General features: G+C 46.3%; 2 protein-coding genes across 2 annotated transcripts; both read right to left on the bottom strand.

The window, feature by feature from the left end:
* Positions 1–1406: 1406 nt before the first annotated feature.
* LOC146188705 (uncharacterized) lies at positions 1407–21078 on the bottom strand. The gene is made up of 5 exons (XM_084605112.1): positions 21053–21078; positions 17962–18207; positions 13029–13395; positions 3025–3181; positions 1407–1576 (listed from the first exon to the last, which is right to left on the bottom strand). Exons 1-5 carry the CDS (start codon positions 21076–21078, stop codon positions 1407–1409), a joined length of 966 nt encoding a protein of 321 aa, XP_084461238.1.
* A 6764-nt stretch (positions 21079–27842) lies between these two features.
* Positions 27843–66076, bottom strand: LOC146188704 (uncharacterized). Its single transcript, XM_084603175.1, has 2 exons — positions 66008–66076; positions 27843–28018 (listed from the first exon to the last, which is right to left on the bottom strand). The coding sequence occupies exons 1-2, from the start codon at positions 66069–66071 to the stop codon at positions 27894–27896; spliced, it is 189 nt and encodes a 62-aa protein (XP_084459301.1). The 5' UTR covers positions 66072–66076; the 3' UTR covers positions 27843–27893.
* Positions 66077–121896: the final 55820 nt, after the last annotated feature.

Here is a 121896-nt window from a genome sequence, read left to right as displayed (position 1 = left end):
TCCACGACAGAATGATACGCGGCCAGCTGCACGCAGTGTCAGCATCATAAACGCCCTACGTACACTTAACCTGGCCTGTATCACCCTGAAGTGCCTCCCAGAAGTCTGCCTAAACAGGTAAAAATTGATCTGCTTGGACCTTTTCCCAAATCTCCAAATCGCGAATGGTGGATTATGATATGAGCAGATTTCTTGCTCGCTACTGTGAAACAGCTGCTCTGACATCGGCTACCAGGCATTAAGTATCGCTGTTCGTTTTGCCTTGAGGAATGAACCAGCGCGTGTTACTGATAATCACTGACCTAAGCCGCCAATTCCCTGCCGAAATCGTTGATTGGCTGCTACGTCTATGTGCAGTCACCTATAGACACTCAAAACCGTATAACCAACAGACTAGCGGTTTGACGGAACGCATCAACAGGACAATAACCAACCTGCCTGCCACGCATGTGGACTCTTAAGGACTGCGACACCACACTGCAGGAGGTCACACACGCTTTCAATACAACTACTCATGAAAATACCGCATACAGTCCATTCTACTTCTTGTAGGCTCGCACGCACAACCCTACCGTTTTCTACCAGTGAAAATCTGGACGTCGCTGATATCTTCTCCTTGTCTGAAGAAGCTCGTCGGATTGCCTGCTTGCGATCTATTGTATCAGAAGAGCTCTTCAGAGATCGCTACGACGTCTACCTCCGGTACGTTATCTACGCTCCGGCTATGATCTGGCTTTGGCGCCGAATTCAGCGCTGTGACTTGCATCAAAATCTACTGGCCCACTAAGTTTGACCTTATGTGGTCGTGGCCAGAATTTGAGACAGTACGCGTGAAATTGCACTCGTTACCTCAACTAGTAGCCGTTCTGCGAAGACTTAACTGCCACACATTGCTCGGCTGAAGTCATACCATTCTAGGGAGAACGGATAACTCGCCCTTCTTGCTTCGGCTGCGCAGGGAGAAAATGTCACGGAGGAGCGAAGACAAAGTAGCGGAAGGACAGCGTGCTGGAAGTGGAAGTGGCACTGCTGAACACGACCAAGATCTGACCACACTCGCCCGGCTCGACCCCTTCCTGAGTGAATGTTTCACACCATAAAAATATTGTCAAGTTTATTTACAGAGATGACTATACTTTAGCTGGCGCGTTCACTGAAAATTGACGAGCTTCCTCTTCCTCACCCTTCCTTCTGCCGAGCTTCTTTTTCACACTTCCTTCTTTTATCCTCTGCGCTGCATGCCTGACTATATTAGCACAATAAAATATCATACTTATATACCTTTATAATGACATGCTGTTTTATTTTATTTTTATTAATTGTTACCCTCAGGGTAAGAATATGAGGCATAGCTGAGATTGACTTTTTAAACGGTTTTATTAGGTCATTTCTTTGGCTTGCGCCTCTTAGTCTGTCGGCTTGCTTGCGTGGATTACGAGAACGCGGTGTTCTCCTATCGCTCTTCCGTCGGGCTGCTTCCTTAAATTATGCAGGAAGTCTTTAGTGAACGAGCGCAGTTCCATCTTTTCCTCGTGGTTCAGCAACGGGTAGACTGGGTTCAAGATGCTCATAAATTCTGGAAGCAATAGGAGCCATGAGCCTGTTAGGTGATTTTCCAGGGTGGCAATAGCGGCGGCATATCACCTGGGCATTCTAATGTTCACTGATCTATTATTTTGCAATTACGTTGCAAATGAATGGCTGAATGATAAAAGCCTTTATTGGAGCGGAAGAGTGGATGTTGGCGGAATTAGAGGCTGGCAAATAAAAAGAGGTAGTTTGTTCTTGAGAAATGGTTCGGCTGCTTTGAGCTCTAGGATACTTTTAAAACATTACAAACAGTATTAACGATTCTGTATTTAGTTACGCTGCATTTATTACTTTTCTAAAACTTGTAATGAAGATATAGGGCTTAGACTTGAAGAGCCATATAGTGGCTGTGTTTTAGGAGGTGAAGCCATATTTGCATTTTCTTCGCAAACACTGGGTTGAAGGGAGTGCATGTATTCTTCATTTTTCAGTGATTTCAACGTTCATGAGGGCACAGGTTCTTTTAGAAGGATCTTCTGCCCATTGCGCAAGCGCAGCTTTGCTAGGAAGCAAATCGCGCCTAGAATGATATTTGAAAACGATTGCATTGCAGAACGTAACCTCGTAACCTCCTGTTCTGAGTGATAGCTGGCCACACACACACACACACACACACACACACACACACACACACACACACACACACACACACACACACACACACACACACACACACACACACACACACACACACACACACACACACACACACACACACACACACACACACACACACACACACACACACACACACACACACACACACACACACACACACACACACACACACACACACACACACACACACACACACACACACACACACACACACACACACACACACACACACACACACACACACACACACACACACACACACACACACACACACACACACACACACACACACACACACACACACACACACACACACACACACACACACACACACACACACACACACACACACACACACACACACACACACACACACACACACACACACACACACACACACACACACACACACACACACACACACACACACACACACACACACACACACACACACACACACACACACACACACACACACACACACACACACACACACACACACACACACACACACACACACACACACACACACACACACACACACACACACACACACACACATATATATGCTTCGTCTCAACATAGATACTACAACAGCCTCATGCGGCAATGTCATCGGCCGGCCTAGCACTGTCAACGTGAGAATGTCTGTCTAAATAATGACACGTACGTGTTAACATGTGCCCAAAACAGTAGCCGTCATGTTACTGGCCATATAGGATACTGCCCATATAGGATACTGCCGATTTATGCTCTTAATTTTCGCCTTGCAGGTTCATATATAACAACTCCCGCAGCAGTAAACCGGGTACTTGCCAACCACACTCTCCTGGCTGAGTCCATGCCTTGCATTTATCCGGAAGACTTCGCAAGCCAGCGGAAGTAGTTTTGTCGCCCCTACGACGTTTACGAGATGAGCGCGCAGAGAAGCGACATCCAAATCTCTCGTCTTAGGAAGAACTCGTCGCAGAATCTGCGGAATAAAGTTAAGAGGCATGACGCTTCAACAGTGCAGTCACAAAGGAAATCTGTTAGCTTTATTCTGCATTCAGTCTAAAACAGGCAGTGATGCAGAGAAAATGGTAACATGCCTGTCAATGTTCAGTTCAAGCTCACTGGTAGGTACTATCACACCATTGAATATTGAAACGACCATAGTAGTTCATCATCATCATCATCAGCCTGATTATACCCACTGCAGGGCGAAGGCCTCTCCCATATTTCTCCACTTAACCCGGTTCTGTGCTAGCTGCATCCACTTGACCCCTGCGAACTTCTTAGTCTCATCCGCCCACCTAACTTTCTACCGCCCCCTGCTACGCTTTCCTTCCCTTGGAATCCAGTTTGTTACCATCAGCGACCATCGGTTATCCTCTCTTCGCACTACATGTCTTGCCCACGTCCATTTCTTCTTAATTTCTACTAGAATGTCGGTAACTTGAGTTATTTCTCTGACCCACTCTGCACGCTTTCTATCTCTTAATGTTACCCCTACCATTTTTCGTTCCATAGCCCTCTGGGTTGTCCTCAACTTAAGTAGAACTCTCTTGGTTAGCCTCCACGTTTCAGCCCCATAGGTGAGTACAGGCAAGATGCAACTGTTGTATACTTTCCTCTTGAGCGATACCGGTAAGCTGCTAGTCATAATCAGTGAGTGCTTGCCAAATGCGCTCCATCCCAATCTTATTCTTCTTGTTATTTCCTTTTCATGGTCCGGATCTGCGGTTACTACCTGTCCTAAGTAAACATATTCGCCTACTACTTCCAGTATTTCGCTACCTAATGTAAACTGCTGTTCCTTCCCGAGGCTGTTGAACATTACCTTAGTCTTCTGTATATTGATTTTCAAGCCTACCTTTCTACTTTTTCTGTCTAGGTCATCAATCATTATTTGCAGTTCATCCCCCGAGTTGCTTAGCAAGGCAATGTCATCAGCAAATCGCAGATTACTGAGGTATTCTCCAGCTACCCTTATCCCTAACTGCTCCTATTCCAAGTCTCTGAATACTTCCTCTAAACAAGCTGTGAATAGTACTGGGGAGATTGTGTCTCCTTGCCTAACACCTTTCTTTATGGGAATTTTGTTACTTTCTTAATGCAGAACTATGGTTGCTGTGCAGCCACTATATATATCTTCCAGCACTTTCACGTACGGCTCGTCTAGCCCCTGATTTCGCAATGCCTACATCACCTCCGAGGTTTCCACTGAGTCAAATGCTTTTTCGTAATCACTGAATGCTATGTATAACGGCTGGTTATATTCCGAGCATTTTTCTATCACCTGATTGATGGTATGGATATGATCGATAGTAGAGTACCGTTTCCGAAAACTTGCTTGATCCTTTGCTTGATTGCAGTCTAAGGTTGTCCTGATTATATTAGCGATTACCTGAGTAAATACCTTATACGTAACAGACAGTAAGCTGATTGGTCTGTAATTTGTAAGGTCCTTAGAGACCCGTTCCTTGTGAATGAGGATAATGTTTGCGTTCTTCCATGGTTCCCCGTACCGTCGATGACACCAGGCACTGCGTATCCAGGGTGGCCAGTTTTTCTAGCACGATATCCCCTCCGTCCTTCATCAAATCTGTAGTTATCTGATCCTCTCCAGCTGTTTTCCCCCTTTTCATAGTTTCTAGTGCTTTCTTGACGTCGTCCTTCGTCACTGGTGGAACGTCTGACTGTTTTTCCCTACCGCCAATCTCATTACGGTCCTGACTACTTTGGCAACTGTAGAGATCTGTATAGAACTCCTCGGCTACTTTGGCTATCTTTTCCATATTAGTGATGACGTTGCCCGCCTTGTCCCTTATCGCATACATCTAGTTTTTGCCTGTGCCCAATTTCTTCTTTCCCGCTTTAAGGATTCCCCCGTTCTTTACAGCATGCTCAATTTTCTCCATGTTATACTTCCTTATATCGGCCACCTTGCGCTTATTGATTAGCTTTGATATCTCGGCCAATTCGATCTGGTCTGTTGGATTGGAAGCTCTCATACTCTGGCGTTTCATAATCAAATCTTTCGTCTCCTTAGACAGCTTACCGGTGTCCTCTCTAACTATCCTACCGCCTACTTCTACCGCGCACTCAGTAATGATATCTCCGAAATTATTGTTCCTTGCCTCTAGGATAATGTCGCCATCCTCAGTTAGAGCTGAATACCTATTTTGTAGCGAGATCCTGAACTCTTCTGCCCTCCCTCTGACCGCTAATTCGTTGATGGGTTTCTTTCTTACTAATCTGTTGCGTTCCTTCTTCAGAATTAGGCTAATTCGGGACCTCACCATCCTGTGGTCACTGCATCGCACTTTCCCGATTACCTCTACATCTTGAATAACGGCGGGGGTTGAACACATTATGAAGTCGATTTCGTTTTTAGTCTCCCCGTTAGGACTTTTCCATGTCCATTTCCGGTTCTTCCGTTTGCTGAAGAAGGTATTCATGATTCGTAAGTTATTGCGCTCTGCAAACTCAACTAGTAACTCCCCCCTGCTATTCCTAGAACCAATGCCATAGTCACCTACTGCCTTGTCTCCTGCCTGTTTTTTCCCTACCTTGGCATTGAAGTCGCCCATTAGTACAGTATACTGCGTCTTTACTTTTCGCATTGCCGATTCTACCTATTCATAGAAGCTTTCAACTGCATGGTCATCATAACTACATGTAGGTGCATAGGCCTGTACAACGTTCAGTTTATACCGCTCATTAAGCCTAATTACGATGCCTGCGATCCTCTCATTAATACTATAGAATTCATCTATATTACCCGCTATATACTTATTGACAAGGAAACCTACTCCTAGTTGTCGCCTCTCTGGTAAACCTCGATAACACAGTACGTGCCCATCCTTCAGTACAGTATATGCTCATTCGGCCTCCTAACCTCACTAAGCCCTATGACATCCCATTTCATGCCCTTTAGTTCCCCTAACAGCACTGCTAAACTAGCTTCACTAGCTAGGGTTCTAGCATTAAACGTTGCCAGGGTCAGTTTCCAATGGCGGCCTGTCCAGCGGAGCCATATTTTCTTAGCACCCCCTGCTGCGTCACCGGTCTGACCGCCGCCGTGGTCAGTTGTTCCGCAGCCGCTGGTGACTGAGGGCCGGGGTTTTAAGGAGCTTATCATAGGAGGTTGTGGCCAATTACTCCACCAGGGTGGCCAACTCCTGTTCTGGTGAGGAAGTGCGTTGCCGGAGGTGTTCACCGGCATCAGGTCGCACCCCAAACCTGTTTATGCAATTCCATTGACACGCGGATTTTTTTTTTTCATCCGGTGGAGAATTGCGCGGCACCGGGATTTGAGCCCCGGTCCTCTTGCATGCGAGGCGGATGTTCTACCGCTGCGCCACCGCTGCACCCTCATAGTAGTTGGTTTTCCTCAAACCGTCATTTAACATGGACTGTCCAAGCAATTGATTTCCGCACTGTGACTATGCTTCAGAGCACGATAGGGCAACGCTAGGTTTTACGCAAAGGATAAAGTTGTAAGGTGCTGAACACCTTGCATATAAATACAGATGCGGAATCTTTGGCATCGGATCGACTAACCGCTCATTGGAAGTCATCAAGCACGTGAAATATACGCACCTGTACTTTTGAAGCGAGAATACAGAATCGAATATGATTTTTATCAACAGGGTTTCGCGGTCTAACCTATAAATCAGGCCATCCTAGACGAAAACAGAAATTCCATAGACTCCATAAATTCCATAAGAGTGAGAAATTGGTCCCCGTTTATGGCGCGGAAAGTGAGAAGCAGCGATGGCTCTCGAGGTAAGTATATATATATATATATATATATATATATATATATATATATATATATATATATATATATATATATATTGTCACGAAACGGCAAGCCGATGAAGACAGGAGACGGAACATGACCGATGACGATGGTAGATGGCGTTTAATGAATGTTCGCGGGCCTAGCGCGAGCGCTCCTGCCCGCGCCACTGCCTGCTTCTTCTTCCTTGTCGTCCGTAACATGACCCGGGGCCACCGAGCGATCGACCCCATCGTGGACGAGGAAGTTAAGCGATGTTAATGATTTTATGGCATGATGATGGGCGTGTCTGGATGCTTGAAGAAGAAGAGGAAGAAGGAAGAATAGAACGGCTTGCCGGTACGATGTCATGTGTGGGTGATCCGCCTCCCTTGGAGCTGTCAACCATCCGTCACCAGAGTCCATGGGACCGATGGCTCGAGGTCACGTCGGGCAGCTTGGGCGGGGGTTGCGTGTTCGTGTCCATCGGTTCCTTCGGGTCATTCGGGTCCTTCGTCTTGGTTCTGATTGGTATGTCTGTTCTCCTTGTCCTCAGGTCCGGGCTGGGGGCTGGGCGGTGGTAGTTGTTCAGGTCTGGTCTTTAAGGGCTGGGGCGAAGCTGCTCGGCGATGTCCCTGAGCCCTCGGTGATGGTCCCGGCTTGCAGATGGCGTCGATGCTCCAAGGCAAGGATGGGGATGCCGTACGCCGCACCTCCAACCACATGTTACGAAGCGGCAAGCCGATGAATACAGGAGACAGAACATGACCGATGACGATGGTAGATGACGTTTAATGAATATTCGCGGGCCTAGCGCGAGCGCTCCTGCCCGCGCCACTGCCTGCTTCTTCCTTGTCGTCCGTAACAATATATATATATATATATATATATATATATATATATATATATATATATATATATATATATATATATATATATATATATATATATATATTAGGTACACAATTGAAACGGAAATGAGGGGCTCGTTAATAAAGCATTTAAAGGAGCAAACAGTCTACGAGTGCAAAGCAACCGTTTTTTTTTTATCTTTGTACTGTTTGACATTTACAGCAATTTGTCTTACGGTGATCATTAGAATAAAGAGCATTAAATACAAAGCGGAAGGAAAAGCAACGCGCCGATGGTGGGAGTCGAGCCCACGATCTCCAAATGTCGTGAAAAGTGTTCTTGAAGAGCACTGTACAGCGCGGCGTCCGCGATGCTATAGTGGCTGCGGTGCTGAAGTGGCAGCGTCGGCGCGAGAAACGACGAAGGGCGATGTGGGAGAATACATTCTACCCTTCCGTCGAATTTTCCTGATGCCTGGTTTGACTTGAAAATGCAAAAGTGGAATGGTCATGCGACAAAATTGCAGATGAACTCTGATGAAGCAAGCGGTAGACCGCTTTGTTTGTTCGGCAGTAAGTGCCATGCGCGCTCCGATTTTTTTTTTCTTTTTTTGCCTCCGGAGGATTTCATGTTTCGGTAGGCAATGAGCAGAGAGTCAGCCTCTCATAACCAACCGTGAGAGAGTGCGTGCGTTAAATGGATGAAGTGATTTCCTGCAAAGTTGGCACGCTGTGGTGTGGGTGCGCCTAACAGTATACCCAAAGCAAAAAGCGGCGGCGAAGGCAACATACTGTACAAAGTGGATGAACAGAGCGAGGTTGGTGAAGCAGGCTCAACCGCATTGCTTTTCCCTGTGCTTGTTCTAGCTGAAGCATTTGTGTGTGGGGCTTTCTTACGGCAATAAAACTTTACTTTGCCCACCGGACCATGCTCCGTGGTCGATCATCCTGCTGTGTCTGTTTCCGAAATAAACATAAACCGAACCCCGATTACACTGCTTTCAATGAGATTTCTCCAAGAATTTAGGATCACGACATAGTACTTTGGCTTTAGACGATGCGTATAAAAGTAGCAAATAGCCGTGGAATCATTTATTTTTTTTACAGAAGGCGCTATTTGTAGGGATTCTTTACCTCTGATAGCGCTCTCTCAGGCCACAGAAGTTACTCACAGTTCAATTCGAATGCAAAACTGTAGATGCTTCTTCATTTTTTTGGTGATATTCAATTTGAAATGCGGCTTCTTGAAAACAATAAATCATTCAATTTATGCACATTGTATATCTCTAAAGACACTAGCAAACGGCTCCTTGGCGTGTGAATAAACCTCTTGCCGTGCAAATAAGCGGCCGGGACGACACTCTTGCCATCATTGGTTGATTCCGCGTTTCGTCCCGAGTTAACTTATCGCCGAGGCATCACATTGTCGCCGTTCTGACGTCACGAGTTAACTTATCGCCGAGGCATCACAGTGTCATCATTCTGACGTCACGCTGTAAACCGTTAGATGAGTTCTATAATTGGGCCCTTGGGCACTAAATGACCACCCCTTTCTTTCACTACAGGTAGCTGACTCCCGATTGAGCTTTCTACGCAAGTCGAGGGCATCTCCTTTGAGTCTGGAAAAGGTGCCTCACACGCTCTAAGGGTGTCTAGGAGTGTTCGCCCCTATAGTACCTCATCGTTAATAAACTATATTAATCAATGTGTTACAATTATTGTGGCGTTCACGACAAAACGTTTGTAGCACAGAAAACAGTGAACGAGTCTTCAAAGTATACGAAGGGGTCATAAAGAGTGTAGCAGCAGAGCGGTGGCGACAGGTGTCAAGGTGAAGCAGTTGTGTAGGATCCACCAAATAGTGCTGTGGTCCGCATTTGCGCAGTTCAGATTCTGAATGAACTTTGGGAGAACAGAAGCGCCTAAAAGGAGCAGAACTGTGAAAATAGGTGGACCTAGAAGAACACGAGGGTGAAGAAGAAAGAGAGAAAAATGTTTGGTTTGGTTTGGTTTGTGGGGTTTAACGTCCCAAAGGAACTAAGACTATGAGAGACGCCGTAGTGGAGGATACAGAAATTTCGACCACCTGCGGTTATTTAACGTACCAAACGAGTAAGCAGAGGCAGAGAAGCAACAGAAGAGAGCGTAAGGATGAAACGTATGTTAAAGGAAGAAAGACATTCTTAGAAGAGTGTGATCTTCTGAAGAAGATCGCTGAAGTTAAGCCTCTCAGGGGTATTACCGAACGTCTGGTGGCTACCTTTTTACGTAATAGGAGGTACTTAATAAAGTTTATATACACGAATGATGTTTAAACTAGCTCCAGAAGTCAGATTAAGGTTGTGGAGCAGCCCATTCGTGCAAGAGAAATTTTAGAGAGAGGGGAAATTGGTGGAGCTAAGATTTGTCACGGAAGTGAAAATGCACCCTCTCCTACCACCGGTCTCGCAGAAGTTCTGAAAGTGGTTGTCGAGCCAGAAGCATCTCCTTTGAGATCGGAACAGCGGCCTTCACACACTCTAGGGATGTATGGGAAAGTGCGCACCAACAGTGGCGCATCGTTACTAGCTTATAATTATTAACGGGTGACACCCTTTCACTTATGCCTTTTCTTGGTAGCCGGTTAGTTACACTTACCGATCATCGATTCCGTTTCCATCGCATGCAAGTAGAGGTTATTGTCATTTATTCTTCTTGAGATTCGTGAGAATGTTATTAACCTGCGTTTGTTCTCTGACCCACTCTGTCCTTTTATTTCCTCTTAATATTACAGCCATTGTGTTTCTTTCTGTGTCTCGCTATGCAGCAGCTCCTAATTTTAGATGAACCCTTTTGCTAGTCTTCACGTTTCTGCCCCATAAACGGGTGCCGGTAAAATGCACCTGTTCTGTACTTTTCTCTTGAGGAATAATATAGATGCCGATAGTGACTACCACGTTTGCACGACTTTGTTCGCATTCTATTTATTCTACATCGTAGTCCGAATATGTGCCTACTGGGTTGGAAGACATTTTGCTTTTCCTGGTGCCGCGCTACCTGCAATAAGCTGCTTTTCCCGTCGAGTTTGTGGAACATTATTTTAGCATTCTGTATATTAATATTTAAGTTTACCATCCAGCTATGCGTATATAAATTACTATTCATTCTTGCACCGTAAACATCTCGGGGGCAGAAACACTTTTTCGCATGGCTGCACTTATCTTTGATCACCGTTTTATCAAGAAGGTCAATTGTGTAATTATCGAGGATTTCAATATTACGCTCTTATTGCTGTGTCTTTCCGCTCATCAGCGCTCTGAAATTGGCGAGCAAATTGAGATAAACAAATAAATAAACGAATAACGACAAAAAAGCGCTCATGCTTATATAAATTATATATATATATATATATTGAGAAAGATCGGTCTCCGATCGAAACGTCGAGTCTAATAAAATGTTTCTTTAAATGAAGCGTACCCTTCCCTCTATTATATATATATATATATATATATATATATATATATATATATATATATATATATCAGTTCAGTTGAGTCGTTCAGTCGTGTCCGACTCTTCGTGACCCTATGGACCATGTCACGCCACACTTTCCGGTCTCTCACTATCTTCCTAACATCACAAACCATCTGCAGTGCCTCGAGGATGCCATCTAACCATCGCGTTCGCTGCCTCCCTCTTCTCCGGCGACCCTCAACCTTTCCCAACATCAAATATTTCTCCAGCGACTCCTCTATTCTCATCAGATGACGAAAGTAGCTGAGCTTTAACTTTAGAATTTGACCCTCTAATGAGCAGTCAGGGTTTATGGTCGACAATATCGACTGATTTGATCTTCTGGTAGTCCAAGGAACTCTCAAGAGTCTTCGCCAGCACCACAATTCAAACGCGTCAATTCTTCGGCGGTCAGCCTTTTTCACAGTCCAACTCTCGCATCCATACATTACAACTGGAAAGACCATAGCACGAGTTATACGGATCTTGGTTGGCAGACTAATGTCTCTGCTCTTTACTAGGCGGTCAAGGCTAACCATTGCTCTCTTTCCCAGAAGCAGGCGTCTTCTAATTTCATGGCTGCAGTCTCCTTCCGAGGTAATCTTGAAGCCCAAGAAGAGAAAATCTGTCCCAGCTTCCACTTCTTGTCCCTTGATGCTCCAGGACTTGATAGGACAAGACGCCATGATCTTTGTCTTTTTAATGTTCAGTTTAAGCCCAAACTTCTCACTCTCTTCTTGTACGCGCATCAGAAGTATCTTGAGTTCCACTTCACTTTCTGCCATTAAAGTGGTATCATCCGCATATCTAAGGTTGTTGATACGTTTTCCAGCAATCTTCACTCCAGCTGAAGACTCGCCCAGACCTGCCTTTCTCATGATGCATTCTGCATATAGGTTAAATAGGCAGGGCGACAGTATGCAGCCTTGCCTCACTCCTTTATCAATCGGAAACTAACCAGTAACACCATGCCCAGTTCTAACTGTGGCCTCTTGCTCTTCATACAGGTTCCTGAGGAGACAGATGAGGTGAATTGGAACTCCCATCTCTTGTAGAGCTTGCCACAATCTGCTGTGATCTACGCAGTCAAACGCTTTCGCATAATCAATAAAGCAGAAGTAGATGGGTTTCTGGAACTCTCTTGCTTTTTCCATGATCCAGCGAAGGTTGGCAATTTGGTCTCTAGTAGCTCTGCCCTTGCACTTATATATAAACTGTAGTGTGGTAATCTTCATCGTTATAGCCACTGACATGTGTCGTGTGCTGGCGCTTTCGAGAACGGAGAAGTTGGTCGTTGTCTTTGTGATTCGGTACGCCTGACGCTCCGCTTCGAATTCATCCTGAGGAGCCGAATCCATCTGCGTCTACTGAATAAACACACCCATATATATGTATATATATAAACCACTTATATAAAAAAGGTTTTTATGCTAATAAAACTAATTTTGTTAGAGCATATTTTGAACGCAACACATCGGAAGATAAAATCGTTCCAGGTAGTATTCGCAGGCTGCTGCCATAAAGAAAGAAGTAGCTTGGGGTTACCGCATGTACTTCGCAGAATGACTGAGCATTTCTATTAAACAATGTCTACTAAATATAAAAATATGTTTGGTCCTTACAATTACTTGTGTTAGAATGAAGAATCAACTGCTTACTTGGAGCCTCTATCACCTCCCCTCCCCTTGCCACTTCTGGGAGACACTCACGTCAGAATACTTGCTCCATCTAGCAGTTTTCGCCATAGCCGCGAAAGCGTCGAACACGAGCATGTTGCTGAAGAAGAGGAGGAAGCACTCTCCCCCCGGGGCCAAGAGCGCTTCGATGTTCCTCATGGCGTGGCGTTGGTCGGTGATCCAATGCAGCGCCAGGAACGAGTAGACCCTCTGGAAGCTTCCTTCTGCTCGCACGAATCTCACCACGTCTTCATCCGCGAGCAGGTCGAGTTCTCGGTAGTGGATCTTTGGGTGCGAACGGTTTTCTCGGGCGAAAGTGAGCATCGACGGCGAGTTGTCGGCACCGACGATTTTCCCACACCAGGATGGCAGTCGCGGAATCAGGTGGTTTAGAGTGAAACTGCGTGAGAGACAATTTTCACATCAGAACATGTTTTATCATTAGAGTAATCTAAACAGTTTGGTTCCCAACAAATCCGTGGGCCCTGACTGCTCCCTCCAAGTAGTTTTTTAGTTTCATGCCTAATCTCCTTATCCAATCATTCGCTCGGTATCTCTCGATGTCACTCTGTTATAACACAGTCAACAATTCCTGCAGTTTCTTTTAATTTAATATCTTGATTTTGTTAGAATGGCTTACGTTGCGCATAGTTAAGTTGCAGTTCAGAGTTCACACACTTACTACTACAATGATCCCATGTGGTTAGAGGCTGCAAAACGAAAACGTATTTGATTCAGATTAGAGCAAACACGTTGAAGTATGAATGATGTGTCCCTTTTGACTGGATCATTCTATCAGTTTTTCTTTATGGAATGTTCGTGTCAAATATCTCTGATCATATTCCTCGCCATCACTCAACAGATTTACATAGAAGTTTTTGGAGGAGCACAGTCTGCCCCTCCAAAGGCTTTTGTTCTCAGCAAAGCGGCTAGTGTAATGTCGCAAGATTTTTCGCTTTCGCTTAAAGTTTGCAGTTTATAATAAACAATTAAACAAGAACTGCTTCGAAATTCCGCGTTTGATGCTGCATATGTGTTGCTTTTGTTAAGCGGCATTTCTTGCCGTTTGCTTATTACCACTTCTTAAGAACAAACCGTCAACGTTTGGCAGGATATTCCTTAAAACTTATTGTGCATCCGCTCAGTTCAGTGCCATGCTCGGGCTTGCAGGAAAGTGTCCATTAAGTGTTATGCAAAAATAACAGTAAAGCGGCAATTCGCATAAGCTAATTGCATAGTACAATGGGTTTGAATAAAACATCATTGTTTTTGAATAAAACAGTCCGCGTTGGCTGACTGGCATTTGCCAGGGAATGTTCTGGAAGGTTTTTCCTGTTGCATGGTAAACCACCAAGTAGCGCCATAAATGAGCAGTAGACGAAGCTTCCACAAATGCACGCGTTTGAAACCACACCTTTGCCTTGCAACTCTGGGTTTGCGAGATTAGGCCCATTCGGCGAGTGGCAGGGAGCTCTGCGCTTTACTGGGCTGCCTTCACGGTGCCTGTGATGCGATCAACCCATGGTTGCCACTCGTGGCCTGGTTTAGACATTTTCCTGGAACCCACAGTCTTTTCAGATTCAAGATTCAGGAATGCAGCCTTGCACACGGTGCGGGCTGTTGCTGATAGTGGAGAATGTGAGCGGGACTTCGAGGCCAAAGGTCAACCGGAAGGACTCGATAAGGGTGCTTAACTATCGAGAAAGGAAGTTTATTGCTAACTGGGTCGTAGAAAACCGCGTTGGAACTCTAGTCACGCTGTCAATATTGTCAGTAAAGTGCTATAGGTTGTCAGCGGACGCGCAGGTGGAAGGAAAGAGAGCACGTGGCGTGAACATTTCGCAGCGCGGATCGCTGGTGCAGCGGAAGCAATAAACATGTCGCCCTCGCAGCGATTTCGGCTGTCGACGGGTTCGTTTTCAACTGTTTCTTTTATCAGGCGTCAAAAGAGAGATATTTATCCGCATGTGCTTTGGGGTAGTGACGCTCCTGCTGTTTTGACGCGATCCCTTCAGCCGGCATGCCTAGATGCTTGCACTTATTTTTCCCCTCTTCTTGTCTCGTGAGACCTCTAAAAAAGCCCATCATATAACATAAGTGATGGTGCTGGCACTGCAAAACGCAAGTGTGGCGATCGCCTTAAACCTGGCTGCCATCACTCCTTCGCGTGGAGGCGAAGGAATGGAGAGATGCGAGAAACAGCACTTCAACAGACGCGCATCGCTGCATCTTGCCCCAAAGTGATGGCAACAGCTGCCGGAAAGCAGCGGATACTCCTCTCCTGATGATATAATTCCAGGAGTTTGCGTGAATTTCGTTTGCGTGAGCCGATCATTAGGTCCACTACAACTGAAATACAGCCGTGCTTGCTGAACGTGATAGAATTTTTGCCCTCCTGCTAGTTTACTTTTTCCGCGTAAAGAAGTTAGGTTAAAAAATGTCATTTGATACCGCGAACGCTGAAATTCGAACCCTAGGCGTGGAAATTTTGAAGCCTGTTTCGTACCATGTTTTATAGAATATTAGTCAAAGCGACTAATTCGACTGCCACTTGAAACTTCCACAAAAAGCTCGGCCATACCTGTGCCTAGAAAACGAGATTAGGTAGCGGACAATAAAAAAAAAATGGATGTGTATCGTTGCGACGTGTACTCTCCCTAAGTTAGCGCGTCAGCAGGCCTCATCACTGAGTGTGGTCTAGACGACTTCTATTCCAAGCTAGATGGATATAACAGGCATCGGGAAATGTTGCCGAAAGGTTTCAATAACTATGACCATGCTAATACCAACAAAAAAATCATTAACCTGTCACTAAGAAGACGCCATGCCGTTTTAGAGGACATGCACTCTCATGGCATTGCTATGTCGTGCGGTTAGCAAATGGAGGTTGCTAATTGACCGTCGGCGATTATGTCACAGCCACAGTTGGCGACAACTATGAGATGGCATTGGTGAGCGTAAGTGTGAAACACGAAGAAGACAAACGCGTGTGTACTGTGGGCAGAGAGCTCTGTTTGCCCATGTTTGTTAGCTTGCGTCACTGTGATCTTGTCTCTTGCAAATACATATCACCGCGTTTGTACACATCGTCGCGTTACATTCATAGTAGAAGTGCGGTGTTCCTTCTTTTGCAGCTTGTACTTTCGTACCACAGTATTGCGTGAGCTAGCATTAGAAGCCCTATCGGAGGAAAAGCTCGACGTTGACATATGTACAATGTTGGCCAACATTCATATACCACTTTTGACTAACAGCAAAGTGTAGAAGGGGATGTCCTACTCTCTATATATATGATATATGAAGGGGGGCCGGCAGGTGGATGCCACATGTGCGAAGGGTGCGGCGGGCTTCTCGATGCACGCCGCCTGTTGCATGCCATCAGTCACGCACCCGAATAACCACCAATCAGCCTGTTACCGCATAGCGCTAGCTAGGCGGATGGCCATCCATCCACTGCCATTTCGACCCATCCTCTTAAGTTCGTCCGGTGTATGAATCCGGTCAATCCAACAAGAAAAGGCGAGCGCTCAGCTTTGCAATGCTGCAGTGTGTGGGAAGAGTGGTCGGTCCTCAAATTAAAGTTGTTTATGGGCAACAAATCACTTCATAGAGGCGGAAACCAATATTGAAAAGAAATCAGTATATTCGCACCACCACCACAGGACTACAGGTAAAGATGGGTGCAAGTGTCCACTGGCCTAGTGACCAGCGTTCTGAGGGATGTGCGCTTGTAATGGGCTGCACATATCCCGATTACCAAAACAGCCATCGGTAAGACTGCAATTAACGCAGTCCGAGGTTAATTGGTGGAATATGGGAGAGGCCTTCGCCCAGCTGTGGGTACAGTCAGGCTGATGATGAGTCAAGCCCAGATTTCTCTGGAGATCTGACTCTGTGACAAGAAAATGATTGCTAAGAAGTGTCATATAGGCAAAAGAAATAGCTAGGCGAAAGTGGGGTGTTTGGTGTTCGGTGTTGCAGCACCTAAAGAATAGCGAAGGGTGGGCGAGCATTACATTCAGTGTGTTTTGGGATATATCCAGGCCGCTTCTTGGTAGGATTGTGCGCAGAGGCGCAATCACCATAGATGTTACAGGCGAGGCGCCTTCTGGCATCAGAGGGCGCCCATAAGCTTTCGGAGTACCCTTTAGTGGACCAGCATCCAAACGCCTCTCATAGTTACAGGCCACGGCAGGGTTCTGCCGGCGGAGGTAGAGGAGAAGCAAAAGAAGGGCGAAAATCTTATTGTTATACAATCTCATTGCATAGTGGTAATTAATCACCTTGTAGCTTTTAATAGAGTCGAACGACGAGCTAGTTGGTCACTCTTGGAAGAAGGCAGCAGAGCAGGTAAGAACAACACAAAGCGCAAGGGGCACACTTGTGTGCGTATGTGTGCCTCTTGCGCTTTGTGTTGTTCTTACCTGCTCTGCTGCCTTCTTCCAAGAGTTGTAGCTTTTAGTAAGCAACCTAATAAAAGGTACCATGCAAAGTTTATAGGCGAAATCAGAGCAGTCTTGTTGCACTGAAGCCACTTCTCAATATTCGAAATACGTGCCTGCTGCACTTTGGTCAATGTTAGAGTGATAACCTATTCATGTTTCAACATTGTCGGGCTGAGGGTCTTCTTTCTATGGTTATCTTCTCTCTGCATAAGTGCTGCCATTGCTGCTGGGCACTACCGCGCAACCAACACAACGTTTAAAGAAGACCTCCAAATAGGACCCCTAAATAGCTTACTGTCAGCAGCTCAAATCAAGACACCTTAATTCCATCAGCATGTGGCTTTCGTTCAGATTGTACGTCTATCCTTCCCTTCGTTGTATACACGAATGGTATAAGCAACTCGGGCGTGAGCATACCTGAATTCTGACTAAATGCACGAAAACATCTTGTATAAAAAATACATTTCGCTTCTTTCAATGCAAAAAGAAATACTAAAATAGTAATAAATGCCTAACAGCACCCTCCAGAACCACATCCAATGTCCAGGAACTGCCGCTGGTGCTTTGCACCACTATTCGTGGCTGCCTCATCCGTGGCCAGGTCGAGGAAGGCTGGCTGAAAGGAATCCAATATGGCTGCTATGGCGGATGCAAAGGGAGCGAGAGCAGCATCGTACAGCTCGACGCAATTCCCCACGCCGTAGGTGTCGTTGTGTCCGGCATCAATGGCGCTTTCAACTCTATTCTTATCCTCGGAGGCACTCATCCTGGAAAGATAAAAATAAACAGAATTGTCCGTACATCCACACTTGTGGCTATGAGAATTTCAACAACTTGTGGCACAGGGCAGAGTCTCGACAACCTTCGAAGGTTTTTGCAACAGTGGTAGGAAACACGTACGATCGCTTGAATCTTCATCCGATTGAGTCAAACGCATGGGAGAAGAAATCTTCCATCTCGGAAGAAAAGGCGTTACGGGTAAAGCTATTGTGTTCGTTCTAATCAGCGAGCGATTACAACTGCGGCCGACATGCGTGATGTATTGCGGTGCCGTCATGCGTGGCATGATTCTGGTCTATTACTGTGCGTAGTTGCACACGATGTGTTGCAACCTACACTGCAGCCGACGTCGCATGAATGAAAAAGGTGCCTTACTGCTTTTGACTATAAATTCATTGCAACTATTATGGCATGATAACAAGTATACATCATGTTTTTGCAGCACTGCGTGTATGTCGCACGCGAATGAAGAATTGATTGCATTATGTAGAAGCAGGACGTGCGCATAAACAAAATAGGTATACAGGGAAGTGCTCTTTGAAAAGACACACCGTGAAGATATTGAATTCATAATGTATTGATATGATTTTCTAATATAATCAAACCTGGGGTTTGATTATATTGCAAGCAAGCGAGAAATTGGCGGCCTGCACCAGCGCACATTTATTGCCAAATGACTAAAGAAAATGTTACAAAGGTGAAGATCAATACGTATACTCGAAACAGAATTTTGGACATGCTGCCTAGAGTACAAGCAGTGTTTTTTGGCAGGGCACAAAGAAATCGTGCCTATATATATCTGAGAGCCCTCACTGGCAACTGCTTCAGAGTTTAGTTTGTTCACTGAAGCAAACAATGAGGTTGCTGAGAAATAGGCTGACCACATCCTGACCTCGCGATTCAGCCACAGGACAAATACCAGCCATCGTACTTCTACTGGCATCTGCCGCGTCGGAACAGCGGGTAGGGCACTGGGTTATACAGCGGGAGCTTTCAGATTCGAACCCGACCAAGGCGGAAAAGCCACCTTGTGGTGATCCTATGTCAGCGGTCTTTAAAGACCCTCCGGTGGTGGAAATTATCTGGGTGCTCACTCCAACCTACAACTGTTTCTCTCTTAATTATCCCACTGCACTTTCATATTTTCCTTAACTGCAGGGTGCATGTGTCTTCGAGTCAGACAGTTACAGGCCTTTTGTCTGATAAGTAGTTTTCATTGTAGTACGAAAGTATCATTATCCCATCCATTGTGACAAAAGCAATCGGTCTGTGCAAAATAATAGTGAAACCACGAGCATGAAGGTGATATTTGGCCGGCAACATGGATTGTCGGCTGAAAGGTGGTTCATAGGCATATATGTGCGTCTGTCCGTACAATCATTCTCACGTTAACGACTGTATAATTAGGTAGTTAGACGACATAGTAGCGCATGAGGTGAGTACCCTGGCGACCTCTACCTGTACCGTGTTGACCTGCAGAGGACCCCGTTAGCTGAAGGATAATGGAAGCGATCATCACCCTGCAGAGCGTATAGTCTGGCTGATCATGGTGGTGATGATAATGATGATGATGGTGGCAGCGCATTGATTGGTCGACTGTTCGCGTTAACTCACTCGATCGTGTGTGACTGTAAAGGTCGCTCGTGCTGCCAAATTGGTGAGTTATTTGAGATGGCAATCGAACATACTGGCGACTCATGGATACTCCAGACACGCTTTTCCCGGGCCATGTAGGCATGTTCGTACTCTTTGGGTAACTTAGAGCTACATATATCTCTTTCCTACCACCGTGAGCAGCATGCATTGGGGTCCTGATCATCAAAAGGCGTATAGCAGGGTGGTATGTCCACTCAGAAATTGACAGCCAGCGGTGGCATTCGTGGCATCATAGTCGCATCAATCAGGCAGAGTCATTGTAATCCTTCGCTGTTCTCATACACCAACCAGATTTTGTGCCTGCGGGTTCTTTTTCTGGGAGCAAGTTCACTCTAAAAAACGTGTAATGCTTAGCTCGGATAAGCCCGGCTGTGAGCCGAAAGATCTGTTATTCCGGGTTATTTTCTATTGCTAAGTCACGTTACACTCACATACACCTGAGTCTAATTTGTAGGGTTAAAGCTCGATTATGAATAGTCAGACACTGTTCTTTGATTTCACTTCTCCATGACTCTCTCCGAACGTCGATAGAAAGCAGCGGAAGCAATAATTAAAGCACGCGAGTCTCATTTTTCTTTCTGCAAATCTCAAGGGCAGCATAGACCGCTCAAGACGAAGCGAAGTTGTCGAGGGCAGTTTGAAGGGGAAGGTCCCAGGAGGGGAGTCAAATGGGCAGTGATGACGACGGAGGAAAATGGTAGGCAGGGGACTTGGAGACTGCGTGGCATTGTATCAAGCAGTGTGGCATATCTGTGAATATATGCAACGGTGCGAGTAGTTTCTCGAGTAAAGGCTGTCGCTTTAAAATAATGAACAGGCAGTGAGGAGATATTATGCGATGCTTTCATCGACAAACTTTCAGGACGTGGTATCGTCAGGCTTAGGGTAAAACCTTGAATAAAAAAAAGGCGTCAAAAATGACAATGCTGAGGTAGTTTGGAAGGAGGTTCAGATATCTGCTAGTTGGAGATGCACGCCAAATAACATTTGTACTGAACTCTTCAGATATTGTGAAGGAATCTATCGCAATACAGCAAACAAACTTGACTGAAACATGTAAGATACCTTCATGTGCTCTATATACTATTAAAGGAAGTGCACTGATAGCTCGGAAAGAGTGCGTGACATCCCTAGGCCATGGTTGACGAGCGCTGAACAATCTTGATGCCGACATACTTGAGGTTCATTCTGACAGCCCTCATGCTCAGGTTTCCTGCCCGGCTTGCTGTTGGGCAGTTTGCTGCATGTAGGAGTAGGGTATAGAGCACGAAAAAAGAAAACCGAAATGGCTTGTGTCTGTATGAAAAAAACAAAACTGATATCCGTGTTCCCCCTTTCCTCCAAGCATGATTTAGGGAATGCTTGATCATCTCAATGACACTGCTTCTTTTTTGTTACGTGGCTGTCTACTAATGCTTTTTATATTCTGCACATTTTTTCTGATACATTAACAATGACTCGACTGGTGTCTATTCTTGCCGGGGAACTGCCCTTTATCGATTTCGATAACAGTTCCTGCAGTACACAATTCGTGACGCAACGAGTCTGTGGAGGGACATGCGTACAATGGTTTGTGGTTCTGCTGTATAACATTCAAACGTTTTCATTTCTGATGTGTTTTTAAAATATTTCGGCAAAACGATAAAATTAAAACGTCGCTCAATAGCTGCAAAACAAAATTGAAATAAGAATTTTGATTGATAACCAGTTATTTCTAAGTGTAAGACTGTCATGTCGTACGGGGTGCCACAACTGTGGCGGACATTTCATGATGTGCTCACCTTGTCGATGGAGTTCGTAGCCAGAGAATCACGTATTGATCGGATCAGGAACTGTTTCAACTCTTAGCACTGCAATTTTACCTGCCTTAATAATATGTCGGCTAGAGCCTCCTACAAGATTTGATGTTATGTTCAACTATACGAGAAACCAGCGGCTTGTATAAAACAGCGGCGCTCTTCGCAAAACAGGATGTCGAGGGGCTGCAGAGAATCGCGATGCAATTACGACGAGCTCAATTTCAGGCAGGTGTCTGGCACAGTCAGCACTTTTTTGTAAGCCTTAGTTCAAGATACCGGAGATAGAACCCTCAATTTCATTCACCCTATACTAGCGGCCTGAGGACAGAAATTTAGGATGGAATGAAAAGAAAACATCGATAAAGGAATGACTGTAGATTTATTATTGGTCGATTTCCGGGCATCGCTTCGCATTAGTCTCACATTTAGCTTCGCATGACAGGAAACGACAGAGTTTATTGCATCCTGCTTTCCAGCACCCTTAACGATCTTTGTATTTGAACCAGTGTAAATGCCCATAGGTCGGCAAAATCACGTGTGCTCACTCAGGCTCACTCAAAAAAAATTTCGTCCATCTGCGGGCTCACTCTCACTCAGACGCACAAGGCCCGGACTCACTCACACTCATGAACTCAAACTCACGCAAGCTGGCGACTCACTCGGGCTCATTCAGGCTCATGAACTCAAACTCACGCATGATGACTATAGACTGGGGCTCACTAAGACTCAGAACTAATCTGGGCTCACTCATGTTTGAATCGCGACTCATCTGCACTCACTCACTTCGACTCCCGACGCTTCTGAACTCAGACTCATCATGGACTCACAACTCACTCATTTTTGACTCACGATTCATCTGAACTCAGACTCATCTGGACTCACTCACTTCAACTGACGACCCATTTGAGCTCACTCAATTCGACTCATCGGGACTCACTCATCTTAGACTCACTCATTTCCACTCTCTACAAGCAACGAGGGATGGTCCTAAAGCTTGTATAGGTAGGAAGAAGGCAGTAAAGAGAAAAACGCGGGAAATAAATAGAAAGAAATGTGTGACATCACATAATTAGACTGTTTTGAAAGGCTACAAGAAAAGGAAAAAATATGGTAGGGTTTATCTTTTTTATGCTGATTATAGTACGAAAGCTTGGTCTCTAGCTATAGCAGGGGCCAAATTTTTGGTATGGCTATGGCCGATTTGGTGGTTGCCGTCTTGTCGGGCGCAGTCAATAATGGTTAAATACTAGTTTAAAGGTGAAACTTCGATGGTGGCCTAGGCCAAATTCTGCAAATGGTCATGCCCAACTTTATAGGTAACCATAGCGTCAATGATGGTCAATGCAATTAGGAACTGATGGCTTTTGATGTAAATTGGCCAATATCAAATCTCGAGGGTTCGTAAACCGTGTTACCCGAACCAAACTTTTAGGGTCACCATCGTGTTCGCCGAAATCGAAATATGTCCGTTCATTTTGGTCCCAAATTGGCTCGGGTCAATATACTGGGATTAGGGAACCAAATTTGAGGGTGGACCCGGTCAAACTTGGAGGTCATCATCTTGTTCGCCATACTCATATTAAATTGGACAGAGTTGTGCCCAAATCAGCCGGGGTCAAATTTCGGCGGTGGGTGGGCCAAATATAAGGGGCCTTGGAGGTCACCATGGTGGTCGCCGTAGGCGAATTATGTTGGACATGTTTTGGACCAAATCGACCGAAGCAAAACTTCAGCTACACCGGAATACGTTTAAATTACCCACATACGTAGCTACGTATTTGTAACCTCCTCAAACAGCCTACACAATTAGAGCAATAGCACACAAAAAAATATCGGACAAGATTCTTGGTCTATGGTGGTGAGCCTGTGGCTTCTTTCGCAATAAGAAAGAACATTAAAAATATTGTTACACAATGATCTCTTCAAACTTAGCCTGATGTTATTAGCTACGCACGACTAGCCTGGCTCGTTCGCATCGCTGTGCACCAACGAGCAGCTAAACTGTGAAATCATTTGCGAGATAATCCGAAGTAAATAAACAGCAAAGGAAGAACTATATAGCCATTGCAATACAACACGCCAACCAGAACAAATGTTCGATTAATCTGCATTAATCACCACAATCAAAATAACTGCATAACAAAAATCACGACATTGCTCTAAATCATTCAACTCACAAAGAAGCTTATTCATTATTATAATTACACAGGCAATTCGAGTCCGCTAGGATCTAATAAGCGACTTGTGCCCTTTACTCACTCGATCACTTCAGATGATGATTCTTTAAACTCTCAGCAAGAATTCATTTGATTTCATAGGAATTTTCTAGGTCGGACTCGACAAGACTCCGATGATAGTCTGAATGCGAGTTCGGGCTCACTCAAGACTCAGACATGATTTAAATGTGAGTCCGGACTCACGACTCACATCAAGATCTGAATGTGAGTCCGGACTCAAGGCTCAGATCACGATCTGAGTGTGAGTCCGGATTCACTCACGACTCAGATAATAATCTGTGTGTGTGAATCTGGCCTCACTCACCACTCCGATCATGATATGAGTGTGAGTTCGGGCTCACTCACGACTCCGATCATAATATGAGTACGAGTTCGGACTCACTCACCACTCAGATCATGATATGAATGTGAGTCCGGACTCACTCACGACTCAGGTCATGATCTGTATGTGAGTCCGGACTCACTCACGACTGAGATCATGATCTGAGTGTGAGCCTGAGTGAGTTAGAGGGAGTCGAATCATGAGTGAGTCCGTTGATCTATTTAAATACCTTAAGTATAACGCATAGTAAATTATTAACTATGCTAGAAGTACGAAAAATAATAAGTGTGTTATCAGTAACAATTCGTCACTCTCATCCACACTGTCACTATATCGCATGCGCACTATTAACCGTGTGATAGAACAAGGCTCAGTATAGAACCAACAACCCTATATATCATGCCCAGGTGAAGAAAGAGCATATGACTCAGTAGAAGCTTCAATCATCAAGCAGCTGCTGCGAAACAAGTGAGCGTTTAGTCATAAAGGAAAATTTTGGACTATATCTACAATGTCTCTAAGTAACTTCGCCTGCGGCGAGCGATAGCTATAGTGCCTACAGGCAGCCATAAAAAAGCTAAGAAAATTTCCAAAAGGAAGCGGTCAAACAATGAGATGCGATCTACACACTAGGGGTCAACGCTTGCATAGAGGAAGTATTCAGAGATGTGAATAAGGGACAGTGCAATGCAATGACTATTAGAGCATACCTCAGTAATCTGATATTAGCTGATGACATTGCTTTGCGAAGTATTTCAGAGGAAGGGTACCAAGGAATGGGAAATGATCTCACAGGCAAATCAGAACGGTAAACATATAATATGCAGAATACGCAAGAATATTCAACACCTGCAGACGGAACATTAGTTCAAGGTTGGAAACAATGCACTAGAGGTGAGAATAAATCTATCTAGATAGAACAGGTCCCGATGCAATCATATGAGTTTACGCTGATCGGCCGCACGGCGGAGAACGCGCATAGATTGCGCCGCGTTTCATACAACATGCGCCGAACGCAGCCATGCGGGGTAATGCGGATCAAGGCCATGCATATTTTCCGCTGCAGTGTCCATACTTTTGTTTCACTAACATTTCCCGAGGGTTTCACGAGCGGCTCGCAATGTTAAGCGGTGTGCCTGGATTTCGGCTCATTGGTTGCTGCGCAAAAATGTCTTTCCGCTCATTGCGTGACAAACAAGCCCGGAAATTCAAGAAAAGATAGCCTTCCCCTGGGAATTGAACGCATACATCTCTGATGACGTGCCGACGGCACTAATCAACTATGTCGCTTAGGGCACGTGGGAAATTTGTCTTATTTCTCCCTCCCTAGGGTTCCCGCCTTCTACATGGCGACGTAGGGTGCGACGATAACGAATGCACCCCCGTTTCTTGAGAGGAGCGTGACCAGCCGCCACCACGCCCCGGATAGGGGGCCTCGATAGTTGTGCGCCTCTCCATTCACCCTAGCGTTGTCGGGGCACCCTAGTTTCGAACAGTTTCTGTATAGGCTTTGTCAGAGCTGCCCGAAGGTGCCGCATAAGCAGCGAAGTTGGGCAGGGAATGCATACGCCGTCTTTGCTGGAGCCGAGCAGCCAGACTGGAAAGAAAGCTAGAGGATTTATTTTAGCTGCCCTATTATTAATAAGTCACCGCCGCTGCAGCATGCACACAGCTCAACACGCCATAACCATGACGGAGGATGGAATGGAGCCAGGGTGCCCGTCGGGTGGGCTTCAAGGTTGCTTTGCGCCAAGAGAAAAGGATCTTGGAACTCTGGCAAAGTCTATAAAGTAACTCTAGTGTCGAACACTGCAGCACGCGCCATCTGTCCGCAGCTGTGAAGACTTAGCGGCGCAACGATAAGCGCTCCATCGGAGCTGATGGCAACTGACAGGCTTTTAACGTTTCGGTCTTTGGGTTCGTAAGCGCCTCCTAGAATATTTTATACTTTCTCTTTCCGTGTTTCGCGCGGCTTGACTGTATTACAATATTCGGACATAACGTTTTTAGCATTCACTATGTGGTGGCCACTATGGTCGATCCATATTGGTTAAACCAACGCCTTGGTGACGGAAAGATAGCGCAAAAAGTAGACGAAGGACAGAGGGACGACAAGGCAAGCGCTAACTCGCAACTGGGGTTTATTACTAAAGCAATAAGCCCCATCCCATGATCTAAGTTTCATAATGAGCTTACACCAACTCGCCCAACTTTCGGCACGAGGCCTTCGTGTCATGATTTGCAAGCTGCCACGGTAATGCAACTGCAACCTTGTGGCTGCGGATGTGTTGGCCGTTGATGAGATATACCTGCGATATACCAGAACACGGCTTCACGCGCCTACTGATATGAAGGGAGTACTTTCGATAGTCCAAGCCAAGAGTTCTTCTTGACAGGCATCGGCTTCCCCTCTGACAGGAAGTACCATTATGATCCCTTTACCTTTCAAGCTGTCTCCATCGTTTCCTTTTAGCAGACGATTCCAACCATCAGTCACCCCAGCGCAGATCTTTCTCAGTGACACCGCTCCACGTTTATATTTTGGCATGCTTGCATAGATAAATAAAAGAGGCATGAAGCATGAATGCGAAGCATTTTACAACTGAGCTTGACGATGTTTGCTTGCCGTTGCTGCTCGCCAATTTATAACGATCGCCCGGACCACTGACCTCTAATGCATACGAATACGTTTGCAAAATCATTCATTACAGGCGTTAGCGGCTCCAGCACACAGCGGTTTGCTTGCGATGCTTTCAGACCTGCGCGCTCGAAATTTTCGGAGTCCTCCACTACGGCGTCTCTCATAGCCTGAGTTGCTTTGGGACGTTAAACCCCACAAACCGAACCATACATACATACATACATACATACATACATACATACATACATACATACATACATACATACATACATACATACATACATACATACATACATACATACATACATACATACATACATACATACATACATACATACATACATACATACATACACACAACCCCGCCGGGGTGGCGCAGTGGTTACGGCGTTCGACTGCTGTTCCCAAGGACGCGGTATCGACTGCCGGCCTCGGCGGCCGCTTTTCGTTGGAGGCAAAAAGCAAGGCGCCCGTGTCCTGTGCGATGTCAGTGCACGTTAAAGAACTCCAGGTGGTCTAAATTTCTGGAGTCCTCCACTATGGCGTCTCTCATAGCTTGAGTTGCTTTGGGACGTTAAACCGAACAAACCAACCAACCAAAAGATCGCGGAGCAGGGTAACTTCTGGACAGAAAAAGCAATCCGTGCTCGGGGCTCGAGCGCTTCCGTGTGTAGTAAACTTCAACACAAGAAACCAAGGAAGCAAGATTTATGCCTTACAGCTGCATAGAAAACAGGTACGTAGCTTGCGTCGTTATTTAGCACATGAAATTGTCTACAGTAATGTTAACAGTACTCAGAATGTGTTCGGAGTTGAAATATGGTTGAATGTGCTGGGCGTAAGGTGTGCTTTGACACCAGCTGTCAGATTTGCTTGAACGGAACATGGATGTTTGACACGCTCTATATTCGACAGCGCGTTTTCGTGGTCCTCCTTTTATTTGACACTTCATCTGAAAAGCGCTATATAGTGCATGCTGGATAAGAATGACAGTACTGATGTGCCTAAAAACGATGGTCTATTTGCAGCCGTCGTAGATTTGGTACTTGGTTGAATTGCCACAGAGGAGGTCGAAGACGAAGTTGCAGCAGGAGTGGTTCTCGTTGAGAGCATTTCCGGGCACCCAGAGCATGCAGCCTTCACCTGTGTAGAAAAAGAGTGAAACAACGGCACACACAATGCAAGTGTCTTAGTGTAATAAACAAACATTATGGACGCACGTGGATTTTTCTTACGTGTTTTGTAAGTTTTCCGTCGCTGGTAAGGTTTGAATCGTGGCAGAGATTATTGTCACTTCATTAGTCATAAGTAGGGATGACAGGGTTTTGCGCTCGTATATAACGACTGCCATTTGCTTTCGATTTTTTCATTTTGAGTTCATTTGTAGTCAAAAGACTGTACATGTTTTCTACACGTAGATTGTTTTTGCAAAATACGCAGGATGTGCTTGCTTAGTGTATATAATGCTGAGCCTCGAAACTCTCGTGCTATTCAACCGTAACATTCATTGACATCCCTTTTTCTCTATTGGGGTAAACATCCGAAGCTCTTATTGGAGCTCATTACTTGAGGGAAAATCCCAACAGAGCATCACAGTCGTTTAGAAAACGTTATTTCTGCAGTGATTAGTTTTTAGGCTAGAATAATTTTATACATTTTCCCATCAAGATAGATAAATGAGGGAGTTTCTTTAGTACCGATGGTATGAAAAGTGGTGTTCTGACGTTAAACATTTGTTTATCAGAATAAAAGGTGGTAAAGCGCAATTGTGGAGGGACAAAGACAGAACAGACAAACATCTGTCAGATAAAAATGAAAGCTTTGGGCCTTTCATTTCTCCTCTTGCTGTATATTTAATGTAGTCCGATGCAGTACGCTCTGAGGAGTATGTTCTCTGCGACTTACGAACCTACAGAACAAGACAATGTGTGTTTGTCTCAGGAGTTCAACGCTCCAAGGAGACTCAGACTGCCGGGAAAACCATAGCGGAGAACTCTGGATCATGGCTACCATATGCCTTTCTTTGTAACGTTCTGACGTTGAACAGTGTACGAGAACTTTGCGTTTTGCCTACATAAAGACCATTTTAGTTTCGATGCCTGGGCGCAGCCATCTTAGTTCGGTGGTGGCGCCCCGTATGAATCAAATTGGAAAAGCCCGTTCAGGCTCCCCTTGACGCCATATTTGGCTGTGCTGTGTGTGTTGCTGCTGCGATACGGCAGCGTAAAAGTGCTATTTTACGGTGCTCGTGACAGCCATTGACACCTTGGTGCTATTCTGTGTTTTCTTGGGCGCTCCAGCAAACCGTATACTATCCGTTTGGCATGGTGGAAAATGTTGGAAACAGCACTAGCAGCCAGGGCGACTGCGAAGGGATGTGCTCCGCTTCCGCAAGCCGAAATCGTCAGAGTTAACTGCGAGGGTGTATCGGTTGTGAAATGTGGGTTTAATAGTTGATTGGAACGTCTAGCGCTGGCAGTAATTCGGGCGCAGCAGTATCAAAATACCAGCAGCAGGGCACAGCTTCAGCGCGAGAGAGATGGGCGCCGGAGACCAGCGATGGTGATGGCGATGCAGCAGCGTTGTTTCTTCTTCGTCTTCTTTACATTTTCCCCGCGTGAAGAAGTCGCCATCCTGGCGACTCACGGAGAAGAGACAACAAGAGGGTTGTAATAAGGCTTGAGGCGGCTAACATGAACAACCTCACGGCCGCGGTGGCGGTGGTCGGAAGAAGGGGTGACTGGCTCGATAACGTAGTTAACAGGGGATGTGCGTTCCAAGACGCGATAAGGTCCGTGGTATTTCGTTTGTAGTTTGCTTGTGGCAGGAACGCATAACCAAACGAAGCTGTCGGCCACGAACGTTGGAGCTAGGGTATCGCTATCATGCTTATCTTTTCGGTAGCCTTGAGTATTGGAGGTAAACGTGCGAGCTAACTGACGGCATTCCTCAGCCTTCTGTACAATATCGGACTAAGCAATGTGCTCAGAGGCATCTGGATGGTATGGCAAAATTGTGTCCAGAGTACAAGATGGTTCACGGCTGTAAAGAGAAAAAAGGGCGAAAAACCAATTGTTGCTTGGGTGGCAGTGTTGTACGCGAATGTTACGAATGGCAGTACCTGGTCCCAGTTGGAGCTCCCAGATTCAGATGTAACATACATTGCGAGCATGACCCCAAGCGTACGGTTGAAACGCTCCGTGAGGCCGTTGGTTTGCGGGTGGTACGCGGTTGTAGCCCGATGTATCGATTTGCAAGACGACAGGAACTCTTGGACTACTTCGGAAAGACACGACCTCTATCACTGAGTAGCTCGCGAGGGGCGCCGTGTGAAGTGGTGCAGAAGAAAATGGGCTACCTCTCGGGCTGTCGCCGCGTGAAGTGCAGCAGTCTCCGCATAACGGGTCAGGTGGTCGACGGCGGCGATAACCCATCGATTACCGGCGGCACTGCATGATAGTGGACCATACAGGTCGATTCCCATGCGATCAAACGGGCGAGCTGGACACGGTAAAGGATGGAGAGGACCAGCGGGGTGGCGAGAAATCTTGCGTTGTTGACAGGCGGTACAACAGCGAATTTTACGACGTACGAAATTATACATTCCCCACCAGTAATACCTCTGACGAATTCGATCATAGGTTTTCAGGACGCCGGCGTGAGCGCTTTGCGGGTCAGTGTGATGGTGGGCATAAACATCGGAGCGGAGGTGGCGCGGAATGACAAGTAGCCATTTTCTGCCGTCTGAGTTGTAGTTCTTTCGGTAGAGGAGGCCGTCCCGAATAGTAAAATGGGAGGCCTGTCGGCGGAGTGCCCGAGGATGCATAGCCGCGGTAGTAGTGTCAAGGACATCTAGCAGGCTAGAAACGCAAGGATCTTGTCGTTGCTCGAAAGGCATATCCTCAACGGTGAGTGCTGTTACGTTTGGGGATCGCGAGCGCCGGGGTAGCGTACCGCTGCGGCGCGCGGCCCCTCGGTAGCGTTGGCCTGGCGGCTCCGTGGACGGCGGACGGCATCAAAGGTGCCAGCAAAGACGAGGCGTCTTTTAACGAAACAACCTTTACTGTAACATCAGGAAGAAACGGGCAGTGAAGCTGACCCGGAGAGATTACAGACACTCTCACACAGCTGGTGTCTAGCGTCGTGCCAACGGCGCGTCAAAGTAGTCTCTCTCTCAGCGGAGTCGGCCGCTGCTTTTTATAGTTTTTCCAGTTCACAGGGAAAGGGTAAACCCTCACAGGAAAGGGAGAGCCAAACATGTTGGTTCACGACGAATGACTCAATCGCAGGTGTTCCGACCTCATCTCCTCCACCTCCTGCAGACAGGAGAGGGCGACGCACTTTCCCTCGAGCTCCAGGCTTGGCCACCTTTTGCACACACACGCACGCACAGGAACACGCTGAGACTTGTCGGCGGGAGGAATCGTTGCGCGGCCGATGAACGGCGTCGAAATGGCCGATCCGCTCGCGGTTCTGCCTGTTGCTATGCGGTGGCCGCGTCAGCTGTCCCACTTCTCGGTGGAGAAACGTAACAGACTGCCCCGCCGGGGAAGGGAGATCCCGAAGGGCAGGGGACTGCATCCGCTGTCCGGAGGGATCGGGATGTTGCTGCTAACCAGGGTCGTCCGACTCTGTTTCTCTTGAGCCAGTCAGCCTGAAGAAGTCCTTGGCAAGTCCGGGTTTCCAAGGCACTCTGCAACTTGTCTTCAGGAGAGATTTCTGACAACCTACAGCATCACAACCACGCTAAAAACTCAAATGGTCAGCCAGCAAGCACGGCACAAACTTCACTAAGTTTTGCCAGACTATTTCCCTCTTATGCCCCCATCAATATTAAAGGGCAGCTTAGCAGCACTAGGAACGCGTCCACAAATTTGAAAATCGCATTTTCAAAACAGCACTTCAAACAAAGATAATACAATACAAATGTTCAAAATCCTATGCCAGGAAGAAAAACACCAAGAAGTGAAAACTGGGGCTTCTTCTCACGTTATGGGCTCCGACTTAAGCCATCGGCGTTACCATTGAGATCACCTTTTTCACTAAAGCTTCGGCTGTCCGTTTCACGGAACAACCGTACCTTCCTGTTTCTGTGCAAAGAAATGCATGAGCATAAGTCACTAGCTTTACTAAACGATCTATCCCTCTCCTTACGCTTTGCGCACCAGTCACGCATTTTCTGGGCACGGGCGCATTTGTGCCTTCGGGATAATCGCTTTCTTTTTCGCGATAGCCTCAACTTGCTCCATTCTTTCTCGCGCCTGCCTTTCCGTTTTTTTCTACGGCAGCACTGGAACACAGGCGTTTTGCTTTCTTTTCGCAATCGTTTGAGTGTCCTCTCCTTACGATGGCAGCATTCTTTATCGCGCCTGCCCTTTCGCGTTCTTCGTCGGCAGCATGGGAATATTAGCCTTCCGCTTTCTTTCTGCAATCGTTTGCCCTCCTTACGATGGCAGCATTCTTTCTCGCGCCTGCCTTTCCGCGTTTTTCGGTGGCAGCACTTGAATACTCTAGTTCCACTTTCTTTCGGCGCGAGCTCTGGCAAGCTAGCGGTAACCGGAGCTAGTAGGACACCGGTGTCGTCTGAGTGGTCAAAGTGCGGCGCCGCGTCTGCATTGCGGCCAGCAGCACATGACTCATTTTCAGTCCAGTCCGAACAACAACTGCTCACGCTAGCCCCCAAGCTAGGCATTTCCTCTGGCAGCGCCGCGGCTGCATCGCTTGACTCACTTTCATTCAAATCCGAACAACCGCTCATGCCAGCCCTCAAGCTAGGCATTTCCTCCGGCGGCTCGCCACTCACGTTACACGGGTCCTCCGATGAGCCGCATTGCTCAGCGCTAACCGGCGCACGATCAAGCTCATTCGACAGCTGGGGCGCTTCGGATAGCGTGAGGGTCATGTGTGCTACGTCCGCGTTCGCACTGGGGTTGCTTTCGCGAATACAACCTAGCGTGGTATCAGGGCACGAACGATTCTGACTCTGCTCTGGTCGCTCGCTGTCGCCTTCGCAAGTCTCGCTCTCTACAGCGGACGCGCACTCCTCGTCGGTCTGCCCTGGCTGATCACAACTGGCGGGCTGCGCAGTTTCCCTGATCGGCACTTCGTTTTTCTGCGCGCCCTGCTCTACAACACAGTCGATTTCGGAGACTGAAAGTTTCTCCTCTCCTAGCTCGTTTCCAGCTCCGTCGCGCTCTACACAAGCTTCTGCTTTCGACTCGAGAGGCGGTTCAGTTATTGCCAGTTCCCCACTCTCATTTGATGGAAATGTATCTCCTGCAGCTACTTGGGTCGGCATGCACTTCACCTCGCTTAACGGCGTCACTTCGGACTTCTCGCCGATTAAGCATGTGCTAACCGTCTCAGCTAGTGGCTCGACCAAGGTAACAGGATACTCTTCTGTTCGAGGCTCGGTCGGCTCGCTACTGCGGTCACCTTGCTCGGCCGCTTCCCCAAGCTGTTTCTCACACTCCGGTGCAAGTTCGATTTGCTCCGGAACTTCCGCACTGTCTAGCCATTCGCTTACAGCGGCTTTCAACTGATAGGCCAAATCAAAGTATGCCTCGTTACAATGTTTCTCGCTCTCATATCTCTTCCGAAGATCCTGAGGCGTTATCTGATATCGTATCAGCAATGACTCTTTTAGTTCATCGTAATTTTTCAAGCGGTCGCCAACCAATCGCTTGATTTCTTCCGACGCTTCAGCGGAGAGAAGAGCTACCAACTTCTGCGCCCAACTATCTCGCTCGAAACGTTTACTTCTGCAGACATTCTCAAAGTCTGCCAAATACTCGGCCACATCCTCGGCAATGAGGAACGGTGGCGGACCATCTCGCGGTATTGAACCGTTACACTGAATGGCATTGCAAGCTTTAATCCTTTCCACGCTCATTCTATGTGCTGATATCTCCAGCTGCATCAGTTTCCTTACGCGGGCGTCCTCTTTCTCGAAACGTTCCCTACGTTCACGCATCTCTTTCTCGTGACGTTCACGTTCCTCTTTCTCGTGACGTTCTCTACGTTCACGTTCCTCTTGACGTTCGTCAATGATCTCAAGGCATTCCAAAAGCTCGTCATCTTCAGCTTCCAACGCAAGAATAGCCTTTAACACTTCTGGTTTTCTGAGTTTGTCTGACAAATCCAGACCCAACTCCTCCGCAAGCTCCAGCAATTTCGGTTTGCGCAACGACTTCAAATCCAAATTCATGGCTGTTCCGAGTGCTGCCTTCTCTACTGCCCACTATTGCCTTGCTGCAATTAACCCAGCAACAACGACAACACAATTACCAGCTCTGTTCTCTACTTAACAAAAGCCTGGCAAAACTCAGTAGAAGAAAGTCCCGCACTCACCAAACCTCGCAGCCAAGAATCCAACGCAGTCGTTCCGCTGCAGGCAACCAGTCATCACACAGGGCTCGTTGCACTGCTCCCGACTTTCCGCTGAGCTGCTTTGATTCACGGGTCACGCCTCGGACATCTCCGCTCTTCCCACCAGATGTTGCACCTCGGTCAGGCCTGGCTCGTTTCACCGACCACGGTCACTGCTTGGTCGTCCTCGTACCTCCGCTGTTCACCAGTTGTTGGACGACGGTATCGCCTGGCTCGTCCCTCCAACCACGGTTACGGCTTGGTCGTCGTCGTCCCACCGACCACGGTTACGGTTTGGTCGTCCCACCGATGCCTACCAATTGTTACGTTTGGGGATCGCGAGCGCCGGGGTAGCGTACCGCTGCGGCGCGCGGCCCCTCGGTAGCGTTGGCCTGGCGGCTCCGTGGACGGCGGACGGCATCAAAGGTGCCAGCAAAGACGAGGCGTCTTTTAACGAAACAACCTTTACTGTAACATCAGGAAGAAACGGGCAGTGAAGCTGACCCGGGGAGATTACAGACACTCTCACACAGCTGGTGTCTAGCGTCGTGCCAACGGCGCGTCAAAGTAGTCTCTCTCTCAGCGGAGTCGGCCGCTGCTTTTTATAGTTTTTCCAGTTCACAGGGAAAGGGTAAACCCTCACAGGAAAGGGAGAGCCAAACATGTTGGTTCACGACGAATGACTCAATCGCAGGTGTTCCGACCTCATCTCCTCCACCTCCTGCAGACAGGAGAGGGCGACGCACTTTCCCTCGAGCTCCAGGCTTGGCCACCTTTTGCACACACACGCACGCACAGGAACACGCTGAGACTTGTCGGCGGGAGGAATCGTTGCGCGGCCGATGAACGGCGTCGAAATGGCCGATCCGCTCGCGGTTCTGCCTGTTGCTATGCGGTGGCCGCGTCAGCTGTCCCACTTCTCGGTGGAGAAACGTAACAGTGCTGACAAGGAGGCTTGAGGAGGGCATGATGAGTTAGGCGAACGCACCGGTGACCGAGAAAGAGCATCGGCGTCAGAGTGCTTGCGGCCAGAGCGGTGCACTACACGGATGTCGTATTCCTGAAGCCTGAGAGCCCAGCGCCCGAGACAGCCAGACGGATCCTTGAGAGGCATGAGCCAGCAGAAAGCGTGATGATCTGTAACTACCTCGAAGGAGTGGCCATATCAGTAAGGGCGGAACTTCGTTATAGCCCACACGATTGCTAAGCACTCCTTTTCGGTAATGCAGTAGTTGGACTCGGCTTTGGTAAGAGCACGGCTTGCGTAGGCGGCAACGTATTCGGAGAAGCCAGGCTTGCGCTGGGCGAGGACGGCGCCGAGACACCACTGGCATCGGTGTGAAGTTCTGTAGGTGCAGCAGGGTCGTAATGGCGAATAATTGGTGGTGACGTAAGAACATTGCGCAGTGTCGCGAATGCATCATCGCAGGCTGGCGACCAAGAGGAGAGGTTAGGGGTGCCTTTCAAGAGCTGTGTAAGGGGGCTATGATGGTTGCGAAATTGCCAACAAAACGACGAAAGTACGAGCAGAGGCCCACGAAGCTTCGCAGTTGTTTCAAAGTGGTCGGTTTCGGAAAGTTAACAACGGCGCGGAGCTTTTTAGGATCAGGCAGAACTCCATCTTTTCACACAACATGTCCGAGTATTGTGAGCTGGCGGGCACCGAACCGCCACTTTTTGAGGTTCAGTTGAAGACCGGCGCGGGTTAGGCAGGTGAGCATCTGGCGAAGTCGAGTCAGGTGGGTCGGGAAGTCGGTTGAAAAGACGACGATATCATCGAGGTAGCATAAACAGATGTTCCATTTCAGGCCACGCAGTACAATGTCCATCATTCTTTCAAATGTGGCTGGGGCGTTACAGAGTCCGAACGGCATAATATTAAATTCGTATAGTTCGTCTGGAGTAATAAAGGCGGTCTTAGCGCGATGCTCCTCTGCCATGGGCACCTTCCAATATCCACAGCGCAAATCGAGTGAGGAAAAGAATTCTGCTCCTTGTAAGCAGTCTAGGGCATCGTCGATTCGTGGGAGGGGATACACATCACGACGAGTAATTTTGTTGAGGTGGCAATAATCAACACAAAATCGTATGGAACCATCCTTCTTCTTAACTAGGACCACAGGAGACGACCATGGACTACAGAATTCTCTAATTACTTCGCGTTGCAGCATGTCATCGACTTGTAGGGCAATACCACGGCGCTCAGTCGGGGACACCCGATACGGCCGCTGATGGAGAGGTCGGTGAGCGCCAGTGTCAATGAGGTGAGAAACAGTCGTCGTGCGGCTCAAGGAAGATTGCGGGATGTCGAAGGAGGAGCAGAATTGGTGTAGAAGGTCTAGAAGTTGCTCGCGGTGGCGCGGCTCTAGAGCGCTGTCCCCAGAATGGTCAAAAAGGTCCCGCTGTAGCGGATCTGAAGCCACACGAGTTGGAGTCAAGGCGTCAACTTGGCAAACAGGGAACGACAAATCATCAAAGGCGAACAGAAGGTCCATGGGCTCGATGCGGCCGAGGCACTCCCCTTCGGTCAACATAACGGGAGACGCAAGAGGATTGGCTACCAGAAGTGTGCAAGCGCCGTTGTTCATGTCAAGGACGGCAAACGGCAGCGGTAAATGGCGGCGGCGGCCGACAACGTTAGAGGGCACAAAGAGGACTGTCGCGGCGGTGGTAAAAGGGGCAGTGAGGGGAACCAGAACAGCGCTAACGGGTGGGATGGTTGTGTCATGAGCTACGAGGAGTTTGGCCGCAAAACGAGGACACGACTCGTGGAGCAGGGCATCAGACGGTGCATCACTTGGTTCAATGAGCTCTACTTGAGGATTGGCGCAGTCAATGATAGCATGATGCTGGGACAGGAAATCCCAGCCGAAAATGACGTCATGAGAACATGTGGGGAGAACGACGAATTCGATGATGTACAAGGCTGCAGCAATGACGACGCGAGCAGTGCAGACAGCTGTCGGCTGTATACTGTGAGCGACTGCGGTACGAAGCGATAGTCCCTCGAGGGGCGTAGTCACTTTTCGGAGGGAGCGGCAGTTTTTGGCTGATAACTGATACAGCGGCACCAGTGTCGATGAGCGCAAGAGTATAAACACCTTCAATGATGACAACAGTAACATTCGCGGGATTAAGACGAGGACTGGGAAATTCTGTCCAATACGCAGTTCGTGCCTCGCAAACTGCGGCGGTTAGTTTTCCTGCTGAGTAGCGGGTCGTCGGCGCATTGGAGAAATGGAGCGGCGACGTGGTGATGGTGAACGACGAGGCAGTAAGTCCGGAGCATCGGGGGGTGCTGTTGGAGGACCCGATGGGACGGGGAACTGGGGGGCCAAATAGGTGGCGCAGGCCATGCAGCAAAGGCCATATTTATTCGGCGCCGGCAGTAGCGTGTCGTGTGTCCAGGGATGCCGCAGTGGTAGCAAATAGGCCTGTTGTCAGAAGTGCGCCATGGAGATGGTGTCTGACGCAAGGAGGGAGCAAAAGCTGTTGGCGCTGAACAGATAGGGGGCGAAGCACAGGCATACGCTGGCTCAAGAGGTGGACTTGAAGTAACTTCGGCATACGTGCGACGTAATACCTGAGAAGGAGCCGGCGCAAAGGCTGGAGCGTAGCTCAGTGGCGCAACGCCGGGAGGTGAAATTGTGGGCGTGAGGAACGTCATTGAGGGTGCGACTGGAGCTGATTGAGGAGGAGGATTAGGGACGACTTCAGATACATGTTGCTGGATTGCGCGGCGAAGCTCCGGAACAAGGCCAGTTGGTGTCGGCTCTTTAATATATGGCTGCAGAGACAGTTGTCGTGCGACCTCCTGACGTACAAAAGCCTTGATGTCTTCAGAGAGGCTAGATGACTCCCTCTCCGCGGCTAGTCCAGCGAGTCATGCCTGAGGCTGGCGAATCAAAACACGCTCCTTGCGGAGCTCGTCGTAGCTTTGACAGAGGTCGTAGATTTCCTTGACCGTAGTGGGGCCTTTGGCGATGAGCATGTTGAAAGCGCCGTCATCAATTCCTGTGAGGACATGACGTATCTTAACGGCCTCGGTCATGGTCGGGTCAACGCGGCGACACAAATCAACAATGTCCTCAATGTAACTGGTGAACGTTTTACCGGGCAGCTGTAGTCGCGATCGAAGACGCTGTTCCGCGCGGAGTTTTCGGACGGTGGGGCGGCCAAAGACATAAGAAAATTTGGTATTGAAATTCGCCCAGGTGGTAAAGTCCGACTCGTGGTTTCGAAACCACAGATTAGCGATGTCGCTGAAGTAAAAGATGACATTATTAAGCTTACGAACCTCAGCTTGACCTCCACCAAGTGAAATGTGGGTTTAATAGTTGATTGGAAACTCTAGCGCTGGCAGTAATTCGGGCGCAGCAGGATCGGAATACCAGCCGCAGGGCACAGCTTCAGCGCGAGAGAGATGGGCGCCGGAGACCAGCGATGGTGATGGCGATGCCGCAGCGTTGTTTCTTCTCCGTCTTCTTGACAGTTGTATATTTCACTGTACATGTATTTTCAATTATATTTTATAATCGCAATGGTAACTGTGCACACAAACACACAGCGAGTGAGCCGTACGGGCAGCTACCGAACGCGAAATATACAGATACTACGAAAGATGCTTTCTAGTCATCCCCGCATTGATTTAACGTGAGATGCGACGTATTTTATGCCCTGTATTTCCTCTCGACAGTGCATATTTATATTCGATGTTGCGCTGCTTTCATTTCGCATTCAAGGCACGGGCAGCGTATGCGGTTTCGCCACTAACCGCTGCTATCGTGCACTGAGCTTAATGAATGCACGCGTGTCTGTGGTGCGTCGGCAACCGAATGCAAAATGCATACGATCGAGCAGGCCTGCTTCAACAGTATATATACTTTCAAGGTAAACCCTGGTTCAAGAACGGCACATAAAGGAAGTAATGTCTAAAGTACCATCCGTCGATGCTTTTATGCAGGCTTGGTGTACGTTCGGCGCAGCAACATCGTATCACTGTCCCGTCGTAGAGGCATCGTTTGCACGACACACTGTTGAGCAAAACGTCGAAAAACGCTCGCTATCAGCTACACCATGAACGAAGACGACAAATTCGCAGCACATACTGTAGTGGTTACGAAAGCGGTGCCACCCGCTGGCGCGGCGGACGACGGCACTCTCGCCGAGCGCTTATCCCTACTCAATGCTAGGCCTAAACTGTTTCGTATCGAAGGGATATCCGACTACAGTGTAGAGTCCGACGGCGATTTGTAATTGCTCAGCTTTAGAGTAAATGGTATCTCGTGGAACTGTCTTATTGCCGATTCGATTGTATCAATAAAAAAATTACAGAGCACTTCAGAATCTGCACTGGAGCAACACAAAAGCACGGATGCTGCTATTGGTTACTTCTGGTTGCTTCTAGTTGCATAATTCACTTCTTGTTTCCGATGTTAGTCATTGGTACTTTCAAAATGCGCGCTAATTCCTTCCTATGCCATTTTCGGCTCTACTTTCGTTTGTGTGACGTCACATCGTCTACGTTACATAATTCACTTCTTGTTTATTCATATTAGTCTTTGGTACTTTCAAATTGCCCGCCAGTCCCTTCCTATGCCCTTTTTCGGCTCTACTTCCGGTTGCGGGATGTCACATCTTTGACGTCACCATAATTAGCGGAGGTCTCTGCTCCCGTCCCTTAGGCCTGCGTGCCGGGGGCGGGAATTGGGGGCCTCCTTATCTGGTGGAAAATAAAGTTGTCATCATCATCATCATCTGCCTGAATTAACTACTTTAATGTCTGGTTCTTTCAAATTGCCCGCCAATCTCTTCCGATGCCCGTTCTTGGTTCGACTTCACGTTGCGTGACGTCACATTTTTGGCGTTACCTTAATTGACTGATTTAGTTAACTACTTTAGTATTTGATACCTTCAAATGTGGCGCCAAGCCATTCGCTAATGCGAACATTTTTTTCTTTACAGTTAAATTTTTTGCCTATACCTAATTAACGTATTGGCATAATTATTTTTCGCACACATTACGTCACCCTCTATCGTAATAGAAGAGACATCTGGACGAGTTAGTACGGTGACATGATGAGTGAACCGTGAATGGCTTTAAAGGTCCCCTGAAACAGCCACCAAGAAGCCACTGATAAAGGTGTACAGTGTGTTGAAGAAATCCTTTTGAGCATTAGCCCAAAGTTTAACTCCTCGGAACAAAGCCAGTGATTTATTATTAATTTTTAAAAACACCGTTTTTTGAAATTCGCGGGCAGAGAGCTCGTCACTTGGCGGTGTCGCATGGAACTATTTCCTTAAACCGTGACGTCACTGGTGAGTTGACTGGCAAGGCCTGCTAGGAGCTGCCATTCGCTGCGGCCATTGCAGTCATGACGTCACGGACACACTTCCGGTAGCTGCGAAAGTCGTCTGCTCATGCGCTGCTCGAACTATGTGCGAGCTGTTCTTACACAGCTTGCCGCCCTTATCGGTTAGGCGACCATTGCCCATCAAGTACAACAACCGAAGCGAAGCAGTGATCGGTGGAACGAAGCTGCATTTACAAATATCTTATTTATATAACGTGGTTTCAGGAGTACCGGAGTGTCGTCCGACGAGGCGTCAACAGCACGGTCAAGCACCGCACGATGGCAGCACCTCCTCGACCGCTGTAAACACCACCGCTGTGTCCCCTCTTCCGGCATACCGTTCGCGAACGACACGGCGGATCGTTAGCACCGATGTCCGAATAAAGCATGCTAAAATTTGTTGGCGTCTGGAATACTGAGCCGAATATCAAATATGAAGCCCTCGTGAGGATCGCTGACCAGCAGCAAATTGCTGGTAAGAGCGATAGCCGGGATATTAGCAAGTTTCTGCTCAAGCCAGCTGCCGCTGGTGCATTTCGGCTCATCCGATCTGCTCGTACTATACTCCGTTTCATACATCAGGTGCAACGCAGCGAAAGCTACGCAAGTAGTCCGCAAGAAAAAAAATGTTGGTGTATAACTACACTCTCGTTTTGTGGTAGAGTGGTTCTTGCGGAAACGGACTGTATTCCGAGCATACAAGTTTGCAATAACTTGCTTCACGTGCTTTGACATCTTCGCAGTGCGGATCTTATAGAAAAAATGCGCACCGAAGAACCATTTTCTCAAAAAGAAATGCGCAGCGCTGGATGGATGGATGGAATATAGGAGCGTCCCCTTTGAAACGGGGTGGTAGCAGTACCTATCATGCTCATTTTTCTCCCTATATCTTAATTATTGATTTAGAATGGTTACCTAAACCATCTTCCATTTATTAAATTTTTGTTCCTACATTACTAACATCATGTCACTTCTCTGCTTTTAAGCCACCAATCTTCCAGTCATTTTTTGCTAGTTTCCATCGCCGGTTTATTCACCCGGCCACTGTTATCTCTAAACCCCAGAGCTTCAGGAACAGTGATTGCGCCTGCATGAACTTCTGGATGGATACCATTGCATTCAAGTATAATATGGTCAATTGTTTCACTGGAGTTACCACATACAGCACATGCGTCATCTCCATTAAATTTTTTTTGTAGCAGCGTGTTTTAAGGCACCCTGATCTAGCTTCAAAAAGTAGGACACTGCCTCTTGAGTTATCAAAGAAATCTTCCTTCCTGATCTGCATTGTCCACTTCCGGTACAATTCCACACTCTGTTTTTTTTTTTCGTCGAATTTATACAATTTTTACCTTCTGTGTTTTTCACCTGTTGCTTAATGCTCTTTATTTCTCCGTCCTTGTGACTAGCATACTTACTAGTTAGTTTCCTAGTTGTTTTCCTCCATTGTGAGTCAACGCTTTTTAAGTACAGGTATTTAAATACTTCAGCTGCCCATCTATGGGCAGCTAAAATGCGCAGCGCAGAGGGCACAGCCAGCGCCATCTAGTGGCACAGCTGGCAAGGTTGCGGGGCAGCGAAAACGCGACACGAACAACGACATAAAAACAAACAAATTCACCGAATCCGATCCTTTCTCCTTAAAAAAGGTGCTCTTTAGGAAGTTGATGGCAAATGTAAGACGTATTAAGCCTGCAGACAAAATAACTATTATTTGTTCTCGTCAAGAGTAGGCACTATTTTTCATCGCGGATGCTGAGAGCGCAAACAAGAGCTGTAGCATTGGCAGTGTTGCACTTGATGTATGAAACGGAGTATAGTTCTGCGATTAATGCGTCGCCAGAGTTAATCCTATAATTAATTTGCTATGGCAGGATTCACATAAGGCGGTTTCATAAGTAGGCGATTTACGACAGCGTTGATCAGGTCCAAAGCGCCGACTGCCGCGGCTTCGAACAGGAACAATTCAGGCCTAACGACGACTAGGGAAGGTCACGCCGCGCTCGCGCGCCCCACACCCGCGGTAATTGTGTAACGTACATCAGCCTGCTCGCGGCATCCCGTGCTGCAAGCGTTGCGAACTCGTGTACTTTCATAGCTAAGGCCGCGCATTTTTTGACGTTCTGCTCAACAACAAGCCGTTCAAACGATACTGCAGGCAAGACAAGGATTCAGTACGCAGTCGCTGCGCTGTCGGCCGTAATCGAAGACGTTGGGCGGCACCATATTCTATACATCGATCTTTAAACGTGATACAGTGGGCAAATGGATAACTTTGTGAAGCAGACCCGCTCGTACGTTTCGCGCATTCGGGTGCCGGCGAGTAGCCTCCGTCAACAGACGCCGCCATAACCTCGGTCAACGACGCAAACCGAGGTCGCCAAGCTCGGTTTGCGATAACCGCGGTTAGTGGTGTAACCATGGTTTGGTCCGAACATGGGCTAACCACGGATTCGCGGTTACACTAACCGTCGCTGCGCGAACTGGCGAACTCGAACTCCACAGGCGTGGGCGAGCGAGGACGGGTTGACGCGAGTAAAGACGCGAGTACGCCAGCAAACGAGCTAGCGTGCGGCAACCGGAAGTTCGTCGAAGTGACGTATTTCTGGGATGAGCTTTGAACTTGCTTGTATTCTTTATTTTTTTTTATGGCTCCCTTCGGCGTACGAGTTGAGAGGGAAAATTGGAAGGGCCAATTTTACTCGCCGATATCTGGTATTGCAGAAGCTAGATCGAACCTTTTTGCGGGAGAATGATGGGTGGTTCAATATCTATCAGCGTTATGGCGTTGTTTACCCTTCTTGGCGACCCATTTTAGGGGACCTTTAACAGATAATAAGGTCGGGTTCCTTGAACGTGGTGTGTGTGTGTGCTGTGATCATGATTTGTTTTTTTGTTTATGTGTGGTTTGGTGCTGCTTGGCTGGGTTATTTATACTCTGTGTTTTTTCAATAAACTTCATTTGCGAGTCAGCGCCCATCCTGTTTGTTCTTGACATCCATCCGCGTCAGTAGCGCTGTTTTTTCATAATGTCACCCTGTATCGATTGACACCTCTCAATAACCTCTACGACTTTTCAATTGCTCACAACTGCTGCAAAAACAATGTTACGTGTTTTGCCACTCATTAATTATCTGATTACCTTATTGTTCTGATTAGTATTTCGGACACAACATTACGTCACCCTCTATCGATTGACACCACTCATAAACCCCTATCACTTCTCAATTACTCACAATTGCTGAAGACTACTTTTACATTTTTTGCTTGTAATTAAGTACTTATTAATTTATTGGCCTAATTATTTGTTCTGTAGCAACATTAAGTCAGCCTCTATCGATTGCCACCATTCTTTAACCTCTACTATTTGTCAGTTACTCACAACTGCTGCGGACACGATTTTGCGGACGCGGTCTGCGGACATGGTTTGCGGACACAGTCTGCGGACAGAAATCTGTGAACATAGCGAAGTAACGCTTTCGCGTTAATACAGATGTAAATTTTGCTGACGCATTAGCAGTAGAGCCAGCGTGCAGACGATGAGCCGCGCCGCACAAGCGGCAGCTGGCTGTGTTTTGAAACTTGTTTGTATTGCAGTTATCAACAACAATATATATGCGCCACAATTCCGCAAGAAATATATATATTTTTTGGGCTGTTGGCTTATTATTTAAGTGAAGAACAGGTTTTAGCAGGCTCGTCTGGCGCTGGCGGAGGAGATGTACCCTATCGTTGGCTCGCGGGAGGCACGGCCTACCCGGCGTGCGTGTTTACTACAGCGGCGAAAGTGAAATGGGCATCATATTAGCGGGTGCCTCATTGATACTAAGTTTGTCTGGCTTATGCAAAATGTTCATAGGCACATTAAATCAAGATGGACTGGAAAGCGGTGAAGCAGAAACATATCACAGCCACATTCGGACAGTCGTTGCATGCTTCGCGCATACGCTCTTGGCAATTACCTTGCGGTTTAGTTGATTGTTGGTGCAGTCCACGAAAACGCATTGTTGTCCCGACGGCATTACCACTAAAAAGGGAGCTAGCAAAAGGTAATTAAATTTCTCAAACAATACACCGAGGTGCAAGGCCGCTCTGCTATGCACGAAGCGTACGAATGCACAGCCCACTCGGTACTGGCAACAATGGGCGGGCGCAATGAATCTGGTTAGACAGTATTTTTCTCCTCTCCTGCTTGTTCTTGATAAAACGGTCTATAGACAGGACCGCTTCGGCTATAATTTAACACATGTATATCGGTTCTCTCTGATGAAATGTCGTAACAAGTCAGCTTACGCGGCGGGCCCCAGCCTGTGCATATATAAAACTCAATCATGTGCGTCAGTCCTAGAGACCACTACCCTCCTGCGCCGTATTAGTAGACCCCACTTGGACAGCATGCGTTCGGGTTTGGATTGCAGACGCCATTCCTGGCGCACGTCGAAGAGTCCCCTTTTACCATGCTTCCTTGATTTCAGTGGGTGATCTTCTTTTTGCCTGTCGCGACATCTTTGTGCCGAAGAAGGTGCTGTAGAGATCATATGTAGATAATAAAGCAACATTTTAGATCATCGTGGATGTGTGTTTTTGGGGTAGTTCCTTTGCCCCAAATGTTCAACGCGTTATTTTGGCTGTCTTTTACTTTTTTTACTGCATAACTGTTTATTCTGAAACGAATTTTTGCAGAATAGCACAATTACTCCGCAAAATGACGGTAAAAATTTGCTTTTTCAATTTTCGCATTAATTTGGTTTCCTATATTGAAATTCTTTCAACAGTTAAAAGGAAAGCATTGATGAGAAAAGGGGACTGCCGCTACCTTCAACAGAAGAGTGGCCTTAGTATTGGATGGCGTGCAGAGCCAGCACGTAGCCTTTCTGCCGACGCCGTAAGAGAATTCTGAGAAATGGATGCTGAAGCTACTTCTTCGCGTGTCGCGCCATTGTTCCTCTGAACACACTTGTCGTCAAGAGGGACACGGCGGCATGCTCGCTTAGAGATAACTTTGCAAACCGAAAAGCTACACATCTATCTGCGTGAAAACTCCCCAACCTTCCTTACCACGCTGCCTCGATATTTCGTATTTCCTAACCGTATGAGCTCTAGGCTAGAGAGCAGTGAATCCCCTGGGAGAAACTGCCGTGGTACGTCGCTTTCTATAAAAAGAATCTTCAGCTCATAAAGTCTTCCAAAACCATAAGCCATTTATTATTTAAAGGCATGCTCAATGGCAGCGTATGTCGTGAAGAGATGCCCTGCAGGGCCGCTGTGGCTTCCTCAATAAAAGGCACAACATCGGTAGGTGACCGTGGTAGACCCATAGGCGACACATGTCATTGATATGTCCTGCACCCTCTACAAAACAGCTCGTTTATGATTTGAAATCAGAAATACAGTTCGAGTTCTAATCATGTGAAGCTGAGTGAACATTACCTCCATCAATGTAGTCGCTGCGAAGAATGTGGCACTGAGAGCATGCAAGGTAAGCAGCTGTCAAGTTGAACTCGATGTGGGATCCTAAAGGTGATGAGAGAAGTCACGGTAAGAGATCCCCGAAATGTTTTTTTTCATGATTTTGCAGTGGTATAAGTTAAATCTTTAGTGTACCACTTCCACTTAATTATCGCAGTCGTCATCCCCACCACATCTCCTACAGATAGTCACGGCGACTTTTATTACCCCAGTTGTACCTGATTATTGCGAATAGATTACTTGTATTTTAAACAGTAACGTTTCTGGTAATTCATATATTTATCTGTAATTCATTACTGGTGATCAGTTACTTCGTTACAAAGTAAGCTGCAAAGGTGACGTTTTCGTTACGATGTAGCTGTGCAAAATTATTCGATCTCACGAACCCTGCGCTCGGAGTCAGGAGCTTCACCAGCTTTTCGCTGAAGATGAACCGTCTTACTCAAGTTCAATACCAGATACCCCGTCTGATGATTCGAAGAAAACACCTCCAGACAATGAAAGTGGTGCGTCAGGAACGAAGACAGGATTTACAGTCACGAATAAGAACAAATATATAAATAAAGTAGGTACAGAGAGGCAGAAAAATGTGTCACTATTGCCCTTCGAATTCAATTTAAGTTCAATTTTGTGGCAGGCGGAGAGTACGGCGAAAATAAGCAGCGCGGTGCCCGATTGCCCGATTTCCTGGAAGGATTCTGGACGTTACGTCTACTGTACCCTTTAGTTCAAGATTTTTTTTATTGTAGTAGCTTAAAAAGGGCTTCTCCATGACGTGTCATCTTGTTTGGCTCTAGAACCACGTAAGACATGAATTTTTGTAGGCACACAGCTAGGAAAGCCGCGACTATTCGGTTCTCCGCGCTGAACCTAACCTTTCATATCGTAGGTGGGCGCTGGATTCTTCTCGAAACACCTGAATCATGTTTAACGCCTAATTAAATTGCAAAGCAAACACAGGGCACTGCATGTTCCTCACCTAGGAGTAACTGCCGCTGTCGAGATCGTACTGGCTACAACAGGACATCTTTCGAGGGATACACTTATCGTACTGGAGGAGGGGTAATGGGACGCACACTCCTGCGGCTTTAATACGGGGCTTTTGAAGCATGATCTGTCAACGCCTCGGCGCTTAGTGTGCCACAGGTTTTAATAGATAGTACTGGCAGTCTGCAGCAAGCATCCACGCTTAGGAATGAAAACTGTAGAGACATGCTGAGTGGCACATGCAGTATTGTAGGATTTCAAAGGAATAAACTCATACTACTCAATGATTTATAATAAGTTAATTTAAAGCAGAGAAAGTACGTTCGAGCATCGACCAGTAGGGGAAGAAGGATCGAACATTTTAGAGCAGCTGTGGAGCAATAAAACAAGAGTTTTGGTTGAAGTTTCTTAGATCGAACAACTTTATAAATTTACATTTTTTATTCCTGATTAACTAGAAATACCCTTTGTTTAGGTTTTGGTACACATCAATGCTTTGCACACTCTCACACATTTCACTATACATGACGACCAAAAATCTACAGAATAACACAGCCTAAGCAACGATTCGGAACACATTTAGAGCAAACGGAACGCTTGCTTCTGCACTTAAAATGAACACCTAGTTCATGTATAAGCTTCTGCCTATTTCCACTTCATAAATTCAAACGTAAAGTTTACCACTTTAACGTGCTTAAGCACCGCTACTTTTTAAATTTCAGATCGATAAGCAGGGCATTTCCAGCAGTTGTGCCAAAACAAACAAAATGTATCTGTACCAACTAATCCAGTTCTCTCCCCTTTTGCATTTCCACTCTCTAGCTTGTGTGTACCATTCGATACTACATACAGCTACTGATACATTTCTGAACTGGTCAGCACTGCCTTAAAGGAGAATCGATTGTACTGAAGGGTAGAATTTTCCCCTTTGAACTTCTTTATTTCTCTGCCTTCTTTCAGTTGCTCTGTAGACCTTTGCTTGAATGCTGGGGTTTTAATTTTATCTTGTTAGGAGTAAGCCCTTTATCGCTTTCCAAAACTCCTGATAAGGTTTCTAGTGATGTCAGCGCACGTTAAAGACATCACTAGAAACCTTGTCAGGGGTTTTGGAAAGCGATAAAGGGCTTGCTCCTAACAAGATAAAATTAAACCCCCGCATTCAAGCAAAGGTCTACAGAGCAACTTATTTGATGTCAGCGCACGTTAAAGATCCCCAGGGGGTCGAAATTACTCCGTAGCCCTCCACTAAGGCTCCTCTTTCTCTCTTTCCACTTTCATTCCCACCTTTCACCCTTCCCCTACGGCGCGGTTCAGGTGTCCACAGAAAAAAGTGTGACAGATATTGCGCCTTTCCTTTCCTGTGAAACAACTATTATTATTTTCTAGTGATTGGATATTCGTGATATCCCCACACAATGCTTCAAGTATGCCTTTGTTAGAGTAGGGTTGATATTTATGTTGAAAAGAGCCGCAATAGTGAATTCCCTGCTTGTTTTTCCAGCACAAGCATTATAACAACTTGCCTTGTTCTTTTTATCTGACAAGTTTTCTATGGCTCGCAGTAGCTTGTAGTATCTGCATCGGTCATTTCTGCGCGTCACTCCCTCCACCAACGATTTAAAAGGCGAGAGGCTAGGAGAGGGTGCACTGCGACATGCATAGTCCTTTTTTCACTTTTAGTTACCTACACTCGCTTCTCTCATTTTAAATTTACCTGCTAACATTTATTTATTAAGCTGCATCATAGCCTGAATCGCTTTGGGACGTTAAATCCCATAAACCAAATCAAACCATGATTCTGTTGCTTCAAAAAGTTTATTTCTATTAAGCCGAGTGTAAACGGTAGTATACCTTTGCCATCACTGCAGTGCTATTTTTTGACTATGATGGCCCAAAAAGCATTGACGCGCATCTCACAACCAGCCCGCTGCCCTCCTGATGGTCGCTTAATTTGGTTACAATCGATCGCATTTGTTGTAAGTAAAACAGTTTCCCACTGTGCAGCAAAGCTTGTGTCCCACTAAACTTGATGGAAAAACTTTATTTTTAAGAAGAATGACACAAGGAAAGCAGTTCACAACAGAATGGAGCAGCACTTCTAGCCCTGATAAAAAAAAGCATCACATAATATTTGTCAAAAGGAGAAAAAATTGCCGACGAATACGTTACTTCCTAATGCGAAATTTGAGCGCAGCTCATCAGCTGTTTCACCTTTTCGATAGATTGAGGCAACGATTTCAAGCAAGACACGTACGTACAATTGCACACAACTTTTTTTTTTAGGTTTTGACACGTATTCCTTCAAGATACACTCCACTAACAGTTCTTGGCTGTCATCAAATACACTTTGTGGTCGAAGAAATGAAGATAGCAATGGTTGCGGGAGGCAGCGCGGGCCCATAGAAACGTTGCGCGATGAACAGATAGCAGCGACTAACTGATGCCGCTGGCGCCGCTTGCGAGTGAAGCAAGTGAGAGCGGGATTCACGCACCGTGATCAGCCGGCGTTTCGGTAACCGGAGGGTACCCTCGCCGCCACGCAAGAAGAGGGAGGGGGGGGGGGACCCTCTCTTCCTCTTTCTGCATGGCGGCGACGGTGTTTTACTGTGCCGGAGTTCCCGGGTTCGAACCCGACCTCGGCGGCTGCGTTTCGATGGAGGCGAAACGAAGAGGCGTCGTGTGCTGTGCGATGTCAGCGCACGTTAAAGATCCCCAGGTGGTCGAAATTACTCCGTAGCCCTCCACTACGACTCCTCTTTCTCTCTTTCCACTTTCACTCCCACCTTCCTCCCTACCCTTACAGCGCAGTTGCGGTGTCCACAGAAAACAAGCGAGATAGTTACTGCGCCTTTCCCTTCCTACAAATAAAAAAAAATCAGCGCAGTCACGTTGCCTTTACTCGCTAGAGGCGTCGGCGGCAGCAGCCAGTGGCTGCTAGCGCAGCCTCTGGCGACCGCCCCCCGCCCCCCCCCCCCCCCCCCTCAACCCCATTTTTCCTCGTATTCTCCGGTTGCTGCGTGCGCTCCTGCCGCCATCGTTCGTCGCTTTGTGCCCCCCCCCCCCCCCTCCAGCTCTTTTTCCTGCGGGGCTCCGGTTGACGAAGCGCCGGCTCGAACTGGGGCGATGAAAGGGGGGGGGGGGCAGCCAGTTACGAGGCCGACGCGGCCCACGCCGATGACGACGCCGACGACGCGAAACCCAGGGACGGGTGCCAAAGCGCGGCGCTCTAAAAAAATCTAAATATTGTACGCATAAAATATTCAAGAAGAGCGACAGACGACATACTGAAGCTGCACCTTGCTTTTCTGTACAATAAGATAAGAAACACTGCAGTCAAAATTACTTCAAAAGTCTGCGGCAGGTCTGAATGTATTAAAGGACAAATATTCCAGGCCCAGACAGTCTCTCGATTGCATTACATATAGAAAGAGGGGTTTGAAAGAAAGGCCCTAAAAGAGCCTGTATATTCAATGACGTTGCAAGACATTTGCAAAGCCTCATCAATTCAAGAAAGAGTGGCGATATGCCACGCTTAAAGTGTAAATTCCTGCAATTTCTACTCCATGGTTAAGGAAGCTTTCCTTGCAAGAGAAAGATGCAGATGCCCATGAAGAGGCCTGGAAGAGTGTGCTGCTGTCAAAGACTAAATATTCGCTCAGAAAACTGAGGAGAAGCTAGGGCTAAACGCTACTGAGACCTTTGGCGCGGTAACCCCTTCTTGAAAATTAATTGAACGTAAGAAACAAAGTTCATCCACGAGGAACAGGCACGAAGGTAGAATAGCTTAAACCTAAGCATGCTTTACCAAGGACCACTCAAGAGCGTTTCCGTGCAGACTAACTCGAGTTTTGCTGAAGCAGCGCGCCACTGCCCCCACACTGGGAGCTTTCTAATAGAATCGCATGACAGCCACGTTGAAAGGAAGGACTCCTAAAGGTAAACGGCAAGTAAGATCATTTTCGAGTGTAGAAAAAGTTCACCGTTTAGGGCACATATTTATGGAGATCAGGATGTATCCAAAGAACAGTAAAGCATGCAGCCACAGCATGCTAAACTGTTGGAATGAAACACCCAAGCAACATCTGGAACACAGTAGGCCGTCTTTTCTGAGTAATCGAAAGAAAAGCACTTGGGAGGGTGGCAACACAAGCCGGTTGACAGTTCGTAAGCATTTGCAGAATTCAACAAAAAGAAAGTTTGACTGCATTTCAATATGCGGCATCTCACGTTATTCAAGACCTCAGCATCTCATGCGTTCCTCCGATGGCACCGCGTACTCGTGCGCCGCATGTTTCTTCTCGCGCTGTACAGCAAACATCGTTGTCTTCGTCGTAGTGCACAGGCCCATGAGCACTGTGCTATCGCATGGCCAATCACGCCTCGTGTAAAACTGCAACACTTTCGCACTGCTTAGAAAGCACAGCCGCCTTCATCGATTTCCAAATGGGAAAGGCTCGCGCTGTGCATTTAACATGGCTGTTTTATGAAGCCCCAGTTGCACAGCTCCTTTATTGCCTAGGTGAATACATCATACGCAGAGACCGTCTCGCTATATGCATATAAACACGTCTTGACGGCTCTGCGAAATACGTTTACGCCAGCATACAAATCGGCAAGTCTTGACAGCATTCTTAAATTGTTTTAAGTGAACATGCAAAAGAAAAAGTCATGCCATCAACGGTAAAGTAGTTAGCTAATGCTCTAAATTCATGGCTGAAAGCTTCTAGCTGTCAGCTTCAAATTTTGCAGCGGCCTTGCCTGCAGAACGTTTCACAGCGCCGATAATTATGAGCGTAAAAACTCGCATCAAACCATTACGCAACTACGAGCGGGTGAGCAACGGGTTCGTGGGATCGAACACCGGGCAATGTTCTAGAACCCAGTTTCAAAGTGGTTAGAGTAGCGGCTTTATCTTCACGAGGAAACGTTGAAAACTAGGTGCCGACGAATTTGAAAAACAAGTCCAGTGGTAAAATGCGAACGTGTGAAATATTTTCAACCGAGCTGAACTAGATTTTTGCAGCTTCAACCAGCTTGTGTTATGGCAATAAATTTCAAAGAAACATAACGAATGAGTAATCGATTACTGTTCTGTACTTAATCACATAATTTTTTTTCGTTTTAATGCACACCTGTGATCATTTACATTGAACAGGGAGAAACTGTAACTGTAATCGGTTATTTATTTTTGTGAACAGGAGGAAGACTCACTTGGGCACCTGATCAGTGTGGCACCTTGCGTGCCGGTACTGTGGCCGCCGCTGGAGCCAGGATAACTACTCATCGCTTTGCAGGGCTTTTGAAGAAAAAAAAAAAAACGTGACAGGGACTCAAATAATATTAAAAGGAGTTAGACGCGCGAAACGCGGTTGAATTGAGTTTAGCTGTTTGTAGATGTTTATTTTTATTTTGCTTTAAGCTTCGCTTTTGTTACGCTCTAGGATTACACAGATTCGACAAAATGTTCAAGTTTACGGCGTCTTCTCTACCACTCCAACGCAGCCCGCCGGACACGGCGCGCTTTTTCTGCCGAGACGGTAGAAGGACCCTGCTCACTCGCCATCCTGGCGTGGGCTGCAGTGTTGTAGCGATCGCCTCTGAATAAAAATTGGCTGTGGTTTAGATCAGGGTAATCCTATTTCAATTGCCAAAACTACGGCTGAAGCTTCTTTTGCGCTACATTATTCCCCTATCACGCCCTATCAGTGTAAGCCCTACAGAAAAACGAAAAGTTCTACGGGGCAATAACCTCACACAATGTCATCCAGTCACATAGATCTCATACGGAAAGGATTAAAACCAGCGGAAAGACGCTGGTTTTAATCCTTACCAATATGTACCAACTGGCCCAGCTCTCCACTCTATTAGATCTCATACGGTTCACATCATTATCATAAAATATCTTCCATAATTTATGTTAATGTACAAGAAACGATGAGATCTTACGCAACTATATGCGACTTGTATGTGATTTCTAACGTGAATTGCGTGAGACTGTGTGAGAAAATGTGAGGTTATTGCCTCATACATTTTTTTTCAGTAGGGAGGTGCTACATTATTATTGACAATCATGCTTTAATGGTAGACGTGAGAGCGTAAGCTACCAACTCACATATAAAGTCACGCTTCAACCAAGCCGTATGGCCATGCCTTCGTGTAGTAGGGGTAACGAGAATGCAAACGGTTTTGGCAGGCTGATTCTGATATCGCCCTCTCATATGAAAGGAGCGATCCGAGTTGGCAGCTATTGCCCGCGGCATAGGGGTAACGTGGATTCAAATATCATGGCAGGCTGATTTTAATGTCAACCTCTCACATAAAAGGAGAGGTCCGAGTGGGCGCTCTTGATGAGTGTACGCTCAGCCTAGCATCATCACTACTATCATCCTCAGGCTAGAGAATGAGATTTAAGATGCGCTATTTACGGTCCCGGATGTGGCTCAGTTGGGTAAAGCGCTCGGCTTGGGATCCGGGTATCCGAGGGATGGAGGTTTGATTTTTGGTGGAGGCAAATTTTATGAGGATACCGTAGCGCGGCGCGACGGGCCGCGGGCTACCGTAAAGAATCGTTCGACCTAGCGTAGTATTGCTTTCGCAATAAAAGATGTCCGTGTGCTGGGCTGCTGGACAATATCGGTGCAAGTTAACGACCCCCAGCAAAAAAATTACTCCGGTGCCATCCACTGCGGCCCCTTCCTCTTTTTCCACTTTCACTCCCATCTTCCTTCTTTTACGGCGCGGGTCTGGTGTCCACGGAAGCAAGTGTGACATATACTGTGTCTTATGCTTCCGGTGAAACAATTAATATTCTGATTACCTAGAGCAGTGAAGCTTCCGTTTCAACTGTATATAAATTTATAAGAAACGAATTGCGCATTATTCATCAAGATCACTTGAAGGTAAATTGATCAAAAGCCGAAAATATGCATTTGGAGCATGATAGCCTTAGTCGCTTATGCGCCACAAAATGCAACTCAGCAACAGCCAAAAATGTGCAGCGACCTGATAAAACGACCAACTTTCTCGAGAGGTTCCCCGAAAACGCATGACATAACAACATACTCACTATCATGATTGGTTGGTTGGTTGGTTCATAGGAAGGGAAAGGCGCAGTATCTGTCACACTTGATCTGTGGACACCTGAACCGCGCCGTAAGGGAAGGGGTGAAGGTGGGAGTGAAAGTGGATAGAGAGAAAGGGGGGCTGTAGTGGAGGGCTACGGAGTAATTTCGACCACCTGGGGATCTTTAACGTGCGCTGACATCGCACAGCACACGGACGCCACTTCGTTTCGCCTCCATCGAAACGCAGCCGCCGAGGCCGGGATACGATCCCGGGAACTCCGGCACAGTAGTCGGGCGTCTTACCACTGCACCACCCAGGCGGCGCTTTGATCCATTTTTCAGGACCTGAAACGTTTCAACCCTTGCCTAAGAGAAACGCAAGCATGATACACCTGATTGATGTATGGGAAGGGAAAGGCGCGGCAACTGTCTCACTTGTTTTCTGTGGAAACATCAACCATGAGATATCCATGGTTAGCAGCTACCTTAGCTGCAAGGGTCAAAATTGCAGGACCATATTATTAACAGGGAAGTGTTAAGCATCGACATTAACAGTAGTGTGGTGTTATGTTTTTGTTCTTTGTTTTCAACCATGAAATTCCTTTAGCTGCCGTTTCTGGTGCGGCGACGTTGGCGTGGCGCCCCAACGGAGACAAGACACGGAGGAAAACCGAAACGAGAACGTGAAAGCGAATGTAACAAAATTTCTTTTGCTGTTCCCCCGACCCAAAGTTCCATGCCACACTTTTTGCCCAGTCTGCACTCCGACGACCCCGGGCGCCATGTCCAACGCCCGTGCTGCCATGGTTCGGCATGGTACGGGCATGGTACGGAAAGGAGAAGTAAAAACAAAATGCGGTGGTCGCGGTAGATCTGAAAGTAGTGGCCCTGCCCGAGCTGCACTGATGATCGATAGTTGTGTTTTAAAAATTGAAGGCACCTGAAATCGATCAATAAGACGCAATTAACACAAGAAAAAAGAGCGCAATACGAGTATTTACTATTAACTGAAATTTACGACGGAAAGCAAGAGATGAGTACAATACTGCGCGGAAAACAGGGACAACACAGAATAACAGATAAACGCAGCGCTGCCTCGGCTCTAAAGTGTTTAGTGGCAGGAAGAACAAAGAAGGAACAAAAGAAAAAGGTCACCCAGATACGATAACCCGAGAAGTGTTTAGAGAGAAAGAAAGAGTGAGAAGGCAGATAGGTTAACCAGGAAAGCTTCCGGTTTGCTACCCTGCACTGGGGAAGGAGAATGAGGAGTTTGAAGGAGAAAGATAGAAGAGAATGATAGAAAAGGTAAGGCGGCGAGGAGCACAGTCACAGTTTCTCAATCAAGTTTGTGTCTCTCATAAAACACATAAGTGCTTTGAAGGCTTTGCCGTTAGATGCCTTCTGTGGCCATGGGCCGAGGTTTTTCTCCTCTGTGAAAGGACGGCTGTCAAGATGGTCCAGAGCCGAACGCAGCGCATATCTTTCGCTTGAAAAAGCAGGGCACTCGCAAAGGAGATGCTGTGTGGTCTCTTCGCAGCCGCATCTTTCACAGTTAGGGCTATCCGCCATTCTCATCACATAAGCGTATTTTTTGGTGAATGCAACACCGAGCCACATACGGCACATCAGTGTTGTTTCGCGCCGCGCCCTTTGTTAGGGGGAACACGAAGGCGCAGCCCAGGGTCCATTTCCCTGAGGCGTCGATTGGAAAATTCTCCTTTGTTCCAGGCTGACAGCGTTAGCTCCGCCGCTAAGGAACGAAGTCGACAAGCTGCGTCAACTCTAGATATAGGAGTGTTCACTGTAGTTCCGTCGTTGTGTGCAGAACGGGCAAGTTGGTCTGTCTGGTGGTTTTCCTCAATACCGCAATGTCCAGGTAGCCACTGGAAAATTATATCATGACCTTTTGATGTAGCGTCGTGGTATAGCACGCGGATCTCTGCAGTTAGTTGTTCATGTGATCCACGACGTAGCGCAGCTTGAACGCCTTGAAGCGCTGCTCTCGAGTCCGTAAAAATGGACCAGACACCTGGAAGTTCCTGGCCGATGTACTCAATAGCTGCACGTAAGGCAGCCAGATCCGCACCAGTTGAAGAGGTGGGGTACGTCGTCTTGATCCTCAGCACGATGGACCTCGACGGTATCACTACGGACCCCGCGGAGCTTGTTGAAGCAACTGAGCCATCGGTGTAGACGTGTTCACGATTATTGTGCATAGAATACAGGGGACCCAACGTCATTTGCTTCAAGGCAGGCAATGGTACACCCGTTTTCTTTTTTACTCCCGGAATAGATAGGTAAACTTTCGGTTCATGTAGGCTCCATATGGGTAAACTCGGTCTTGAAGCTGGAGTGAACTGTGAAGGAAAGTAGGTGCGATGAGCTGCTATGGTTTTGGCAAATGCAGTATGTGGTCTAATTGTTGGGATAGTTGCCAGGTCGTGACGGGAAACCCGGGTGAGGTGTCGTATATGTGTCCTCATGGTTTCAACAGCAATATATGTGGCTATGGGATGCTCGCGGGAGAGAAGAACCGTTGCTGCCGTTGAGGTGCATTTTGGCAGTCCAAGGCAGATTTTTTGAAATAAATAAATAATTTATATATATTGTAAGGTAACGCGAAGGTCGGACTTGGGGAATCAGGCTTTATTGCAGACCTGAAGCCTTGGTCGCACACTGCAGCCAAACACACTCCGCGATGACGATGGGTATCTACAAGAGGGAGCAGGATGAAGATGAAGCAGCACTACGGTGGCTGCAGCACGTTCAGCCGTGTGGAAGAAGAAGCGCCACACAGTGCTCACACTATTTTTAGTGTGAGCACTGTGTGGCGCTTCTTCTTCCACACGGCTGAACGTGCTGCAGCCACCGTAGTGCTGCTTCATCTTCATCCTGCTCCCTCTTGTAGATACCCATCGTCATCGCGGAGTGTGTTTGGCTGCAGTGTGCGACCAAGGCTTCAGGTCTGCAATAAAGCCTGATTCCCCAAGTCCGACCTTCGCGTTACCTTACACGTGGTGGAGGTGCGCCTTGATTTCCCCGCTGCTTCGTCACCTGCATCCACCTGGAGCTTCGTTCTGGCCGCCGTTTGACCCCGACCACCATCGTCATGACTCAAGAGGGCCACTCCGCTACTTCGGCTATTCGCTACTCCCGATGGGCTTTACGAATTCAATGTCATGCCTTTTGGACTTTGTAATGCCCCCGCTACGTTTGAGCGCATGATTGACACTGTTCTTAGAGGACTTAAGTGGAAAACATGCTTGTGCTACCTGGACGACATAGTTATCTTCTCTGCGACTTTTTCTGATCATTTATGCCGCCTTGATCAAGTATTAACGTGCCTAGCATCCGCCGGTCTCCAGCTGAACACAAAAAAGTGTAATTTCGCCAAGAAAGAAATCAAGATCCTGGGCCACCTCGTCAGCCGCGATGGCATTCGACCCGACCCTGACAAGCTTGCTGCAGTTTTGAACTTTGCACGCCCTCAACGGACTAAGGAACTACGCAGTTTCCTTGGCCTGTCTTCGTACTTTCGCCGTTTCATTCGCAATTTCGCTACCATTGCTGCACCGCTCCACCGCCTCCTTACCGACAGTACTACTTTCAATTGGTCCGAAGAATGCGAAAAAGCTTTCCAAACCCTAAAGAATGCCCTCACTTCGGACCCTGTTCTCGCTCACTTCGACGACACTGCTGCTACCATTCTCCACACCGATGCCAGCGGCCTCGGTATCGGCGCCGTACTTCTGCAACGTGACACCGCTTCTCGGGAAAAAGTAATTGCGTTTGCCAGTCGAACTCTAACACCAGCGGAACGCAACTACACTATCACAGAGCAAGAGTGCCTCGCCGTCGTTTGGGCAGTTCAGAAATTCCGCCCCTACCTCTACGGCCGCCATTTCACGATCGTTACCGATCACCACGCTCTGTGCTGGTTATCAACCCTCAAAAATTTGACTGGACGCCTTGGCCGTTGGATTCTGCGTTTGCAGGAATACCACTTCGATGTCATATTCAAATCAGGTCGCAAACATCGAGATGCCGATGCTCTTTCCCGCTGCCCGCTCCCAGAATCACCACCTAGTGCTTCTTCGCGCCTTCCTGCGTGCACCCTCGGCGTCGCAATGTCGTCCAGAGCTCCAAACATCCCCTGTGCTACTCCTGCCGCTGCTCCAGATCGGTACGCCATTATTTCACACCAGCAAGCCGATCCCTACTGTCTTTCCCTAATCAACCTTCTCACCGGTGCTTCTCACCCTCCTACCGCTAGGATGCGCAGACAACTCCAAAATTTCAAACTTGACAACGGCGTGCTGTCCCGTTATATTTATTGCTCTGAAGGCACCCGTTGGGTCCCCGTTATTCCGAAAGCGCTTCGCACCCGTATCCTGGCGGCTTTCCACGATGATGCTACAGCCGGTCACTTAGGCTTTCATAAAACTTACCACCGCGTGAAAACCCGTTTCTTCTGGCCAGGCCTCGCCTCAAGTGTGGCAAAATACGTCGCCTCTTGTCTGCCATGTCAGAGCCGCAAACGGCCAACTTCTCCTCCTGCTGGCCTACTACAGCCGCTACCTTGCCCAGCTACTCCTTTTGCCGTTGTTGGCATAGACTTATACGGGCCACTTCCATTGTCCGCACGAGGTAATCGCTGGATCGTCACCGCCGTCGACCACCTAACACGCTACGCTGAGACCGCTGCCCTGCCTAATGGCTCAGCACATGAGGTCGCGACCTTCTTTTTGGAATCGCTCGTACTGCGTCATGGGGCCCCTCAAGTGCTTCTCAGCGATCGTGGTCGGACATTTCTGTCGACGATTGTAGCCGAAGTTATTGAGGCCTCAACCACACATCACAAATTGACCTCCAGCTATCACCCGCAGACCAATGGGTTGACTGAGCGGTTCCACCGCACGCTTTCTGACATGTTGTCTATGTACGTCGACCAGGACCACCGAAACTGGGACGTAATACTTCCTTTTGTTACGTTCGCCTACAATACGGCTGTACAGCGGACCACAGGTTACACCCCGTTTTTCCTCGTTTACGGCCGTTCTCCTGCTACCTTTCTTGACGCCTCTTTCCTTTCTACACATGCCAGTTCCTCGCCCTCTCTTCCTGACCAGTTCCTTTCCCGAGTGGCCAAATCTCGCCGGCTTGCTCGCGTCAACACGGAAGCCAGCCAGGAAGACCGCAAATGCCGCTATGATGCAACCCATCGCCAAGTTTCGTTCCGTCCCGGCGACGAGGTGTTACTTTGGACCCCATTACGCACTCCTGGTCTTTCTGACAAGTTACAGCACCGTTACATTGGTCCTTACACAGTTCTTGCAAAAACCTCCCCGGTCAACTATCGCGTCTCTCCTCTTCACCCTCCTCCGGACAGTCGTTACCGTGGCACTGAAGTTGTCCACGTTTCACGTATGAAACCTTTTATTCGGCGCAATCCTGCGGACTAACTGCGGCCAGGCTGGCCGCTTCAACTGCGCGGGCGAAATAGTGTGAGCACTGTGTGGCGCTTCTTCTTCCACACGGCTGAACGTGCTGCAGCCACCGTAGTGCTGCTTCATCTTCATCCTGCTCCCTCTTGTAGATACCCATCGTCATCGCGGAGTGTGTTTGGCTGCAGTGTGCGACCAAGGCTTCAGGTCTGCAATAAAGCCTGATTCCCCAAGTCCGACCTTCGCGTTACCTTACAATATATATATATATATATATATATATATATATATATATATATATGCGGAGAGCTTGAGCTTAAACGCTTTGGAGGATCTCGATGTTCGTCTTCCTAATATTACTGAATATTGGAAAGCTGTACCGCATGGTACCCAGGAAAAGTGAACGGTATAGTTGCAGCATAGAGTGCACTGACGCGCCCCAGGACTTGCCTCCTAGAAAGGAGAGAACATGGGCAATCGCCGTCAGTCTTTTCTTCATACCACTGATATGTGGACTCCACGAGAGGTTCCTATCAATGACGATTCCAAGGAAGCGATGACTCTTTTCATAAGGAATAGCTTTGCCATTTATGTATACTGCGTATTGTGACATTGATTTTCGTGTGAAGGCCCCCACAGAACACTTCTCTGTTGAGATAGTAAAACCCTGTACACGAAGATATGACGTCACAATCCATGCCGCTTTTTGTAGTCTTGCACGAACTTGGGGTCGAGTCACGCTTGAGGCCCAAATGCAAATATCATCCGCATATATGGAGATCTGAGCTGACTGAGGCAGCAGGTCGACTAGGTCGATGAGCACAAGATTGAATAGAGTGGGGCTCAGTACCCCACCCTGCGGACGAGAAGTGTTTAAATCTTGCACTATCTGGAGGGGTGGAGTCCGGGAACCATCCGCACAGTTGTTTGAACGAGACGCAGCTTTTATTATGAGTAGTCGTTATCCACGATGACATTAGCCTGTTTACGATGATTTATTGGTTTCTAATGCTCCCTTCCTGTATGCGCATGTCCTGTTAGTATAAATGTTCTTTCCATCACTGAACATTTTAATTGCGAGACAGCGCTGAGTGTGTTATTTCTGTGCTCCTGTTTTTCGCGCTGTCTTTTTTTCTATTATGAACGCATTCCAACTACTACGCGCTGCTAGATAGAATAGAAGGCTGGGTTGACAACAATTTTATAAAGTCGCATATGTTAGCAAAGCATTCTAGGCAACCTGCACTACCTAGGTGGCGCAGCAGTTGCTCCACAGTGCGCCTCCAAAATGCTGTTGTTAGTCGCTTGGTTCGCGCACTGGAAGTAGTAGGCGAATATGTCTACTTAGGACAGGTAGTAACCTCAAATTCGGACCATGATATGGAAATAACAGAATAAGGTTGGGATCGAGGTCATTTGACAAGCACTCCTAGATTATGACTAGTAGCTTACCGGTATCGCTCAAGATGAAAGTATTCAACAGTTGCATCTTACCTGTACTCCCCTATGGGGCTGAAACGTGGAGGCTAACCAAGAGGATTCTACTTAAGTTGAAGACAACGCAGAGGGCTATGGAACGAAAAATGGTAGGGGTGACATTAGGAAACAGGAAGCGCGCAGAGTGGGTCAGAGAAATAGCTCAAGTTACTGACATTCTAGGGGAAATTAAGAAGAAGAAAAGGGCATGGGCAGGACATGTAGTGCGAAGAGAGGGTAACGGATGGTCGCTTAGGGTACCAAACTGGATTCCAAGGGAAGGAAAGCGTAGCAGGGGGCGGCAAAAAGTTTGGTGGGCGGATGAGGTTGAGAAGTTCGCAGGAGTCAAGTGGACGCTGCTAGCACAGAACTTGGTTAATTGAAGAAATATGAGAGAGGCCTTCGCCCTGCAGTGGATATAGTCAGGCTGATGATGATAATTCTCCTGCGTCGTTTTGCTGGTTTTAGGATGAATCAGATCCAACTAATCCAGTTATGAACTTTCCTGAAAGACGAGACCTTAAATTTGCAATGTGGTTAGGTCTGGAGAATACATTACGCGAGTATTGCGATGCGTTTGCTGCTGCGTATAGGCTGTAATGCAAGAGGGTGGGTATTCATTTTCTTGTCACCTTCATACTGACCTTTAAACTTTGATTCTGCATAAAAAATAGCGCCTTCCTGCGCCCTGCTACTATATTTTCTCGGTTTTCATGCTTTTCACTTTTTCTCAGAGGTTCCACGTTGACGAGCCCGAAATCTGTAACCGAGGCCGCTATCGTACGTTTTGACCAATATGCCTTTAAAGTTGCCTTTAATGTAGCCGCCATTGCAGGAAAAGTTTAGTTTTCTGTAACGGCGAACCTAACATATCGCTCTGCTGGTGCTTGCTTTTATCTACTTTTTACTGCCGTTTTTATAATAATTTGATGTCGTGCAACCCCTCAAGTGTGCCTGTTTGCTACATCGTGCTGCGGAAATAGAGCTCTTTGTTTGCGTTCATTGACATTCGATAAAAAGGAGATCTTTTGCAGCCGTACTTCCCTTTATGCCGGAAATTGCGAGCTCATGAAAGAGCCAGAAAATGAGTTGGTCTGTAATAAAAGACAAGTGAAATATTGTACACATCGTGGTGCCCAACTGCGATCAATGCATGATGTAAGCAGGATTCACAGGAAGTGCTAAAATTGCGCTCCAAACCGACAAACATAAGCGTCCCGCACGTCTGTGCATAAAACTAAAAGTTGTTCAGAACTTCTCTTGATGGTCGCTTTCACGTAAACATTGCGAAATGTGCTTTTCATGCGCAATAATGAATGAATTCAGAAGCTGCAGCAACTTTACTGGTTACATTCAGCAGGATCACGTCTAGTTGTCTGCTTAGCCAGCCCTAATCATTTCAATATGAGTTAAGCAACGCACTGATTAGGCCTTATGTGAAACGTTATACCATTGGTCTTTCGACTTGGACACAAGAGCTACTATTCTAGTGATATTGGAGTGTAAATTTCGAAGTACGTTTATCTTTAATATATTTCTGACGTCACGTATTGATGTAACCCGATATTCTACCAAAGAGCTTCTCATTTGCATTTCAGCGTTCAGCTCATCATTTCTTCTGCTAACTTTTTGGCGTTCTGCCACATTTAATACATCAGTGCGCTCTCCGCTGGAACGCTTAATTACTTCCACCTTATATTCAAACAAAAATACATTTAGAAAAACACGCCTAGTGAGCCTGTATCCGATATGGAAATGCGAAAAACTTTCGAAATGATGTAAACGGGCTGATTGAATCAATCATTAGCAACAAAGTCGACATGTGTTCAGCGTGAATGCCGAATCTAAAGAATTAAATGCCTTCAGGTTTTTTTCTCCTACTCTACTGAAGCTGCCTGACAGTGAATGAAATATTCAGCGTCGGTGTGAGACGACGCAGGCGGCTTAGAGCAGCGATGCGAGATTCTAACTGTCATCACGCGCAGGGTGTCATCACTCGACGTTTGCTCACAACGTTAGGTTCCCTTTGGTACGGGGAAGCCCTAACCTGATGAAAAACATGACAAGTGATCGTTCAGCTAGCAGGATTGGGCTTTATCTCGTAATTTTACATTGAACAGTGGGCATAGAATAACTGCTTCTGCTCCAACGCTAAAATACAACGGACGACTGAAATTTATAGGCGTTCAAATATCGGCACCGTTTTATTAGCCTCCGTGCGCTTTTTTCACTTACTGCCTCACGTTCTTTTTGAGAGCAAAGACCTTAGATGCGCGTTCTTGGTTCACATCCGGTTGTCTAGCTCTTAGTTCCTGGCGTACCGATTGGAGTAACCAGCCACATGCCAGCTGCGGCATTTCCTAGCAGGGAGAAAGACCCCCTGCCGGAGCTATAGCAGGCTTCAGATTGAGAATATGAAAAACACCATTAGGTATTTAAGGAGGAAGAGGAGAGGCCACGGCTGGCTTAATGGCCGGCGCTTCATGTAAAAACTGAAGAAATACGCAAGCAGAAGGGGACTGTCACGACAGGAATAAGGAGGGCGGCCATCATTGAAGGAGGAGGCTATCATGAAGGCTGTAAAGTGCGCAAATTTAAGGTGGCGTTGAAGAACACGAAGGGTGGCTACAATAGAAGCAGAAGATTACAGAGAGAGTGGAGAAGTGCCCAGCAGGACGACGAGAATGAAAATTAGAAGAGAGGAATGTGCCTGAGGAGTGGGGGCAAGGATAGAAGAGGGAAAACTGGAAGCGGAGTATGTGAAAAGTGGAGGAGTCACAGTGCAGCGTATGGGAAGGACAGAGGAAAGGCTCAGTTCGCAACAGCACTTCCATGCAGAAAAAATCCTTGCGTCGTTGTTGTTGTTGTCAGCATTGTTGTTTCGGGCATGGACGCAACATAGATTACTCATCTGATTTGCGACCTGCCTATGCGGAGGAACTAAGATGGGAATCGAACCCGGAATCTTTGGATTCGCCGCGAGACATGTAGCCTCTAGGATATAAACCCGAAATGCTGGGGCAGCTCAGACATTTAGGTTGGATTGACTCTGCTATGGGATAGCCTAGGAATTTATGCCATATGCAAGTACGAGATGAGGTGCCACATAAAAGAGGCCCAAATCAAGAGAGAAAACTAGTGAATAAGCCAGTAGATATAACATGCACGAGAACGTCGACTCGAAAGGTCCGCCGAAGACACGAGCAATTAACGCGGCCGCTTGGTGCTCTTGAAGGCGGAGTTTAATTGTGTCGTGAATATTTTCCTGTGCAAAATTGTTGTTTAGAAGAGAAACGCACCCACGCGGCCAGATGCCTCTCGAGACGCGGTCGGCGAAGCTCGGCGGCAGTGTGGTAGGTCCGAAATGGGGAAACGAATGAGGGCCACTTAAGGCAGGATCGTGGCTCAGGCTTATAAAACTTCATTGTGAATGAGTGCGGGGGAATAGAGGGATGTTAGCTAGCGTGCCGCAATCCATGGAGACATTTGGGGACGCCGGCACAGTCGACGGCCTTGTACTGAAAGTCAGGGTCATCGCTGGACCTTAGCTTATTCGAAGCTCCTTTAGAGGGATCGGAAAATATAAACCAGGGCCCATCTGCACATGTTGGAAAGACAGGAGTGAAATACCTAAATAGCTGCACTCAAACATAGCAGTACGAAGCATTGCCAATGTGGAGCAATTTTTTTTTGCCACCTGTAATGGCTGCACCTGCTCACTATGGGCAATGAGAGCCTTGCAGAGCCGCTACAAAGACTCCGTTCCTTCTTGCTCGGTGATTATAAAGTAAGGATCAAAACTTTGAGGTTCACCGAGCAGAGTACAATTCGCATCAGCGTGTGATCCGCAGCGACCAAAATTAACAGCCTCAAAAGGGTGTGGCGTTTCCTTTTTACAAATCGTAAGCCGCTCATTTTGCCCAAAGTGATCGCGCCGGCAGGTTTAACGCCTGTAATTTATTTGCCTTTTTTCTCGTTTAGGAAATATTACTCCTTAATATAATAGGAGTTGCCTTTTCAGCAAGGTAAAATATGCGCTCAAGCCGACATCAATGATTTGCGACAGCCCCTTTAGTATAACGCCTCGGATAACACCTTGTTGTCAAAATTTATCTGGCTGTTGGGGAAATAATTGCACCGCGCAACTGCCGTGACGAATACAAAGAGAGTGTATATCTGCAATTTGTTTTGACAAAAAAAAAAAAATTAAATATAACGTAAAGTATGAAAAGGAAGCAACACTTCATGATGACACTTTTAAAGTTGTAAGGAAGCAAATCAAATTACGTATACGTGAAGGAGTGGCTGCGAACCATTATCATGAAAGAACTTCTTAGGCGAAGAGGAATAGGATGGAGTGCAGTTAAAGGACGTGGGAGCCTAATGAATTTAAACTCCTGGACACCACTGAACAGGAAAGAACAACTCAGTTGAACTCCGACAATACTTACCCATTGTGTTCAATTGATGGAGTACCGAAAGCTTTGAAATAAGTGGATGAAAACCCATCACGATATATAAACAAAACGTCGGCCTTAATGGGAAGAGACTGAAAAAAAAAATAATGGTGGCGCTCCACAAGCATGAGCTAATAGCTTTCTAGCTAAACGTTTAAGACGTAGGCATTTACATAAATTGCTACGCAGACCAGATAAACGATATCTTGTTTTGGTCGCGGAATGGTTCGTAAGAAAGACGCCTGTAGTAGGTACGACATATAGCAGTGTGGACGAATTATTATATGAAAGGATATACGAGGATCGCGTCAATGCGGCTGGCGCGGGTGAAGGTATTAGGAGATCAACTGTAGATGGGTTTACCCTAGAATGGTGATCGTATCTATGCAAAGAGGGCTGTAAGAATAGAGATTTCCTGATAGTTAACAGGCTGATAGGTGGCGTTTCGTTGTCAGGAGCCTGCTAGAAAAGAAAGTGTTGTGGTGCAAGGGTACATGTAACTGACTATACTCACCGTCAAGGTATTTTATGTTAACGACATTCTTCTCAGTGTATCCCGGTCCCGACGAAAAGATCATCCTTGCCTGCCTGTGTGAGAAAATTCATAGGAATTTGATTTTTCACTCCCAAAAAGGTATTCCCAAATGCATTTTCATGCAACAGGAATATGTTTTTTGTAATGGTTTTTTTTTTTTTTTTCACGGTCCTGGTGTGCATAAGCGGCAATGCCTCATGATGCGATTTCCGGCTACTATTATTGGGAAATGTTTTTGCGTCAACAATGGTATATGCCTGCCAGCTGAAATATACAGCAATTTATGCCATGCTTCATGCAACTGCCGAAACGAAGGAGGCATAGAGTCTATAAAATTTCGAATGTTGCTTGAAAACTTTCATGTTTCAAATTACTAGAGGTTTTTTTTTGCTTCATTCTCAAGGCATACCCTTTCTGCCGCGTTTACACATAGGACAAAATGTGGGGGGTTGACATATCTCTTTTTTATTTTTAAGATAAGCCAAGAGTCTTAATATGAGACCTCGAACAGATTTGAGAGATTCCTCACGAAACCAATTAATTCATTACTTTGGTTCGCGCGTAATACTCTAGTCGCCCGTGTGCTCTAAAACACGATACGCATCGAAATAGCGCACATTTGTCGAAAATGTTTACTACAGATATGGTAAGAGCTGCCAGCCATCCATGTCGCTGAATACATGGCGGTTCATGTGCGACATACCGAAAAGGCAGCAGACCAAGAAAGCAAGCTCAGTTGCAGAAACTAAATACCTAACAGTTTATACGCACCAAAATCTTCTCTAGAGGCAATAATATTTTACATATGGCAATTTATAGCCACTGCCACTATACAACTTGGCGCGTAAAGGTTCGTAAGAAGAAATTTGTCCAAGTTGGGGCTGTTAATTACTCAGAGTGCGCGACATGCGAGGGCCTGAAAAGGCAACACCTGCCCTTTTCTTTTACAATGTTATGGAGCGAGCACAGTTCAAACGTTAAAAAAAGAACAGTGCTCAATATAACAAAAAATCACGAATGACTGGTACTGACGTTTTTAGGCTAGCATCGCGCACACCAAAAAAATTGGTGTTCAAGACTGGCAGTTCTTGTTTTTTCTCACCCCATAAAAACAAACCGCAAAAAAAAGGCCGTTCAGAATTTTGTCGTCACCGCTAGTGGCCGGCCCATATCTCTTCCTCCCGCCCGATGGAATCGCTCGCTGGTTCCCGACTCTATGGTTGGTTGGTTTGTAGGGTTTGACGTCACAAAGCGACTCAGGCTATGAGAGACGCCGTAGTGGAGGACTCCGGAAATATCGACCACCTGGGGTTCTTGTCAGCGAGGTTACGAAAAGCTACGAACGGGCGTAAGGTGCTATAATTGAATTGCAAGAAATAACTATTGAACAATAATTTTAAAATATGCACAAGGCTCAAGCAGACAGAGGCTTAAAAATGTGCTTAAATATTCAAAATGTCCATCCATCCAGCTCTCTGGCAGTGGAATATTACCACAAGATTCTTCAGTGTGCCCTAATACGTCCTAGTGTTCAAGTTCTTAATGAGGGAAATCGTTAGCAGATATTTTAACAAATGAATCTGCAGAATATTATTCGTTATTCTTTGTAATTTATGTGCTGAGGCTTGGGCCTGCCTCGGCATTCTTGTTTCGCTTAAGTAAAGCTCTGCTTTTAGAGCTGCGGCTGTGTCGCTATTTCTTTCCGCTGCCTTTCACGCTGCGTTCAAAGCCGCAATTTAATGTTCAAGAAACACCACCATTATCTGAAGCAGAGATCTCTTAGTCGTAATACATGCACGTGTCAAAAATTATTCAAATATTTAGAATTTAATTTTGCCTGATGCAGTAATCAGAATTTCTTAATCAAGTAATCGGTGCGAACCTCGAAACAACAAGGTGGAAGGGCAGTTAAACAGAGTGTCGCTTGACATGGTGAACAAATAAAACAGCAGAAAAATAACGACTGAGAAAATGGTAAAATGTGGGCTATTACTGCGGGACGAATAAGGTGGACACCATGCACTCTGAGCGGAAACAAAGACATCTGCAAGCGTTTGGACAGTCCTATTAGCTTATCTCCTGAAGTCTCACCGCAACAGGCGTTTTAAAACCCGTGTCGCCCCAAAGCCTGTTGTATATAAGTTGTAACTGTTGTATATAAGTAAATGAGCGCATCGATGCCCTGCCTTGTCTGTAGGCTGTGGCTAAAGGTACGTCCGACGGGCCCGGTGCGTTTTTCTTCGGGATACGGCGGACGGATCCGGTAAATACTTTTCAGAGGTACGGCGGACGGACCCGATCAGGTGTTTACGTCGTCGGGAAAGGCGGACGGATTCGGGAGGTGTACGGTGGACGGGCCCGATCGGTGGAGTTCGTCCGATGTACTCAACGAATTTTTCTCCGATATGCATGGGTATGGGCCTTGGGATCTGTCGGGAAAGCCGGACGGATCCGAGATCCCCAGATGTGGTTGTGACAACTTGGTAGCCATATGTAGCCAAATCGAAGTTGGTACGAGGTGTGCAAGAAGTATGTACAACATACTGCATGCGTGAAATGTGAAATTACAAAGAATAGTACAGTGGCAAAAATAGTGCCTAGAATAGGTGATAGACTACGTGATAGCATGATGATAGGTTTACGTGAGTTGGACCGCGGCAGGGTGGCAAGCACGACCAGAGCGCAAGCGCATGTAATCGCGGTGTTGACGGCCAGCCCGCACGCCCGCTCATTTGGTCCTTGTTATCATGCGGATTAACGTATACGACGGTCGTTATGTAGTTATGTAGTTTTGATTCTTCAAAGTTTCGTCACTTCCATCTGTGATGAGATGCGTCACGTAACGCATCGGTTTTTGCTCGCATTGAGGTTTGGTGCTGCAAATTCTACATACATATACAAGCGGCGCTGAAAAAGCTGGGTGCCGCCGGCGTGTCTCTAGCCCAAGCATCGCGTCATTCGTGTTTGTTGTACAACTAGACGTGTGGTTTGTGCTTACCGTGAGATGCTGTAATGTACGGATTACGTCCTACGAGAGTGCTTTGTGAGACTACGAGAGTGCTGTGATGAGTGCGCCAATGTCCGGACGGACATCATTGTGTTCGTTTATGATCGGCGATGTTTCACGTGCATGTCAGTGTTTAGTAGATGCAGTTGTAATTTATTTAAACGCGCTGTGCAACAGTCAGACGAAAATAAATCATCGACAATTTGTTATCAGACTGCACTGCAGAGCTCAAAACTCGGAAAATGGGAATGCACATGATGTGGTTTTCGCTTGTTGGAGTGGACCGAAAAATATGTGCCCAGCCCACACCGCCGTGATGCGCATTACTACGGGTGAAATGGTTCAGGTTTCTGTAAAATAGCTGCCTGGCACAGCACCTTCCTAAATGTACAGGCTTTGTACAGGCTTTAGTGAAGGCCTCTTTATCATTAATAAAGGACCGAATATGCTTTATGTGTTAATGATAGTGCTTTTTCAATATATTATGTTCATTTTGTTTTCGTTTTTACTTAGTTTCCTTTGTTTTTCATGATAGACAAACACAAATGGTACACTTTTAAACTTGTCAGTCCAAAGCTGAACATGAATATCTGCCATGCATGTGACAGCTTAATGCTGGAAAGGTTGACGTGTATAGCATGTACGTACACGCTGCAACATCTCAGCGGCACGTTCGGCTACTTGCCCCAAGGTCGTGATGTTTGCAGGTGAAATGCAAATGCATCTGTTTCCTGCGAGATGTCAACGCAAAGTACAAAGCCCGGGCAGTCAAATTATTCTGGAGCTCTCCACTACAGTATTCTTCATAGCTACATATGTCACTTTAGGATGTGAAACCTTACATGCCACAGATAGGATCTGTTGTTTTTTAGATTTTGTAACCTCTCATATATGTTGTGCAACATTTAGCTAATTTTTGTTTTCAAACAGTTGTTGAAGATGAAGCCGAAGCAGTTCTTGGCATGGTTTCCTGCTTGGATTAATTTGCTAATTGCAGTTCTTTGAAACTTGCATCAATGCTGGACAGTCCAAATAGCAGGCAGTTGAACTACAGGAGTGATGTGGATCATGCATTTCAGTTCTGACAAATGGAAAGCAACGGTCCCCTCCATGCATGTATAGGTGCCCTTAGACAAATGCATACTCGGGTGTGTGATTGTGACGCATTGTGACAAGGAAAAGTAATTGTGATTGTGACAAGGAAAAGTAAATAGCAAGACAACACTAGTTTTATTGCACACTATATTCACATTTCAGCAAACATTCTCTAGGAAGAAATTTGTCAATGTTTGCATGGAAACCATGAATATCTTACAAAAACAAAACAATGCACTTACTGCACTCCAATTGTTAATGGGCTAGGTTGCATCTATGCTACTACACTGCACTTATCACAAAACCACAAGCCCCATCTGCTTTGGCCAATCACGATGAAACTAACGGAGACAGATGTCTCACACCATAGACCGGTCATCTCGCAACATATCTCTGCATACGTTGCATTTAATTTCATGCCTTTCCACTTAGCTTCAACTGTTGCCAGCATTACTAGTCACCCATCTTTTCTGAAATTTCTTTTTACACTGTTGGGATCAGCATCCTTGTTAACGATGGTCTCTGGCATTCCCGATGCTATCATTTTCGCATCTTCCTCACCTGGAAGAACGAAGAAAATAACAAGCCTTGAGCACACAAAAAATTAGGGAGAGTCCTAATCTCCACCTGTAAGGGTATGATGCGCCAGCGTTAATGGCTTTATTGTGCAGATCCCACTGTGGATTCCCATTAATTTATATGCCCTTTGCTATAAACTTAATTACTAATTCCTTAATTTATTTCTCTGTTATCTCAAACATACTCATTAGCATACAGTCGTAGGCTGCCCTGTTATGTGATAGACAACCTGTCATAGACCTCTGTAAGCCTCACGTTAACCAAACTGTACAAACATGCCTCCATGGCCTAGGAGTAACCTTTCATAATCGGAGCTGAAACGTCCTAGGACATATTTCAAATATAACTTTGTAAGCTTGAGTTAACAGCTCCTGCCATGTCATGTGGCCTAGTGACATTTGGTTCGTGCCACTTTTGCCTTGTGCACAGGGTCCATCTGTTAAATATTGGTTAGCATGCATGAAAAATACATTTTCACACAAACTGGTGGCAAGTGGTGCACTGCAGATTCTGAAATGTATACCTATATGCATGCAAGGATGTCATCATCACATAACATGATCAAGAGTTCTGTCAGTGCCTGCAGTTAATGGCACTTCAATGCCCATTAAAGGGCCACCTCAGACAATGGTTGTTGTTACCACAAGACCTGTTCTAACAGCGTACTGACACCATTCCTCTGAGCGATAGACATGTATATGAATACCTTAGATAGCTCATGATTGTGGATCTCATTTATTTATGACTTCCAAGGAGTTCCTGTCGTCAGAAACCCTACACTTTATGAAATCGGGACAGCTGTCTTGAAAGGTGATGAAAAGAAATAACCAGGTTACCTTGCCGCAATGCTAAATTATAGAGGGTGAATATGCTGCATGATGATACCAAGAAGTTAGTACAAAGAAACTTGAGAGTGAAATGGCAGGAATTTTGAAACCTCAAAATAAACAACAAACTACACTTTGTCAAACCTGTCATCGAGGAATGGAAATCATGAGTCATCAAAAACATATCATGGAGGACATTTTAGGTCATCTTCACAAAAGACACACCCACACCTGACACACAGCTTCATACTTATGAAAGAGGACAAACCGATATGCAAGGAGTGTGGAGATAAACTAACTATAAACCATATCTTACATGTGCGCCAGACTCGAGAAAATAAGAGGAAAACATTTTGTACAATTTTGCAACAGATCTCTTTCCATCCCAGCATGATCCTAGGAGAGACGTGCAAATTGCCTGCCTTTTTGGTTTCCAAAAATGTTCCAAAACACGTTACATCCTAATGAACATTTTAGTCATGCATGGCAGCAGTTTTTGCATGGCAGCATTAGTCGCTTATGCATCATAAAAATCAACACAACGCTGTAAGGTATACCTTGGTTAGCTATGATATATGAGACAAGCTTTCGGTCTGGTGTGGTCCTTATTCACGTGACAGCGCTGTCATGAGGGTCTATGTCCCAGCGATTGGAGAGTGAACTATTCTAATAATTTTAAAAACTGAATGCGATTCTACAGATCTCTAAAGACGCGCAGATGTTTGGTTTCGACTGGAGTGCTCAACTGCTTTATCAGCGTCCGCCTGCTTTGACAGCCTGGAATGAAACTGTTAAAGAGAACACATTTTTGAACATTCAACGCGTTTCTGAAGGCGTTGCTTTCAATTACGAGGCCCACAAAAAGCAGCTGAAGTCAAACGCCGCCCAGGTAGGCTTTCTAGCAAGACAGCGATGTAGCGTGGAAAATTGCTCCGCCGGTACATCGCTGGCGCCGCTGACTTGAAAGGCGAACTGTTCAAACTTATAGCTACTGACCACACCTGAAATACTGAATTGTGCATAATCAAGGCAGAACTTCTCTAACACTAAGCACTGGTAGCTATCGATTTCGCGCCCAATATTATGAAAATCCGTCCTCTCTTCGATGTCCACGGTTGGACATTTACGCGCCTCGGGGTAGGCCAGCCGTGGGAACATGGATGCGTGGTTATAGCAGCGATCACCTGCATGGCACACTCTGCAAAATTTCAAGAGTAAGCTTCTGCAACGAAATGTGCAGCGCGCATTTTCTACCGCGTACCAATAAGTCCGGCGATATCTCCCGCTCATTGCAAAGCTGCGCGGCCGTTCAGTCCGGTCACGCTAACCTCGAGCATGCAGGGGTTTAAACTGCATGTACGCAAAATTCAACGACAAGAAAAAGATGCAGGCTGAGCACTTTAGTCTAGTCTTCCCCTAAATACCAAAGAACATTGCTGTTCGTAGGGAATTCGGAGCATTCGCGCTTCCGGCTTTCCGGTTGTGCACTCATGTATTGCAGTGCAGTAGGTCTTCGCCTCGACGAATCGATGTGCAGCTCGCCGCAGTAGCTGCGTGGGCCTTTAGTAGATTCGGCATGTCTTCTGCCACGGCTCTGAGGTAGAACTTAAATGAAGAATTTAACTAGAAACATCCTGTTTCCTCTGTCTGCATGTGAGAAACGAGCACAATACCATTTCACATGCAGCGTATATATACATACTTTGGACAGCCGAATGTTCTGCACGGCCAGGTGTACGTGTGTGTTGTGCCAGCGCTAGATCTTCGGAGGTCGATGCAGGACCTAAGACAGCGTAAATGCTAGGAGTAGCTCGCTTACATTACGGGCAGATCAAGGTAATAGTTTAGTACGAAGCGAAAGCTGCTCGTGAATGTGCGATGCCAGCTGGTGGAGTTGGTGCAGTACGTCGCATCGCCTGCAGCTATGTGCGTGACAGCGATGCTTGCCGTACACAATCCTGAGTGAAGACCGTGATCTATGTTAGAACGGATGAACTCTTCGTAGCACCTCATTGAGAGTCGCGGCTAGAGGATTAGATTCATTCACGCGTAGCAAGCGGACTGCGGCAACAGTTTGACGTGCATATAGCCATGCAGCCTGTATATTGACGTCCGCCGTATCTTTACGAGAATCGAATGGATACGTCGGACGTACCTTCAGACACTTCGTTGTCTGTATTGACGTACGTATGAAGTCGTAGGCGGCACGGTACAAGTGGTTTAGCGTCCGGATACTGCCGATATTTGGGGCGTAATGCCATAGGTGAGGACTCCAATATATTTCGGCAGACCAAAATTCTTGAACGCACGTTATTAGAGAGATTTAGCTTACCGTGATCCGCGATCCGCTATCGTGACCATTTACAGTGCGTGGGCGGGGCGCACAAGATGATTGGTCCCGACGCGGCAGGTGTATGTGCTGACATCAAGTATGTGGCGCCATCTATCGGCGTCAAGGGGATCTGGGCATGCACAGTGGAACTCGCGGTAAGCTAAATCTCTCTATTATGTCGTGACACACGTATGTCTATGAACTGCAACTGCACTTAAAGCGTCTCTGAACGAGGGAATTTGGTCACTAATGCGGGCACTTCTGCGGCGGATTTCTTGAAAGGCGAATTCGTAGCTATCGGCTAAGTTAGCGAAACAAGTACTGGCTCTCCCTCAGTCATTGAGCACTTCATTTTATATACAGAAATTTGTATATAGGAAACGGCACTAAATAACTTACGGTAGGTGATTGGTTTCAAGAAACGCACTAGAACAGTGAAGGCGTATTGTAGTTCTCGATATTTTCACACCCGCTTTTATTCACTTCTTTCAGGGCTGGTTGTGAAGAGAATATGAACAAATTATTTTATTGTTTGGATTACGATGTTTAATGTCCCAAAGCTACCAAAGCTATGAGAGACGCCGTAGTGGATGGCTCCTGAAATGTCGTCCACTTAGGGTTTTCATTATAACCTATCATCGTACATCACTCGGACGCCTAGTTGTTCGCCTCCATTGTATAGCGGCCAAATTGACCGGGATTCGATCCCACATCTTTGGGCACAGCAGTCTAGCGGTTTGCCCACTGTACCAACACGATGGGACAAAATGTTTACAGAGGCTACAATATTCCATTTTTGCGAAATTGAAGGGTGGAAAATACAGAGACGTGAGAGAGACAGAGGTCTCTCTTACATCTCTGTCTTTTCCGCGCTTCTGGCTTAAGCCAAAATAAGTAAACTTCGCCAACTGGCCCAAGACATTACCATGCTGTAAAATACCCCCCCCCCCCCCCCCCCTTACCCGAGCTATTACCCGGCTCGCTTAGCAACTTAGCAATATTTAGGGAAGTTCCCAAACTGCAAAGATACCGTCAATCAAAAGTGATTCTCCACTCGCCATCTACTCCAACTCCGGCCGACACAAATAAAAAATAAAAACAATTAACAAAACTGGCCGTAACTTGGCCCGTCCCCCTGCTTCCTTCCCTTGTCAATTGGGCGCGCCTAGAGACAGGGCGCATCTAGATGACCCAGTTTACTTCAACGGCTAGTGATGGCTTGAAAAAGAGGTAAAACGTCCCTAACCGGTGGCGAAGGTCATGAGGAGAAATATTTAAAAATTATGTGTAAATTACTGGTCCCATGCAGTGCGTTTAATTTCAACTCCCAGTGATTATAAACGATAACCTCTATATATTGCCACATTTCGAACCCTTCTTGTGGCGCCGTCACGCGGCTAGACCACATTGCTTCATATTTGGCCTCGCCCTGTTCAAGCTGGTGCCAGTGACTTCTCGCGGGTTCGTTGCTAGCTTGCGCGCTTTTTAGTAAACCTAGCTTGGCTGCTTCGACTCTTTGTCGGTGACATATTTGCTGTAGGTGCTGGGTAGTATGGCTGCCTGTGACAGATTTTATGGCTCTTGCAGCTATTGTCAAGCCGCTGAACTCGGGGAGTAGGCCACACAGGCGGCGGCTCGACTTGTGGACTGATGGTGCGTCCGCGCACACAGGATTGACTTCAAGGGTGCCTTCGAAATCTGCGTATATGGTGCGGGCTTAACAACAGGACCTCGAGGAACGTCTCATGCATCTACAAAATATGCCTGTATTTGGTCAGTTTGACAAGGAAGCCAACATGGAACTGCACCAGACAGAGTAATGCAGCCTTTGGGGCAGTCTTTGTACAATGGCAGGGTGCTGTCGAACGCCTAATTGCATACGCAAGTCGCCCTTTATCATGGTCTGAGGTCAACTATTTCACTACAGAAAAGCAATATGTTTCGCTGTTGTGTGGGCAGTGACAAAATTTCGTCCTTATTTGTAAGGCCAGTCTTTCCGAGTGCAGAGCAACCACCACTTCCATTGTTCATTGGCGAATCTCAAAGATCTCTCAGGGTTGCTTGCATGCTGGAGCCTTAAATGCAAGAACTAGATGCTACTCGTGTATAAACAAGACAGAACACACAGTGATGCATACTGTTTATCACGCGCACGTCTTCACAAGAATGATGCCGAGACTGAACACTAAACAACCGACGATCCTGAGCTAAGGACTCTCAATGATTATCTGAAAGGAAGCACTCAGACACCGTCCCGAATATTCTTGTGCGGAGTGTCATTATTCTGTATAAGAGATGGCATCCTCTAAAAAAAGACTACGGACCTATAGAAGCTGCCTCTCTTTTCGTCCTACCTATAACGCTTTTCGCGACGAAGTATGCAGGCCTCCCGGGACAATCATTTTCTGGTCGCTTGATTTTTTCGCTAACGTTAGCACACATACGCCAAACGCATTATTGGCCTAAGCTCGGTGCAGTTATGAAGCGGTACTTCAGATTATTCCGGGAGTGCCAACGCCGCAGGACGCCACCATATAAGCCTGCCGGATTACTGCAGCCCAACGATCCGCCACAACTCCCATTCCATCATGTCGGCATGGCTTTACTCGGACCGTTTTCGGATTGCTCGCCAGGAAAAGGTACGTTGTGGTCGCCAACGAGTACTACAACTAATACTATTAAATGACAGCCCCCGTGAAACCATTGCTGAAATAGCGAACTTTTGTAGCGAAAGCTACACATGGCTAGCAAAAACACATATCACGGTGCCCAGCCAGAGCCACAACTTCGCATGCGTTGTTACCATGGCAACCGGTTACACTGTGCCGCGAGAAGAAGATGCTGGCTCGAACGGCGAGCACACGTGCTGCAAAAACGGAGGCTACGCGAAAAAGGGTCGCCAGACCCAGAAGTCATCGCATGGCGCGCGAGGCCGCACTATAACGGGCAAATGAAGCAAGGATGGCTAATCGAGCATCGGAGACGCCTGAAGAGCGGGATGAACGTTTCGCTGAGCGGTGGCGCCAAGTCTCAGATCGGCAAAGGCGCCGAGTCGCTACCGAACTGGAAGGAGAGACCGTCCAGTTGTGCGGCAAGGGTTCTAAGCGACGAAGTCGCGTCGAATCACTGACTATACAATTCGGCTGCCGGCCTGTGCTACGAGAACTAGGACCTTCGTGGCTGAATTTGTAAGAAATCAGTTTGGCTAAAGGTATAAAGTGTATGATAGACTGTGGCATCAGATGGACTTTTCGCGTGTGAGTACGACCATGCACGCAGCTCTGCAGTTAGCTATCCCCGAATGGCCTGCCGAAACAGTGAACGTAGCTAGTGTTTCTGTCACGTGCAAGGCTTCTCTACCGAAGGAGCCACCCCTATCTAGAGAGTTAGTCGGGTATCGATACCCGCCATTGTCTCAAGGCTTATGATTATTGAACGATGTCTTTTAACGGCTCATTTCTCTACGTTTTCGCTACCTATATCCTGACTAAGCTGAGCTAAGCCACTCTATTATTATTAGAAGACTATATTTGAAGACAGTGCTTCGTCACGGTGCACCCGCTGTCTTTAAATCTGACAAGGGAAGAGCTTTCAACCTCGGCGCTCACACAGGGGGTTACGCGACTGAGTAGCACAAGTCACCGGAGAATAACCGCTTATCACCCATAAACAATGTAAGAACAGAGGGCTTAAAAAACCTTGTGGTTCACGGCGCTAACCCCTAGAGCGACAAGAACCACAACAACACAAAGTGCGAACTTACAACTGGTTGTTTTATTGGACGAAACGGAAGTCATTTTTACACAGAAACTTGATCGTCATCAGAGCAACACAAAGAAACGAGGAAACCTCAGAAAATCAATCATCGTAGACATCAAACGCCTACAGCTAGACATACTCATCGCGATGGCCTAAGCAGGCGCACTTTTTCACAGACAACGATAGCGATATCGGCACTGACAGATTTGATTTCAAACGCTTCGGCAATTTCTCTTGCTGTTTTGTTAGAATGCGAGATTATTGCGCTTTTTCGAACAGACGCTGGCATTCACAGTGCTGATAATGCGCCGCCAGCTTTCCTGGATGCGTGTATGGATTTACAATTGGTGGCGTGCTCACATAGCGTTTTATTATGCAACGGCCCGTTTGGCCGACATAACAGCTTCCGTTTGGGAAGTTGTTCACTTCCCAAGAATGAAGCTTTACCAAGTCTATTAGCACCTCAATCGTGTCTACCACCAGACGTCTGACGCTACCGACATTTCTTGTTCTTTCCTTCTCCATCGGAAAGCGCCATGGCCAGCGCATTCCGACGAAGCAAGACAGTTTTGCATTGTTATCCTAAGGTAAGTGATCGATGAACACAAATACCAGACGATCCAGCGCTTGTCATTGGGATCTTTTCTATTGTTACGCAAAAAAATGGCAAAAGAACGCAACCATCGAACACACACGTGGAATGGATATAACGATTGAATCCATAACAAGATAATTATTCTTGGGAAATTACTTCGTTATCTGCTTTCTATTCTACCAGTCACTCAGTAAATTATATTGCGAAGAGACAAAGTTTCTAAACTTTCGTTTCGAAGTCTGTACTGATACCATTAATAGGGAGGGGATTGGGAATTTAAAAATTTTTTTCCTTACTTCTTCTTGCCGCCGTAGATGAACGTCATAACTGTTGAGTCTCTGACAACGGGGTCGTTTTGCACAGCGTAGACGCACTTTGCCGTACCGCCGTAATTGGGATCGTCTTTATAGTTTCGGTACATCAGATGGAATTCTGATTGCGCTGGGAAGCACTGCAATAGTAACAAAATAAAAATAGCTTTAAAAGAAAGGAAACACACAAATACCGCGCTAACTCTAAAACAAAACGCCACAGAGGATGCAGACGAATTAGTTTGATCATTTTGTTAGTCTCTGCGAATATTTCGAAAACACTGCAGCACTACAAATTCACAGACTTTGCATCTTTATCATAACATCTCTAGTCTCATTCGCAGTGCGTATCCTAGCAGCCACTGCTTTCGCACTTTGTAAGCGTAAGGATGTGCTTTGACTTCTGGTAGTTAAGCGCTCATAGCGCAATATTAACAATGGTTCACTCATATCTGCCTGATGAAGGGGAGGCAGCCGCAGCGTACATTTCGATTTAAATCTAGCAGAGTACCGGTTATTGCCAGGACCTAGATGCGACAACCTTTGCGTTACCTCGTTTTCTAAGAAGTGAGAACCTTCGCAAGGTGAACTAGTTGGCTAGTTTCTCAGACATGGCTGCAAGTTGTGCAGCGAAATGTCACGAGGCCTAGAGGACATGAAGGGACAAACAAATCTGAAATGACGATTAAAGGTTATTCAGGATACCTTCCCCATATATACTGTAGCGAGAAAGCTGAATTCATACAGCGGTTTTCGACAATCCGTCTTGTCGAAGACTGGGTGCGTTTTAATACATCATTAACGTAGTCGTCTTGAGGCCAACAGAGGTGTGCTCTATGTGTTTGTGGGCATTGGAGCCCCCTACCACCCCTATCTGGTTAGAGCAGATTGGGCCCCTTTTGGGTAGCTGCTGTTTCCTAAACTTTCCTGCTCCGGAACAGCATATTATGTACGCGAGAGTCCTTTACATCCCTTCCCCATCTCCAATTTTGGAGAACCTCCTACCAGCTTCACTCTCCTGAGGACTGCACTTACTTGTGGTACAAGCATTAACCGAAAGAACTTACAAGGCAAAATGAAATTAAAAAACGAAATGACAGCGCGATCAGGATGAAGACCAAATGTGCATCCAGTATTGAAGACAATGATGTACCACATCACGAAGTTAGGCCCCCTGCTAATTATTTAAAAAACATTTTTAGTATTGACGCGCCAACATGTGTGACATAAGCAATAGCAGCCTTTCAGCAGCTTGAAATAAAACAGGGAGTCAAAAAATCGCGATTCACAGGGCTACAGTAAAGAGAGCAATAAGAACCACATAACGCTTGGATGGAAAGCAAGAAACGGCCGCAGCCTAATTAAAGTATCGAACAGGGCTGGTGCAGGCTGCTCGGTTTGATGTTGCTGAAATAACAATGCAAATGCGTTTATGGACGGGCCAGAAGAAAATGCAGATACATGAGCTACATGCGTGTGTCCGGCTTCACTTCTTCCGTTCATTTTGTTAGCGCTCTTACATTCTTACTGCATACAGCCTATTTAAATTCATCTTGAATAGTGCATCATCTCTTTGTTTGGGGACAAAAATATATCTGTTCAACAATTTCCGAAGAACAGAATCGCCAGCCTTGGCTAGCCAGTCTATCAAGAAATATCGAGGATCTTTGCATTGATCATGAGTGAACTAAAGCGCAAGAAACTTACGGGATGCTTAAAGGTCCACTGAAAGGGGTCACAAAGAAGGATAAACAACGCCACAACACTGATAGTTATTGAACCACCCATCATTCTCCCGCAAAAATTTTCGATCTAGCTTCTGCAACACCAGAGATATCGGCGATTAAAAATGACCCTTCCAATTTTCCCTCTCAACTCGTACGCCGAAGGGAGCCATAAAAAAACAAAGAATACAAGCAAGTTCAAAGCTCCGTCCAGACATACATCACTTCGACGAACTTCCGGTTGCCGCGCGCCCGCTCGCTGGTGGCGTACTCGCGCCAACCCGTCCTCGCTTGCACACGCCTGAGGAGTTCGCCAGTTCGCGCAGCGACGGTTAGTGTAACCGCGAACCCGTGGTTATCCTATGTTACACGGCGGACCAAACCATGGTTGCACCACTAACCGCGGTTACCGCAAACCGAGCTTGACGACCTCGGTTTGCGTCGTTAACTGAGGTTATGTCGGCGTCTGTTGACGGAAGCTACTCGTCGGCGCCCGAGTGCGCGAAACGTACGAGCGGGTCTGCTTCACAAAGTTATTCATTTGCCCACTGTATCACGTTTAAAGATCGATGTATAGAATATGGTGCCGCCCGACGTCTTCGATTACGGCCGACAGCGCAGCGACTGCGTACTGAAGCCTTGTCTTGCCTACAGTATCGTTTGAACGGCTTGTTGCTGAGCAGAACGCCAAAAAATACGCGGCCTTAGCTATGAAAGTACACGAGTTTTCAACGCTTGCAGCACGGGATGCCGCGAGCAGGCTGAGGTACGTTACACAATTACCGCGGGGGTGGAACGTGCGAGCGCGGCGAACGCCGGCGCCGTGCGTGACCGTCCCTAGTCGTCGCTAGGCCTATCGTTTCGCTTCGAAGCCGCGGCGGTCGACGCTTTGGAACATGATCAACGCTGTCGTAAATCGTCTACTTATGAAACTGCCTTATAGTGATTCCTATCCTGCCATAGTAAAATAATTATAGGATTAACTCTGCCGACGCATTAATTGCAGAGCTAGTACGAGCAGATCGGATCAGCCGAAATGCACCAGCGGCAGCTGGCTTGAGCAGAAACTAGCTTGTATCACGGCTATCGTTCTTACCAGCAATTTGCTGCTGGTCAGCGATCCTCACGAGGGCTTCGTACTTGATATTCGGCTCAATATTCCAGACGCCAACAAATTTTAGCACGCTTTATTTCGGACATCGGTGCTAACGATCCGCCGTGTCGGTCGCGAACGGTATGCGGGAGGAGGGGCCACAGCGGCGGCGTTTACGGCGGTCAAGGAGGTGCTGCCATCGTGCGGTGCTTGACCGTGCTGTTGACGCCTCGTCGGACGACACTCCGATACTCCTGAAACCATGTTATATAAATAAGATATTTGTAAATGAAGCTTCGTTTTGCCGATCCCTGCGTCGCTTCGGTTGCACTTAATGGGCAATGGCCACCTAACCGATAAGGGCGGCGAGCTGTAACAGCCCGCACAGAGTTCGAGCAGCGCACGAGCAGACGACTTTCGCAGCTACCGGAAGTGTGTCCGTGACGTCATGGCTGCAGTGGCCGCAGCGAATGGCAGCTTCTGGCTTGCTTGCCAGTCAACATGCCCGTGACGTCACGGTCCTGGGAAATAGTTCCATGCGACACCGCCAAACGACATCCTCTGTGCCCGCGAAGTTCAAAAAACGCTGTTTTTAAAAATTAATAATAAATCACCGGCTTTGTTCTAAGGAGTTATACTTTGGTTTAATGCTCAAAATAATTCGTTCTACACATTGAACGCGTTTATCAGTGTCTTCTTGGGGGCCGTTTCCGTGGACCTTTAAGGCACTTACTAAAGGAGTAGTTAATCTCTGTTTGTTTCATTTGAATGATCGAGGATAAGGAGAATCATTAATTTGTCGCGCGTTGTCGCGAAGAATGAATACGTTCACTGCATTGTTGTTTACTTATATGTATTCTTATCGTGGCATGAAGTTGGCCTGCCTTAAAGTCTTTCTGTTGGAACATGTTTCTGTTTTGCATTCTAATATGATACTCGCGTGCCACATGCTGGTTTGTCTTTACGATGGTTAATTACAGTTACATGTATGTAATTGTCGTTTTCTTTAGTCCTATGCGTCCTTTGTATGCCTAATACCTAAAGACTGCCAATGTGCCTTCTAGTATGCTTCTAAACACATAAATTATACTAAGACATTAAGCGCGCTTCGTTGCCCATTCCTCATTTATTGAAGTTTTGAACTATATCTTTTTTGAGCTCCACTTTACCTACTGATGAAGGTTGTCTTGGGTCCTGGGAAGTAGAGGATTATATACTTCATCTTTCTTACCATACTTGATTACAATATCTACGCAGGTCAACCTCTTCCAAGAGCACGCTTCCCTGTGGCACATTCACAGCATTTTAAGAAACCGTGTTGCCGTGTTGCCGTCGGTGCCAGCTGAAAGAAAATACTTCCCGTAATATCCACATGCTTCAAACATTCCTTTGACGCTCTGTGCCATTACCTATCTTTGGCGTGATGTTCATTTCCACGCTCTCAATACGCACAGCCCTTGTCCCGTCACATGAGAATGCCCCCTCATCTCCCTTCCGTGTCGTTCGCCCTCCAAAAAGTAAACAGTGAACGAAAGTGATGATCAGAAGAAGTCCGAAGGATGAGCACAGCCTGAACAGGCATTGGCGGCTGCCTGACCTCTGTGATCTCGAAGAACAACTGAAGCGGTTTAGGATATCAGCTAAGAAAAGGAATCGAATGTGTGAAGGTTAAGGTTGAACCATGTTAAGCTAGTTTACGCTAGCATTAAAATTGACGTCGTAATCGCTGAATAGACAATGTCGACGTTCAGGACTCTTTACAGTACACGCTGGCATGAAGGGACACCAGTCATGGCGTCAATTGTTGAGGGGATGCATTTTCAACGCAGAAAGTTTGCTCTGGGAAAGAACACCTGCGCCAACGAAGGTAAAGGTAGCGAGGCGTTGTTCGGCGGGATCGGGTGAGACACAAAAAGTATTGGGCGAAAGCTGTTGAAATTCTAAACCTAAACCATAATGACGTCATCATTTAGTTTTACCTCACTGCTGCATTGCTTTAGGAGAATCTTGAGAATTGTCGCATATTTAGTCGTAGATTACGTCATAACGTTAACTAATCGCTCGAAAATATTTCGTGAGCTCTACCTACAAGTTTAATATATTTTATTGCGCATATCCAGGAAATTGTCAGAAAAGCATTTCAGCTTTCCTTAGAACAAAGGACACCACAGCCACCGAAGGCCTAACGAAACATGTGTTTTTGCAAAATATTTATTGCCTGCCACACTTACAGGATCTTTCAGCAGAGGATGGATGTGTAGGACATATGAGCGTCCTTACTGAAATGGGGGGAGGGGGGAGAGGGGAAAGGAGGACTGTGCCTTAGGTTGGGGGTCGTGCCAGTTTTTTTCTTACATTTCTTTATTATTGTAATATTTAAGACAATATTTCCTCACTTCGTACTTTTTTATTTAATATTTCTTCCTACCCTTGTAACATTGTGCAACTTTCCCTTTGTCAAACCCTAACCTTCATCGATAGCTTATTGCTAACTTCCACGGTAGTGTCATTCCCCTGATCACTGTTATCTTTAAACGCCAGGAGCTGCATCAACATTCTGCCTGCCTGAACATCCTTATGGATACCATCGCATTTGAGTATAAGATATTCAACTATTTCTATGAGTCTGCTCCGCCGGGGTGGCGCAGTCTCATAGAAATAGTTGAATATCTTATACTCAAATGCGATGGTATCCATAAGGATGTTCAGGCAGGCAGAATGTTGATGCAGCTCCTGGCTTTTAAAGATAACAGTGATCAGGGGAATGACACTACCGTGGAAGTTAGCAATAAGCTATCGATGAAGGTTAGGGTCAACTATTTCTATGAGTCTGCTCCGCCGGGGTGGCGCAGTATAAAGCATTCAAGCTAGATCTGTCCCCATTGTTAGCTGCAGTATTTAACGATGCCTATGAACTTGGTGCACTCCCTCCTTCGTTCGCATCCTCACATACAGTGTTAATTCCTAAGTCAAACCAAGCAGAGAAACTAAAATTTGTGACGTCATACAGGCCTATTTCTTTAACAAATGTGGATTACAAAATACTGATGAAAGTTCTGGCAGCCAGACTACAGACAGTAATAAAACATATCGTTGGTTCCCACCAGACGTGTGGTATAAAGGGCCGGTCTATTATAACAAATATTCATAAGGCGAGGTGCGTGCTGGAATGTTGTGACGTTGCTTGCGCGAGGGTCGCGCTTCTTCAGCTCGACCTAGAAAAGGCGTTTGACTGTGTTCCACATGATGCATTGTTTGCAATAATGGATTATATCAATGTCGGTTCTATTATCAGAGAGGGCGTAGCCCTGGCGTACCGAAACTGCACAACGCGATTGATTGTTAATAAAGTATTAGGGGAACCCATAAATGTGCGGCGTTCGGTACGTCAGGGTTGTCCCCTCAGCCCTCTTCTATTCTGCATTTATATCGAAACTTTATGCCTGTCTATTATGCAAAATCCATCTGTTCAGGGCTTTCAACTGTACAAGTCTGAGGTCAAACTTTTGGCGTACGCTGATGATGTGGCAGTGTTTTGTGCGAACAAAGAAAGTATTTGCGCCGCAGTTGAAGTTGTGAAAGATTTTAGTGCGACCACAGGAAGTCCAGTAAACTGGGGAAAGTGTCTTGGCTTCTGGCACGGGGCGTGGACATCAACGCCTGACTTTTTTGCCAACGTTACATGGGTTACAACACCCGTGAAGTATTTGGGTGTACCTCTATAATTCTATGAAGACAGCAAGCCATTTTGGCGCGCCCAAGTTCAGGAAATACGGGAGAAGGCTGACAAGTGGAAAGGAGTGCCGCTGTCTATCTTTGCACGAGCCACTGTGTGTAATCTATTTTTTGTTGCCAAGGTGTGGTACGTCATGCAAGCACTTCATTGTTCTAGGTTGAGTGTTCAAAAGCTACACCGAATCTTTGCTGTGTTTGTATGGGCATCAAGCTGGGAAAGAGGTAGTCGGGATAACCTGTTCCGGCCAATTAAAGACGGAGGTCTCGGGCTTGCTCACTTATTTGTGCGCCAGCTTGTAAACAGATTTATTTTCTTTCGCGACGTTACCGACCCCTTTTTGCGCACTGTGTGCCAAGTGAGGCTCGCGCGGGCGTTGCCCAATTTCGTTGTTGCTACGGAAAGCATGCCAGGGCGTCTTTCTAGTTTTTTCAAAGAGATTGTCAGCAGTGTTCGAATTCTGTCAGCTCGTTTCTCGACAGAATACTTAAGTTCAGTGAAAAAGAAGAATCTGTATAAAGCTGTTTGTGACGACTTCTTCCCTGTTCCTGTGTACAGAGCCTTGTATAGCGGCCGTCTAGGTCAAGACGTACTGAAGCGGGTCAAAAGAATGCCAGTTTCTCCTGGGGTAAAGGCGTTTTTCTTTAAGTTACATACAGGAACATTATCGGTACAAACATTTTTTGAAAGCAAGGGCTTTTATCTGCCATGGGGTTCACTTTGCTTAATATGTAAACAGCCAGAGACAATAGACCATGTATTTCTGCACTGTTGGGAGGGCGTCTATTTTTGGGACGTGCTGCAACGAACTGTTAAAAAAGAATTACCATTAGACTCATACGGGATTAGATTCCTGCCAACTGAAAATAATGATGGGATTCCACTTGATACGGTTATGCTAATAGGCCTGCACAGTCTATGGCGGTCCAGAATGGCGGGTTTTCACTGTGACCCTGACGCCCGCCCTGCAAGGCTCTACTTCCGCGAGAGTATACACGCATTGGTTGAAATGCACAAATTGAAGACCACTGTGCCAGACTGGATTTTAAGAGTCGAACCACTATGCGAGCTGAAGGAATTTTAACTTGACAAAGGCAACTCGTATGAGCCTGCCGGCTTCTGTATTAAGTGTCATGCTTGTGGTAACCGCTCTGCTGCGAGCATTTGATTGTAGCGCGTTTTTGTTGGTTTTGTTGTGTGTTGGTGATGACCGGCAATAAAGAAAAAAAAAGCCGGGGTGGCGCAGTGGTTACGGCGCTCGACTACTGTTCCCAAGGACACAGGATCGAATCCCGGCCTCGGCAGCCGCTTTTCGATAGAGGCAAAAAGCAAGGTGCCCGTGTGCTGTGCGATGTCAGTACACGTTAAAGAACTCTAAGAGGTCGAAGTTTCCAGAGTCCTCCACTAAAACGTCGCTCATAGCCTGGGTCGGTTTGGGACGTTAAACTCCGCAAAACCACGAACTATTTGTATGAGTTTACCACATGCTGCACAAATATGTTCTTCTTGACTAAATCTCTTTTTGTAGATGTGCATCCTAAGGCACCCTGATCTAGCTTCAAAACGTAGGGCACTGCCACAGGGGTTATGACAGAATTATTCTCTGCTGATGTGATTTTTACAAATTTCGATCGAGTTCTGCGCTTAGCCTCTTCCGTATCGAATTTATTCAGTTTTTACGATTTGCTTTTTACGTATCGTTTAAAGCTCTTTATTTCTCTATCCTTATGTTCTGTATACATACTGGATATTTCCCCTAGGTTTCTTCTTCAATTGCGGGTAAATTCTAGTTGGGTATACGTATTTAAATGCCTCAGCTGGCCAGCTCCTATTGGTCAATTCCCTCAGGCCTTCTTTATATATTTTACCACGCTGCTCGAGCTCGCAAGGAAGATTGTTGGCGCTCAGTGCCGCTTTCACTCTCAACGTAAAATAAGTTGTAATGGTCATGCATGTGAATAGGGCTTGGCCAAGTAGGTTGATGTGGATAATACACCGCCATCAACATTGACGCACAGCCGATGGAAGTGCCGTAGATTGTGTAGCCGTAAGACGTACTTACTTCCGTAACACCCCCGCGCGTTGAACGAACCGTGTTCTGCTTTTACACGGGCAACTTTTATACTCGGTGCAGATATCTAAACAGGGCAGCCGCTCTCCAAAGACACTGCTGCTGTTCGCAGGGTTGCAAAAATTCACGCCGTTTTTTGAATTCGATCGCGCTGCCTTATTGTGGAATCATCAGTACAGAAAATGCTCGTTTTCACTTTAGCTTCTTCTCTTCCTTGGTGTTGAATGAAAAGCCTCACCTGTTCGGCATCTTGGTAAACTCCAAGTGCGGGGTTGGTTTCGAGAAAGGTCTGGCTGGTTTGAAGCTGGGAAGTAAAGGCAAGCAGCGCGAAGGCCAATGCCACGAAGCTCATTGCGTCCGATTCTGTGATCAAATTCGAAAACGCTGAGAAAAAAGTACCGTGCAGACTTCGCCTCACTTATTAGACAGATTTTGAGCAGCCCCTCGTGTTGTTTTCCTTTCTGCTCCCAGCGCAGTGAAACGTTGTTGTTTCTGAAAAGCGGATGTAGAGATTAAAGTATATATTGGAAACGTTTGACACCTGTGATATTCGGTATGGAATCCACATCGTGCATGATAATCAGTGGCGTGACGTCTTGAACGCAAAACCTAGCATGTTTCCTGGACCCATGTGGCGGCTCTGATTGTAGACAGCTGCTTTTGAGCGCTCGCAATGGAACACAGCTGCTTCCTATACCAGCGCGATTTCTGCGCGCGGAATCATTTCGGTTTGTACCATTTTGTTTTTAAATGACTTACCCGGCAGTATATCTTCAAACTGCACAGTGCCTAGAGTACACACGCAAATGAAAAAATTGGCAGACTAAAATGTGTTACGCCTAGATTCTTGCACTGCAGGAACGCATGCATATCGACTCATGTTCTGTTGCGGTAAGGAAAATACAGTTTATGAGAAAACTTACATTCATCCCCGCTTGTGCTCTGTGCTGTCACGCAGGAGAGCGACAAATGGTATGTGGTAACTGATAGAAGAGAAGCAGTTCATACTGGTCACATTCCCGTGTGTAACAAATATGTAATCAGTGTAAGATTAAATTTTGGCAGTGGCTTGAAGTTGGTTGTTAAAAAGACCCAGAGTATTTCGAGCATAAAATTTAGCAATCATTGTGATCAGCATCAGCGATAAATTTGCTCCAGGTGATGCGGGAACCGTCCAGCGTCCACAATATATGGCTGTGTTTCGATGATAGCGAAGCGCAAATGCTTCCGCGTGCTGGGCGCTGTCAGGGCAGGTTAAAGGTAGCTGGATAATCGAAAGTATTCTTCAGTATTCACTACCACCACTTGTTTCTCTCTTCTTTCTCTTTTTTCATTTCCACGTTCCTCCCTTTTCTTACAGCGAGGTTGCAAAGCGGGCACAGACGTGTGATAGAAACGGACCTTTCCTATCTTATAAACCACTTTAAGTATACGGTTCTGGTGCGCCCTCTATTAGACTAATTCACTAATTATCTTATGCAATCTCAATGTCGGTATTAGCACTGCTTCACATGACGATGTTTTGAAATGACACTTGGATCAGCAACACACGAGAATTTTTGAAACACCTCTGAGCCTCACTAGGGCACATATGATTGTCCTGTACCCGGTTGTTGGCTGAACCGGACGGAACCGGGAGGGACAATCGGGGGCTGATCAGGACAGGTTGGCGGGTCGGGTGGCTGCTCCCAGCCTTCCAGGGCTGGGAACCTAGGACACTCTCCCTTTATGGCGGAGGCTGCTTTGCCATTGGTGTATTCTGTTGGTTCTATACGCCGTCACTGCACACGCCTTCTCTTTGGTGGCGTATGATGGTTGTGGCGACGCGCTTTTCTTTCTTTCCTTCTTTCTTTCTTTCTTTCTTTCTTTCTTTCTTTCTCTCTCTCTTTCATTCTCTCTTTCGCTCTCTCCTCTGAAGCCTCCTCTGTCCGCGCAAGACAGCGGTGTTGGCCCAGCTGAAGCCAGTTGGCAGGTATTTGTATTTTCTTTTCCTCCTTCCTACAGTGGCACCAACGACGAGCAATTGAAGCTAAAACTGCAGGCACTGCTGCATTAAAGCTCTTGCATATGACACCTGAAAGGCCTCACTAGCCCAAATAAAAAGTTTTACCGATTGTTAAAAAGTTTTTCACAGCTGTCTGACACCCTTAGGTAGCGAAATGGTCCGTTATATTCCTTCAGAGCCCTTCTCTTTTTCTTCGCCTGATTGACGAACGCGGATCTAATTGAAGAATCACCACTGAATGGCGTTTGCCTCCTAGGTCTTGTAGTTTGAAGACAAAGCAAGCGGGGGCAACACCCTAATTATTTTTTAATTATTTTTGAGCCTCTATTCTACTGCCACCGTTCCTCATGTGCGCACGAAGCTCAATTCCCCACTGGCGACAACAAGTTCGCACTTAAATATTTTGAAAGAGAGTATGCCCGCCACCTTTAAACCTTCACCGATGGCTCTCGGGAGAAAGTTAGAGAAGATAGCTAACAGGCTTTTCATATTCTTTTTTTTAATGCTGCCTGGTCTGCATGCTTTACTGAAATTGTGCCTGCCATAGCGGCCGAAAAACGTTGCCTTTGGGGCGGCTTTGTTGAATCTAGAGTGCTGTCCTGTTCAATCTCGTGTGATTCTAACGGATTCAGAATCCGCTTTTAAATTAAATTGAATTGGAATGCTCCGAATGTATACAACGAAAGGCTCATAAGCTTACCTAGGCAGCGCACAGCTGTCTGGCGTTTTTGTATCCCGCTTCATTCGAAAACGACATTGCCGCCAGTATCACTCCCCGACCATGGGATCACCAGCCGAACACCTAATTCACTCAATCAGTGCGGCGAAAGTCACTAATTACCAAGGTGAAACTTTTATAAGTGACGGCACGCAAAACTCAATCCTCCTTTCATCTCGTAAACTGTGAGCTCGAAATCCATTAGCGACATGAAAATCGCAGCACAAAGCGTAAATGAATAACCTGGAGGAAAAAAATGAGCCACCGTAAGCACGAAAATTCGCTTTTTTTTTTGTTTCTCGGCTACTCACTTCGACAAATGTTTTGTATAGGTTTGGGTGTTTAATTGTTTTTAGTAATTTAGGCTATTTGAAGGCGAAAGCCTTTATGCATCATCGTTGTCGCCAGCAAAAGTGTCGCGCTGTTAATGCGACTCTGATTGGTCGAGACGGCATGACGTCATGGAAGTCTCAACCAATCACAGAGCACCACAACAGTATGCGCGAATGCGTTCCTTATATGGCCATATGTCAATGAATGATCGGTGACTGATAATGAATAAATATTCATATAATTACGGATTACTAATAACTAATTATTAATTATCTAATTATTAGGTAATTGCTAAATAATGCCTAGATGATAACTACCTATTTGTGCCGGTTGTGTAATTAATTAATTGCTAAATAATGCTGCGCACTCGGTAAAATCAACCACACGACAGTAAACGCAGAACAACTGCAAAGATGCAAGGAGAGCGATCTTGTCGCTGCCAAGCATAATTCATTGCATAAAGGCCCTCGCAGAATGTGAAAAAGTAGTCGCTCGCTTTACTCGTAGCAGTATCCATTGCTAGGTGCGCAAAAGTCGCGTAGCCGAATGCAGCACTCAGGCTTTCGCCTTCCATCACTTCAGTCGCCAAAGTGTCCTCGAATTCTTGATTTAGTGTTTGCCTCCTCCTAAACGCACATTTAAGCGTAAAGAGACTAAGTTTGCACGAAAAAACAAGCTCCATATGAAGTCTTCATACGTTTACACACGGTAAGCAACAACGAGCGCCATTCTGAACGATATAATTCTCATTATAACAAGAAAAGAGACTTCCTTTTTGAACAAAAAAAAAAGTTCCAGAATACAAAGCAGTATTCCACCTTATGCCTGACTAGTCAGACCAGTTTTGTTTTCAGTGGCTGCAACCATTCACGCTGTCTGTTATAGCCAATTCATAACGCGCGGAAATACCACTGGGCGGCGAATAAATGTATTTCAGCAGATTCAGCAGGTAAAACGTAGCCCAGCAAATCATGCTGCTCAGAGTGCATTTCCAGTAGCGGCGGAAAGGAACGCGCAGGTGGAATGACCCACTAGTGATGTGCAGCGCTTGGCCTGCGATGGTCATTGTCGTTATCCTAATGACATTCTGCATGCTTTCTTTCAGTGTTTTTAAATGCTCTTTGCCAGATAAATAGCAGTACAAGGAAATCGGATGAGCGAACCTAAATAAATCACTCAGACCTCCAATCAATTTTTCAGCCCAAGCAGGAAGGGATTCCACTCCATTGGCCATAGCAGCGTTATACCTCAGTACGCAGAAATTAACGAACGCCCAACGTTACCGATAGCGTCACTGAGGCTGAAAAAATATATGAGGAAAGATTTGAGAGACACTTTATTTGCCCCTTTAAGGTAAGCCGAGATAGGGGTCTGTTGTATTCCGGGCTGATAGCGTATGGATGGAATAGTCTCCACCAATTATATACAAGTACTCTTGTATCTACAAAACCTCATTGGACTAGGGGTAGCTTGTCGGACTAGCGACTCAAGAGTCATCGTTTTGTAGCTGGGATTAAATACTTGAAAATGAAAAAAAAAGATACTCACGTTTCGCCAGAAGTATGGCGGCATGTGGCGTTCCGTACGTATAAATATTGGTGATTATGAGCATGAAGCCAGAAAATTGGAGAAGGGTCGAAATGATGCAAAACAGCGAGGAGGTTCTACTAACGAGTGCACTCTAGGAAATGCAAATAATTTAATGAAGTACACTTTACGGTGATGGGGACCGAACCCTGGCCCTCTACGTGTTGAACGAGCACGTTATAGCAATGATAGTACGGGTGACCAGCAAAAAGATGGGGATGAAGGAGCCCGACACACTCAAACTTGTCCGGAGCCTCGTTATTAGCAGAGTAGCGTATGCTCTACCCTACTTCAATATGACCAAAGGAGAGGAAGACAGAGCGGACGCCATCATCAAAATGGCGATCAAGACCGCACTCAAGCTCCCCAAGAACACACCGAACCACAAACTAGCAGCTCTGGGTCTGCACAATGCAATACAAGAATTAGCAGAAGCCCAAATCAACTCACAGCTAAACAGACTTCTACAAACGAGGACGGGAAAACGGGTGTTGGAAAGACTGGGATATAGCACACGCCTACAAGCTTATAACAAGACAAGAGAGATATCGCGGGAAGTCAGAAATTGGTACCGAGTTTGGCCCATACCAAGAAACATGGACCCCCGCCTACACCCGGGAAGGAGGCAGGCAAGGGCAGAGTATTATGAAAAAGCATTCGGCCAACAAGACACGTCAATGCTCACCGACGCAGCCTTATACGAAACCAACGCAAAGAGGGCGATAACCATGGTCACAAACTGCGAAGACCGGGAGGTAGTTAGCGCCTCGATCCAAAACTGTACAGTCACGGAGGCAGAGGAAGTGGCTATCGCACTGGCCATTAGGCAAGGAAGAGAAACGGGAGAGAGTCTGACGATACTGTCGGACTCTCAATCCGCGTGCAGAAATTTTCAACGGGGTAAATTATCTAAGGTAGCGCACCACATCCGTACTTCCACAAGCGAGCCAACAAAACAGTACACTCAAACACTAGTGTGGATTCTGGGGCATGCAGGGGTCACGAGGAATTTGTACGCAGAGAGGGTAGCCCGAGGACATGCAACCTACCGTGCGCCCAACAGTCTCGCGGCAGAGGACCTGATTCCGTTTGACCCTGACTACACCGCAATACTACAGCACTACAGAGGCTTGCGGAAAGTATATCCGGAGCCGCATAAAAAGCTCAGCAACGAGGAGGCCATAGATTTGAGGCGGCTACAGACGGGCACCTTCATTAATTTACACATATTACACATGATGCGTCCCACGACATTCAGAGACGAGTGCTCGTGATGCGGGAAGACCCCTACCCTGTACCACATAACATGGGAATGCAGCTCACATCAACTACAAAAAATTGAAAACACAAATGAAAGACAGTGGGAGGCTTTGCTGGCCTGCTCTGATCCGGAAGCTCAGCTCTACGTGGTCACAAAAGCTCGCAAACTGACGAAAGCCAGTGGTGCCCTGGACTGGGGGCGCCAACCGCTCGTCAACCTCGGTTGAAGAGGCGAAGAAAAAGATCCCCGAGCAGTTTTTAAAGTTCACTCACTCACTCACTATAGCAAAAGCATTGTTGCGTGTCGGATGTAGAACCATGGGTCGGAGTACTGCAATGGCCACTAATGAAAGAGTAAGGGAAGCAAAAGGCGCTATCGCATTTCACTTTTCAACCGAAGCTTAAACGGCCTTCAAGTATTTCTCAATCTCAATTTCCACAAAAGAAAGAGGCTATACTTCCAACCTGCTTGTTCGGATTTACCGCATTGTCTTATTTATCGCAGTGGTTAGGTTGCCACTAATGATTTCTGCATGGCACTCCACCAATCGGTAGATAACCGCAATCGGTCCGAGCTCGTGAACGTCGACCTTCAAGGGGGATAATCTAGTCTCCGTTTCTTCCAACGTTTCTGGTCTTCACAGTGGTAGCTATTACGCTTTACAAAGAAAAATAATTTCTTTCTACATAAGTGCAAGAGATCACGAGTGCTTCCGTAGTTCGAAAGAAAAATGTAAAACGTCCGTTAGGTTCTCATCCACATCAACCATAGCTTACAGGTAACCAGCCGAAAAGCTTCAAATATCCTCTAGCGCTACGTTACCTGTCAAATCATAGGTAAGACATGAAGCTCCAATTTGGGCTGGACAGTTAGTTTTCTTTAGTGCATAAGAAAGCACTTCCAAACACCAAACACCACAAGCTAATGAATTTCAGTTCATCTAAACTATAGGCACCGTGCAGAAACCCAGGGGGCAGCACTCGCGGCGAACAGGCAGCGCCACGAGTGAGCGCCGGAACAGTTTGATAGGGAGACGCGCGGCCGCCTGGGCAGGGCGCGCGCTTGAAAAAGGCGGCCTGCGCAGCGAAATAGTAGCAGTTTCAGCCAGCTCGAGTGACGTAGGAAGCACAAACAATGCGAGAGCCACACGACACAAGACGCAGAGACAGGGACGAGCCCTGGCCGCCCGTTGGGCGTTTATTTCTAGGCTAGAAACACGCGAAACGGAAGACGACAGGAGAAGCGCGCGCAGTTGGAAAAGGCCGAGCAAAAAACGAAGGGGATAGGAGGGTGGGGGGCGTAAAAAACACATTAAAAATGTAGAAAAAAGAAAACATTTATGCCGAACGCCCCTCCTCCCAAGTGTGGTACAGCTTCACAAAGGCCAGCTCGAATGCCCCGAGCGGGGGTGGGTGAGAAGAAAAAAAAAGCTGCGGGGAATCGAGCGGCCGAGAAGGACGAAACATGTATGGGAGAAGAATAGGAATGAATGAAGCTGTAGTCGAAGAAGAAAAGAAAGCCTAGAAAATAAAAAGCGACAAGCCTGAAAACTCTAGAACGCGATAACGGGGGCCTGAAAATGCCACAGGCACTTATATTACGCAGACGGACTTTGAAGAGCTTTAGCTGTTTTCTGGTGAGGCGGTTGCCACTTTTCTCGACGATAAAGGAAAGGATGGCAGATAACACGCGGTCGCTGATACAGCGACGCAGCTATGAGAATGAAAACTCCCTTACAGCACTGCACAAACGTTCTACAGTTTCCAATACACATGCATGTCTTCCTCTCTGTCACATGTCAGAATTGTAGCATGCTTAATTTTCTTTTTCGTCGAAAGAACGTCCTGCCTCATCCCGACTTGAATGCTACTTTTCTTTCGTTTGCTTTTTTAACGATCCTTAATGCCTCTTTAACGGTACTTTCAGCTCCTCTGCCACAAAATTAAGTTTTGACAGGGGAAGGTAACAGGTGACAGTCAGCCACTCGACAACTTGTTTGGAGCAGGATGGCATGTAATGAATGCCAGATCTGTTCAGAGTGCCCACAAATAAGTAAAAAAAAATACATTCATTTTTTTTTTTACTTATTTACTACTAAAGTCTCGACTGAGCAGTATCGCATGAGAAACAGCTTATCATTCGAGGTTCAACAGCTCAGTAGACATCGAAATGTCATTAACACAACTAAATGAATAAAGCGTATGGAATGACATCTCCTGAATCACTACAGAGGAGGACGAAGCGGACAGCGAAGGAAAAGAAAAAAAGGAACGAGCTGAGAGGGAGGAAAAAAATGATGAAAGCAAGCAAGCAAGCAAAAAAAAAGTTGGCAAGGTACATTCGCGAAACTAATGTGCAAGACGTAGTAAATGCGCCATTAAAACGCTCCATTCCTGTTGATTACTCTCTGCATTGTACTGGTGCTTATGCAAGCTATCGTAGACAGGGAAATATAGACCACAGGACAGCATACATAAAAATTATGCAATGAACAACTGCATTCACGAGCGTGGCCCACTGGGCGCATACGGCGGTCCCAGTAACACTGATGCGAGTTGCCCAATTTCTTTAAATGTTATTTTTTTTTTTGCAGGTTGAGAAAGGATGCTAATGCAGGTGAAGGTATAGTGTGTCCTATTTCGAAAAAAAAAAAATGCTTCGCGGTAAATCTGGACGCGACAATACCCGGGCATGATTGCCAGCTCACTGATCGTTGGAAGGCAGCGATTCGCACTTAGCGTCTCTTCGCGTCGTAAAACTTATTCGTTGACGCAAAAAATATGTTATCAGGCCAATTAAAATGTGTGCAACAGCAGCAATGCAAGGACTGCAACCTAGCAATTCATTTGTAACCATAGAATGCCGCGAATCGAAAGAACGAACGGCAAATGCGCCCCACGCACAGCAGATCCGCCGCGTCTCCGCTGCACGGCCGGGCGCACGTCTCCATACCAAACTGTTCTTCCCGCCGCGAGGGGCGCGCGCGCGTCGCACCGCGAGTTACTCCTGCACGGTGCCTATACCGCTAATACCATCGTAATGATGACTGCGCAAACCTACCTAAAATGTCTAAGGATAAATCAGCAGTCGTACAAAGAAGCTGCACAATACTTCGTCGAGAAGTTTTGGACCAAATTTTATTAACCAATATAACAAATTTAATGAGATAAATTACCAAAAAAAGAACGTAAATGCTAATGCCACGCATTAGCATTTAAAAAGTAAAAACAGAATGCTAATGTCACACTATCGCAAGTTGATAAACAAAAAATGAAGGGCACTGCACAATCTGCATTGGATTAATGCGAAAGCACGGGTACTACTGCTGGATGCTTCTGGTTGCTTAATTCACTTCTTGTTTACCCATTTTAATCTTTGGTACTTTCAAATTGCCAACTGATTCCTTCCTATGCTTTTTTTTTTGGCTCTACTTCCAGTTGCGTGACATCACATCACTGACGACACATTAATTCACTTTTTCTTTACCCACTTAGGTCTTCCATTCTTTCAAATTGCGCGCTAATTTCTTTCTATGCCCTTTATTGGCTCTGCTTGCGGTTGCGTGACCTCACATCCTTAACATCAACCTAATTTACTAATTGCCCCGCCGGGGTGGCGCAGTGAATTGGTACAAATACATCAGTAAAAGATCGTGGTTGCCACGCCCCTTGGCTGACAACCGTGTCTAATGGACTTTCATTACTACAAGTTCGCCCATCAGACTCAAGACCTCCTCCGCAGCGTCTTGCTGCTTCAAAACTTCTTTTAGTTTATACACTTGTTCAACAAAATAATCACATACAGATCGTGCATCGACATCACAGTGTCTATAAGCCATTCCTTCAAATACTGTGAAGGCCCAATAGCATGATGAGGTCATACTGAAAATTATCATTAACAGCTGTCAAGTACCGAATTCCACGTGGCGTCAATGACAATGCAATAAAGAAAAAAAAAAGCCGGGGTGGTGCAGTGGTTACGGCGCTCGACTACTGTTCTCGAAGACGCGGGATCGAATCCCGGCCTCGGCGGCCGCTTTTCTATGGAGGCGAAAAGCAAGGCGTCCGTGTGCTGTGCTATATCAGTGCACATTAAAGAACCCCAGGTGGTCGAACTTTTCTGAGTCCTCTACAACGGCGTCTCTCATAGCCTGAGTCGCTTTGGGACGTTAAACCCCACAAACCAAACCAAACCTAATTTACTGCCTTGATTATCTACATTTGTCTTTGGTACTTTCAAATTGCGCGCCAATCCCTCCCCATGCCCTTGTTTGGCTCGAATTTAGGTTGCGTGACGTCACATTCTTGACGTCACCTTAATTGACTGATTTATATACCTATTTTGGTATTTGATACATTCAAAAGAGACGCCAAGCCATTGGCTAATGAGATCATTTTCGCCTTTAGTTTCACATTTTTGCCTCTAATTAATTACCTATTTAACTCATTGGCCTATTTATTTTTTCGGACACAACATTACGCCACCTTTTATCGATTGACACTACTCATTAATCTCTGTCACTTCTCAATTACAACTGCTGCGGACACTATTTTGCCTCTTTTGCCTGTAAATAATTATTTAATTAACCTTTTGGTCTAATTATTTTTCGGCAGCAGCAATATCACCCTCTATCTATTGATCCCACTAATTGCCCTCTACCGCTTCACAATTACTAACAACTGCTGCGGATACGATTTTGCGGACGCGATCTGCGGACAGAAATTTGTGAACATAGCAAGTAATGCTTTCACATTAAAAGCCTTCTTCCCTCGTAAAGTCCTGTGCCTATGTTGCGCAAGCCTTATATTCTTCGACAGCAGACGCTGAATTTCCACTGAAGCACTGAGGCCGTTCAAATTTTGCGCGTGATTCATGTTCCGTTTGATGTAAACAGTTCACTCATACTAACACCGAAACCCTTGCCGAAACGAATTGTTTTTTTTTTTAAACTTCATCATTTTCAATTTTCAGTTGGCACAGCTTATTTATGAACTCCGCTTTGATCTAGTTGCGCTACCTGTGAACATAGCTGCAGCACGCTCATCCAACTCGCCGGTGCACATTATTAGCAGAGGCTGTACGCAGTAAATGTTTTGTACGAAGGCAACTATCCTTTAAAAGGCAGTGCCATCTGCTTCTGCTGTCAAGAGTAGCTCCGGATAAGCATATATTTACTAGCTGATGTAAGGTCTGTATTTTCAAATTTAAGATACTGTTGTGCAGTTTTTAGATGTGGGATCTAGAGCAATTCGGGCTATATGTTTTGTTACGCTTAACGGAAAGGAAGTTATTCAATTTGGAATCGGTAATCAACATTCTTATTTTTGGTTGCGTAGTACAGTACTAGATTACCAAATAAAATAATCGTTCACGCCAAAACACCGCCAACATAAAATCTTTTACTAATTGGCAACGTGGCTTGAAATACTGTAACTAAATAATGTGCATTCGAAGTATTTTTCGTGTTGATCTTGGGCACTGAGTGTTTATAACGTGACCTTTTTGAATTTTTTTACCACTGGCCTAATTTGTGTCGTCAATGATGTGAAAGAAATTTACAACAAGACAACAACAAGAGCAACGAAGCCTTATTATTAAATGCGTGCAACGCAGCGCAACATATTTAATGACCTCGGAAATCAGTTTTCCTGCATTCAGTATTTCGGGCTATACTGCCGAATAAGCATGAAAACTTGATGGGCCTTTGATATCTGCAGCCTTCAGCTCTGCCCGATCACTTCAGATTAAAATTCAGCATATCGTTGGCTGGTTGTTTTCTATCGTGTAATCGTGATCCTTTATTGCGAACATAACGTGCGCCTTTCTGTGCAATCTACCTGCACAAACCGCATCTTCACGCTTTCCCCAAAGTTTATACCCGTAAATTAATATTAAATATATCAGTCAGCATTTTGGACTATAGGACATATAGCTGCGCTAAGACAATTTTTTGATGATAATATTCCATCTTATGACGTTTGGTGTTCACCATTAACGGCAAACATTAACTCGGTGTTTGGGTGAAAACCGAGTGCTCCACAGTTCTACTTGTCATTCTTGCTCTCATTTCATGAATTCTTTTAGTCACCTTGCACCTTGAACAATACATATTCTCTTTCACCGCGTCATATGTAAGTTGGTCAAATATTTAGGGAAATCGCCCAAGGTGGAGTATACTTGTAAAAAGGGAGTAATTACTCACTGACATCCACCCAAGCACAGCCATGCGGCTACAAAGGAGATCTAACTGCCATCTCAGAAACTTCGTAGTGAAAGAAAAATTTGTCCTGGTCCGGGCATCGAACTCTGGACTGCCCAGGAAAAGCGCTGGTCCCGGGTTCAATCCCCGGATTAGGACGAATGTTTTTTAACTACGAAGTTTTCTGAAATAGCTGCTAGTTTTCCTATTGTTACGTTTCCCCACCGACAAGTGGGACAGCTGACGCGGCCACCGCATAGCAACAGGCAGAATCGCGAGCGGATAGGCCATTTCGACGCCGTTCATCGGCCGCGCAACGCTTCCGCCCGCCGACAAGTCTCAGCGTGTTCCTGCCACGCGCCAAATGTGTGTGCGTGCGTGTGTGTGCAAACGCCGGCCAAGCCTGGAGCTCGTGGGAGAGTGCGCCTCCCTCGCCCGTCTGCAGGAGTTGGAGGAGATGCGACCGGACCACCTGCGATTGAGTCATCCCATCTTGCCCAGTCTTGTCGGGCTCTCCCTTTCCTGTGAGGGTTTACCCTTTCCCTGTGAACTGGAAAAACTATAAAAAGCAGCGGCCGACTCCACTGAGCTAGAGACTACTTTGACGCGCCGTTGTTACGACGCTAGACACCAGCTGTGTGAGAGTGTCTGTATTCTCTCCGGGTCAGCTTCTCTGCCCGCTACTTCATGATGTAAAGGCTGTCTCGTTAGAAGACGTCTCGTCTTTGCTGGCACCTTTGATGCCGTCCGCCGTCCACGGAGCCACCAGGCCAACGCTACCGAGGGGCCGCGCGCCGCACGTAATAACTGCTGGCAGCGGTACGCTACTCAGGCGCACGCGAACCCAAACCTAACAATTGGTGGCAGCGGTGGGATGACGACGACCAAGCCATAACCGTGGTCGGAGGGACGAGCCAGGCGATACCGTCGTCCAACAACTGGTGAACAGCGGAGAGACGAGGACGACCAAGCAGTGACCGTGGTCGGTGAAACGAGCCAGGCCTGACCGAGGTGCAACATCTGATGGGAATCGCGGAGATGTCCGAGGCATGACCCGTGAATCAAAGCAGCTCAGCGGAAAGTCGGGAGCAGTGCAACGAGCCCTGTGTGATGACTGCTGGCCTGCAGCGGAACGACTGCGTTGGATTCTTAGCTGCGAGGTTTGGTGAGTGCGGGACTTTCTTCTACTGAGTTTTGCCAGGATTTTGTTAAGTAGAGAACAGAGCTGGTAATTGTATTGTCGTTGTTGCTGGGTTAATTGCAGCAGGGCAATAGTGGGCAGTAGAGAAGGCAGCACTCGGAACAGCCATGGGTTTGGATTTGAAGTCGTTGCGCAAACCGAAATTGCTGGTGCTTGCGGAGGAGTCGGGTCTGGATTTGTCAGACAAACTCAGAAAACTAGAAGTGTTAAAGGCTATTCTTGCGTTGGAAGCTGAAGATGACGAGCTTTTGGAATGCCTTGAGATCATTGAAGAACGTAAGGAAAGGCTAGAGAAAGAGGAGCGTGAACGTGAACGTAGGGAACGTTACGAGAAAGAGGACGCCCGCGTAAGGAAACTGATGCAGCTGGAGATTTCAGCTCATAGAATGAGCGTGGAAAGAATTAAAGCTTGCAATGCCATTCAGTGTAACGGCTCAATACCGCGAGATGGTCCGCCACCGTTCCTCATTGCCGAGGATGTGGCCGAGTATTTGGCAGACTTCGAGAATGTCTGCAGAAGTAAACGTTTCGAGCGAGATAGTTGGGCGCCGATGTTGGTAGCTCTTCTCTCCGCTGAAGCGTCGGAAGAAATCAAGCGATTGGTTGGCTACCGCTTGAAAAATTACGATGCACTAAAAGAGTCATTGCTGATACGATATCGGATAACGCCTCAGGATCTTCGGAAAAGATATGAGAGCGAGCAACATTGTAACACGACGTACTTTGATTTGGCGTATCAGTTGAAAACCGCTGTAAGCGAATGGCTAGACAGTGCGGAAGTTTCAGAGCAAATCGAACTTGCACCGGAGTGTGAGAAACAGCTTGGGGAAGCGGCCGAGAAACGTGACCGCAGTAGTGAGCCGACCGAGCCTCTAACAGAAGAGCATCGTGTTACCTTGGTCGAGCCACCAGCTGAGACGGTTAGCACAGGCTTAATCGGCGAGAAGTCCGAAAAAGTGACGCCGTTAAGCGAGGTGAACTGCATGCCGACCCAAGTAGCTGTAGGAGATACAGTTCCATCAAATGAGAGTGGGGAACTGGCAATAACTGAACCGCCTCTCGAGTCGAAAGCACAAGCTTGTGTAGAGCGCGACGGAGCCTGAAACGAGCTAGGAGAGGAGGAAATTTCGGTTTCCAAAATCAGCTGTGTCGTAGAGCAGGGCACGCAGAAAAATGAAGTGTCGATCAGGGAAACAGCGCAGCCCGCGAGTTGTGATCAGCCAGGGCAGACCGACGAAGAGTGCGCGTACGCTGTAGAGAGCGAGACTTCCGAAGGCGACAGCGAGCGACCAGAGCAGAGTCCTGTGCTGCTGGCCGCGATGTAGACGCGGCGCCGCACTTTGACCACTTCGACGACAACCATGTCCTACTAACTCCAGTTACCGCTAGCTTGTCAGAGATGGCTCAGAAAGAAAGCAGAAGGCTAGTATTCCAGCGCTGCCGACGAAAAACGCGAAAGGGCAGGCGCGAGAAAGAATGCTGCCATCGTAAGGAGAGCAAACGAAAACGATTGCAAAAAGAAAGTAGAAAGCCTGTGTTCCAGCGCTGCCGCAGAAAAAAACGGAAAGGCAGGCGCGAGAAACAATGGAGCAAATTGAAGCTATCTTGAAAGAGAAAGCGACTATCCCAAAGACACAAATGCGCCCGTGCCCAGAAAATGCGTGACTGGTGCGCAACCCGTAAGGAGAGGGATAGATTGTTCAGAAAAGTGAGTGATTCATGCTCATGTGGTTTTTTGCACGGAAACAAGAAAGCAAGGTTGCTCCGTGAAACGGACAACCGAAGCTTTAGTGAAAAGGGTGATCTCAATGGTAACGCCGATGGCTTAAGTCGGAGCCCCTAACGTGAGAAGAAGCCTCAGTTTTCACTTCTAGGTGTTTTTCTTCCTGGCATAGGATTTGGAACATATTGCATTGTATTATTTTTGTTTGAGAATGGTGTTTTGAAAGCGCAATTTTCAAATTTGTGGACGCGTTCCAAGTGCTGCGGAGCTGCCCTTTAGTATAAAGGGGGGCATAAGAGGGAAATAGTCTGGCATAACTTAGTGAAGATTGTTGGCTGACCGGTTGAGTTTTTAGCGTGGTTGTGACGTTGTGGGTTGTCAGAAATCTCTCCTGAAGACAAGTTGCAGAGTGCCTTGGAAACCGGTCTTGCCAAGGACTTCTTCAGGCTGACTGGCTCAAGAGAAGCAGTCGGACGACCCCGGCTAGCAGCAATATCCCGATCCCTCCGGACAGCGGATGCAGTCCCCTGCCCTTCGGGATCTCCCTTCCCCGGCGGGGCAGTCTGTTACGTTTCCCCACCGACAAGTGGGACAGCTGACGCGGCCACCGCATAGCAACAGGCAGAACCGCTAGCGGATCGGCCATTTCGACGCCGTTCATCGGCCGCGCAACGCTTCCGCCCGCCGACGTCTCAGCGTGTTCCTGCCACGCGCCAAATGTGTGTGCGTGCGTGTGTGTACAAACGCCGGCCAATGCCTGGAGCTCGTGGGAGAGTGCGCCGCCCTCGCCCGTCTGCAGGAGGTGGAGGAGATGCGACCGGACCACCTGCGATTGAGTCATCCCATCTTGCCCAGTCTTGTCAGGCTCTTCCTTTCCTGTGAGGGTTTACCCTTTCTCTGTGAACTGGAAAAAGTATAAAAAGCAGCGGCCGACTCCGCTGAGATAGAGACTACTTTGACGCGCCGTTGTTACGACGCTAGACACCAGATGTGTGAGAGTGTCTGTATTCTCTCCGGGTCAGCTTCTCTGCCCGCTACTTCATGATGTTTTAGTAAAGGCTGTTTCGTTAGAAGACGTCTCGTCTTTGCTGGCACCTTTGATGCCGTCCGCCGTCCACGGAGCCACCAGGCCAACGCTACCGAGGGGCCGCGCGCCGCACGTAATAACTGCTGGCAGCGGTACGCTACTCAGGCGCAAGCGAACCCAAACCTAACACTATGTAGCCGTATGGATGTGCTTGGGTGGATGTCAGTGAGTAATTACTCCCTTATTGCATAGGTCACTTACTTTTCTTAAATCGAAAGCTTGAATGTGCTATGCTCCGCGAGTTTTGCCGCTTCCATCGCTTTGACCTGCGGCGACCTTCAGCCGCTCTGGAGCAGTGCTAGCTCGCCCACGTGACTATCGACGTCACGTGAACGAGCGGGGGTTCGTCAGCACCAATATCTTCCCAAGACCAGCCCACTGCATCAGCAAACGTCAGAAGTGCAAATGGGCGTCAAAAAGTGCGCAAATGAAGCTGCGAGCGCAGATCTAAGTCGGGTTATCTGGCGTCCCCTCACTACTTTACTGATACCCTTACAGAGTCATTTGCTGAACCTTTATCGCTCATCTGGCTATCATCAAGTTCGCTTTCCGGTTGCGTTCAGATACACATCGCAGTTGAAATTGATCTACTCGGACTATTTTGGAAAATGATTAATTTTAGGTAACGCAGTGTTGAGAGATTGGAATTTGCGCATCTCTAAACGGTAAAAGCAATGTGTTACCGTACTATCTCTAAGATCCGCACGACTGCGCCAATATGATCCACAAAAGCAGCCTAAACTCTACGCCAAGGTAATATATGCGTCTATTTTGATGAAAAGGGGGTGCGTGTTTCGCAGTAAACTCAACGGTGCGGGACTATACCACGTCCTTCACGTGTCCGGCTTCAAGAAACACGTCGCCGACAGAGAAATATTCTTTCCAATGGGGGCGGAGGGGGAGGGGGGGCGAATGACGAACTGCCTCACTCCTTGCTCTCTTTCCCTACTTCCTTTCCTCCCCTTCTCCCTTTTCTTTTCCTGTCTTTCCCCTCAACCATTTGCTCAGTTCTTTTTCATACTGTGTAGCCATCTTCGTTCTCTTGTTCTTCCCTGTCGACCATTTTAACTTCTTCCGAAAATGAAAGAAATCAAGATTCGATAGGCTAAGCAATGCAAGACTGCACAAACGTATTTTTATTTTATGGCTATTGGCTGTGGCATCTGCGATTCTGCGCTATGTTACAAACCTGATATGCCGTCTGCGCCGAATTAATCTTGAAAAACAGTGTCCGCTGCTCGCTGGCCGGCGCTGGCTTGCCAAGTAATCGGTGTGCATTGAAGCCAATGCTTGTTGCCAATGAAGCGGTTATACCGTTATTTTCGCCAACTTTCATTGTTCCCTGCGTTCCTAAATTTTCATTCGCAGTAAGCTGAATTGGGGCTAGCGACAATAGCCCCTTATTAGGGCGGAAGATTTAACGCCCTATTACCACATATTGCGGCTGATTAGGCGTTCGGTGGAGTCCACACTCATCACGGGCATGTATCCTGCAGGTGACGTTAGGTCGGTGATATGGAATTATGAACGTGCACTAACCGTTGGCACTTAGATAACTCCCAGGTAGTTAATTTTGCAGGATAGGACCCGTTGCGTGTTCTTTATGGCATTTTATAAAAATCTGAGCCTTTTAAAAAAGGCTTCTTTTTTGTTGTCTTCATACGTCACATATTTGATACTTTTAGTTTACAAAATTCAAAGTAAGGAATTTACAAAATTTACGAATTTACAAGTTCACAAATATACAATATTCAAAGTAGTAAATTTACAAAATTGAGAATGATGAAAGTTTTAGTCCAGAAACCAACTTGAGAGCAGCAAGCGAAAGGTGTGGAAATGGCAGTTTTCCTAACGGTTGTGCTCTTGCAAAAAGCGCCAAGAAAAACGAATTCAAGAATTTCAGACGATGCTATTAAAATTGAAGGACTAAATTAATGAATGAAGTGGTCCGGGGCATACGTTGGATCATTGTTTTCAATGTGACGTTGCTCTGTGGGGATATGTTCGATTTGTTTCCTTTTCCAGCTTTCCAGCTGTCCAGCTCCATGTCTGCGCTAGTGAAATGCTTTCCTTGGCTGCTTGCTAGGCGTGCCTCTTTGTTTGGGCTGCATATCTCCGTATCTATATTCAGATCGTTGAGTACTTTGGTTAGCCTGGCTCCCAGTGGCGTTAAAAGAGCGTGCGAAGGGTTATGTGCTGTGTTTTATCCGATCCAAGCTTCTATTTCTGTTTATTACCCAATCCACTGTTTCCACAGTTCAAAATTTGCCTTTCTTTTGGGCATTTGTTCTAGCTATCTGCTGTACTCTCGACAGCAAATTCTGTTTCTCTAGAGAGTGCAGAAAACAAGGTTTGTAACTTGGGGATGCTCTATGCGTTCACTTTGTTATCCGCTATGCGACTGCGTCTTTGAAACAAGGCTTATGAGCGCCGTCGGGGCTGAATACACCCGATCTCGCAAAAATGTTTAAAGTTTTTTTACGGCGCAGATGACAACCAAACTTTAAAAACCCTTTTTTTTGGGGGCGGGGGGGGGGGGGGGGGGGCGGGTGGAGGGGTGTAAAACCAGAGATTTTAGCCTCGCATCTCCCCTTAACGTCTCTTCATCAATAAGACTAGTTTGTACTTCATATATAGAAGCCAGAAAGCGCTACACATGTAGCGGTAACAGTTCAGCTCCTGTTGTCTTGAGCCACGAGACATCGCCAGGCTCCTTTCCCCCTGTCATGTTATCCTTTCATATACGCGTTACAGGACTGCGCTGTCCTGTAATACATCGCAACGAAAAAGAATGCGAACAACGGAGCGCATTATATTCTGCCCCTTCGACTGCAACTACGAGGTAGACTGGCGCTTTCGATCGCAGTCGACGTAGCATCGCATTGCTGTTCTGGCTAACAATATCGCACCACCTGTATGTTCTGAGCCTCGAAGCTAACCAGTGCTTTATAAGTGGCCCGAAACGGGCGACGCGATTTACACGACCAACTAACAAGACTGTATTTGATGGCTCAGTTCTTGAACCGTGCGCGAATAGAACACACGTACGCGAACACTTTTCGGATCATTCCTACTTTTGCATTGAATCTTACCGTTCATGTCCTTACCGTTTTCGTTCCTTAACAGAAGCAACTCGCACCGTGGTTTCCATGTGACTCAAAGTGCTTATTTTGCACTAACCAAACTTAAACTTGGAACATCACGAATTGCAATGGCGCCAGAAAGACCTTTCTTAGCAAGATTTCAGTGCTACGGGGGCGACTGTTCAAAGCGCTGATTCCCGCACTGGACAGATAATGCGTATTTGGATTGCACACCTGTCCTTCGACTAGTGGCCCAACAATAAGCTGCGTTGGCTATTGGAAAATAGCGTTAACCTGTAGTCGTATTCTTTTCATCATGATTGCGTGGTGAAAAACAGCGCTCAGTGGCATAGAGTTCCTTACACTAACTAGAGGGAAAGCTGAAGGCGCTGCACTTCAGCCACCATGGGCGCGCTAAGAATCATGGGCCGGTGTGCTACTTGTTGCGGGACAGTCGGTTTTTCTCAGGTACGTGGAGTGGCATTACTGCGATGTTTCTTTTCCGTCGTCATCATCATTTGAAGGTGCGTAAATAGACCGCGAGAGCTATAGTAGCGGAGGCGCAAAAGCAGACGTCGCCAGTAAATAGTTTCTGTTTCCCGAAATGCTACTAAAAACTTCCTTAAGTGATTGCACGACGATAAATATTTTCATAACATTTTTTTTTATTTCAAAGTTTGTCTAATAAATGCGAAATATTGGTATTTGTGCTGCTCAAACTAAGCCAATAGGAGAAAGAGCCATCGCTTATAATGGATAAATATTACACTGGCATTCTGTTTCTCTCTCTTTTTGTAATTTATAGTCACAATATTCAATTTTAGGATATTTACGGTAGAACAACGTTTATCTTTGCATTAGTTTTGGCCTAAAGTTGTAGTTCTGTACTCGGTAGCTCTCCGGCCCATGATGCTTTGAGCGCCCATGGTGGCTGAACTGGCTGTCTGGAAACTCCATGTAAACGCCCATAGACGGCAGCACAGCTTTCCCTCTAGGTAAGAGTAAGAAACTCTATGCTCAGTAGTCAGCGCCGTGTGGTTTTGTTAACGGATAGCTCGGTGCCATTTCTTATTTAGTTTAGTTGTTAACCTAGATACACGGCTGATTACTTACCTGTGAAATGTAACTTTCCATTAAGTTACTCTTGTTCAAACGATCTCCACTGAATCACCCCAATTTCACTTGCACACTCTAAGTGAACAGATAAATACAGTGACCTGAAGTACGTGGGGCCGATTCTGGCCACGGTGGCGACTTCCTATGGAGGCATTAAGCAAGGCTCCCATGTACGGTGCGAAGTCAGCTGCATGTTAAACTTCCCATCTGGAAGAAATTTCCAGAGCCTTCGTTCACGGTGCCTTTTGCATCCTACTAGATACACCAAACTAGATACTATATCAAACTATATCAACTAGATATCAAACTAGATACACCAAACCAAAACAATATATCATCGGCGCAAATAGACTCATAATAGTAAAGTGTGTAGTGTTTCGTGCTCGTCCAGAGTGTTCATATGACACTCTGTGTCAAACAGTCTGCAGAAAAGTTAGATAAGTTGCCTTCAGATTGGTTGATTATCCTTTACTCCGGAGAAATTCTCTGTAGCGGTGCCTCATGCAGTCACGGAGCGGGATATACACCCTAAGGAACCACATCTTCAACGGTGAGTGCTAAAATAGCTCTTAATTTGCATGCTTGGTAGATCTGGTACTTGGGCGAAGTTCCGCAAAGGAGGTCGAAGACGAAGTGACAGCAGGGGTTGACCTCGTTCAGCGCATCCTTTGGCACCCACAGCTGGCAGCCTGGCTCCACATCGGACATGTGCGAAATGAGGGCTGATTTTTAGGGTTAAAGTTAGTGCTAAGGGTTGAAAACAGAGATGATTTAGCTATTATTCATCACAATTCAGACTGAACGTCAGTAATTTGCGTTTGTTAACTGACCTACTCTGCTAGGTTCCTGTCTCTCACACCTATCGCCTTCTTTTTTGTATCGCGCTGCCCTGACTGATTTCAATCTATTTCGATAACTTCACCTATTTTACCCTACACATTTTTGCCGGTACGATAGAGCTGTTTTCTCTTTAGCGCCTGTCCTCTCTTAGGCATCTGGATCTGTAAAAATGAACTACACTATGCTTATCGTTCTAGCTACTTCACTCTGGGGACGTGGATCGGAAGTTACCACCTACTACATTCCTACTTCCAATGCGCCGCTACATGTCCTAAAATGCTGATCGATTCCCAGTTTTTTGAAGGATGCTTTAGGCTTCTACATGTTAATCTTAGATTCACCATTGAGCTCTTCTGGTCTAGGCCGCTGTCATGCGTTGCTATTCGTTTCCTGGGCAATAGAGCAAGGTAATGCAATCAGCAAATCACAAACAATTTCGGTATTCTCTATCGTGTCTTATTCACAGTGGCTTTTAAAAATGTTACACAAAACTTATTTCTATATGCTATAACCTCCTTGACCCAATCGAGCGTTCTTACCACCTCCGATACGCACGGTGGATAGCACTGAAGATATCATTCCTTTCAGCCTGCCACTCTTTGTTTGGGAAAGACTGTTGCTTTATAGAGGAGTATGGTTGCTGTGAAGCCTTCGCAAGATGCACCGCACTATTTCTAGTTACGATTCTTCAGCATCATGCTACGTATACTAGCAATACTGATGAAGATTCGGCTATTTTACAAAGCCGTGAAGGCTATATAAGGTGTGGTTATATTCTACGCATTCCTTCATATCACAATTTAAAGCATCAACGTTGTCTATTTCCTCGTAGCATGTATAAAATCCTCTTCGAGACTTTGGTTGATTGGAGCATAATGATTTCCAAATTCTATCAGCAATTATCTCATTAAATACCTTCTTTGCAATGGAGATTGATGTATTCAGTCTGCAATTTTCGGTATTAACTACGATCTCCTGCTCAAGAGTCTAGATTTTTAATGGTCTTACAAATATGCAATACGCTGGAGGTCCTGAGGCATTTGGCATCCAGAGTAGTCAGTCCTTATACCACAATTACTTCCCTGTATTTGAAAAGACCTGCCGTTACCTTGTCTTCATCATCTCTCTATTTTAATTGCTATAAATGTTCCTTCGCTTCCTATTTTTTTTCCGGAATGATGCGTCATTTATCTTTACGAATTCTTGTAATATTACCCACGTACATTCATTGGCTATTGTGTATATTTATATTAATTTCATCGGTTGCTGTGAACATAATTTGTCCCTGTTGTTAAATAAATAGCGCCCATTTTGCCCTCGGTGTGTTTTTTGTATGTGTGAGTGTCCTTGGCTTTCGGAATATTTGGCTTGAAAAGCAGTGCCAGAGAGGAGTTCATTAGACCTTAATAAATTGGCGGATGTTCAGGCCCGGTCGGTATAACGAGCCGATGCGTCGCCTCAGACGCTCAGCTGGTTCAGCTGATAGGAGTTCCCGGTTTCATTATTTGCCACACAATCCAAATATTTCTAAACGTAAACTGCAAATAAAGGGTTCCACTGCAAAAGCATCTATCCGAAAAATATAACAACGCAAAGTATAGAACTAGGAACAGGCTTCAATTGTGCAGAGAACCGTGAACTACACCTCTGTCGACGTAGCTGCTTCGAAGGACTCGGCACTTCAGGCAGTCGAGGTATGCAGCTGTCAAGTTGTATTCGGGAAATGATCCCGAAGATTATTGAAATACTGGTGGTTAGTAATTTATCGGGTTGTATTTGTGTGCACAGAAACTAAAGGCTTGATAATGCAGTTTCCTTTGGCATCGCAAGTAAATATAAGCATGAAATTATTTCTACTTTACTGGCGTAGCACTGTTACAGACGACCTGTAAATGCGCAAGCGACATTTTTCAAATAGGCCTCGTCCAGGTCATATTAAACCGGACTGCAAAACACTTTTTCGTCAATTTTGGTAAGACACAGAAAGAGCCAGGCATGGTCGTGCTCATTAAGCGGCAGCTTATGCTTGCAGCAACCGCTACCGCAGTATGTGCAGAGCTGTTTCAGCATAAAAACGCGAAATTCTCCAGTTCTTCCATTTCCCTCCATCCGCATTGCTTTTATGAGCATTCGTGTGTTTGTGTTTCCGACTGATCATGATTGATGAAATACACACGGAGCTACATTATTCTTACAGCACTGGCGCCGCCAAACTACTCTCCACTCTGACATCAAAATCTCCGAATGACCCTGCCGCAAAGTACGTACGTGTTCTGGCGCGCCTTTTCTCTTGCGTGCTGGAAGACGAAATCAGTTGAGAAGGAGAGCTTCGGAGGGAAGTATTTGTGTACTTATATTTCTTCATTTTGCAGCGGTTTTCTTGCCTGTAAAAGGGACTCTATTATACAGATTATATCTGCGTTACCTAAAGTCCAGTTACAAATTGCAACGTCAGTGGAATTCACCGTCCTGCATATCTTGGAAACCTTCTCTGGTGCAGAAAATATCGCACTGTTCGGTATCGGAGTCCGTATGCGGAGTGCGAAAAAATTGTGTTTGATTCAATACCATTGCGCTGTTGCCACACCTACATCTATCAGACAAGCAGATGTCTGAAGGAGAGGTTTATAACAGCGCCATCGGGGCGTCTTGCTATCTCGGCACATAGTGCCGTGACTGCGAGCAATGCAAGGAATGAGGCGCCTTCTTGGAAATAACTACGATAGTTCATAAGAATGGTAGCAAATCAACCAGAAAGATGGCGCACGTTTGTGAAATCGCGGATAAAGCAGAGGAGTGTGTGTGCACATCACCGCTCTTTTAGAATAAAAAGGAACTCACTTTTTGAGGCATTTAACTTATCAGCGATTTACGAATGTGTGTAATTTATGCTGTGCCCTTGGTACCTTGTGTTTAGTATTTCGTAGCATCTGTTTTGCTTGCCTGTTCGATGAAGGGTGCGTTCTAGTGCGATGCGATTCTGGTGCTAGATTAAGCGGGAGACCTTCGTCTTCCTTTGGTTAGTGCGAATGCGCTCTACGTTACATGTATAACACTGCGCGCAGCTATAAAGTTTTGCAGCAGTCAACAATTTGTCGTGTTTTCTATCTTGTCAATATTAATTTTAATGCTGTGTGATTGTAAGCATGATATACCAACACACCCAGCAAGGGGTTCGAAGTCGATCATTGGTGTTCATTTGAGATAGTCATATAATATTGCTCTACTAAATGGTCCTTAAATGGCCATTGTGGGTCGACGTGGCCGGCGGCGCTGACGCTCAAATGGAACAGAAGCCATTTCTACGCTAAGCCCGTCGGGACGCGCTGGCCGCCGCCTGTTACGTTGGGCGCTTAAGCTCGCGGAACTATCGACGGAGTGTTTACGCTACGTGTGCTAGTGCATGGGCGCGCGTGCTTTGCGTCGAACTATATTCGCGCCTTAAGGAGTACTGGTAACAGAACCTCTTTGATGAAATCTTTTTCGTGCTTCGCTTTGTATTATCCGGGAAATTGTGAACCAAACTTAGTGATCCGTTTAATGTGCTGAAGTTATAAGAAACAATTACGAGGGAATTTAGCGACTAAAGCAGTCAGAAGCGAAAGCCTGAGTACTGCATTCTGCTACCCAACTGGTATTAATTATAATATAGTTAATAAATAATAAGGCAATAATAGGTGAATAATTATTTAGTTAATTATTACTTTGGTAATTACTAATTATTTATTGGTATAGGTAGTCAATATTTTATATTTAATTATAAAATTAGTCATTTATTAGTATTAGTTATTGATTGCCATATGACCATATAAGGCATGCATTCGTGCATACTGTGGTGGTTCTCTGTGATTGGTCGAGACCTCTATGACGTCATCTCGTCTCGGTCAATCAGAGCCGCCGCGAAAGCGGGACCTATTTTGTCCACGACCGCTTGACCCAATAAAGGCTTTCGTCTTATTATGACGACGCTCTTGTAATCCAGATGCATGCTGTTCAAAACTTTTGAGCCTATCACGCGTTTGTCACATACGCATCTGATCTTGCGTGTCACAGTCAGGTTCTTTCAGCGTTTCTTCGTTCTCGTGACACCGCGTCAGTTCGCTGATTCAACTCAGAAAAAAGCGTTTTTTTTTTGCTTGTTGGTGCATGATAATAGCGAGATTGTAGCGCAGTGTATGACAGGACACATGAAAGTATCTGGCTAGATGTGACCAATTGACATATCATTCGCTAAAAGTTGCAACGTAGCAGAATTATGCAACTCGCTGGGCGTCAGTTCATAAACAAGAGCTCTTAGTTGGCATATTTTCAAGGAGAGAGCAGTTACAATATTCGTCATGCGGCTGCCGCAAAGATAGAGGCAGATAACTTTATTTAAAAGGCATATTAGGCACCGAGTACTTCCTGGGCCGGACTAACCGACTGGATTCCGGCATGGTCTAAGAATGCCCCAAACATTACGAGCTATAACAGAGCAGCAATGAAAGAAGGCAAAGCAAGCGACTATTTCTTTAAAACAGTACGCCAATCTGTCAACGAATACATCATAGCGTCATGGAAGTTTAGTTCTTCGTTATCAATAGTTCAATTACCTTGTTCTCACCTCAAACGTTTCCATATTTATGTTCACAAACGCTTGCCTCCTTTTCGCATTTGCAATGCCCCATGGCAAATAACTCCCACCGTGGGTAGATACTATTAGATGTAGTGCCGCCCTGCCATGATGGTGCACTGGTGAGGGTGCTCTACTACTGTGCCCAAGGATGCGGGATCGAATGCCGCGGCACCGGCCGCGGCGGCTGCTTTTCGATAGAGGGGAAGAGCAAGACGCCCGTTTACTGTGCGACGTCAGTGCGCGCTAAAGAATACTAAGTGGTGTCGAGATTTCCGCTGCTCTCAACTGAGGCGTCTCTCATCTCCCTGAGTCGCTTTGGAAAACGCCCCAAACCAATCCAAATGTTTTGCCATTGCAGCAGATAAAAATACCGTAATCGCTCAAATTCTTGTACAGGAGTCTGTCTTGCAAATGTTTTAATTTGTTTCTTTTGGAGATGTCCTTGAAAGAATAATTTTACAAAGTCCGCTGAGCAAGAATGTGTTTACCGGAGGCAGCCAAGCGCCAGTGTGGTTGCAGTCCTTCACAGCGGCGTCTGGAGATCAGCACATATTTCTTGCTTTTATTGGCAAGAAAGCTCGTTTGTATCATGTCGTTTACTGCTTTCGAGTAAAGAAAACAGAGGCGTCACAAGAGATATTCAAAAAGTGGAGTGCAGGTCCCATCCAATGAAGGGATGAGACGGTCTGCAGTTGCTTCATGTTATGTAGATATCGCACCGGCGAAGACGCCACACTTGTTACTGCAGACCCTGTTTTAGAGCTGTTTCAAGTGACGACGATAAATACATCGACCTTTACTTTATCTCATTTTTCCAGTAAAGCATCCGTGCACAAAGCGATGCACAAATTTCAACGTCAAGACATACAGCACAATCTTTTCTCGACCCCTGTTTTCCTGTTAGATTTCACGGTACCCAGCTATCATTCAGTAGGTGTGTGAAAAAGTTTGTAGTCATCCTTTTTTTACCATAATCTTTGCTTAAAAGTAAACATGTTTTTATTTCTATATACGGATAGATATGGTTCATGAAGTATTCGGTCGCTTGCCAGCAAGAAAAACCAATAACAACAATGATATCGCTTTCGTTCTCCTTAACAGAGTTGTGACAAATAATTGGGCTTGGTGTAAATTAACAGAATGCGGAAGAAAATGATCATTTTTTCAGCGCGTAGAACTAAAACTAAATGGGTCTGAATTTTGTGGCCATTTGGTTGACATTTAACTGATTGCTTAAACATGATTTTTTTAAAGAGTAGCGGAATTTTTCTTGCCAGGGCAGGTGCTTTCGACTGACTCTCGATATTTTCTCTGTGCGGCCTGAATTTCCTTTATTGATGGGCGGACCTAGTGGGCCATTTCTTTAAGCGTGGGGTAATACTAGGTATGGCGTGCATTATATTCCGACAGAAACGTTATGCACCTTAGACGGCAATACAATATCTGATCAAGAAAGGGTGGGCAACAAAATAGAAGGAACTATACTAGATTATTGACCTTATATAGCCACGGTTTCTCATTGCAATGAAGTAGAGATGCATAGCACTATATATCGCTACCATAACAAAATGAAGCTTAAGGAGCGAATACGCGAATCAATTGCCAACTCTCTTCATGAATTCATAAACTTCGGCATATGACAATAAAACATCACAGAGTGCTTCACTCATAACTTCTGATCGGGAAGATACCTCTGAAGAGGCAGCTTGACGAATCAGAACGAGAGTAAACCCGACTGCCGTATTGTTGACCATTGAGCACCTGCGCAAAGAACAAAAGCAACTTACCATTTGCTAAAGAATGATGGTCAAAAGGTGAAAGAGTGGCGAATGTGTTGAACAGAACTTTCGATGCTTCCCATGAGCACCTTCTAAGGACTTTTTGCGGCCCATATTTTTGTTTTCGTCGAAAATTCTGAGGCCTTGTCCTTCGCACAGCTGCAGAAGCACTTCACACCCCTCAAGTGCTACAACCATAACCTGGATGGCAGATGGCGGACGGCCGCATAAGCAAGGTGAGTTGAACTCGCTTCAGACCGCTTGGTGGATATGTTTATCGTAGACAGCGGCTGACATATTGCGCCTGAATGCCCACCTGGGCGGCGGCTGTGTGAACCTTGAACCACACGTGAACGTCCCATGAGTGCGATGTAAACTGAGACAACCCCCATCTGCAGCGTGCGTCCGACGAGTCGGCGCCGCGGTCGCTGACGCCGTGCTGTCCGTCTGTGTTCACCTCATTTTGGTTGTGGTGTTTTCGTTTGGAATGGGCCCAGTGCGCAGCGAATACAGCGTCCATGGTTTAGTGCAAGAGAGTGCGATCACGTGATAGTGACCGAGCAGCAGTGCGCCGTGCGTTGACAATGAGAGTGTGCGCGTGAAAAAAATGTGCGAAGCAGTGATACGGTGCGTCAGCACGTAGAATGGATGCTTGAAAATTGTGTGCGAAGTGCGTGTGCGAAACGAAGAAATGTATTTGTTATCGAGTGGTTAATTGTTACTATAGCCATTGTTCTTTTTCGTATTTTATTTGTGTGTCCGTCTTTTCTTTCACCCTTCTTTTTTTTTTTTTTTTCGTTCTGTTGCCAACACTTGTGTGCACGACACGAAACGACTCTACTTCTGAGTCCAGCAGCGCAAATAGAACGCGTGTGAGCAGAGAGACAAGGTGCAGCTGCGGTCTCTTGACAGGTGAGCTGTTCACTGCTGCTGTGTTCGGTTTCAAGCGAGTTGCCCACTTGCTGCACGCACCGTTATACCATAACTTCTGATCTTTTTTTTTGTCTATCGTTTCTATCTGTGGTTGAAGAATGCTATAAGTTGTAGAAGAAGCTCCGAGATCACTTTACCCGCGAAAGGTTGAGGCTGCGAACAGGATGCAGACGGCCCGCGGGTCGGCGATCTTTCTGCGCATGCTCCGAAGAGAGCCGCTGACTGCGCGCAGTGTCGAAGTATAAAGGGGATATATATCGTCTGGCGTAGCAAAAACGGCGTAGCGTGACTGACCGCGAGAGACGCTTGGTACAAGTCGGACTATATACGCGCCTTTACAAACAAAAGTCGGTATCACTTCTGGAATACCTTTTTTTGGGTGAACCGCATGTCATAACTACGTCTGAATTCGATTTGAAAATCCTTCATCCTCCTTTTGGTTACAACCGGTCACTACCTGGGATGAGGTCTCGATTTTGGGCAGGTTGGTGTCCGAATCACCTACCCCAGATATTGGAGGTTTAAACGCAGCATATATTACCTATGAGTGCCTAGCTGTAAAGCAACAAGAATCAAGTATCTGGAATCAGCTGGTCTTAGGCCGCACACTAGCGCATGTTTTGATGTTTAGACACAAGGATTGGACCCTAAAACATTTTCTTAGATTTTATTCGATCAGCTAACTGGTTTCCATTTATATAACCGTCGCTCTTATTGTATTTAAATAAAATTTTGCGCTCTATGCAATGAAAAAACAGACAACGCAAAGGAAAAAGAATCCCAGCTGCCGCTGTCATTCCCCTTCGTGGGTATGTGCCATTTATCGAGGAAGAAGAAGATTCACTGCACATTTGTTGTGGTCTTCTGGAGAAATGTTTTCAGATTTTATTTGCTACAACTGAGAATCCATATACGCACGCGAGTACCGAAAGATCGTCGTTGTGGAGCTCCGACTTTTTTGCACTACAATAACGAGAGTTTTATGTTCTCAGTGGGTTTAACGTTTGTGGAAACGAAGCTATATCAGAAATGCATAAGAAAATAAAGCAGGCCAATAGTGGCCAGACGATGATTGCTTTTGCCACATTTGATGAAATCCAGTTGTAGACACTTAGTAAGGGTGATTTCCTCGGCTTGTTGGCCTTTCATGATGAACTAAGCGGCAGCCAAAACAAAAACACATACATGTGAAGATGGGCAAACCATACAAGCGGCCAAATTCATAAACCAATTTTAGATAGCCCTGACGCTCTCAGGGCCAAAATTTGTTTACATAGTTAGAAAATACGAATGCTGTGTTCGCCAATGCAGAACGTGCGTTGTCGATATAGAACATTACAGATGAATGGGCTCTAAAAATCAGTATTAGGAAGATTCCTTTCCAACACCCAAGCTTAGTGCGCATATAGCAGTTTGTTGATACGAATGGAGCCCGGAGAAAATAAATGCATCCCAGCGTCAATTGGAAATGTTTTTCAGCATCCTGTCATCTCGTATGAGTGCCTTGGGCATAGCTTTGTTTAAAAAAAGAATTATATGAAAAAATACTACGATTGATTAATGCCCGTGATTTGCTAATGGAGCCAATAGTTACGATGCCAACTTCACTTTGTACATCCTAGGAATGAGTTCACAATCAGCCCCGCAGGGGGCATCTGCTAAAGCAGATTTTTGGTGTACCGTGCGACACCACGGACCCCGGCACCCACGCTTAGCCGTGCGTGGCATCGCCGTGTCCGGGGAAAAGGGGATCCTGGTGGTTGAGCCGATGCCGAGTGTTCGGACCTTTAAGGCCCCTCGGCGGAGGCAACACATCACTTTGGCCCCAGCTTCACGTAGACGGCACCTCCGGGCTGACCCACCCGGGGGAAATCGGCAGTCGCCTTTTCCTGTTCTCCCCTCCATCTTTCACTTTCCTATTTTCTTTCTTAGAACTGTCCTGTCCTCTCTTACCTTCTTCATTTCTTCCTACTTCTAGGTGGCGAGGGTTAACCTTGTGTGGCTAGCTACCCTGAGTTACGCCATATTGGGTTATAGTTACGGTGTACAGCTGGCGTGGGCAGGAATTGACAATTTTTGTCCCGTCCCCTCGTTGGGCTCCATGGTGGGTGGCTGGCACTGCAGCCGAACAATACACTTTTTTATGGCATCTAAACTCCTTAACCCCGATCGTCCTCCTTCTAAAAGGGGGCGCACCGAGACCACCATGTTCTTCTCAAAGAACATAAACAACTTTCCTCGTTTCCACGTGGTCCACAGTGACCACGAGGAAATCACTGCACGACTTGTGTCCCCATTTGTTGTTTCTCGAACGTTGACTGAGGCCATTGGCCAGGGCTATAAGATAAAGAAACTTGGAAACGGTGACCTGCTACTAGAATTAATATACAACCATCAGTATCAGAAGCTAAGTGCAATCGAATCATTTGGAGAAATACCGGTACAGATTAGCCCGCACCGATCACTAAACTCTGCCCGAGGAGTCATCTCTGATGATGAACTTAGGTACGTGAGTGAACAAGAACTTCTTGAAGGCCTGAAGGAACAAAATGTCACAGATGTTTACCGGATAAAGATCAGACGAGATAACAAAGAGATAGAAACAAAGCACATTGTACTCACCTTTGCTGCAAGCACTCTCCCAGAATCTGTCGAAGTAGGCTACACAAAAATAAAACTGAGGCCCTACATCCCTAACCCACGCCGTTGCTTCAAATGTCAGAAATATGGCCATGGCTCTCAGAGTTGCCGTGGCCAACTCACATGTGCAAAGTGTGCCTCGCACGAACACCCTACAGACAACTGCGAAGAACAGCCGCTTCTCTGCTCAAACTGTGAAGGTAACCACCCAGCTTATTCACGCTCATGCCCGTACTGGAAAAAAGAAAAAGAAATAATTACACTGAAAGTCACTGAAAACATATCTTACGGAGAGGCACGAAAGCGGTTTTCTCTTCCTCAAAAGCCACACTACTCCGTTGTGACGCAGCAGGGCACGGCATCACAGCGGTCGTCGGCACCTGCCCAGGAAGCACACAGTTCTTCCAGGGCAGCGCCACCTGCGCCCTCGGTGGAGTCAACTAGCGCTACTCCACCACCACCCGCAAAGCTGGCTGCGCGGACCCCCAGGTCAGCCGGCCCAAAGGCCTCGACCCATGAGTCGAGGCCTAAAGCTGACAATCCTGCGCTTTTTGCACAGTCGTCCACCGCACCTGAAGATGCGATGGACACAACTTCTTCACCCCAGCTGCCTAGGCGGCAAAGCTCACTGGAGCGAAAAAGAAGGGGAAAAGTCCCAATAACAGGTCCCAAGGACCTACAAACCTAAGTTTAAACTTGTCCCCTAAATAACTTTTAATTATGGCGCTCCTCATTTATTGGAACTGCCGAGGACTCTTTAAAAATTTAGATGATATATATAAAATTCTTGCGGACTATCAACCAAACATACTTTGTCTGCAAGAAACCCATTTAAAACCAGCAAACTCAAATTTCCTTAAGCAATATAATGTATTCAGGAACGACAGGCAAGGCAGCTCTCACTCCTCTGGTGGCGTTGCCATTGTAACACAAAAATCAATCCCCTCTCGAAACATCTCACTCAACACAGATTTAGAGGCAGTGGCAATCAGAAGCTTAGTTTATGGTAAAATAACAACGGTATGTTCCCTGTATATTGCTCCAACTTATAAGCTAAGTAGCGAAAGTTTTGAAAAATTGATTGATCAACTTCCGGAACCTTGGTTGCTGGTCGGAGACTTTAATGCTCACCACCCATTATGGGGATGTACAAGAACGGACTCCCGAGGTGTTCTAATCGAAAAATTCTTATTGTCCTCGGGATCATGCTTACTAAATACGAGACAGCCAACTTACTACAATATAGCACATAACTCTTACACATCCATAGATCTAGCCATTGGCTCCTCGATGTTCCTGGCAGCTACAGAGTGGACTGTCATTAACAATCTATACGGAAGTGACCATTTTCCGATCTTAATAAAATATACTGGGAACGGAAATGAAAATGTGTTCAATCCCAGAAAGTTCAAACAAAATGCAGCCAACTGGAAGATGTTTAAGGAACACTCATCACTGCCTTGTTCATCCATTAGTGGTCTAGATGTAGATGAAACTCAGCGCTTGATCACACTGCACATTATAGAAGCTGCAGAAAAATGCATCCCACAAACGTCAAGTAAGCCACGAAACAAACGAAGACCCTGGTGGAATGCAGAATGTAAGACTGCTCGTGAAGCTCAGAACAAGGCATGGTCGAACTTGCGATGACACCCACAGCTGAAAACTTAATTGCCTTTAAGCGAGCAAAGGCAAATGGCAGGCATGTTCGACGCATCTCCAAGCGAGAAAGCTGGTCATCATTCCTTTCTTCTGTGAACTCTTATTCTGATGCACACAAAGTTCACAACAGGATAAGAGCACTTAAAGGATACAGCACAATCCCAACGCCCCTTGTCAGCACCAGTGGTGACTCTTGAACATCAAGCAGACACACTAGGGCAACACTTCGAATATGTATTCAGCTCAGCGCACTATACAGATTCTTTCTTGCGGCACAAGGTAACAGAGGAGAGGAAGCTTATATGTGATAAAAGACCGTGCACAGGAGGGTACAATAGCCCTTTTACCATGCAGGAGCTGAAGATTGCACTTGGCACATGTGGGAACACAGCACCAGGTCCTGACAGGATCACATATGGAATGCTCAGGCATCTGCATGTGAACACTCTTGAAACCCTACTCTCCCTGTATAATAAAGTATGGGCCACAGGACGCTTCCCTAAAGCATGGAAGGAAGCAATCATCATCCCAATATTAAAACCCGGAAAAGAACCCACACTTGCTGCTAGTTATCGGCTTATTGCACTAACCAGCTGTCTATGCAAGCTTTTTGAGAAAATAGTAAATCGTCGCCTTCTTCATTGCCTTGAATACAATGGTCTTCTTTATCAAAACCAAGCTGGTTTTAGAGCCGGGCGATCAACAGCTGATCAGCTCATTGCCTTTGAGTCTTATGCAAGGGATGCTTTTGTACATAAAGAACATTGTTTATCTGTCTTTTTCGATCTTGAAAAAGCATATGATACCACTTGGCGCTATGGTATCATCCGCGACCTCTTCTTTCTTGGCATCACAGGAAACATGTTGAACACAATTCGAAGTTACTTGTCTGAACGGACCTTCAATGTTCGTGTTGGCAATGCATATTCAAAGCAGTACATTCAGGAAAATGGTGTCCCTCAAGGTGGTGTTCTCAGTTGCACACTTTACGTAGTCAAAATGAACTCTTTAAAAAGCGTGCTGCCAAAAACTATTTCTTGTTCTGTATATGTTGATGACGTCCAGATAAGCTTCAAATCTTGCAACTTGGCCATCTGTGAACGACAGATTCAGCTAGGTGTAAACAAATTGTCCAGGTGGGCTGATGACAATGGGTTTAAATTTAACTCTGGAAAGAGTGTTTGTGTACTTTTCTCTAAGCAGCGTGGCATCAGGCCTGAACCCAACATTACACTGAATGGTCAGAGCCTTGCCTTTAAAAAAGAACATAAATTTCTTGGCGTAGTTGTTGACGAAAAACTTTCCTTCATTCCCCACATAAAACAGTTGCGACTGAAGTGTCTTCAAAGCAATGAATTTGCTAAAAATTCTCTCACCGGTCATGGGGCACAGACCGCGACTGCCTTCTGAACCTTTTGAATAGTGTAGTTCTATCACGCATTGACTATTGCTCGATGGTTTATGGGTCAGCATCATCCTCTGCGCTAAAATTGCTCGATCCCGTGCACCACCTCGGCCTTCGCCTCGCTACGGGCGCTTTCCGAACTAGCCCAATTGCTAGCCTCCATGTCGAGGCGAACCGATGGTCACTGCAACGAAGGAGACAATTTACTTCTCTAACTTATGCTATGAAGGTACTATGCCAACTGGACCATCCATGTCGTCGGCTCCTGCTTGACAAAACTGGCACAGCACTTTTCTCAAAAAAACATCTCTAACACCACCATATCCAATCAGAGTTGCCACGCATATTGAATATCTGAATGTTTCGGTTACCAGTCTTCATACAACTTCCATAAAAGACCTAATCGCTCCTTGGAAAATGCACGGTGTTAATTGTGACCTGTCGTTTCTTGAAGTGGGCAAACATGCATCCCCTATTGCCATACAGCAGCACTTCATGTCACTTCAGGAGAAGTACACTTAAGATGAATATTACACTGATGCTTCGAAGTCTGCTC

Source organism: Amblyomma maculatum, chromosome 5, assembly GCF_055883805.1.
Source record: "Amblyomma maculatum isolate TAMU_Amacu chromosome 5, ASM5588380v1, whole genome shotgun sequence".
NCBI lineage: Eukaryota > Metazoa > Arthropoda > Arachnida > Ixodida > Ixodidae > Amblyomma > Amblyomma maculatum.
The sequence above is the reverse complement of the archived record's forward strand: the minus strand, read 5'-3'. Positions and strand labels throughout refer to the sequence as shown.

Excerpts from the sequence above, each read along its gene's own strand:
- LOC146188705 (XM_084605112.1), bottom strand. The coding sequence starts at position 21,078 with ATGAGGGCTGTCAGAATGAACCTCAA. Across the intron at positions 18,208-21,052 it reads GCTGTCAGAATGAACCTCAA|GATGAGTGCCTCCGAGGATA; the intron begins GTATGTCGGCAT and ends TTATCTTTCCAG. Across the intron at positions 1,577-3,024 it reads CAGCCAGGAGAGTGTGGTTG|AATTTATGAGCATCTTGAAC; the intron begins GCAAGTACCCGG and ends TATTGCTTCCAG.
- LOC146188704 (XM_084603175.1), bottom strand. The coding sequence starts at position 66,071 with ATGATCTTTTCGTCGGGACCGGGATACACTGAGAAGAATGTCGTTAAC. Across the intron at positions 28,019-66,007 it reads TAACATAAAATACCTTGACG|GTGAAGGCTGCATGCTCTGG; the intron begins GTGAGTATAGTC and ends TTTTCTACACAG.